Source organism: Phacochoerus africanus, chromosome 5 (genome assembly GCF_016906955.1).
Source record: "Phacochoerus africanus isolate WHEZ1 chromosome 5, ROS_Pafr_v1, whole genome shotgun sequence".
NCBI lineage: Eukaryota > Metazoa > Chordata > Mammalia > Artiodactyla > Suidae > Phacochoerus > Phacochoerus africanus.
This window is the reverse complement of record NC_062548.1, coordinates 9397069-9530063: the sequence shown is the minus strand read 5'-3', so window position 1 is coordinate 9530063 and position 132995 is coordinate 9397069. Positions and strand designations below refer to the sequence as shown.

Below are 132995 nucleotides of genomic sequence, written 5' to 3'. Positions count from 1 at the left end.
GTGGTGTCCCCCGAGCTGGTGATGATTTGGTTGTCATCCAGGAAGCGGCAGCATGACAGGTAGCCTGGGGAAAGGGGCTGGTCAGCCGGGTCTTTAAGGGAGGGCAGCGCAGCCCCTCCCCCCACATCAGTGCCCGTGCCTTGGCAGGCCCCTCTCACCAGTGTGGCCAGGCAGCTCCCGGCTGACCCTGACATTGCCCTCACGGGTCTTGAGGCTGTAGATGGAGCAGATGTTGTCCAATCCCCCACAGGCCACAAAGTTCCCTGAGGGCGCGTAGGCACAGGTCATGACCCAAGAGGAGCGCAGTGGGATAGCGTGGACCTATGGATGAGGGGCAGTGCCCAGGGTCAAAGCTGGCCAGGGGCTGCAGCCCAGCCCCTACCAGCCTCAGGCACCACCTTTACCTTGTTGGTGGTGTAGCTGTCCCAAATGATGAGCTTCCCATCCTGGGAGGCGCTGACCAGCAGCCTGTAGGCGGGTGGCAGGAAGGGCAGAGGGGTCAGCAGGGGAAAGCCCCCTCTGGAGGCAGGGCACCTCTCCTAGCTGGTGGGAGGCACTTCCAAGACAATGCCCAGTAGCAGCCCACAACTTGCTGTTGGTGTGGTCTTGTTTCCCATTCCCTGGGGATGTCAGGGAGCCACGGTCTTCCCAGACTTGGCAACATGAGCATCCTGTTCATGGCACCAGATCGGCAAGGCTCTCCCTCCCCACCTTGCCTGCTGTAAACTCAGCCCCAGGCAAACACGACAGCTCAGCACACAGCCCCAGCTCCACACACCTTGAGTCTGTCCCCCAGTGCATGGCATAGATTTTTGCCAGGTGCCCACGGAGAGTCCTCCGTGTCCTCATCTGGATTCTCCCCACTGGGTCCAGCCCAGCTGTGATCTGGAGGTGGAGACAGAATGGGGTCAGGGAGGTCCAGGCGGCAGCAAGCTTGGAACCCTTGCTCCTTCCCTAAACCCCACGTCCAGCCCTGGGATCATCTCACCTGGGTCAGTGTTGAATCTCCACACGCTTTTCGGGCATCCTATAAGAGATGGCAGAGCCAGTCAGAGAGAAGCAGGAGAAAAGACGGGAGGGGGAGGAGAGGAAAGAAAACAGGAAACAAAGGAGTAGAGAGGACGAGACAGTAAAAGATTAGGGTACCACCCCCCTCCACCTCCATCCCCTTCCCTGGCGCAGTACAGTCAAGCCCCCTCCCCCTGCCCGTTCAGCGTCTCCTGCCCAGCCGGCCAGGCCCTCACCCGGATCTGGTTCCGGAGCTGCTCGGCCTCCTGTCTCAGTTGCTCCAGCTCACTCATGGCGCCGGGCCCGTGGGGCGGGGTTGGGGGCGGCTGGGGGCCGCGGGACGGGGGCTGGGGGAGGCAGCTCCTCGCCGCTGGCCCGAGGCCTGGGGGATGCAGGGCTGACGTCAGGCCCAAGGCCGCCGGGGAAGAAGAGGGAAAGGCGGGGTTGAAGCGCGCGGCCCGGAAGGGGTAAAGCGCCGCTGGGAGGGGGAAGGGAGGGGGCGACAGCGGTGGCTGCGGTGCCACGGACAGGGCCAGGGTCTCCTGGCACTGGTGAGCCGCCTTTGCAGCGGAACAGCTGACTTCCCCAATCTTCCTCCCGCCCCCCGGAAGCGGAGCGGGAAGTGTAAGAGGAAGCGCAGGGGAAACCCCTCCCTCGGACAGCAGCCCGGGCGGGACACCCGAGGCAGGAACTGGGGGCCGGTGGGGGGTGGGGGGGTGGCGGGGAGAGTCCCTTCGAAAACAGACCTGGCGTCCGCCCTGGCCCGCACAGGCACCACCCGCCTAGCACCTAATTTTAAAAGGGGCGTTGCCTCTTTAAGTTCACCCCCACACGCCGCACACTCTCCACGCACACCCCCAGCTTCGACTGGGGGTGGGGGGAGACCAGGGGAAAGCTGGGCTGTTCGTGGGGTTGCCTAGGCAACCGTCACCCGGACTGAGAGCACCTCATTGGTGAAGTGCCCCCACCCTAGCCCGGTTGCTAAGGCAACCGCATCCACGGCAGAGACCTGTAGGGTGGGTGACCCCACCCCCGGCCCCATCGCCCCCGCCCGACCCAGCCTCCCGCCCCTCCCCAGAACCGGCCCGGGTGGCTGTTTACAGGATTTGGAAAAGCCGATTGGGCACTAATAGGTTCGGGACGGCTCACCCCGGATTATCCCTGGGCCGGCTGCGCCCCATTAGCCGCCCGCAGCGGGTGGAGGCGAGGGTGGCAGGGAGGGCAGCCCCAAGCCTCTGCTCCTCCAGCGCCGAGGCTGACGGCCCCGGCGTGCCTGCAGGAAGCCCGTGGGAGCCGCTCTCGAGTAATTAGGTCTCCGAAGAGAGGTCCCGGGCCCCGAGCGCGGAGCTGCTCTCTCCCAGGCGCCGGAGAGCGGGCTGGCGAGCGGACGGCCTCAGGCGGCCCGGCCCCTGCGCCCTCGGCTCCCCAGGAGCCCAGCCTGTGAGCTCCGCGCCGGGCCCCCAGGGGCCTGGCTGGCTCCGCTCCAGCGCCCGAAGTCCTACCCCCCCCCCTCCTTTGGACACCTGTGTGATCCGGCCATGCACACTGCACTCTGCCAACCCAGGCGTCCCCCACCCTGCTCCCACTTCCCCCAGGCCCTGGGCGTTTCTCTTCCCCGCTGACATTTCCCCTCGCTCTGTTCAGCTTTCTACGCCAGAGCCTGGGGACGCCCTTCCAAAGTGGAGGGCAGAGACCCCCATCCCATTTCCCCAGCTCGGGACAAAGCCCCTCAATTCCAGCTGCCGGCAGCCCAGGCCGGGCGGCAGCGCCAGACGCCCCAGGCAGAAGGAAGCAGGCCAGGAGGAAGCCGCTGGGGGCGGGGGCAACGCTCCCAGCCCTCAATCCCTATCACCCTTCCGAGCCCCCTCGGCAACCCCAGATTCTGGGCATACAGCAATTGGGGTCCCAAGGAGAAATGGGGGTGCCACCGCCTCCGCAAAGCTGACGGGGCGAAGGGGAGGCAAGGGACAAGCGAGGGTCCCCGGATCTGGCAGGGGAAGGCGCGGGCCGGTGCGGCTCTTCGAAACGCAGTGGGCCTGGCTCTCCGGCCCCCACGACCTCCATTTTGCCCAAAAGAAAGCTCGGTGGGGGGTAGGGGCGACTGGGAGCTAAGCGTGAGGTTAGGACTGCTAAAGGGAATGAGGTGCCGAGGTCTCTGGTCTAGGGGGTAATGGGTCCAGAAAATAACCTAAATCGAGGGTGGAGACAAGGGAAGGGTGGCCTCGCGGCCTTGCCTGCTTCTCTGAAGATTCTGGACTTTTGCAAGGCGAATGCCAGCGGCGGTGCGAAATGGGAGGACACGAGGGGTGCTACCCCGGGGGAGCTAAGAGGGTGGCAGTGGTGGGGAAAGGGGGCGGGACAGGGCCTAGAGGAAGCCCCGAATTTAGCCCCCCAACTTCTCAGGGAGCAAGAGGCAGGTGGGGGTGAGATGAGGTCTGGAGTCAGGCAAAAGGCCCCTGATGGTGCAGGGAGCGCGTGCGTTATTGGGGGCGAGGGTCCCCCAGTTCCCCTTCCGGGTTTGGGAGCGACGGGGCCATAAGAAGGGAGGGGATGTCTGGGGAGTTACGTCCGCTCCCGAGAGGCCAGACCGGGTAGACAGACGGAAGAGAGGTTCCCCCACGGGAATTTGGGGCTGGGAAGGGGATGAGGACTCCTTTTACCAGCGGAGGTACCTGTGGCGGTGGGACTCTGCGAAGGGTCGCTAGAGGAGAGCGGGAGGTCCTGTCTTCCTCCGCGGCGGAGGCGGCAGCGGCGGCGACGCGGATGGATTTCCTCAGTCACCCCAACTCAACCGTCCAGCGCTGCTCTCCCCAGAGCGGAGGGATCCCGCCCGCCAGTGACGCGGCCGTCGCCGCCGCGCCCAGGGCCCGGCTGGACGAGACTAACTACTTAGCGGGGGGAGGCCGGGGGAAAAAATAGCACTTAGGGGGCAAATATTGACCCCATAACATCAAAGATATTACTCTACATTATTTCGACGCAAAATGGGCCCAGAAAAATACTTTGCTTCCCGAAAAGTCACAAAACATCCCCTCTGGGACTGACATAGGTGGTACCGGCATAGGGGAGGGTGAAACCGCTCGCTGGTCACGTGACCTGCCCTCCCGGATTGGGCGGCTCCAGACTGGGAAGGGGAGCTCGACGCCCCAGTTCTCGCCTTGGCTCCGCCCTTTGTCTGTGAGACCACGCCCCTCCACAGGGGACAGGGTTGAGAGAGATCAGTGCTGATCAGTGCTGGAGAGGCCAGCCGGCCTCAAGGCATAGCGAGGAGGAGCAGTGTTTCCGAAGGTGCCCTGGCGGGAAGCCATGGGGACCAGGGCGGCCCCTGGGAACTCAGGTATGCTGTGAGAACGGCTCTGCCCAGGCAGTGCCCCCGCGTTGCCCAGTGGCTTTTGTGGAACTCTTTATGTGGCGGCATGACACTCTAGTAGCAACTCGTTTATTGAGCTTCATACTTACTTACTCCTCACAGTACTATGAAGTTGAGTACTGGCTTTGTCCCCATTTTACAGTAGTGGAAACAGAGTCCTAGGGCTGCAGAGTTGGAATATGAACCAAGGCTGCTTTATCGACCTTATTGTGTGTATTAATATCTAGCCTCTTGATGAACCTCGCTCTGGACCATCTCCGTGAAGGGATGAGAATGTAAGTATAGGCCTCGGTTTCCACATCTATAAAATGAGAGTGTTGATAGCTACCTGCCCTGCAAGTCACCTTGGATTATTTTAAGATCCTGCGGATTGTGAAAATGTTTTGGAAAGTTCAAGTCAATGAGTAACCTTCATTGAGTCCTCATGCGATTTAAAAGTATTAAAACATACACTTTTCATTTAGCCTCAGTTGAAGGCATTAAAAACAGTTTCCAAAGCACCAATTTTTAAAGAAAATAAGAAAAGTCACATTCTTAATTAAGCACAAATTCCATTTATGGAGCACTCACCAATTCAGTCATATATTAGCAGTAGGTAATATGTGTCAATGAGAATTTGGAAGGGAGGGAGTTCCCATTGTGACTCAGCAGGTAATGACCCCAACTAGTATCCAGTATCCAACTAGTGCCCAGTGGCTTAAGGATCTGGCATTGCGGTGACCTATGGTGCAGTTTGCAGACCGGTTTTGGATCCTGCATTTCTGTGGCTGTGGCATAGGCCAGCAGCTGCAGCTCCTATTCAACCCCTAGCCTGGGAACATCCATATGCTGCAGGCGCAGCCCTAAAAAACAAAACAAAAAGAACTTGGAAGGGATCTTATAGAAAATTTACCTCAGTTTCCTCTCAATCTACAGATGGATTAAAGTGACTTCCTTAAAGTCACTTAGAAAACTAGCAGCCTAGAATGGGAACCCAATTTTGTTAATCTCTATAGGCAAGAATCTCTAAGTTATTCTTCCTCTCACTTTTTTCTTTTCTTTCCTTTTTTTTTTTTTTTGGCTGCCCTGCAGCACATGGAGTTCCTGGGCCAGTGTAGCTTAGCCACATTCAGGACCTAAGCTACAGCTGCAGCAACACTAGATCCTTAACCCACTGTGCCGGGCGTGGGATCCAACCTGTGTCCCTGTGCTCCCAAGAGGCCACTGATCCCGTTGTGCCACACTGGGAACTCCATGCTTCCTCTCGCTTTGGTTTCTGTGTGGATATGTTTCTTTGTTTTAACTCATTCAACAAATAGTTATTAGGTCCCAATGATGTATCAGGCACTGTCTTAGGTACTTGGAATACAAGTTCAAACTTGTGCACCCTCCTCTGCCTGCAGAGAGCTTACAACAGCCGATAGACAACCATGGAGATAACTATTAGTAGTGGGGGCTTTGGAAGTGTCATTCACTGAGAGCAAAACAGTTGGAAAGGGTTACATTTGGGGAGGAAGATCAGGAGTTTGAAGTTGGGGCACGTTAGGCTTAAGGTCCCTAGGAGAAGTACAAGGAAGAATGCTCAGTACTGTTGAAGCAAGTCTGGGGCACAGCAGGAGTCTGTTGGAATAGAGCCTTGAGGATGAGTGGCATTTTAGAGCAGATGAAGTCATAAAGAGGTTCAGGGAAAAGACAGGATGGCCTAAGACCAAGCCTTGAAGAACTCCAACAGTTAAAGGTCAGGCAGAGGAGCTGCCAAAGGAGAAACCAGAGAGCTGAGAAAATCAGGAGAATGTGGAGTTCTGGAACCCCAAAGAAAAGAGTGTTCCAAAAAAGGAATGGTAAACTGTGTTGAATGCTGCAGAAAGATGAATCAAGACTGGACTGGGAAGTGGGCATGGGATTGACCACCGTGGAGGCCACTGCTGATGGTCCAGAGCATTTGCAATGGATGCTCTGCAGTGGGATGAGGGCAAGTGGAGCAATGAAGTGGTAAAGCTTTGGGAATCTTGGCTGGGAGGAGTTGTAGAAAGGTGGGCAGCAGCAGGAAGAGAATGTGGAGTCCAGATATTTGTGTTTTGATTGGAGCTACTGGAGATTATTTTGATAATAAAAAGGACAAGTGAGAGGAGAAAGGTGAAGGATACAGATGGGGTATGACCACTAGATGATCAGTTTCTCCAAGAAAGCAGAAGCCCTGGAGTACATGTGGAGACCTGGCCCTGCCGGGTCATGGGACACTTCCTCCCCCCTCTGACTGTTCTTTCTCAGGCCTTCTCCTCAGCCTCTGCCTCCTCTTCAGGATCCTGGGTAAATGTTGATTTTCTCAAGATCCTGACTTCAGCTTCCTCCTCTCATTCTCTGTGTTATTCACTAGTGACTTCAGTCACTACTGGAACTTTAATTACCCCCTAATTGCTCATCACTCTCAAATCTCTTTCTCTCTCTCTCTCTTTTTTTTTTTGTCTTTTTGCCATTTCTTGGGCCGCCCCCGTGGCATATGGAGGTTCCCAGGCTAGGGGTCGAATCGGAGCTGTAGCCACCAGCCACAGCCACAGCCATAGCAACACAGGATCCAAGCCATGTCTGCAAGCTACACCACAGCTCACGGCAATGCTGGATCCTTAACCCATTGAGCAAGGCCAGGGATTGAACCTGCAACCTCATGGTTCCTAGTCAGATTCGTTAACCACTGAGCCACGATGGGAACTCCTCAAATCTCTATCTCCATGTGCAGACTTGGTGTCTGTTCACCACAGATTGTACCTCTCCAGATGGATATTCATGGACACTGGTGTGTTGGAGTCAGCTCGTGCTGGCTCATATCAGCTCACAAGAGCCCACTGTATACCTCTCTTTGAAACTCCTTCCTTGTTCAATGACATCATGTTAGCACATAAGAATTTTTTTCTTTTTTTTCTCTTTTTTTAAAAATTATAGTTGATTTACAATGTTCTATCAGTTTCTGCTGTACAGAAAAGTGACCCAGTCATACATATATATACACAATCTTTTCCTTACTTTATTCTCCATCATGTTCCATCACAAGTGACTAGATATAGTTCCCTGTGCTCTACAGCAGGACCTCATTGCTTATCCACTCCAAATGTCATAGTTTGCATCTGTTAACCCCAAACTTGCAGTCTGTCCACTCCTTCCCCCTCCCCTTCGGCAGCCATGGAGGACATGTTCTCCATGTCCATGAGTTTGTTTCTTTTCTGCAGATAGGTTCATTTGTGCCATATACTAGATTCCATCTGTAAGTGATATCATATGGTATTTGTCTTTCTCTTTCTGACTTACTTCACTTAGTATGAGGGTCTCTAGTTCCATCGATGCTGCTGCAAATGGCATTATTTCATTCTTTTTTATGGCTGAGTAGTATTCCATTGTGTATATGTACTGCATCTTCTTATCCATTCATCTGTTGATGGACATTTAGGTTGTTTCCATGTGTTGGCTATTGTGAATGGTGCTGCAAAGAACATAGGGGTACATGTATCTTTTTCAATGAGAGCTTTGTCTGAATATATGCCCAGGAGTGGGATTGCTGGATTGTACGGTTGTTCTATATTTAGTTTTCTGAGGTTCCTCCATACTGTTTTCCATAGTGGTTATACTGATTTACAATCCCACCAACAGTGAAGGTGGGTATCCTTTTCTCCACACCCTCTCCAGCATTTGTTATTTAACTTGTTAATGATGGCCATTCTGACCAGTGTGAGGTGGTACCTCATTGTAGTTTTGGTTTGCATTTCTCTAATAATTAGTGATGTTGAGCATTTTTCATGTGCTTCTTGGCCACCTGTGTATCTTCTTTGGAGAAATATCTGTTTAGGTCTTCTGCCCATTTTTCAATTGGGTTGTTGTTTTTTTGCTGTTGATTTGTGTAAATTGTTTGTATATTTTGGAGATTAAGCCCTTGTCGGTTGCATCATTTGAAATCATTTTCTCGCATTCCGTAGGTTGTCTTTTTTTTTTTTTTTTATAGTTTCCTTTGCTGTGCAAAACTTGTAAGTTTGATTAGGTCCCATTGGTTTATTTTTGTTATTTCTATTGCTTTGGGAGACTGACCTAAGAAAGCATTTGTATGGTTGAAGAGAATATTTTGCTTATATTTTCTTCTGGGAGTTTTATAGTGTCTTATTTTATGTTTAGGTCTTTAAGCTATTTTGAGTTTATTTTTGTGCACAGTGTAAGAGTGTGTTCTAGTTTCATTGATTTATATGCAGCTGTCCAGTTTCCCAGCACTACCTGCTGAAAAGACTGTCTTTTTCACATTTTATGTTCTTGCTTCCTTTATAGAAGATTAATTGACCATAGGGGTCTGGAATGATGTCATGTTGATAGTAGTAACTTGTAATTGTTATGGTGGGAGTATTTACACCATGGAAATCAATGAATGCTTCAGATTGAGGGTCCCTTCCCTGAAGAGCTGGCTGGGTTTTTTTTGTTTTGTTTGCTACACCTGTGGCATGTGGAAGTTCCTGGACTAGGAATGGAACCCATACCACAGCAGGGGCCCAAGCCATAGCAGTGACAACACCAGATCCTTAACCTGCTGCACCACCTGGGAACTCCAAGAGCTGGTTGTTAAAACAGCTACTACATATCACTGTTCGCAGGTGTCTTACACTCAGCATACTCAAAACTAAATTAATCCTCTTCCATCCCACCTCATCCTACCCAACCCTACCCCTCCTCTGAATTTCTTAATGCAGCTAACAGCACCACTATCCACCCAGGAGCTTCTCACTCCCTCATTCCCTGTATCCAAAGAATGGTCAACTAGTGAGGCTATAGTCCAAGCAGCTATAACAGAGTCCCCAAAATTCAGTGGCTTAAGTGACAACCCCAAAATAGATCTTGTGGGACTGTGCGGTAACTCGGCCATCCTCAACATGTGACTTCCATCTCTGTGTCCAGTGTGGCCCGGGCATTTCCCTTTATTATATCTGAAGCTCATCTCTTGGGAAGGGGGGTGGCATGGAATGCACAAGTTCTTTCCTGTTTAAGGACACCGCTACCTTCTGCTCAGAAGTTGGCCAGATGCAAGGAAGGCTGGGAAATGTAGACAAAATGTAGTCTCTAGGCACATACCCAGCTAAAACATTGTTCATAAAGAAAGGAGGGAGGGGAGTTCCTTGGTGGCTCAGCGGAAACTCTGGAAAGTATCTTCCTAAAATGCAAGTTGGAGGAGTTCCTGTTGTGGCTCAGTGGTTCACAAACCCAACTAGTATCCATGAGGACGTGGGTTTGATCCCTGGCCTTGTTCAGTGAGTTAAGGATCCAGTGTTGTCATGAACTATGGTGTAGGTTACAGGTATGGCTTGAATTCCGAGTTGCTGTGGCTGTGGTGTAGGCCAGCAGCTACAGCTCCGATTTGACCCCAGCCTGGGAACTTCCATATGCCACAGTTGCGGCCCTAAAAAGACCAAGGAAAAAATTAATTAATTAAAAATCAGTCAATCAATCAAATACAAGTTGGGTTGTACAACTTTGCCATCCAAAACTAGGCAGTAGTTCCTCCTCAGTTCTGTGAGAAGGGCCAAACTTGTTTGCAAGACACACAGGCTGGGTCTTGTCCCCTCTACCATGAATGCCTTCTATACCTACTCCAATTCCACTTCCTTGTCAGCCGGGAAACTTCATTTTTCTGTCTTAGTTTAAATATTGCCTCCCTGACGACACTGTTCTTTGTGCCCCACTGCAATGCTGGCTCCATTCCTATTGCAGCTTTTACTGGACTGTTCCTTTCTTGGCACTTGCTGCCTGTCCTAGGGGCTCCCTGGGAAATCAGGACACTTGGTTTGTCTGGCAGAAGTCTGAGTGAGAGCTCACTAAGCAATGACAGACCTTCACAAGATACCAAATTATATCCAAGGTGTGGGGTCTCAGGCTCATGGCCTACCACCTTCAATGTCATTACCAGGTGCGCAGGCTTCTAATGTGAGAACCTCCAGATGACTTTATTGAGCTAATTGTTTAATCATCCATCTTCCAGAATAGACATTAAATTGTACGAGCCACATCAAATTGTACGAGCCATTTTATTCCCAGTGCCAATCAGGTACCTAGAGAATATCTATGAAGTAAATAGAAGCATGGCAACATCTTCCCCAGGATCAATACTTTTCACAGTTCAAATCTCACCTCTGTCCCTTTCCAGCTTAGTGACCTTGGCCAAGTCACTTAACATCTCCAGGAGCCTCTCTCTCCCTTGCAAAATGGGGGTGATAATTGGGTCATTATGAGGACTAAAATATTAATATTTGTAAAGCATTTATAACAGTCCCTGGAACATAGCAGATGCTTTGTGTTTGTTAAATAAAAATAGTATTCAGGAGTTCCCTGGTGGCCTAGCAGTTAAAGACTTGGCATTGTCACTGCTGTGACAGTTACTGCTTGAGTTACTGCTGTGGCTTGTGTTCAGTCCCTGGCCCAGAAACTTCTGCATGTGAGGGCATGGCCAAAAAAAAAATATATATATATATATAGGGTTCAGGCATGAACAAGTAAGTCTTTGACTGTTTCTTCAGTTTCATCTTCTCTTACACTGGTCTCTGCCACCAGCTCGTCTCCAACTCTTCTTCTAGACTGAGCTCCTATTTCCTTTGCCCACACAGTTCTCTGGATGGAAGACCTTTCCCACCTTGGTTGCCAGTGAATCCCTCTTCATCCTTCACAACAGCTCAGACTTCACATTAGAAGCCTCCCCAGACTTTCAGAGACAAGTAGCCCTTCCCTCATCTGGACCTCCATTTCACCCCCTTTCATGCAAGTCCGAGTTCCCCACTGCACCAAAGCTCCTTGAGAGCACGGATATATCTTATGTGCCTTAGTATTCCCATACCTGTACAATGTCTGCTACACCGTAGGCATAAAAGATGTTTGTTGAATCAATGATGGATGAAGGAAATATATATACAGTGATATATATATGAAATATATTAATAAACTTTAACTTAACCATTTCCATAATGCAATAGAATATCATGTCAGATCATATGACAAATGAAAATTGGCTGCAGGTAACTGGAATTTAAATCAAGTCTAGTCCTGTAGCTAGCTGACTGTAGCTCTTCCACCAACCATGAGAGGAAAAATCACTTCACCAGATCAACCACAGATTTCTATGAACATATGAATAATAATACCAAAGCCTCAAAAATGCCCCAGGGATTTTCTTTGGACCGAATGCTTGCTGAATAGTCCTTGTGTCCAGCTCTTAACCAGGGGTTTGATTCTGGCATCAGATTGAATCCTCAGTATTGTCTCCCCTCCAGATGGGGACAGTGAAGCCTGGAGAGACACAGAGATGTCATCTGTCAATTAACTGATGAGAGAGGTGAATTCTAGTCCTGGTTCTGCTCCAGTGGGCTGTGTGACCCAAGACCAGGCCCTGCCTCTCCCTGGGGGAATATCCCTGTAAAATCTAGGAGTTGGATCCCTGATCAGTAAGGTTCCTCCTGACCTGGGCAGTTTCTGAATCCTAGATCCTGACTGGGATGGGGGAGGGGGTAGTGGGAATTGACAAGGTATATTTACAGGGGAAGTGAAGCAGCCTCATTCAGTGTCCACCAAAGGAGAGGTGCAGGCCATGGATAGCATCACTTTCCCCTCCAGTTTCCCTTTAATCTCACCTCAGCATTTTGAAAGATGAGGAAATGCAGGTGCTGAGAGGTTAAGGGCTCATCCAATTCATCCAGTTCATCCAGGCCTCCCTTTATAGAGGCCAGTGACAGACCTAGGGTCACTCTGGAATATTTCCATTTCCCAGCTCCTGAGTCAGCTCTCTGTCCTCCAGCTCACCCCTCCTACTGAAGCCTCCAGTCTGGGGAGCCAGGCCTGGACTAAGAACCAACTCTGAGTATGTGAAATGCCACCGGCACCAAGTAGGTAACAGATGAGCCAGCTCAAACCATCTGTGAGCATCTGGTGAACTTCAGGGGCATTCAGCCATTGTTCAGAACCCTCTTCCTTGGCTACTTCTGGTCTTAATGTCCCCCTTACCCCCAAACAAGTAGGTAGGAGTGCCCCTGAGCCACACAAGTATTCACACATACATTCATGTATGTGCATATGCACACACATGCTGACACACTCAAACACACACAGTTAAGAACACACCTACACACAGGCTCACAAAAGAGTGTCTCAGCTGAGCCAGACTTTCAGAGCTGATCCTTGGCCTTCAATATCAAAACTGCTGTGGAGGAGTTCCCACTGTGGTTCAGTGGAAACAAACCCAACTAGTAACCATGAGGATGCAGGTTAGATCCCTGGCCTTGATCAGTGGGTTAAGGATCTGGCATTGACCAAGCTGTGGTGTAGGTTTAAGGAAGACATGGCTCAGATCTGGTGTTGCTGGGGCTGTGGTGGTGTAGGCGGGCAGCTGCAGCTCAGATTTAACCCCTAGCCTGGGAACTTCCTTTTGCCTTGGGGTGTGGTCCTAAAAAACAAAACAAAACAAAACAACAACGGAGTTCCCATCGTGGCGCAGTAGTTAACGAATCCGACTAGGAACCACGAGGTTGCGGGTTCGTCCCTGGCCCTGCTCAGTGGGTTAATGATCTGGCGTTGCCGTGAGCTGTGGTGTAGGTTGCAGACGCGGCTTGGATGCCACGTTGCTGTGGCTCTGGCATAGGCCGATGGCTCCAGCTCCAATTAGACCCCTAGCCTGGGAACCTCCATATGCCGTGGGAGCGGCCCAAGGAATGGCAAAAAAAAAAAAAAAAAGCAAACCCCGCCCACCCCCTCCTCCCCCAAGTGGCCTCAGGCGATGCCCAGAAAAACCTAGGAGCCTCTGGTACAAAACCTGCTTGCTTGATAAATAGCTCCTGAAAGGAACAGATAAAGAGAGCGAAAAGGAAAGGAAGCAAAAGCTAGGTTAGCTGAGTGCCATGTATGAATACGTGTACATGTGTGTACACGTGTGTATGTATAAGGTGTAGGCACTAGGGGATGAGCAGGAAAAGAGGAGTCATCAGAAAGACAAGGGTGGAAAGAAACAGGGAGAAAATCGAGACACACCTGCTCCCTTACCTCTCCTTCTCCTTCCCTACCCCACTTTCCTGGTGATTTCATTTAGTTCAGGGTATGGCAGAACCTTGCTCAGGAGCCTGAGAATGGACGAGTCTCCGAGACTATGGCGCCCTCTCCTCGACCCCATTTTAAAATAAGGAAGCAGAAGCCCTGTCGGTCACCATGCAGAGTCCTGATCTCCGGATGGACAAGGTTTCCATCTCTTGCCTACTCCTGCTTCTTGCCTGCCTATCCCTTAGGGCGGGCCTCGAGGTCCTTGATCCCGTTAATTCCCTCCCCGACGCCTAATGTTGAAGTGTCTGGCCCTTTAAAGCAGCAGCCCCCGGTCGAGTTATTGTCTCCCCTCTCAGCCAATCGGCGGCGCCGTTGGGGGCGGGGGGACCCGGCCTCCCGATAGGCCGCTCTGAGCCCCGCCCCTCCCGGGATTCCGGGAGCTGTCCGGCCACCTCGGTGCTGATCCCGCCGCCGCCGCCCACGGGCCGCGAGCAGCGCTGAGAGGGCACTATGAGCGGGGGCGTCTATGGCGGAGGTGAGCGAGCCTCGGGCTTCGGGCTCCCCAGCCCGGCGCGGCCTCACCCGAAGCCCAGCGCCCCGAACCCGCGCGATCCAAGCTCTGGACACTCTGGGGCCTGTCACCTCGGCGCTACAGCGGGTCCAACCCGGGGTTTGGGTCCTGCGCCGCTCCAACCTAACACCCTTCCCAGACGCTCGCACGCACTCGGCCCAACCTCTCCATCATTCAACCCACCTCCACCCGGCCCCCAGCCCGGCAAGGAGAGTGGCCTGCACACGGGCCACGGGTCAAAAGGGACTTTGGAATCTTGACCCCCCACTCCCAAGACCCCGAACTCCTGGCCGAGCTCCCACCTGCCCCGTCCGACGTTGAAGGTGGTGAGACTGTGGCTCTGCCCTGACCTCCTCTCGGAGCAATCCAAGGGGAGAGAGTTTGGGAGAGGTCCCCTCACAAGTCTGTCTCTCCGCACAGATGAGGTGGGGGCGCTGGTCTTTGACATTGGCTCCTTCTCAGTCCGCGCTGGGTATGCTGGGGAGGACTGCCCCAAGGTGAGCCTTCCAGCCCCCTCCCCAAATCCTGCCCCCCCACCCAGGCTTCTCAGTGATCCAGGGTCTCAAGGCCAAGAAAGAAGCTCTGCTGAGCTGGAATTTGGCAGTAAGCCCAGGGATGGGCTGAGAGCCCTGCCAAGGGCCTGGGTAGGTGCAAGAGATTGATTTTTCCTCTGTATTTGCTCCCCTCCAGGCTGACTTCCCCACCACTGTGGGGCTGCTGGCCGCAGAGGAGGGGGGTGGGCTGGAGTTGGAGGGGGAGAAAGAGAAGAAAGGGAAGATCTTTCACATTGATACCAACGCCCTCCACGTGCCTCGGGATGGAGCAGAAGTTATGTCCCCCCTCAAGAATGGCATGAGTAAGGGGCCCGCACCCACTGCCTCCTAACACAGACTGGGAGCCCACCCCCCCTCACCCCAGGGCACAGCACTCCACACCCAAGGAGTCTTCCTTGCAGCTGCCTAAGTCCCAGGGATGCCCTCACTACTTTCCACAGCTGCCTGGTTCCTAACCAGGGGCCACCAGATTCCTGGGGAGGGGGAATTTCTGCAGGAGCTTGTCTCACCTCTCCTCCATTGGCCTTGGCCTCCCTCCTTCCTTTCCTTCCTGTCCCTGGACACCTGCCTGCCCACCTTCATCTCTCCCCTGGTCTCCTGGCCCCAGTCGAGGACTGGGAGTGCTTCCGTGCGATCCTGGATCACACCTACAGCAAACACGTCAAGTCCGAGCCAAACCTGCACCCAGTGCTCATGTCTGAGGCCCCGGTAAGTGCCTCATCCAGCCCCTAGTTTAGCTCTGGGTCCCACCATTTACCATTCACCTCTCTCATCAAGCCACTGCCATCAATCACTCCACTTTGCTTTTTGGACTTTCCTTCCTTTTTTTCTTTTTGTATTTTTAGGACCACACCTGTGACATATGGAGGTTCCCAGGCTAGGGGTCCAATCAGAGCTGTAGCTGCTGGCCTATACCACAGCCACACCAATACAGGATCCAAGCCATGTGTGCAACCTACACCACAGTTCATGACAACGCCGGATCCTTAACCCACTGAGCAAGGCCTGGGATTGAACCCCCATCCTCATGGATGCTAGTTGGGTTCATTAACAGCTGAGCCACAGGGGGAACTCCCTCAGACTTTCCTTCCAACACCATCATCTTCAACCACTTTCTTTCCTCCCTGGTTTAATCTACATGCCTCGCTCCTCCCGCCCCATCCACGTGCTTTTCCCCCAGCCAGACTCCTACACTGCCCCTCCACTGCCCCTCCTCCCAAGGTCTTTTTTGAACTTTTAACTTAAAATTGTTGTCCATATTATATATACACATCAATAGTCAATTTACATTAACACAACATTGTAAATGAACTATACTTCAATTTTTGGGTTTTTTTTTTTTGTTTGGTTGGTTGGGTTTGGTTGGTTTTTTTTTGTTTTGTTTTTTTTTTTTTGCTTTATAGGGCTGTACCCATGGTATGTGGAGGTTCCCAGGCTAGGGGTCTAATAGGAGCTATAGCTGCCGGCCTACACCACAGCCACAGCAAGGCCAGATCTGAGCTGGGTCTGCAACCTACAGCACATTTCCTGGCAACACCAGATCCTTAACCCACTGAGCGAGGCTAGGGATCGAACCCGCAACCTCATGGTTCCTAATTGGATTCGTTTCCACTGTGCCACATCAGGAACTCCTATACTTCAATTTTTAAGTAAAAAACAAAATGAAAGTGATAATCAATTTGCTTTAGAAAGTATGTTAAGGGAAAAACTGGCATTCATACCCTCTCTTCACCCTTTTCCAGAGGCAGTTACTTTTCTCTTAGCTTTTTTTTTTCCATTACCTTTCATATCTCTGATTATCACATGAATTGAATTGCTGATCATGATTTTTTTTTTTATTTTTTTTTTAGGGCTGCACCTGAGGCATATGGAAGTTCCCAGACAAGGGGCCAAATCACAGCTATAGCTGCCAGCCTACACCACAGCCACAGCAAGGCCAGATCTGAGCCTTATCTGTGACCTGCACCACAGCTCTGGGCAATGATGGATCCTTAACCTACTGAGTGAGGCCAGGGATCGAACCTGCATCCTCACTAATACTAGTCATGAATACTGCTGAACCACAATGGGGACTCCTGATTGTGAATTTTTTTAGCTTTGTTATCTGTGAATTTCCCACTATAGAAAATCAGCATTTAGCTCTCTTTCCTCTCTACCCACACCACATACATTTCTTATTTCTCACCTTAAGTACTGTTGTAGTTTAGGGTTTTTTTTTTAAGATCAATATTCAGTATTTACACTTATTATATATGCTTATTAGGCCTGAGCCAACCAATAAACTATGGTTTCTACCTTTCCTGTGCAAATTTTTTGTTCTCTCTAGCACTGAAAATTGTCTTAGTTCCTATTTTCCTTAGTTTTCTATCTGCTAATAACGTAGTAGATAGATTGTTCCTCAGTTATCTATATCTTTTCTCAAGACATTAATTCTTTAGAGTGTTGTATCAGTTTCATCTTGAAGAAATCTCCCCAGGAGCCCACTGACCTGCTCTGCTGTGGATTAGTTGCTTTCTACATAGAAAACATATCTGGAGTTCCCGTCGTGGCGCAGTGGTTAACGAATCCGACTAGGAACCATGAGGTTGCGTGTTCGGTCCCTGCCCTTGCTAAGTGGGTTAACGATCCGGCGTTGCCATGAGCTGTGGTGTAGGTCGAAGACGCAGCTCGGATCCCGCATTGCTGTGGCTCTGGCGTAGGCCAGTGGCTACAGCTCCGATTCGACCCCTAGCCTAGGAACCTCCATATGCCGTGGGAGTGGCCCAAAGAAATAGCAAAAAGACAAAAAAAAAAAAGAAGAAAAAAGAAAACGTATCTATCATCCTGACATTGCCCTCCACCATCACCTTAAGGAAATACTTTGTCTCTCTCCTGTATTAAAAGTTCTGTTTCCTGTATCTCATGACCCCTTTCCTTGATTTACTCCCTTGTTTTCATGGAGCACATCATCCAGTAACTGCCTTAGAAAGGTCACAGGAAGTAAAATTTTTAAGACCTTACATGTCTCACCTTGGATTGATAGTTTAGCTAGGTGTAACACTCCAATTTGGAAATCTTTTTTTTTTTTTTTTTTGGACTCTTGAAGGCACTTCTCCAGTGTCTTCCAGTATCTACTGTTGCCATCAAGAAGACCAAAACCATTTACTTTCCGATCCTTTGATGTAACTTATTTTTCTTTCTGAGAGCTTATAACATTTTCACTTTGTCCTCAGTATATTACAATTTTATGGTCTTATATTGGTTTATTTTTGTCCATGGCGGTGGACACTCAATATGTCCCTTTAATTTGGAAACCTATGTCTTTCAATTTCATGGAAAAACTTTAATTACTTATTTGATGATTTATTTCTTTCAGTATTTTCTGTTTTCTCTTTTGGGAAATCTATTATTTGGATTTTGTACCTCCTAAATTGTTCTCCTAATGTTCTTATCTTTTCTCTTATGTTTTCCAGCTCTTTATGTTTTTCCTCTAATTTCCAAGATAGTCCCTCAATTTACTTTTCAACCCTTCTATTAATTTTTTCATTCTTGCTCTTGTGTTTTTATTTCCCAGGAGGTCTTTCTTGTTCCACAAATGTTACTCTTTAGGGTATCCTATTCTTGTTTCATATGTGCAATGTCATTCATTATCTCACTAAAGGTATTAATTAGTTTTGTCTTTAGAAGTTTTCTTCTCCTTGTATAATTATTGTTCTTCCAAGTTGCTTTCTTTCCCTGCCCTTTCTTGGGAGTCTCTATTTTTGGGGGCTCTTCTTAGATTTCTGTAAATCCTTGGTTGTCTGCATATGTTTAAGGATGGGAGACTATGGAATTTCAGCTGTGGTGCAGTGAGTTAAATGACTGCAGCAGCTCAGGTCACGAGGTGGCATGGGTTCAATCCTGGCCCCGAGCAGTGGGTTAAAGGATCTGATGTTGCTGCAGGTGTAAGTCTACAGCTGTGGCTCAGATTCACTTCCTGGCCCAGGATCTTCCATATGCTTTGGGTGTGGCCATTAAAAAAAAATAAAATCTGATTGGGCAAGGGGACTTGTTGGCTGAAATCTTTGCAATAGGATGATTTGACTGGCGTGTTTACTTGGCAGCCTCTGATAATTGGCATCTTTAGATCTTTGATGTAACTTACTGGGAAGACTTCCACCCTGAAGACAGGCCTGCCCCACCCCCTTTCTGGAAGCCAAGTGAGCAAATAGGGATGATGTTATCAGCATTCAATATGCATGGTATCACTTAATTCCCTTCTTTTAAATATAATGTCCTCATTCCCAACAGTATCAAGTGTCCCACCATTTCAGACCCTCAGCTTTCCTCTCTCTAGAGAATAACCTTCTAGTCTTCTCTGAGGTTGGAGTGGGCAATAGCTTAGTGACATGGAATTAGGAAGAGAGTTTAGGGATCTGTTACTTGAATAGCTTTAAACACTCTTATTTAGGAGTTCCCACTCTGGTGCAATGGGATCGGTAGCCTCTTAGGAGTGCTAGGATGCAGGTTCAATTCCAGGCCCAAACCAGTGGGTTAAGGATCTGGCATTGCTACAGCTGCAGTGTAGGTCACAATTGTGGCTCAGATGTGATTCCTGGCCTGGGAACTCCATATGCCATGGGGCAACCAAAAAAGGAAAAAAAAAATCTTTTTCATTTTCCCTTTCCCTCTGCTTCCAGAGGTACCTGAAACTACCAATTCCTGATCCCTCTGAGGAGTCTGAGATTTAATAGGCTGTTGCTGGCTGCTTCCAATATCAGTTTTAGAACTCAGTGTTCTTGAACCAGTTAAGTCAGTTATCACTCACCTGATTTCCAACATTCAAAATTTTTTTTTGCTGTGTTCCCTTTTTCTTCCTCTTTCTTTCTTCTGATTTCGTTCTTTCTTTTCTTTCTTTTCTGTCTTTCTTTCTGCTTCTTTCTTTCTTCTTTTCTTTCTTTCTTTTCTTTCTTTTCTTTCTTTTCTTTCTTTTCTTTCTTTTCTTTCTTTTTGTCTTTTTAGGGCCCAACCCACAGTGTGTGGAAGTTCCCAGCCTAGGGGTCAAACTGGAGCTGCAGCTGCTGGCCTTCGCCGCAGCCACAGCAACGCAGGATTCAAGCCACATCTGTGACCTACATCACAGCTCATGGGAACATGGAATCCTTAACCCAGTGAGTGAGGCCAGAGATCAAACCCACATCCTCATGGATACTAGTTGGGTTTGTAAGCTGCTGAGCCACAAGAAAACTCTGAAATTAACTTTTTTTAAGTTAACAATTCAGTGGCATTCACTCCATTCACAATGTTGTGCATCACCTCTGCCTAGTTTCAAAATATTTTCATTACCCCCAAAGAAAACCCATTTTCATTAAGCAGTTCCTCTTCACTCCTCTTGCCCCCAGCACTTGGCAACCATCAATCTACTTTCTTTCTCTATGGATATATAATATATATCCTGGGATTGTTAATATAAGTGGATCATACAACATGTGACTTTTTGTCTCTGTATTATTTCACTTAGCATAATGTTTACAAGGTTCAGCCGCGTTGTATTGACTGAGAAATACTCCTTTTTAGGAATATGCCACAATTTGTTTTTTTCTTCATACATTGATGCACATTTGAGTTATTTCCACCTTTGGCTATTTTGAATAGTGCTGCCGTGGGCAGTTGTGTAGAAGGATTCATTTGCATACCTGTTTGAAATTCTTTGGGATGGATAAGTAGGAGTGAAATTGCTGGGTCCTGTGATCATTCTATGCGTAATTTTTGAACAACCGCCGATCATTTTCTACAGTAGCTGAACCATTTGACCTTCCCACCAGCAATGCACAAGGATTCTTATTTCTCCATATCTTTTCCAACATTCATTATTTTCTTTTTCTTTTGTTTTTTAATTGTTATCACCACCCTAGTTGTGAAGCGATATCTCATTGTGCTTTTTATTTGCACTTCCCTTATTTTGATGGGCCTGTTGGCTTTTATAGGTTTATGGGTTGTTTTTTTTTAAATTCCCCCTTTATTATAGTTTTGCCGTGATCTTAGGAGGGAATAAAAGTAGATGTTTGTATTCAATCCAGCATTTTTACCCAGAAATCGTCTTCCTCAGCTTTCTTGCCTCTGAGATGACTAAAATGGGGACGAGGGATGTACTGGGGTCTGCGAGGGCCCTGAAATATGATGTATTTTGCACAGTAAAGAGCACTGGGCTAGGAGTCAAGAGACTCCATGTGACTCCGATCCAACTCTACCAAGAGCTTTCTGTGTGACCTTGGCCACGTCACTATCCCTCTCTGAATGTTGTTTTCTTTAGTTGGGTTTGGATTGTTATCTTTAAAGTATTTTATAGTTCTCACATTCTAAAGCTCTGAGGGTCAAGGGACCTTACCTCTGTCCCCAGTGCAAGATGGATGGATGTGCGTGTGGGCAGGTGCATGGATCTCTGCCTTTCCCTTCCTGAATCTTTCCCTCTTTCACTTTCTCCCCAGTGGAACACACGGGCCAAGCGGGAGAAGCTGACAGAGCTGATGTTCGAGCAGTACAACATTCCTGCCTTCTTCTTATGCAAGACAGCTGTGCTTACCGCGTATCCTCTGGCTTGAGCTGCTCTGCCAGGGTGGAGGGCCAGGGTGGGGTGTGTGGCGCACTGAGCTGGAGGCTGGGCCTGATTCTGTGGCCATCAGTATCCTGGATGGGCAGACATCCCCTCTGAGCCCCATTAGTGCAGAGGGGCCCCGGGGGGCTAAGTGCTTTGGACCTTGAGATGGCCGTGTCAGCAGCCCTTTCCCGTTCCTTGGATCAGGTTGAGCATGGAGAGTTGGGACAAGGAGGCAGGGGCTGGGGCTGGAGAGAAGAGGGAAGGGTATATGACACTGAGGTGGTCCCTTCCCAAGCAGCCAAGCAGCATTTTTTTTTTTTTAAGGCTGTGCGTTGCATTGAACCCTATGCGAAGCCCTGGGGTGATATGGCCCCTAATTTCAGGGAGCCCATGGGACTGAGAAGGAAGACTAAAGAGAAGCTGGGAGCACAAAAGGAAGGCAGAAAGTGTGATTCAGACAAGAGAAGCGTGACAGGGATCTCAAGAGCCTTCTCCAGTGGATGGGTCACAAACCAGGAGAGATTTGCAGACTGGGAGTGGGCTGGATCCGGGAGAACAGAGAGCGACTAGGCCAGACTCAGGTCCCGCTCCCTCGTTTGCTGCTGCTGTCTCTTTGACCGCCCATCCCACACCAGCTTTGCAAATGGACGCTCCACAGGTCTGGTGCTGGACAGTGGGGCCACCCACACCACGGCCATTCCAGTGCATGATGGCTACGTCCTGCAGCAAGGTGGGGCCTCGGCAGGGGTTGGGGGTGCCTGGGGGGACCAGGCTCTGACACCCACTCCTTTCTAGGCATTGTCAAGTCACCCCTGGCAGGGGACTTCATCTCCATGCAGTGCCGAGAGCTCTTCCAGGAAATGGCCATTGACATCATCCCACCTTACATGATCGCAGCCAAGGTGGAGCCTCTGGGATGTCCTGGGCACTCACCCTATGACTGTCAACCCTCTGATCCATAAAATAGCAGAGGGGAGCAGCCGGGCCCAAGAGGACCCTGGTCCTCAATTTGTAACTGAGGCATCAACGATCCAGACAGGCGAAGGGACATGGCCGAGGTCCCACAGCCATCTGCCAGCAGGATATATGTGTGAGGGCTGGGGAGGGTTCTGAGGGCCCAAAGACCCAGGTTCAAGGTCTGCTTCTGCCACAGAAAAGCTGTGTCACCTAGAAATGAGACCGAAGCTCCCGAGCCTCAGTTTCCTCCCCGTAAAGTGGAATCATAGCACGTAGGGCTGCCGTGAGGGTTCAGTGAGATACCGCATGCCAGGGACCCCCACGTGGAACATGGCTCAGTTAAAGGCTGATTGATTCCTGAAGGTTTGGCCTCCTACAGGATACCCCAGGGCCCTCAGCCTTTCTCTTACCGAGCCTTTCAGATCAGCTATGCCCACTGCACGCGTGGCATCCATGGTGATGGGCTCTCCTCGTTCCCTCTCCTCTAACAGGGGAGAGGGAGAAGCGCCTTTTCTGGGCAGCAGAGCATCTGGGCCGTTAGCTGAGAACCAGTGAGTGCTGGGAGCATGGGTGCGGCCAGCAGGGTGGGAATGGGTGCTCACAGGCTGTGTCCCCACAGGAGCCCGTTCGGGAGGGTGCCCCCCCCAACTGGAAGAAGAAAGAGAAGTTACCCCAGGTTTCCAAGTCCTGGCATAACTACATGTGCAATGTGAGGCACTGGAGAGGGTCCCCTGAGCCCCCGCCTCCAGCTCCTCGTCCCCTGCCCCACTGTGAGGCCAGGAGGGACCCGAGGCCCTGCGGGTGGGGGCGGGGCTCAGGAGGGAGCCCCGCCCTCACCCCCTCCCCGCGTTCTTAGGAGGTGATCCAGGACTTCCAGGCCTCCGTGCTGCAGGTCTCAGACTCTCCCTACGATGAGCAGTGAGTGGGGCCCACAGCTTGAGGGGGGGGGGCGGCCGGCCTGGGGTTCAGGGGCGACCTCTGGTCTTTTGAGAGCACCCCCAAGCAGAGCCTTGCTCCTTCCTGGGTAGGGTGGCTGCGCAGATGCCCACAGTGCACTACGAGATGCCCAACGGCTACAACACCGACTATGGTGCCGAGCGACTGCGCATCCCTGAGGGCCTGTTCGATCCCTCCAATGTCAAGGTGAGGCTGGCTGGAGTCCCTGGACCTCAGGGTGTGGGGGAAGCTGGGAAGGATCACTTGGGTCTGGGGAGAGGGGACAGAGGGCCCAAAGTCCAGTCACCTTTCTCACAGGGCCTGTCGGGGAACACCATGTTAGGTGTGGGCCACGTGGTGACCACCAGCATCGGCATGTGTGACATTGACATTCGCCCGGTGAGTCCCAAGCCTGTGTCTGGGTGGGGTGGCCCAGAAGTGTGTCTGTGAGGGGCGGGGTGGCAGGGAGGAGACGTTCCCTGACAGTTCACTCCGTCTCCCTGTTCTCAGGGCCTGTATGGCAGTGTCATTGTCACTGGAGGGAACACACTGCTCCAGGGCTTCACTGACAGGCTCAATCGAGAACTTTCCCAGAAGACTCCACCGGTAGGAGCCCATGCGTGGCCAGGGCCTTGGACTCCAGTCCTGGCTTAGTCCTTCAGGACTGAGTCCTTCCTCCTTCCCACGCATGGAGGGAGTGTTCTGGCCACCAGAGCAGATGGCTGCCCGCTGTGGCTTCCCAGTGCTCCCCACCCCCAGCCCTGACCCTTCCCAGAACCCAGGTGTCGGCTCCCCCCAGCCCCTCTTTCCCCTCAGAGCATGAGACTGAAGCTCATCGCCAGCAACAGCACCATGGAGCGCAAGTTCAGCCCCTGGATTGGTGGCTCCATCCTGGCCTCACTGGTGAGAGGGAGGGGCTTGGCCTAGCACCGAATGTGGGGAAGGGGCAGATCCAGACAGCCCCTGCCGTCTTGCCTGCCTCCTCGTTCATTCATTCAACAAGCATTTATTTTGGTGAAAGGGCAGTCAGTGCTCCTGTAAAGGCGGATGTGACATCAGGACACAAATCTGGGAGCGGAGGAGAGGAAGCTGGAGTGGCTGGCTGGGATGAGGTCGTAGTGGTCTTATAGGCCAGGGCAGGACACTGACTGCTTGGAGAAAGATGGTGTGACTGCCACAGGCACGTTTGGGAAGATTATGTCAGACATGAGTCTTTGGAGATCAGGGTAAGAGCTGGACGCAAGGGGACTTTGCCAGCAGGCTCTTTCTGTAGTCCCGAGTAGTAGTGTGGATGGGGTAGCGAGAAAGGGGCAAAAAGGAGGAGGCAAGCAGGAGTTCCCGCTGTGGCACAGCAGGATCAGGGGTGTCTCTGGAGCATTGGGATGCAGGTTCAATCCCTGGCGCGGCACAGTGGGTTAAGGATCCAGCATTGCCACAGCTGCAGTGTAGGTCTCAAATGGCTTAGGTCTGACCTCCGGCCCGGGAACTCTAAATGCCGCGGGATAGCCAAAAAATTAAAAAAAAAAAAAAAAGAAGAAGAAGAAGAAGAAGGCAGTAGGCAGATTGGTTCCAGAGCAGAGAGCTGCAGATGCAAACTGTATCTGAGGAGTGTCAGCCACACAGAGAGGACAGCAAGGTGATGACAAGACAAGGAGGGCACCCACTGGAGGGGGTGCCCCCAAAGAGATAGAAGCAAGGGTCAGAACAACAGGAGGCTGACGGTCTGAAATTAACTCAGAGCTGGGAGCATGCCAGTCACCAGTTGCCCCAGGCCTCCCGTGTGCCTGAAGTGGACAGACGTCTGGACCTAGTCCCTGCCTCCATGAATGGGGACAGTCTGGAAGCCGAGACAAGCAGGAGGTCGCCACAAAGTGTTGGGAGTTCCTAAGGAGTTCCCGTCGTGGCTCAGTGGTTAACAAATCCGACTAGGAACCATGAGGTTTCGGGTCCGGTCCCTGGCCTTGCTCAGTGGGTTAAGGATCCGGTGTTGCTGTGAGCTGTGGTGTAGGTTGCAGATGTGGCTCGGATCCCACGTTGCTGTGGCTCTGGCGTAGGCTGGTGGCTACAGCTCCGATTTGACCCCTAGCCTGGGAACCTCCATATGCCGTGGGAGCAGCCCTAGAAAAGGCAAAAAAGACGAACAAACAAACAAAAAAACAAAGTGTTGGGAGTTCTGTCAAAGGAGGACCTGATGTGGCTCAGGGATCATGAAGGGCCTCTGAGGACCCTTCAAGCTGAAATGAGTAAGAACTCATGAGACAAAGCAGGAGAGAGGGTGCATGGCCCATGGGGAAGCCAGGCAAAGCCAAAGGCCGTGGGTAGATGCTGTGGCATCTGAGTTTGGGAAGCTCGCTTGGGCTGCAGAGCGGAGAGTGGACTGGAGAGGCTACTGTGGCCTCTACTGTGACCTGGATTTGACAGAGGAGTGGATACTGGGGGGGTGAAACTGGCAGCTTCTCAGAGTTCGGACTGACTGAATGTGGACACTCTTTGGATGTGCAAGGTAAGAAGGAGAGGGTCAAGGATGAGGCCCAGGATGCTGGCTCCTGGCAGTGCTGTCCAACAGGAGTGTAATGGGAGCCACGTATGTCATTTCAAAAATTTTAGTAGCCATTTTTTAAAAACAGTCCAAAAAATAAGAATATATTGTATTTGGGGGGAGTTCCCTCGTGGCTTAGTGGTTAACGAATCCGACTAGGAACCATGAGGTTACGGGTTCGGTCCCTGGCCTTGCTCAGTGGGTTAAGGATCCGGCGTTGCCGTGAGCTGTGGTGTAGGCTGCAGACACGGCTCTAATCTGGTGTTGCTGTGGCTCTGGTGTAGGCCGGGGGCTACAGCTCCAATTCGACTCCTAGCCTGGGAACCTCCATATGCCGCGGGAGCAGCCCAAAGAAGTAGCAAAAAGACAAAAAAAAAAAAAGAATATATCGTATTTGGGGAGCTCTCATTGTGGCTCAGCAGGTTAAGACTCTGACTAGTTCATTATTAAAAAACAAAACAAAAACAAAAGACTCTGACTAGTACCCATGAGGATAGTATGCCACAAGCTGCTGCGTAGGTCACACATGTGGCTCGGATCTCATTGCTATGGCTGTAGTGTAGGCTGGCAGCTGCAGCTCCAGTTTGACCCCTAGCCTGGGAACTTACATATGCTGCAGGAGCTGCTCTAAAAAGAAAAAATATATATATATTGTATTTGGAGTTCCCCTACTGGCTCAGTGGATTAAGGATCTGGTATCGTCACTGCTGTGGCTTGGGTCAGGGCTATGGTGCAGGTTCAACCCCTGGCCTGAGAACTTCTGCATGCCACAGGCATGCCCCCCCCCCAAATATATATATATATATATATATATATATATATATATATATAGTATTGAATCCAATACATCGAAAATATAATTTCAATATCATCAATATAAAAATGGAGGTGTCTTACATTCTTTTTTCTGGACTTAGTCTTCCATATCTGGTGCGTATTTGACATGAGGACTAGCCACACTTCGAGTGCTCGGTAGCTCAATTTCAAGTGTTCAGTGTGGCAAGGGACCCCTGGGTTTGGACAGGGCAACTGTGGAAGGTGAGGAAGCTCAAAGAAGCAGGTTTGGGGCAGGCCTGGGTGAAGATGGTGAATGCAGCCGTGGACATGTCCAGGGTGAGGTCCCTTGGGACACTAAGGAGGAGGTGTCCAAAAGACATTAGGGTCTGGAGCTCAGCATGGAGATCCGAACTGGGAACCAGAGATGGTGGGAAGGGTGGGGCTTTGGCACGGGAGCAGGAGCAAACCCTAGCAGATGACATGGTCCAGGAAGGCGTGTTCTTTGAGCCATAGGACAGAAGCAGGGCCACACACACACGCACTCTTGCAGGCAGAGGCAGAGAAACCATGAAAGAGTGGGTACAGCCTGAAATGCCCAGGACCAGAGACTCTCAAGGAGCAGGTTTCAATGGGGGGCGGGGGGCACTTGGGAGTAAAGACAGCCCCATCCTGATGTTAGGTGATGTCCATTGGTGAGTCGCATGGAGAGAAGATTTTCTTGGGAAGTAGGGAGACTTGACATGTTTGTTAGGCCCTATAGGGTACCTGGAGAAGAAGAGGTATGGAGCGTTGGCCACTGGCCAGGGTCTGTAAGCACCACCTCCCAGCTGGGAAACAGCTATTGAACAGGTGCTCAGTAGATGCTTGTTGAATGAATGAATCCTGGATTGAACGACAGGCAGCGGGTGTTCGCCCTCTGACTACGAAGGGGTGGACTGGAAGATGGGGCAGGCTGGTGGTCGCGGGAGGGATGTGGGATTGAGAGGCAGGGAGGCCCGGAGGAGGGTTCCGGGGCGTCGAGCCTGCACGCGTGGAGTGTGGGGAGGCGCTTCTCTCTTCCTCCAGGGCCTCCCTGACCTCCAGTGTCGTCCCCCGACCCAGGGCACTTTCCAGCAAATGTGGATCTCCAAGCAGGAATATGAGGAGGGCGGGAAGCAGTGCGTGGAGCGGAAGTGCCCCTGAGGGCGCCCCCTCCTCACCCACAGGCCTGCCTGCAGCAGTGGGGGAGGGGACGCGAGAGGAAGGAGAGGGTTAACCCCCGCCCCCGTTCTCCCCCCGCCCCGCCCCGCCTCGGCACCGCAAGCTCCCAACGCTCCCACCGCCCCCTTTTCTTCCCCTTCCCGCTCGTCCTCTTAGATTGCGTTGTCGAACGGAGTAAAAACGTTTTAAGAAAAAGGAAGTTTGGCCTCTTTAGGGATGGGCAGTGGGGTCAGGGTTCTGGAGGGAGAAGAGGGGAGGGCCACACCTAAATCCGCGGTGTGGCATCGCACGGTGGACGCCAGGGCAAGGTCTGAGGGCGGGGGCAGTGAGGCAGGAGCCACGAACGCCTCAGGTATCAAAGGGGCCGCAATCCAGGGAGGATCGCGCAGCGAGAACCGGGTAGAGCCCCTCAATGAAATCCCCAGCGAGGAGCCAGAGTCGGGGCTGGAAATGGGAGTTGGCGAAGGGGATGCGGCGTCAGGGGCGGGACGGAACCGAGGGCCCGGCCCAGGGGCGGGGCCTGGGCGAGGGGTGGGGCTTGGGGTGGGCCGGGCCTCGGGCCTCAGGAGAGGCTGCACCTAAGCACCCCAGGACCGACAGCTCAGGTGAGCCGACCGACCGCTGTCTTTTCCCAGGGCGTTATAGGCAGTGAGAAGAGTGGGGAGGGGACAGAGGCACAGTGCGCCCCAGCAGCTGAGAACTTCTCTCCCAACTTGGGTAGGCACTGAGGTTTCCCAGGGAGACCCCTGACATCCGGGCCCCTGAGCCCTTCCATTTTAGAGCTGCGTGTCTTGGGGTCCTCTGCGGGGCTCAGGGACCTGCGCCCCTGCCTGAAATTGTAGGCAAGGCTTAGAAGTTTGTGCCTGTGATGTGTTGTGAGGTCCCTCGACCCCAAAGCTGTAGAAACCCATGTGGTCCAAATCCTTTGGTCATCAAAGAGGTGCAGGTGCCCAGAGAGGACTATGACTTGTCCAGGGTCACCCAGCTCTGCCTATTCCTTGGCCAGGACTCTCTCCATCGTTGCTTGAGGGGGCCTTGATCCACAGATTCCCTGACTCCAGGCAGGCCCTGGTCCTGGAGCACTCCCTAGTCCTGCCTGACCAGGTGCTCCCACCCTTGCACCTCCCACCCCAGCAGTCCACAGGAGCCTGCACACCCCCCCCCCCTTCAGTCTGATTGCAAAGGAACAAACACATGGCCAGACCAAAACCCAGGTCACACCACGTGGCCCCTCAACTAGGGTTCCCACTGGGGCAGGAGTCCAGACAGGGAGGGCAGCTTATGTGTTACAGGGCTTGGGTACTGGGGAGCCTGTAAGCAAGATGAGGAAGGGGCAGAGGTGTTCATGGTGGGGAGCTTAGGAGGGGGTCCCCAAGAACCCTGGGAGGGGAGGAAGCAGGAGGGAAGAGGGGTCATCCACATCTCCACCCTCCCCAGCCATCAGCCCTCCTCCCCCAGCCCTGCCAGGAACTAGAGGCCAAAGTCTGCCCCAAGGTTAAAAAATTGATTGTTTTGCAGGAAGAGGGCAGGAGTGAACTGTGGAGGGATTGGCAGGGGAGGGCACAGCCCCTCGTCCTCTAGCCTGAGCCGGGGGGGCCATGTCTGGAAGGCTGGACTAAAGCCAGGACTGTGCCCCAACCCTGGGAGTGGGGGAAGCGAGGAACGGTCTGGGCTCAGGCTGCCTGCCAGGGCTGATAAGGGGCCTCTGGGGGCTCCCACAAACGGTTTATCACTGGTGGGGGGCACAGCCTGCAGGGCTCAGGAAGGACACGAGCATGGAGCGGCTTTGGGGTGTACTCCAGAGAGTGGTAAGATCGAGTGGGATTGGGAGACCCTTAGGCCTTCTCTCCAGATTCTCAGCTCCCCCACAGACCCCAAGGCTGGCCCCTTCCCTTCCCACTTCCAACTCTCCCCTCCAGCCCACCTCTCAGGACCCTCTCTCCTGCCTAGTTTCATGGCACCCCAAAGTCCCTGACCCTATTATCGCTAGATTCCTCCCCATTCCCCAGGCCTCTTTCCCCAATCTCACAGCCATTGAACCCCCCACAGCAAAGGTGGTCCCCACGACCCTCCCAGACCATCTACAAGCTTGTGGAGGGCACCCAGCAGGGGCGCCTGGAGGAGGAGGAGGAATACGGGGAGGAGGGGGCTGAGCCGCCGCCCCACTTCTGCCCCATGGAGCTGAGGGGCCCCGAGCCCCTGGGCTCTCGACCAGCTCGGCAAAGCCTTGGGCTCTGGGCAGCAGGACGAAGAGCCGCCCCCTACCTGGTCCTGACCGCCCTGCTGATCTTCACCGGGGGTAAGATTCAGGCCCACTCCCAGTGGAGGGTCTGGGCTGGGGGAACATCTGGGGTCCAGAGAAGAGCACAAGGAGAATCTCCACCTTGCCACCCATCAGCCTTCCTCCTGGGCTATGTGACCTTCCGAGGGTCCTGCCAGGCGTGCGGGGACGATGTGTTGGTGGTCAGCGAGGATGTCAACTCTGAGCTGGGCCTGGACTCCCACCAGGGCACACTGTACTGGAGCGACCTCCAGGCCATGTTCCTGCGGCTCCTGGGGGAGGGCCGTCTGGAGGACACCATCAGGTAAGGATCAGCCTGCCCCCTTCCTGGCCCTCAAAACCCATCATCCACTCAGACCGGCTTCCCTTCCTCCTCTCCTGGGACCTGGCGTTGGGGTCCCCCTTCTGAGTCCTTCCACCTGCCTCCTGTCCTATGCTCTGGGAGGGATGGCAGGCATTTGGAGCTGAGAAGAGGGAGGGCAGTTCCAGATATGAGAGTGCAGGGGACACATTTGGGAGTTGAGGAAACTGACTAAATGAGCACAGAGGTGTCCAGCATCCAGATACGAGGTAGGACAGACCCAGGAAAGTCTTGAATACAACATCAAGGAGCTTGGATTTTGACCTATGGCAGCGGGGAGCTCGGGGCGGGGTGGGGGTGGGGGATCTGAGAAGGGGCCATTTTAGGGAATCAGAAAAAGAAGCAAATGTGTTTGTGACCCAGGCCATCCCTCATCTCCATTACGGGGGATGCTGGCCCCAGCACAAGAAGGCCAGTGTTTCTTTTGTTCTGCTGAGGTCACCTTTGACTACTGCTACCCAGATAGGTCCGGAGAAGAGGTGAGGAATTGGTTTTTTTCAGTGCATTCTCTTTGATTTCCCTACTTAGAAAATCATAGGTAGAAATCTATAGATAGAAAATCTATAGGTAGAAACACATAGGTTCTTTTCCAGTGTTTTTACCTCTTATGTCTTTTTCATTTTGTGTTGCATTGAAAAGGACATGAATTTAGATAATAATGACAATAGATTTCCTTGCCTCGTTCCTAACTTTCATAGGAATGTTTTCATAACATTTTGTCATTGAGTATGACTTTGCTGCAGATTCTGGATGGCTTTTAAAAAAGAGAATTCAGGAAGTTTCCTTCTATTTCTAGCTTACTGAGACTTTTTTTTGAATGATCACAAAAGGAGGAACAGGAATCAAAATTTTTTTCAAATATTTTTCAGGAATGTATTGAGATGATCACATGATTCTTCTTTAGTGTTTGCATAGTCATTTATATTAATAGAGTTTCTTGTCTTCATGAGATCAATATAAACTTGATCAAGATGTTGATACACTACTGGATCCATTTTGCTAGACCTTAAATCTGTGGTAGCAACAACGTGCAGGGCTTTTTTTTTTTTTTTTTTTTTTCTTGAACAGTACTTGGTAGTCTGGGTGCAGGCTGAGCAGGTGGACAGTTTGATAGGTCTCGGGGTGGGGTGTGGATGCCATCCAAGGGCAGGGAGCCAGGAGGGAAGCCATGAGAGGGGAGCAGGCAGTGAGGTGATGTAAGCTCTAGGCTGGATAAGGGGAAGGGAGGCCAGAGAGGAGCTGATAGACCTGGAGACACTGGACAGTCTGCAATGTTTGATGGGGTTGAAGAACAGGTATACTGAGGCTAAGGGAATAAGGTGGAACCTGAAAAGCTCTAGTCAAGGAGTGGGATTCTGGATTCAGATTTATCTGATAAACTGTGTCCTAGTTAGCTTGAAGTCTCCGGCATCTACTACTGTGCCTGGCATTTAGTAGGTGGTCAGTAAATTGGATCCATATTCCAAAGATGGAGTTCTGGGTAATGATAAGATCCAGGATGTGGCCAGGAAAGTAGGTGGCCAGATGCCAAAGTCCTCAATGAAAGAAGATAACAGCAGGGATGAACGACAGAGGGGGGGGTGCTGCTGGGTGGCACTGGCTTCAAAGGAAGAGAGTTTCACCTGTAGAGAAATGGTCTGAAATGTGAACTGGGGAGCCAGGCATGTGTTTGGGTGGTATGAGAGCCTGAGCTGCCTTCTTCAAGTGCCTGAAGGAGACCTGGCTTCCCAAGGGACAGCCAGGTTTCTGCCAACACAAAAGATAGGAGGGTGTTCGGTGATGGTGCTGAGGAGGGAGGAGTCTGTTTGCCACAGAAAGAGCACAGGTGGCGGAGTTCCCAATTGTGGCGCAGCAGACACGCATCTGACTAGTATCCCTGAGAATGCAGGTTCGATCCCTGGCCTTGCTCAGTGGGTTAAGGATCTGGCATTGCCATCAGCTGTGGTGTAGGTTGTAGACGTGGCTCGGATCTGGTGTTGCTGTAGCTGTGGCATAGGCTGGCAGCTGTAGTTCCGATGCAACCCATAGCCTGGCAACATCCATATGCCGAGGGTGCAGCCCTAAAAAGAGAAAGAAAGGAAGGAAGGAAGGAAGCACAAGTGGAGCCTGTTGACAGAGAGGCCATGCAACTGGTGGGGTGGGGATGGGGGTGGGGATGGGCCTGGCCAAGGTGAGATGGAAGATCAGGGAGAGTTCAGATGACCACGGGCTGGCCAGTTAAGTGGTGACTATGAAGGAAGACAAGGCAAGGTCTCCGAGACGAGAGACCCCAGATTCCACCAGGAACTTTGGTGGAAGGTGTCTCCAGGAGGCCCAGCTGGAGGTCAAGAGAGATGGAGGGCCCCTCACCTCTGCCTGCATAGCCCTTTGGAAGAAAAGTGTTTTCATGCCTGAGGCAAAGCACAGGCCAGTGTGTGTACGTATAGAGGCAACAGCAGACGGGTGATTTGGCCTGACCCGGGGAAGAACCTAAGGAGTGGTGCGTAGGCCCCCGGCTATCAGAAGCGGAGGGTTAGGCAGAAGGAGGGCCTGGAGACCCTGGCACAGCCCTGATAGTGATGGGATGGCTGGTGATGGCAGGAGAGACCCCACACTTCTGGCTTCCTTCCCCACTCGCACCTCTCTCTGCTCAGGCAAACCAGCCATCGGGAAAGGGTGGCCGGCTCGGCTGGGATGGCAGCCCTGGCTCAGGACATCCGCGCTGCGCTCTTGCGAGAGAAGCTGGACCACGTGTGGATGGACACGCACTACGTGGGGCTGCAGTTCCCAGACCCGTGAGTGCGAGGGGCGGGGGCCTGGGACGGCGCGGGGAAGAGTGAGCCTGGTGGTGGGGCGTTCACCACCCTTGCTCTTCAGGGCTCATCCCAACACCCTGCACTGGGTTGATGCCGCCACCGGGAGGCCTGGGGAGCAGCTGCCCCTGGAGGACCCCGACGTCTACTGCCCCTACAGCGCCACGGGCAACGCCACGGTGAGCGCCCCCTGCCCCGCCCCCAGGACGAGGCAGGGTGCCTTTTCCCGAGGCGGAGGAGGGACGAGGGGAGCGCGCCTCACCATCCACCCATCCTCCCCATCCACCCATCCTCCCCACCCAGGGAGAGCTGGTGTACGCCCACTACGGGCGGCCAGAGGACCTGCAGGACCTGCGGGCCCGGGGCGTGGAGCCGGCGGGACGCCTCCTGCTGGTGCGCTTGGGGCTGATCAGCTTCGCCCAGAAGGTGAGGGCCCCTGTCTGGGGGTGGGGAGCCCGAGAAACGGATGGCGGCAAATGGGAAGCGTCTACTAGGAACCTGCCAGGGGGAGAAAAGAAAGAACCAAATGGGTCGTAAGACACTGTTGTCAGGGAACAAAATCAGGAGGTTGGAGCTTCCCGCTATGGTGCAATAGGTTAAGAATCCGACTGCAGCAGCTCAGGTCGCTGTAGAGCCACGGGTTCAATCCCTGCCAGGTGCAGTGGGTTAAAGGATCTGGCTGTGGAGCAGCTGCAGGGTGGGTTGCACCTGCAGCTCAAATTCAGTCCCTGGCCCTGGGGAACTTCCAGGTGCCGAGGGTGTGGCCATTGAAAAACCCCAGGAGGCTGGGGTGGCGAACAGAAACATGAAGGAATATGGGGTGCAGTGATGTTTGGGGGCCGGGGCATGGCGGAAAGGCAGAAGGTGAGGTCCAGGTGGTGCCCATAGCCTTTCTGTGGATCCACGATGCAGACGGAGGCCGAGCCATTCCGCTTTTACCTCCTCCTCCTGCCTTTATAAATCCATTTTCTCTGGGAGACGGAGTCCTTTAGCCACCTCCTTTGCCCAGGTGGCCAGTGCCCAGGACTTTGGGGCCCAAGGAGTGCTCATATACCCAGACCCAGCGGACTTCTCCCAGGACCCACACAAGCTCAGCCTCTCCAGCCACCGGGCTGTGTATGGACATGTGAGTCTGGGGGGAGCCGGTAGTGCCTTCCTGGGGTCCCAGGGCCGCACTTCCTTGCCTAGGATGAGGCTGCTATGCTATTCTTGGAAACCCAGCTCACGGTTTCATTGTGGGCACCCCTCTCCCCGCAGGTGCACCTGGGAACAGGGGACCCCTACACACCTGGCTTCCCTTCCTTCAATCAAACCCAGTTCCCTCCAGTCCAATCCTCGGGCCTCCCGAGCATCCCGGCCCAGCCCATCAGTGCGGACATTGCCTCTCTCCTACTGAAGTGAGGGACATGGGGTGACAGGAGGGGAGAAGGCAGGGGCAGGGAGGCTGCAGCCAGCCCATAGGTGCTTTTGGGTGAACTAGAACCAAGTGACTCCTCTGGGTGGGCACAGCCTCTTGCCAGGGCCCACTGTTTGGTGAGTGAACCTCCAGCGGGATATCGCACCCACTCTGCTCAGCACCTTGAACAAGATGCAACCTGCACAACTGTCCAAGGCAGTCCTGGCTGCACTGGCCCTGCAGGCAGGGTACAGATACAGAGAGCTGGAGCCAGAGGGTGGGAGGGAGAGAAAGAGTGAGGAGGGGGCTTTGGGCTCTTCTGTAGCCTGAGCCTCTCTGCCACTTCCAACCCTTTCTGCCCCACCCATCTCCAGGAAGTTTGAAGGCCCTGTGGCCCCCAAGGAGTGGCAGGGCTACCTCCCAGTCTCCCCTTATCGCCTGGGCCCTGGGCCAGGCCTGCACCTTGGGGTCAACAACCACAGGACCTCCACCCCCATCAGCAACATCTTTGGCTGCATCGAGGGCCGCTCAGAGCCAGGTGTGCTTGCTTGCCTAAGGTCACCCACACCCTTGCAGGAGGGGCCCTGGAATTAACAGGGAGGGAGGCTGGCAAGTTGGGCTGGGTTGGTACTGAGGTGGGTAGCAGTGAGGGGACCTCATGGTCAAAGCTGTCCAGAGATGGAATGGGCAGTTCTGTACAGTAGTGAGTTCCCTAGCACCAGAGGTAAGCAAGCATAAGTTGGTGATGTTATAGCATGAAAAGGAGCTCAGATTAGATAGGTGAGCCTTTCAAGCATAATTTGACATGGATAACAGTGGGGAATCAAAGTGGGTTCTGGAGCCCAAGAGTGTGGCACTATAAATAGCGCTGAAGGAGAGGCAGAGGAGGCCTGTGATGAAACTCAGATGGGGATGCTGGTGGTGGGCGCATGAGTGCATTAGAGAGGGATTTAAAAGGGGAAAACCTGCGATCCCACCCTAGTGCCGTGAGTTAAGAATCAGATGGCAGCGGCTCAGGTCACTGAGTAGGTGGTACGTGCCGGTTTAATCCCCTGCCTGGCACAGTGGGGATCTGGCCTTGTCACAGCTGTGGTGGAGGTCACAGCTGTGGCTCAGATTCAGTCCCTGGCCTGGGAACTTCCGTATGCCTCACCACAGCCTGCCTAAGTCAGTCAATCAATCAGTCCTGTCAGGACCTGGTCAACTGCAGGACGCGCTGATCAGGGAGGTTATGGAGTCCCGAATGAGCCCAGGCACTGCGGTGAAGAAGCCGCCCATCCAGGAAGGGCCCTGGGGAGGAGAGGCACTTTCTTTAGGGACAGCAGGGATTGCAGGGCTGGGGCTGCAGAGGTGTGAGGGTCCTGGAGAAATGGACCCTCCCAGGATTGAGGGAGAAGCCTCTGGGTTCTGCCCATGTACGAGCTGGACCCCCAACATCCCCTCACCCAGACCACTACGTTGTCATCGGGGCCCAGAGGGATGCGTGGGGCCCGGGGGCAGCCAAGTCCGCCGTGGGGACTGCCATACTGCTGGAGCTGGTGCGCACCTTCTCCTCCATGGTGAGCAATGGTAAGGTCAGGGCCTGGGCCGGGCAGCCGGGGCTGTGGCCTGAGCCAGCTCAGGACGAGGCAGAGGGGCAGTTAGGAGCACAGGCTGGAGGGTGACCACCAAGACCATCAGGGGCTCAAAACCTGGGCCCTCCCCGTCCTGGCTGCAGGGCCCTGGGCAAGTCACTTTGCCTCCGTTTCTTCATCTGAAACTGGAGTTCCTGCTGTGGCACAGTGGGTTAAGCATCCGGCATTGCCACAGCTGTGGCTTGGATGGCTTGGATTTGATCCCTGGCCAGGGAACTTCCATATGTTGTGGGTGTGCCCCCCCCCCAAAAAAAAGAAAGAAAATACTAATAGTCCATGTCTGAGTGAAGATTAAACAGGATATTCCTTATTGCTTTGTAAGCATCCCCATCACTGATAACACCTGAGTCAGGGCAGACCAGGGGAGATGGGATGGGATGAGGGCTTGATGGGAGGGAAGAGAGACCCCAGGGGACCAGGACAGAGGGAGACAAAGAAAAGGGTCTTTCCTTGGCCCCCAGCCAAGCCCCTCCTCCCTCCCTCCCTCCCCCTGCTGCCCCCCAGGCTTCCGGCCCCGCAGAAGTCTTCTCTTCATCAGCTGGGATGGTGGTGACTTTGGGAGTGTGGGCTCCATGGAGTGGCTAGAGGTAACCTGGGGGCCTGGGCAGATAGTCAGGAGGTGGGGAGAAGTGGGGGAATTTCATTCTTGACACCCTTCACCCACAGGGCTACCTCAGCGTGCTGCACCTCAAAGCTGTAGTCTATGTGAGCCTGGACAACGCAGTACTGGGTGAGCTGGAGCACTGCCACCATTTGGGCCCCCTCAGGTGCACCCTGCCTTCCGGGCCAAGCCTTGAGCCTGGTGTCCCTCTCCACAGGGGATGATAAGTTCCATGCCAAGACCAGCCCCCTTCTGATCAGCCTCATCGAGAACGTCCTGAAGCAGGCAAGAGTCTGGCCAGGACCAGGGGCTAAAGGGAAGCTGGTGGCTGCCAGAGCCTGACCACTGCCCCCACCCTGCCTCCAGGTGGACTCTCCCAACCGCAGTGGGCAGACCATTTACCAGCAGGTGGTCTTCAGCAATCACAGCTGGGAAGCTGAGGTGTAAGCTGGGCAGGAGGGGAGGGAAGAGAGCTGGGCAGCTTAGGGGGAGCCTGAACCCACACTGCACTCCAACCTGCCCATCCCCAGGATCTGGCCGCTGCCCATGGAGAGCAGTGCCTATTCCTTCACAGCCTTTGCCGGGGTCCCTGCGGTGGAGTTCTCCTTCGTGGAGGTGAGACTCCTGGGCCCTGCCCCAGAGCAGCAGTCCCTGGGCCCCTCCGCCCGGAGCCTGCGCGCAAGAGCCCGCCCTGTCCCTTGCAGGATGGCCTGGTGTACCCATTCCTGCACACCAAGGACGACACCTATGAGAACCTGCACAGGGTACTGCGGGGCCGCCTGCCCGCCGTGGCCCTGGCTGTGGCCCAGCTCGCCGGGCAGCTTCTCATCCGGCTCAGCCACGATCGCCTGCTGCCCCTCGACTTCGGCCGCTACGGGGACGTGGTCCTGAAGCACATCGGCAGCCTCAACGAGTTCTCTGGGGACCTCAAGGTTGAAGATGTCAACAGGCCAGGCTTCTGGTGGGGGGGCCTGCCGGGGTGCGGGGGGGCGCGCTATATCCCCTCAAAGTGCTGCCCGGGCCAGGGGATTGTCCCCTTTCCCCCTTGGTCTAGGTCCCATCTGGCAACCTGGCCCTTTTACTCTTGAGCCAGTCACTGCGTCCCTAGGACCCAGCTGGTACCTGCCCAACCGCACAGATCTCTCTCCCTTCCTTCTGCCCCCAGCATCCTGTCTCCCTATACCCCCCCCCCGACTCCTGCCAGGCCCCGGGTCCCAGCCCCGTCCCCCAGCACCCAGACCCTCACCCTAGGCCGGGGTCTTGGCTCTTGCCGCCGGCCCCAGCCCGCGCCTCCGCCCTCAGGCCCGCGGGCTGACCCTCCAGTGGGTGTACTCGGCGCGGGGGGACTACATCCGGGCGGCCGAGAAGCTGCGGAAGGAGATCTACAGCTCGGAGGAGAGCGACGAGCGGCTGACGCGCATGTACAACGTGCGCATCATGCGGGTGAGGCCCCGCCCACCGGGTCGCCTAGTCCCCGCCTCCCCGCCCTTTCCAGCTGCCTGAGGCCCCTCTTCCCCGCCCTGCCCTGCCCTGCCGTGCCCTGCGAGCCCGTGCCCTCCTCTCCCCTGGCTCCACTATCACTTGTCCCTGGCCTCTGGGCACTCCCAGTCCTAGATGCACTGTGCTTTGCGGACTGACCTGCCAGGCTGGAGCGACCACTGAGGTAAGCCCACAAGGTGATGAGGTAGGGAGGGCCAGTGCCTCTGCCACAGGGGCCACCTTGGCAGAACTGGGACAACGCCCCCTCCCTCCCAGTTCTCCACCCCTCTGGAGAGAAAAGTATGTCCACAGTAGTGCATGAGACTAAGAAACACAGGATTATGGCTCAGGAGGTACAGAAGGCTTAAGAAATTCAGCATATAGCGAGCTCTCTTCCTCCTGGTGAGATGGATGAAATCCAGAAAGGCTACCTGGAAGAGATGTCATGTGAAACTTTTAGAAGATGATCATTATTTTTTAATTTTTTTTTAAAATTTCACTGTTGAGTTGTATGAGGGTTTTTGTTTTGTTTTTTGTTTTTCCTGTCTTTTTAGGGCAGCCCCCATGGCACATGGAAGTTCCCAGGCTAGGGGTCGAATCTGAGCTATAGCTACCACAGCTCACAACAACTTAGACGTGTTCCTTAGACGAATCCTTAAGGCATGAGGGAGGCCAGGAATCGAACCCGCATCCTCTTGGATACTAGTCGGATTTCCCCTGACCTGCAAGAGGAACTCCACACGATTATTATTATTCCCTTGCCAATCCCTCCTGCTTAGCTTCGAATACTTGGCAACATGCATCGCATCTCCAGCTCCAACCCCTCCTCTTCCTTCCATTTCCTCACCCCAAGAACTCAACCCTGCAACCCTTCCATCTCTGGAAGTGGGTAGGGACTGTGGGCAGGGGGAAAAGTCTATAGAGCAAATGATAAGCAGGGCCATCCCTGGCGAGTGTGGGGCGAGCAGGGACTCCACACTGCACACACGTGTAGTTTGGGATGCCATGTCTGGCCCTTGCAAGGTCTTACTCTTTCTCCCCCTTCCTTTTTCCTGTGTGTCCCTGCCTATTTCCCTGGCATCACTCATATTTTGTGTTCACAAACCCACCTGTCTTGCTCTTTCATCCTGGCTCAGGCGTGGGTCATTCTCATTCACAAATCTTGCTTTAACCCCTGCTGTGCCAAACTCCAGAGACACAAAAAGGCACCCATTCACCCTACCCCTGTTGCCATGTGCCCATAGGGGATAAAGGGCATCTTTCTGTGAAAGACATGATTCAGACTCAGGGCTAGAGAGTAAAAGATGCAAACTTTCAGAGTCTGAAACACAGGGCTGGGCCACACCCAGGGAGCTTTGTGGTTCTAGACCAGGGGTTGGTAAACTATGGCCAGCAGGCCAAATTTGGCCTGCCACCTGTTTTTGTCAATAAAGTTTTATTATAACACAGCCCCGCTCATTGTTTTTTTGTTTTTTTTTATTGTGTGTGGCTGCTCTAGTGCTACAGCAGCAAAGCTGAGCGGTTGCAACAGAAACAGTGTGGCCTTCAAAGCCTAAAATAGTTACTCTCTGGCTTTTTGCAAAAAACTGTTTGCTGACCCCTGCTTTAGACAATGATGTGGGTCTTGAAGAATGGGCGGAACATGGGTTGATGCAAAGAGGATGCTCCAAGGTGGAGAGACCAAGAATAAGCAGTGTTAATGAAACAGGACTGGCTTTCCTCGGGAGCCAGATGTGGACCAGGAGAGCCAGAAAAGAAGAGAGGAGGGGAGTGGGGTAGGGATAACTATAGGGAGCCTTGAATGCCCGGATAAAAAGTTTAGGTTTTTAGGGTCTGGGCATCAAGGAAATTAGAAAGGTTTTTTTGTTTCGTTTTGTTTCCTTTTTGTCTTTTTAGGGCTGCACCCAGGACATATGGAAGTTCCCAGGCTAGGGGTCGAATTGGAGCTGTAGCTGCCAGCCTGCATCACAGCCACAGCATTGTAGGATCTGAGCTGCATGTGTGACCTACACCACAGCTCATGGCAATGCTGGATCCTTAACCCACTGAGCAAGGCCAGGGATCAAACCCGCGTCCTCATGGATACTAGTTGGGTTTGTTAACCACTGAGCCACGATGGGAACTCAGGAAGGTTTTTGAGCAGGGAGGTGATGTGGGCAAAGTGGAGTTTTAAGAAGGACTTGGCCAGAAATGTAAATGGCCTGAAGAGGGAATGAAGTTAGGGATGGCCGAGCTCTGGGTGAGAGCGGCAAATGCCATCTGTAGGTTGAGGGGACAGGACTGCTGTGACACATTTGGAAGGAAAAACGAACAGACTGGGTGTCGAGGGAAGACAAGGAGAATAATAATAGTAGCTGCCACGTATCAAGGGCTACCATGTTCTAGGGCTTTTCTTCACTTCCTCCCATAGGACTCCTTCAACTCCTGTAAGTTTGCTAGTATTATACACAGAAGTAGGCCCAGAGAGGCTAAGTGACTTATCCAAAATCAGATAGTAAGTGGTGAAGCCAAAATTAGAAACCACACAGTCCGACCCCAAAGAAAAACTGGAGTGTGATCCTGTGTTCACCCCACTCTTGTCATCTTTGAGGCTGAGAGCCTGACACCTGGGTATATACCATGGAGCTCATGAGGGTCATGTGTATGAGGCCCCTTACCCCAGTGGGAAGGTCCAGCAGACTGGGGGACAGGATTCCAGTGGATGATTTTTCAGCTTTGCAACTGTCTCCACCAGCTCCCCGTTGAAACCAGGGCTCCTCTTTTTTTTTTTTTTTTTTTAATTATTTTATGGCTGCACCTGTGGAATATGAAAGTTCCCCGGGCCAGGGAATCTGAGCCACAGCTGTGACCTTCACCGCAGCTTTGGCAAAGTCAGATCCTTTAACCAACTGCACTGGGCTGGGGATCGCAACCACACCACGGTAGGAGACCTTAAGAAAATACCAGTGTGGAGTTCCCGTCGTGGCGCAGTGGTTAACAAATCCGACTAGGAACCATGAGGTTGCAGGTTCGGTCCCTGCCCTTGCTCAGTGGGTTAAGGATCCGGCATTGCCGTGAGCTGTGGTGTAGGTTGCAGACGCGGCTCGAATCTGGTGTTGCTGTGGCTCTGGCGTAGGCCGGTGGCTACAGCTCCGATTCAACCCCTAGCCTGGGAACCTCCATATGCCGCGAGAGCGGCCCTAGAAATAGCAAAAAGACAAAAAAAAACCCAAAAAAAACAGTATGTGAGACCACTCTTAGAGATCTTGATTGTGCTGGGGCAGCACCCACGCAACAGTAAATTAAAAAGCTTCCCCAAGTGATTCTAATGTGCAGCCAGGGTTGAAAACCATTGGCTTGTAGGTAATAGGAAGAGCAGAAGGTAGAGGGAAAAACCTTGGGCCTGCCCGCAGGTGTTGGGAGCAGAAGGAACAAGAGAGGTTGGCAGAAAGGTGGAAGAACTGGGCCAGGATCGTGCCCATCTCAAGAAAGATGAACAGCATCAGTCCAGAGGGTGAGAACCTAGAGTCAGACACTTCATTCGGACTGGCTTCTCCCCTTGTCCTTTGGCTCTGGGCTGAGGACATTTAAACAGGCGGGGAGGTGAGGAACAGCGAGAAGATGGGCAGTTCTTTGAAGCTTTGGGCAGGGAAGTGAATGGATAAGGAAGGAAGAGTGGGGGACCTAGATGCAGGCTTGGAGGCTCAAGGAATAGGAAGAAAGGGATCCAACGGAAAACACAGCGGAGGATGCATCCTACCTGGCTACTGGTGACGTCACGTAATGGCACTTTCTCATTGGGTAGGTAAAAGGAGGGTGGGACTTAAGAAGCTGCTCAGCACTGTTTAAGCGAGTGAGCGGGCCCCAAACTTGGTTTGGGATTGGCGTTTCAGATCTTCGCTTTACGGCAGAATCCTGACTCCCACCTGACCTCTCGGCGCAGGTGGAGTTCTACTTCCTGTCCCAGTACGTGTCGCCGGCCGACTCCCCGTTCCGCCACATCTTCCTGGGTCACGGAGACCACACGCTGACCGCCTTGCTGGACCACGTGCGGCTGCTACGCTCGGGCGGCCCTGGGGCCCTTGGGGCCACCTCCTCCCACGTGGCACCCGGCTTCCAGGAGAGCCGCTTCCGGCGCCAGCTGGCCCTGCTCACCTGGACGCTGCAGGGGGCAGCCAACGCGCTGAGTGGGGACGTCTGGAATATCGATAACAACTTCTGAGGCCGGTGGAGGGGGGCACGTGCCCCTGACCCCTGCCGAAATCGCCTGCTTTCCACCCTTGAGTGATTTCTGGGTGATGGAGACCCCCTTGTGCACCTCCGGTTGCTGACCGACCGTTTTCTCCTTAGTCGTTAAGGTACCTCCAAGGGACCCAGCAATGATGCCAGAGCAGACACCCACACACCCCAGGCCCTGCAATGTAGGAGGTGGTGAGCAGCGCCTTTCATAATGGGCCATACTGTCAATTAATCAGAGAGCAGCATCCTCTCCCTCACTCATAGCCCCTTCCTCTTCAGGAGTGAGATTCCCCATCCCCCTCGCCACAGCTAGAGACTTCTGGAAGGTTTCCTAGTCCCTGGGACCTGGCCAGGCCTTTTGGTGGGAGAGATCGCTGGGACCATAGCCTTATGGCCGCCAACACGTAGCCTGTGGTAGGAGTGGCTGGGGTTTGGAGCTCAATAAACCACCTCGTGGCATCTGTTGTTTATAAGCACTTGTATGCATCTTCCTCCCCCTCACCTCCCCCAGTGGTTCCCTCCCTTGAGACCTAGGGAAGTGTTGGGTAGAAGAAGCCAGGGACCGTGCAAATGGGAATACTGTCACCACTGGGAAAAGCAATGTTCCTGTTACCTAAGGAAACTGCCTGAGGAAATAAGGGCCCATTTCCAAAGACCACCTCAGGGTGAGGGGCTGGCTCTGTACCTTCTCCTTGGACCAAAGATGGCTACATAATTTGCGAGGGCTGGTACAAAATGAAAACGTGGAGCCTCTTGTTCCAAAAGCGAGAACAGAGCTTTTGTCTGCTTCCACAGCCTCTCAACCTGTCCTGGTGGTTTTTAATTTGTTATTTAATGACCAGATCCCTCAGACAAGGAGGTACTCTGGGCCAGATCCCCATAGGCACTCAGGGTTCTGCCCTGCAACTTGGTACAGACAGAATGTGTCCCCAACCCTGACCCAGACCCAGATCTAGACCCTCCCTATGCCTGCACCCAGGTCTCTGCTGGGGAAGGAAGGTAGCTGCTGTGGATGGGAGGGGGCAGGGAGCTGAGAGGTGAGAACCCATCCAGGAGAGGCAGGATCCCCAGCACATGCTCCATTGTCTCATTGGACTGCACTTTCCAAGTCATGAAATCAAAGGTAGGAGTTCTCAACGTGGCTCAGAGGAAATGAATCCGACTAGGAACCATGAGGTTGCGGGTTCGATCCCTAGCCTCAATCAGTGGGTTAAGGATCTGGCGTGGCTGTGGCATAGGCCAGCCGTGACTCCATATGCCACCGGTGTGGCCCTAAAAAGACAAAAAGACAGGGAAAAAAAAAGAGCTCGAAGGTAAAATCATTAAGAATTTCAAGGCAGGAGTTCCTGCTGTGGCCCAGTGGAAACAATCTGATGTAACCATGAGGTTGCAGGTTTGATCTCTGACTTTGCTCAGTGGTTTAAGCATCCACTGTTGGCCGTGAGCTGTGGTGTAGGTCGCAGAAACAGCTTGGATCCCACATTGCTGTGGCTGTGGCGTAGGCTGGCGGCTACAGCTCCAATTAGACCCCTAGCCTGGGAACCTCCATGTGCTGCAGGTGTGGCCCTAAAAAGCAAAAAGGAATTTCAAGACAGAGCCTACTGAGCACCCCCCCTCAAGCACAGGGCCTCCTTTTGAGCTTGGAGCCCTGTGAAGCTACAATGGTTACACAGCCATTAGGTTGGCCCAGCCTGGGACCTGTCTCCCCTCGAGGGTCCCCTTTGGCCCATCTGTTCAGTGAGGTGGAAGCTGCAGGAGACAGGGAATTACAGGTGCTGCTGCACCACTTTACCCGTAATCATGGCCTCGGGAGGCTGTGGCCCAGATTCTCACCTCCTGGTGGCTGTGTAAATCCTAGGGCCTGGTTCTCAGGCTTCTGGTCACCTCTTGCTCCCAGTGTGACATGAGAGGTTCTAGCCTGCTCCCCAGGATGCTGAGAAGCGAAGGCTTGTTAGTTTAGGGCTTGGGATGCCCCTGGGTTCCAGGGTGAAACTGTCCCCTCCTTAGTCCTTTGAGTCTGACCTGTTGGGTTCTTAGGAGCCTGGACCGAGAGTCAGAAGCCTCCTCAACTCCTTGCTTCCCTGAGATACTGTCCAGAACAAATTTCCATGGGACTGAGTTGTTGCTCAGTCCTTCTCCACCTTGTCCATTTACTCCCTGGAGTGGACAGAATGGAGTTCTGGACAGAGAGGTCCACATCCTAAAACCCCAAATCTGTGTTGAGTGGTACCTTACATGACAAAAAGGACTTTGCTGATGTGATGAGGTTGAGAATCTCTCTCTCTTTTTTTTTTTTGCATAGCTATTTATTGTATTTTACTTTTCGGCCACTCCCTAGGCATGTGGAAGCTCCTGGGCCAGGGATGGGACCTGCACCACAGCAGTGACCCAAGTTGCTACAGTGACAATGTCAGATCCTTAACCCACTGTGCCACAAGGGAACTCTAAGCATAGTTTTGTGTGTGTGGTTTTTTTGCCTGTTTTTTTGTTTTGTCTTTGCTTTTTTTAGGGCCAAACCTGTGGCATAGGGAAGTCCCTGGGCTAGGGGTTGTCGGCCTATGCCACAGCCACAGCAACGCATCCAAGCCACATCTGTGACCTACACTGCAGCTCATGGCAACACCAGATCCTTAACCCACTGCTTGGGGCCAGGAATCAAACGAGCATCTTCAGGGGTACTAGTTAGGTTCCTTACCACTGAGCCACAACGGGAACTCCCAAGCATAGTTAATTTTTTTTAAATTGAAGTATAGTTGATTTGCAATGTTATATTAATTTCTGCTCTACATCAAAGTGATTCAGTTATTCACACACACACATATCTTTTGTATATATTCTTTTCCATTATGGCTCATGACAATATATTGAATACTGTCTCCTCTGCTATGAGTAGAACTTTGGGAAGTTCCTATCATGGCTCAGCAGTAATGGACCTGACTACTGTCCATGAGAACAAGAGTTCGATCCCTGGCCTCGCTCAGTGGGTTAAGGATCTGACATTGCCGTGAACTGTGGTGTAGGTTGTAGATGAAGCTTGGACCCCACATTGCTGTGGCTGTGGTGTAGGCTGGCAACTCCAGCTCCTAGGCTGGAAACTTCCCTATGCCACAGGTGTGGCCCTAAAAGAAAAAAAAAAAGTAAGACTTTGTTGTTTAAGTTGAGAATCTTGAATTGTATCCCTCCCAATTCATATACTGAAGCCCTAACTTCTGGTACCTGAGAATGTGTTTGTATTTGGAGACGGGGGCCTTTAAAGATGTAAGTTAAAACGAGGCCCATCAGAGTGTGGCCCTAATCCAGTCTGACTGATGTCCTTAAAAGGGGAGGAAATTGGGTGTACAGAGAGACACCAGGGACACAGGTGCTCAGGGGAAAGGCCCAGTGAGGACACAGTGAAAAGGCAGCTATCTATAAGCCAAGGAGAGAAGCTTCTGGAAAAACCAAACCTGCTGACATCAAATCTTGGACATTAGCCTCCAGAACTGTGAAGAAATTAATTTCTGGTTTTTTTTTTGTTGTTGGTGTTTTGTTTGTTTTTAGGGCTGCACGTGCAGCATGTAGAAATTCCCAGGCTAGTGGTCAAATCAGAGCTGCAGCTACCAGCCTACACCACAGCTACACCAACACCAGATCCAAGCCATGTCTGTGACCTATACCACAGCTCGTGGCAATGCTGGATCCATTAACCCACTGAACAAGCCCAGGGATAGGACCCAAATCTTCATGGATACTAGTTGGGTTAACCCGCTGAGCCACAATGGGAACTTCTAATTTGTGTTTTTTTGTTTTGTTTTGTTTTCGTTTGTTTGTTTGTCTTTTTAGGGCTGCACACGCAGCATATGGAAGTTCCCAGGCCAAGGGTTGAATCAGAGCTACAGACAGGAGCCTACACCACAGCCACAGCAACACGGGATCTGAGCCGCATCTTCAGATTACACCACAGCTCACAGCAATGCTGGATCCTTAACCCACTAAGTGAGGCCAGGGTTCAAACCCTGGGTGCCAGTTGGGGTTCATTAACTGCTGAGCCACAATTGAAACTCCTGAAATTTTTTTTTTGGCCATGCCTGAGACATATAGAAGTTCCCAGGCTAGGGATTGAACTGGCACCACAGCAGCTACCCAAGCTGCTGCAGTGACAATACTAGGTTACCTGCTGTGCCACAAGGGAGTTCCCCCTTTGTGTGTGTGTGTGTGTGTGTGTGTGTGTGTGTGTGTGTGACTTAAAACAATGATTGTTTGTTGTTTCCACTCTTGGCTTTAAAGATGCAGGAAGGGGTCACCACCTAAGGAACGCAGATGGCCTCTAGAAGCTGGGAAGTTCAAGGAAACATTTTCCCCAGGTGCCTCCAGAAGGAACCAGCCACGCTGACGCCCTGATTTTATCCCCCAGAAGACTCATTTTGGACTCTGGATCCCCAGAATGGTAAGAGAATTAATTTGTGTTAAGTCACTAGTTTGTGAAAAACTGTTACAGAAGCCACAGGAACCTAATACCCACCTCCTCCAACTACTGCCAACTCAGTATTGATTTCTAAGAAATTTACTTAAAAACAGTCTATCCCAGAGTTCCCTGGTGGCACAGTGGGTTCAGGATCTGGTGTTGTCACTGCTGTGCCTGGGGTTGCTGCTGTGGCCCTGGAACTTCCACATGCCACGAGGTGCAGACCCCACCCCCCAAAAGTCTGTTTGAAGCCCCTGTCACCCCTTCATAGCTTTGCCTCAGAAAGCCTCCTGATCCCACAGGCAACGAGAGGCCTTTTCTCAGCAAATACCAGCAATATCATTAACGTGTGCTATCTTAAATGCCTTCTTGGAGTCCTGGGCAGAGCCAGCCCAGTGTGAGTGGTTATCACTCATACACTTGCAATTGGTGAGGGGTTTGCTGGGCCACGGTGAGCGCCCTATCCTACACAGGCTACAGAGCCATCCTCTGCTCATGATTGGGCCCACACCCCATTTGCACCAGCTCTGGCTGTGGGAAGGACAGGACTCAGGGCAGGGAGGCGGTTCCCAAGGCCCCCAAAGTAAAACTGGAACAACTGATAACCTTCCAGCAGCATAACAGACTGAGTCTGTCTTCATGTTGTCTTGTTCCCAATCAACAATCTGCCAGTGTCACTGGCTGCCCCTCCTCCTTTCCTCCCACCTAGCCTTGCATCTGAAGGAGGGCCGGAAGCCTGCCTTTCAAGAATCCTGTTCTTTTCCTTTGCCTAAATGTCTCCTGCCTGGTTAGGCTGAGGTCATGTCGGGCAGGGCTCTTTCTCCCCCATCTTGGCAAGGACCTTAGTGCTTCTGACCCACAGGGGTCGAAGTCAAAGGAGGAGACAACATAAAAGCAGATAAAGGGGCGAAAAGGCAGACTAGGATTCTGGGGATGGGAAGCCTCCAGCAACCCTGGCAAGAGGCTCTGATGGCTCAAGATGGTGAGACCTGAGTTCTGCAGCAGGTATGAATAGATGCTATTTTTGTTTGTTTCTTTTTAGCTTAGGTGGGTTCCTTAGGGATAGGACCTAATCCCTAGGATAGGGCTAAGGGCAAATATTAAGAATCAACTTTCCCAATTCCCTTAATTAATTAATCAATCAATTTATGCATGTATGCCACCCTTTGGCATAAAGAGTTCCTGGGCCGGGGATCTGATGCAAGCCACAGCTGTGACCTAAACGCCGGATCCTTAACCCACTGTGGTGGGCCAGGGATGGAAACTTTGTCCCAATCCCATTGTGCCACAGTGGGAACTCCCCAATTCCCTCATTTTAGAAGCAGAAACTGAAGCTCAAGAGAAATTAAATGACTTGCTCAAGGTACACTGTTCTTCTGGGGCAGCACAAGGCCTAGCACCCAGTTCTTCACTGGGCCTCTTCACAGCCCCGGGTGCCAGGTCCCCAGTGGGTAGGAAGAACTGGAGGAAAAAAAGTGGAAAGAAAGGGGACTGTTCCCTACACGTCTTAGCTCAACTTTACAAATTTATTTTATTCAACTTGGAAATGAATACAAATCCCTGGGTTTTGTCTGTGTAGGGGTGGGGGGATGGGCAGGAGGGAGGAAGAAGGAAGCAGGCGTGGCGGCAGGGTTATGAGCATCACAGTGGCTGTCTCATGTCCACTCCACGTCCCTGCCCAGGGAGGGGGGTGGTGGAGGTGGAGCAGGGAGCTCAGATCCGGAGGAACACCATGGTCAGGAGGCCTGGAGAGGGGAGAACAAAAGAGCAAGGTCGTATATGCAGCCGGGGGCCCTGGAGGCCCCCTTTCCAGTCCCGGCTCCCCCTCTCTGGGCCCACATCGTCTACCACCACCACTGTGCTCACCCAAGACGTAGGCTGCCACCAACTTCTGTCCCAGGGAGACGTGCAAGATTGGGGGCAGCTGGCTGCCAAGTTCATCCTGGAGCGGGAGCAGCAGGAAGGCCACCGAGACGATACCCATCAGCAAGAAGAGGAGGAAGGAGCTGGTGGCCAGTTGCGGGTGGGGGTCTGGGAAACAAGGCCTGTCAGACGCTCCAGCCCGCACTCCTGCCCAGCCCAAGGTCCTACAGGGAGGAGGCTGAAGATGGAAGGTGTACCTACTTTTCGTTGGACACTGGAAGTGTCCTCTCCTCCCTGGAGCCTCTGTCCCCACAGCCACAAGACACCCTCTTCCCTTTGGTCCCTCATCATTCTTCCTCTCTCTTCACTCTGCCTTGAATACTGGCCCTGCTTACTGGTCTATCGGGCAGAGACCCCTGTCTCCCACACATACACAACTTGGGACGGCAGGAATTGCTCAACCTACGCTTCTTATTGAACTGAACTTGGCTGATACATGATGGGAAGTACTGAAGTCAGAGCTAAGGGAAACATTTTTTTCCCCCTCAGTGGAAGCCAGAAACCAACCTGATGTAAAATCTCAACTCCTAGGTATGTTTCCACCAAAAAGCAAAAGACTGAACCGGAGGCCTCTTCACCTCCAACTGAGCTCATGTCTAAGATCATGCTAGGTCCTCCCTCCCTACAGAACTCTCAGAATTCCCATCCCCAAACTCACTCTCTGGGAAGTGTTGGGCCGAGGGTGGAGCAGTCCAGGAAGGGGGCCCTGGGTGGGGCGTTGGGTCAGGCTGTCCCTGAAGCTCAGGGGGGTATGTTGGGGCCCTCAGAACTGAGGTGATGTCCTTGCGCCCCACCACTCGGCCCTCTGTTCCTTCCTCAGACAGCTCAATGCGGAAGCGGTCCTGGACGTCATAGTGGCTGGGATTGGGGGCCACGTGGCGAATCACACTGGTCTCAAGAAAGGAGAGAGGCCCATTGAGGGGCCGTGATCCAAGTGGATCCAGGCCCCACCCTCCCAGGAAACTTTCCCTTAGGGATGCAGACAGAGGGGTGGGTAAAACAGATTGAAGAGAACAAGGTCTGAGACCTAAGACCAAAGCACAGTAAGTCAGAGAACTATTCTGGCAGCAACCCCTGGCTTTCATCAGCCTCTCGACCCCTCCCCTTCCAACTCACATGTCAATGCAGGATTGAGGCTTCACATATCCTTCCGCGTCAAACACTGTGTATTTGGCAGGTGCTGTGCACAGAACTGGAGGAAGAAAGCACAGAGAATGATTATTGCTTCAGGGACCCTGTACAAGCCCCGCCCATGGAGCGCCTTCGCCTCCTACCCCGCCCCCCCACCTCCGATCTTCCATTCTGCCTAGGCTGGACATACGACCGTACTCATCTGACTGCTCAATCCATACAGCTCCCCAATTTTCTTCTGCCAGTCCCCAGATCCTAGCGCGAGACGCCCATCCCCTTCACCTCGGAAGCGAAGCACTGCTCCCGTGGGGTTATAGAGGGTCAGCAACTGCCGGGGGCCGCTCCGCTGGTCCGCCCTGAATACTAGATCCGGGGGAAAGACGAGGACCGGGACAACAGGTCCCGAGGGAGCAGGGGCGCCCCGGGACCCCCGCCCAGGAGCCCCCGAACCCACCAGCTCGTGGTCCTGGGGCGCCCCACGGCGCATGCAAGCTCTGGGCGGTGGAACATCCGAGGGCAGAGTTCAGGGGACGGGCCTGGAGGATAGAGCTGAGGGGCGAGAGGGGTGAAACGGAACGGGATGAGACCGTAGGGCAGCGCCTGGACTGATGCTGCCGCCGCCTCGGAATCCCGCTAGATGAGGCCCCAGAAGACAGGCCCAGCCCCCCCAAACCCTTCCCCTCTCCAGCTCTGCCTTGGGTCTCCTTAGGCCCCGCCCCCAAGCTCTACCTCGAGGGTCACGCCCACCTCGTAAACCCTGCCCCTCCCCGCTCCCTGCCCGGGCCCTTGTCTTCAGTCCGGGTTCCTGATCTCCATAAGCCCCGCCCCACTCTGCATCATGCCCCGCCCCTTCCGGGCGTCCCTGGACACTTGCCCAGTCTGCCCCTCCAAACTCTACTTGCCGCAGCCGCCTCTTCCGGGGCTGTCCTTTCCGTCTTCTGTTTTCCCGAGACCTGTATTTGTGCCTCCGACCCCTCCCTGAGCTCAAGCCGACGCTTATTCGGGCTTCCGCCTCCGAATGGCCGCTCTTGCTATGAAGCTCGCCTTCTGGTCACAGCACCTGCCAATCAGCTTTTGGCTGGACTAGGGCTGCCATCTTCCGGAGAGACCGTTTCACTCTTCCGCCGTACGGGCTCTGTCATTGGCCAGCGCCGCCTCGTTTCAGCCGTAAGTGCGCCCACCGGTGCACGTAAAGAGGTGATTGGCTTCATCCTAGTGACGTAAAACTTTACAAGCGTCTCTAGAATGCTAACCCTGGCATAAGCGGGGGTGGGGACCCGGGCGGGGCTGGGAATGGGTCTTTGTTCCTTCTCCCCACTCTGAGCCAGTCCAAATCACTAGAATTACGTCCCACGAGAGAGCCCTCTTTCTCTACTTCTATCCCAGATCCTCCTAGAAGCCTTCGCAGCAACAAAAACCGTTTTTTACAGAACTAGTTGGAAGTAGCTTCCAGTTGGACTGGGATCTCAGCCCAAGGCTCTTCTGATTCCTTCCTGCACGGAACTCACTCGGAAATCCCTTATATTTGCTACTTGCTGAATTAAGAGTCAGCCTTGCTACTTACGTCATCCCACCGAATCTTCAACTCCCTTCACAGAGGAGGAAACAGCTTCAACGAGGTGAAGAATCTTGCCCCAGGCCACACCTTTGGTTAGCAGCAGTGGAGCAAAACAAAGTTATCTTATCTGAAACCCTTCTCTGAGCACCCTATCAAATGTAGAATCTCCCTTTGCCTGTCCTCTTGTCATGCTTTTGTTTTCTTCACAGCACTCATAGAGCTACTTAATAGCATGTTTTAGTTTATCGCTGCTCCTGTAGAATGTACCTTGCTCTCTACAACAGTAGGGACTTTGTTTTATTTTCAGCACCTAAAACATGTGGAGTGAACAATGAATGAGTGACTAGGATGAGCTTGAGCGGAGATCTGATTGAAGTTTGGAAGCACGACACGTGTCTGTGGAAGAGAATTCCAGATGGAACTGCAAAGGCAAACACCGGAAGTAAATGTGTACTAGATAGAAATGGCCAAGGAACCAGTATGGCTGGAACAGAGGTTTTAAGGGAGACAGTACTCAGCGATGAGATGAGGTGGAAGGAGGGATGCAGATCACCTAGAGCCTTAGGGCCCACGGTAAGACAGACTGATGGGAAACTATGGGAGAGTTTTCTTGTTATTTTATTTATTTTATTTTGTCTCTTTTGTCCTTTTTAGGGCCGCACCCGCGGCATATGGAGGTTCCCTGGTTAGGGGTCTAATCGGAGCTGTTGCTGCCGGCCTACGCCAGAGCCACAGCAACGCCAGATGCAAGCCGTGACTGTGACCTACACCACAGCTCACGGAATGCCAGATGGTTAACCCACTGAGCAAGGCCAGGGATCAAACCCGCAACTTCATGGTTCCTAGTCGGATTAATTTTCCCCTGTGCCACGAGGAGAACTCCGAGTTTTTGTTTTTTGTTTTTGTCTTTGTCTTTTTTTTAGGGCTGCACCCGTGGCATAGGGAGGTTCCCAGGCTAGGGGTCTAATTGGAGCTGTAGCCACCGGATTCGTTTCCGCTGTGCCATGAAAAACTTTATTTAGGAGTTCCTGTCGTGGCGCAGCGGAAACGAATCCGACTAGGAACCATGAGGTTGCGGGTTTGATCCCTTCTTGCTGTGAGCTGTGGTGTAGGTCGCAGATGCGGCTCAGTTCAGGCATTGCTCTGGCTGTGGTGTAGGTTGGCAGCAACAGCTCTGATTGGACTCCTAGCCAGGGAACCTCCATGTGCCGTGGGTGTGGCCCCCCTGCTTCAAGAAAAAGGAACAGTCCTTCCTAAATAAAACAACTAAAAAAACTAGATATCCTTAACATAAAAATTCTGTGTACGTGTGTGTATGTATGTGTATCCAGGGCCAGGGATTGAACCGTCACCACAGCAATGACCACAGCAACAGCAGTGACAATGCCGGATAATTAACTTGCTGAGCCACCAGGGAACTCCAAAAATTGTATGATTTAAGGTGTACAACTTGATGTTTTGATATATGTATACATTGTGAGAAGATTACCAAGCTAATTTACATATCCATTACCTTTGCATAGTTACCATTTTGTGTGTCTGTATGTGTGTGTTAGGAATATGGGAGGATTTTGAGCAAAGGGGTGACAAGATTTGACTTACATTCTTCTGTATGGTAACTGTCTGTGGAGGTTTTGTTGTTGTTTTTTTTCCTGTCCTTTTAGGGCTGCACCTGCAGCATATGGAAGTTCCCAGGCAAGGGGTCGAACTGGAGCTGCAGCTGTGGCCCTACAGCAATGCCAAATCTGCTGGATCTGAACCACATCTACAACCTACACTCCAGCTTGCAGTAACACCAGGTCCTTAACCCACTGAGCCAGGGATTGAACCTGCATCCTCATGGATAGTAGTTGGGTTCTTAACCCACTGAGCCACAATGGGAACTTCTCTCTGTGCAGTTTAATGAGTGAAAACAGATCCGCTCTAAGATGAGCACTAAAACCACAGACATGGAGATGTGGCTCCTTCTTCAGTCAAGAAACATTTATTTGGATAAGAAAGGGGTGCCTAGGGCTCAGGCCTGGGACTCAGCAGCCTGAACAGGCTGGGAAGGACACCTCCTCTTGGCGAGGTTGGTGAGGATCTGGTCCTGGTTGGGCCGGTAGAGAACCACGAAGCTCTCTGGAGGAAGGATGGGACCTCTGTTCTCGTCCACCTGGCCCATCATCAGATAACTGGTTCCTAGGGAAAGGGAGGGAGGGATTGAGAGTTCATGTAACAGAGACCTTACAGATGTGCCTCCTCATCCCAGCACCTCAGATGTTGTCACCTCTGTCATTTTCATGAGGCTAAGTCCTCCTCTACATTTCCCCACATGTCCATTACCTTTCTTCATGGGGGGACACTGCTTGCAGGGTGCATAAAACTTCAGGGAAGTGTCAGTGGGTGGAGAGGGCAGGTCCAGGCCTCCGGTTTTGTAAACACCAATGAGACTGACGGTGACTGTGAGGCCCTCCCCAGGGCCCCGAACCATGGACTTCACTGTTGCCGTCACCACTGAGGGAGATAAAGGGAGAGGTGTGGAGACAGGAGGACAGGGCTGGAACCAGAAGGAGGGGGGAACTTCGGGGTCAGGAAGGGAGGTTACAGGTGTTGGAAGGGCAGAGCTGGGGTATGGGGCTTCTTACCCAGGTTGCTGTTACAGAAGTTGCTCTGCAACGTGCCTGTCCTTCGGCACTGCTTTGGGCAGGGGACACTGGGTCCATCTGGTGGGGAGGGGGGTCATTGTCTGTGGAGTTTGTGGAGGGTGACCTACCCAGCAGGTAGGAAGGACCACCATCCCCACAAAAGCATTGCTTCGAACTTGTTCAGAATGCGATCCTGTTTGGGGTCGCAGGACTTAGTATCAGCCATTAGCACAGAGATGGCACCAGTGAGTGCTGTGTGAATGGACAAGGAATGAAAGAGCGCAGAAAGATACAGGTCCTTCTGTCGGCCTCCGCTTCCTATCCCTTTTCAGACTCACCGGAGCCCGCCGGAGTTGCCTCCGCCTTGGGCGCGGCCTTCGGTTTCTCCTCAGGTGGGAGTTCAGGCTTGACTTTGGGCCCGGCTCCGGGCTTGGGGCCTGGGCCGAGGAGCGGGGGACTTGGCCGGGCGTCCTCCCCCGGGCTCTGGGCTGGCGCTTTCTCGGTGGCGCCCCGCGGCAGGGTCCTGTAGGAGGCCGAGAAGCCGTCGGCCGTGACGCTGAGGTCCGAGACGAATTGGACGAGGAGCTCGTTCCCTTCGGAGGAGATGGGGCTGCGGGCGGAGGGGCAGTGGGGGAGGCGTCAGGAGGGCAGCGCCTCGTGCCCCCTAACCGGGCCGGTGGCCTTTTAACCTCTGCCCCTGGGTTGGCTGCCTTAGCTTCCCGATTTCGCAAGCGCCGCTCGCCTCTAGATCGTGGACCCCTGGCAGGCGCCAAGCCTCGCTATCCGCCGGGCCCACTCTCTGCTCCGCCCACCCGTTCGGGGCGACCAGGTTCACGTCCCGAGTCTTCGGCTAAGCCCCGCCCCTCCCGCACCTGCGGCGGCAGAGCCGCGGGGACGCCCACCCAGGTCCCGCCCCCTCACCCTGGGGCCTTGTCGCCGCAGAACTTCCCCAGTCGTTTGGCGTCGTCGCTCACGGCTCCGTTGAACACGCTGACCGAGTCGTAGCGGCAGTAGGAGTCGGGCTCCAGATCAAACTTCCCGAAGGTCAGTGAGATCACCTGGCAGCGGGGCAGAGGCGGAGGCTGCGCGGCGGGACCCCGGGCGGCCAAGGCGCGGAGTTCTCACCTCCACCCCGCCTCCGCCTCCCGGAAGCTTGCGGTGGTCTCCTCTCTCTTCTCCCACGTCCCTTCGTGCTCTCCTCTTAATGCATTCAAACCACAGCTCTGAGGAACACACACATCCACGGAAGCCCTGCAGTGGCGTCGGTCGCCGTAGTCCGCAAGGTCAAATCCGGGCTCATTCTCAAGGAACGAACCTAGCTAGAATCCATCTCCTCCACCACCACCGCCTACACACACACCACACCACACCCACACACACACCAGTCAGTATATATGTCGGCATTGGGTACCTCGCTCTCGTAAGGCTCTCCTCACAGTTGTGATTTTACAATTTTTGTTTGGGTGAAAGCAGGTCTGGGTCTGGTTTTGCTCCCCACTATGTCAAGCTCAGTGCTCGGGACATAGTAGACGTTCAATAAGTCTTTGCAGGCTGCATGCTGGAGAACGCCGCCTGGATCCCCGGGGGCAGCCCGAGCAGGGGGTCAGTACCTGGTCCGGGGGCGCGATGATGTGCCAGGAACAGCTGATGCCCGGGGGGTAATCGGACTCGGGCCAGTTGGGCGTGGTCAGGGTTCCCTGGGCCTTCTCCAGCCGCCCCCCGCAAAATTGGTGCTCTGGGGAGGGGAGAGAGGAGTGGGGGTGGGGGGCAGTGGAGACCCTCGGTCAGCTGGAGGAGAGCTCTAGACTGGGAGCCCGTGCAGAAAGCTCAGATGTCTGGGTCTCGAGAAGACGGGGAGGAAGGGAGGTAAGATTAGCAGAGGAGGAGCGGGGCTCCAGGAGGTCTTGGACCGCAGCGGATAAGGTCTTGCACCGCCAGGCACCCAGCCGGACGGGGGTGGGGGGGGGAAGGGGGAGGAGGAATTGACTGGGCACGCTCCCTTCTTGCCCCTCCCCCTGACCCGAGGCCACATCGCTTCTCTTCCCCTGGGAGATCCCATCTCCCCGGCCCGGCAGCAAAGTCCCTTTCGAGGCTGGCGAGTCCTCGTGTTGTGAGGGTGCCCTCAAATTGGGGCACAGCCCCCGAGGCCCCTTTGGAGAAGTCCCTGCCTTAAACACTTAACGGGAGACTTCTGCCGCCAGGAGGGGGTGATGGGACCGCAATCGGGAGCCCCGGGCTGGGTGTAGGGGGCTCCGGGTCGGGGGAACCTAGTCCCCCAGCCTGGAGTGCCCCCTCGCGCCCGTCTGAGGGAGCCCGATTGCGGACGGGGGCGGGCAGTTACTCACCGTCCCAGTAACCCCAGGCCGCCCATTCCACCCGCGGGTCGGTGACCCATTTCCGCCTTGCGCCTGGGGGGGGGCCTGGAAGAGGGGTGGGTGGGAGCGGGAGGAAGGGGAGAGAAGACGGGGAGGAGGGACTGAAGGGGCAGTTAGTGAGGAAAAAGGGTAAGGGAGGCAATGGGGGCTCCAGGCTCTTGGGGTGGAGGTTAAGGCGGGGTGGGGCCTGCGCCGGGGGCGGGGCCAGGAGAAGGAGAAGGCGGAGGTGAGGGAGGTCTCACCAGTGCCGGAGGTGGCCCGCCCGCTGTACCAGAGCAGGAAGCCTCGTCCTCCCGTGCCCTCGTCCGATGTCATCCTCAGGGTCACCTGGTTGCCAGGGGCGACTAAGGGCGCCGGCCGGAAGGTTCCGCAGAAGCGTCCGAGCCGCTGACCCGAGGTTCCAGACCCGGCAAAGACCTCCAGAGCATCGTACCGGCAGGAGGGGTGCAGCTCCAGGTCAAAGACTCGGAAGGAGAGGGACACAGTCTGGCTCTGAGGGACCTGATGGTGGGGACAGGGATGGGGACCCGCAAAGTCAGGCCCAGCACGACTGGGCCGAGGGCACTTCCCTTTCCCCAAGTAGTTTCTATAGAAATTGGGCCTGAGGGGGAGGGGACCCCATCAGGGTGTGGAGTGGAGGGTTTGGGCAGGGGACGAGACCCGAGGTCTGTGGAGAGACTAGAGTGGCGGGCGTGAAGTTTGGAATGGAGATGCAGCCTCTGAGGGAACGTGTGAGGATACTTGACGCGTGTTATTACCGGCTCGGATGCCATCACTGATGCCATCACTGACCGGAGGCGGGGAGCTTGGACTTCCCCAGGGAGAGGTGGTTGTGCTTCTGGGGAGGGGAGTGGGGTTCCCTCTGCAGTCAGGCCTTTGGCCACCCGGGGGGACCTTGACAAGACTTTGACGAGGGGGCAGTGGCCAGGGGGGCCTTCTCACCGTTATTGTCCAGATGCACTCCTTATTGGGGGGGTAGAGGTTAGGGAAACCCTCACTTGCCAGGTAACCCGATTCCCCGGTCACATCCCCTCCACACAGGAACACAGGTCTGGAGAACAGAAGAGAGGTCAACCATGTGGGGGAGCAGTGGGGAGACCGGGAGAGGGAGAGGGGAATGAGGATGGAGAGGCCAAGGAGGGAGAAAGGCCCAAGGGATCTGGGGCGCCTCCGCAGCCAGGACGGGACTGGAGGAGGAAATACTCCGGCCGAGGATCAGGAAAAAGTGGGGCCAGCAACTTGGCTGTCCCTCCAGCCCTTCGGAGTCCCCACCCCCACCCCAACAGGAATTCCCGGAATCCTCCTCGGCCCCCCTTCCTCATTCTCCCCCCCTCGCCCTGCTTGGCAGTCAGGGACAGGAGCCGCCTAACTACTTCCAGATGTGGACAGAGCCACGAGGCGAAGGGGTGGGGGTGGGAGTAGGGGGCGGGGAGATGAGGGAGAAGCAGCAGTGAGGGCCCTCAGATTGAACCTGGAGACTGGGCTCCCTGAGCTCCCAACCTTTGCCCTGCTCCTGTGCCAGCTAAATATCTGAGTGTCGGATTTCCAGGTCTCCCCCTCGCAGGCCCCTCTTCCCCAACCCCATTCCCCATCTCTAATTCCCTGCTGGAATCCAGGCAAGTTCAAGGTCTTGGTGTTCTCAGGTTCCATGGGGGGCCAAGGGTCTGGATAGATGGGGAGACTCAGAGGTCAGAGGACAGAGGGTAGAGGAATGGGGAGCAGTGGTGACCTGCAGGAGACAGTGGCCTTGCAGCAGGGAGGGAGGACTTGGGGACCCAAGGAGGGTGGGGGCTCTGGGAGGTGGGGGGGTTGTTATGTTAGCAAAAGAATCTGCAAGATACACAGGCATATCCCCACCCCCCCACCCCCACCCCCAGAATCGGAGATTTGAAACTGACTCAAGCTGTCTGCAAGGTGCCAAGAGACCTACCTGGTGTAGTTGGGGGTCTGGCCCTGGGCAAAAGGCAGCAGAGCCCAGGCAGTGAGGAGGGGCCCCAAGAGGGAGGTGGTGGCAGCAGGCAGCATGGTCGGGGGGGAGAGGCGCTGGGGTCCTCAAGACAGAGGCAGCAGCTGAGTTGAGCAGCGGCAGCGGCAGCGGCAGGGATAATCAGTGCCAGATGAGGCAGCCTCGGGCGTGTGGGCGTGGGGACTGGCCAGTGGGGCGGGCGGCGGGGAAGGCGGGACGGGGAGCGTAGAGCTGGGACAGTGGCGAGTCCAGGGGCCTCTCTAGGTCCAGGACACGTAAATACTGACCTAGGAGGGGGTGGAGCAACAAAGGGCAGAGGGAGCATCAGGCTCTCGGCCTCGGCCAGGCAATCCAGAAATGTCATCTGGAAGCCCGCTCTGTCCAGTGCCCAAGCATCCTTCCAACTCAACCTCTGGTCTTTCCCAAGGATTCTCCAGCCCACCCATGATTCTCCCCATTCCCGCTTCTCAGTACCCAGAGGAAGCCCTTCCCTGGACACCCAACCTCTAATTACTTACCCTCTTCCTGACCACCCCCAGCTCCGGTTTATCTTCCACTTCAAATTTCTACTGTCTGCTCCACAGAGAGAGAGACTAGGCCAGAGACAGACTTCTGCTCACCCTTCTTCTCTCCCAAACATTTGGAGGTGTGGGTGTGGGGCAGGGAGCCTTAGTACATAAATAAAAGGTGTTTGTTCCCTGTTGATGAAGAGGAGGATGGAGTGGAAAGGAAGTAAGGAGTTCCCGTCGTGACTCAGTGGTTAGCAAATCCGACTAGGAACCATGACGTTGCGGGTTCGATCCCTGGCCTTGCTCAGTGGGTTAAGGATTGCAGACGCGGCTCGGATCCCGCATTGCTGTGGCTCTGGCATAGGCCAGCAGCTATAGCTCTGATTCTACCCCTAGCCTGGGAACCTCCATATGCCGCAGGAGTGGCCCAAGAAATGGCAAAAAGACAAAAAAAAAAAAGAGAGAGAGAGAAAGATTAGATCTGGACTGGAAGGTAAATAGGAGGAGGAGGAGAGAGCAGGGGGTTGACTTCATAGGGAAAAAGGGAGGTGGGTAGGAAGCTTTCTGGTCAGAAGGCAGCGGCTTCTTGCGTCTGGTGGGTGGAGGACCCACGGGGGTGGGGGTGGGGTGGGGCGGGGAACCAGGTCGCTTGAGGCTTCCCAGAGGGTGGGGCGTCAGGTCTTGGGCTTGGCTTGGAGGGGAATGGAAGCCGAAGGATCCAGGTGCTGGCGGTTCTGTAGCAACTGACGGCTCAAGCTGCTGCATCTGTTCCGCCCGCCTGCCTGTCCACGGTCCTGCCCTTCCTCGTCCACCGAGCCGGGCGGCAGATCTGCCACCCCCTGCCCTGTGTTCCTCCCAGGCCCCAGGCTTCCAAATCGGGCCTCGCTTCAGCCTTTTATTCTATTTGTCCATCAAATCTTTTGTCCATGATAGTCAGGTTGGGGGCCCCTCCTGGGCAGCCCCTGAACATTTTACAAAACAGTTCCCTGCCCAGCCTGGCGTGGCTAGCAGGCCCCACCCCCCACGTCCCCTCCCCACGCGCACACACTGTCCCCCGCTCCACCTCTCCTTCGCCCCTGGCCCAGGGCCGGACTCTCCCTCCAGGGGTGAGACTAGGAGGCAGGTGGTCAGCTCTCAGGGGTCGGGGGGCCTTGGCCAACCCCTCCGGCAGCCCTCTGCAGCATGTCCAGGGCCTCCCAGAAGAAATCCTTCTGTGCAGCCATCAAGGGCATCCAGCCCACGATCTCCTTCATCTTCTCCATGCGGTCCTGCAACGTGGGGCAACTGTGGATCTGGCTGAGGTACTCCTCACAGGCCCGGGCCGCACCCCCAGGGTCCTGGGGTGCTCCGGCCCCCAGGCTGGGCTCGGCGGTCCCCAGCACCCTGCTGGCTGGTAGGTCCCGGTAGGCAGGCTGGTGCCCAATGTCATGGCTGGACAGCATGTAGAGGCACTCTCTGGTAGAGCAGAGGGAGCAGGCACACAGAGGGACCTTGGAGGAGAGACGGGCGTGGCTGAGTGGGGCCTTGACCAGGGGCTCCCAGGAAGCCCAGCTGTTGCATTCCTCCCTCTCGGACCAGCCCTCCTGAGCCAGCAAGGCAGCTGGCTGGCTGAGCTGCAAGGTTGTGTGAGGTCAGAGAGGGCCAGCAGGGTCAGCTCAGGGAGGGAGCCAGGAGCCCCAGTACGTGGCAGGAAAGGGAGGTGGGCGGTGCTGGGAAACGGGGCCCCTGGGTCCCTGCAGGGGGCCCAGCTACAGCCCTGGGGGCTACCTGGCCCTATTGCTCCGTCCCTCCCTGGCTGCCCACCTGGGCGACCTGGCTCTGACCTTGACGTGGAGCTTGACGAAGGAGGCACTCCCCTTAGGCCAGCCAGGGAGGCGGCCTCCGGCCCCACAGCCACAGCCCAACAGCTCCTTGCTGAAGTCTGAGCCCTGGCTCAGCACCAGGGAATGGTTGAGGCCACACCACAGGGCAATGGGGCGTTGCAGATAATGTACCTGAGGACACAGGGCCAGGGTCGCTAAGCAGGGAACCCCAAGGGACTGGGGGCCCAGGTTGGACAAGGGTGACAGAAGGACTCAGGGCAGAATCTTGGGAAGCTAGGGGGGCAGGAACTGGGACCCGAAATACACCCCCCTCCCCTACGAGGTCTGCCCTGCTGACTGCAGACTGGCAGCCGTCTCTCCTTCTCGGTTCCCCTGTAGCCACAGGCTGACGACGTGCCTGCACGGCTCTGGGTCCCTCCTCTTTCTCCCTGGAAGACAGGCTTCTTGCCTGAGGCCAGGGCCTGCTCTCTGCTCCCTCGTCTCACCCCCATGCCTGTGCCCATCACTGTCTCATCCTGCCTGCCAGCCTTGGGGAGGAAGAGCCCTCCTCTCTAAGGATCTGCCTTCCTTCCCTCCTAGCTTCGCTGTTAGTCAGTCATAACATTATCTTTCGAAATGGCCACCCTGTTTTGGAAAAACCTGATTTTCCACCTGATTCCTGCTGCTCCTTCCTCTGCCTTTTAGGCAGCAGGGCTGGCTAGGTGATCAGAGATGGACCACATTCTTGTTCTCACCACAGCCAGTCTTGCCTGAACCTTCTATGATCTGGTTTTTCTCTCTCCTATGCTATGACAGCTCTCCAAAGGCACTTGACCTCCCAGCAGCCAAATCCCAGAGCCTCTCTTGCACGTTGCTCCTGAGACTGTGAGCGCTTTAATTTTGAAGACATATAGATAAATCATTTATGGGCATTATAGGAAAATTATAAAATATTGGCAAGCCAAAACTAATTGAAAAATCATTGGAATGTAAATCAACTATAATTTTTTTTTTTCAAAAATCATTGGAAGCCCCCCCCATGCACTATTAACATCTGGCTGGAGAGTCCTCCTCACTGTTGCTTATACAGACTTATACAGGTAAGTAGTTTTGTTTTTGTTTTTGTCTTTTTTGGCTGTATTGTGCAGCGGCTTGATGTGGGATTTCAGCCCAGAGATTGAACCCTGGCCGCAGTGATGAAAGCACCAAGTCCTAACCACTAGACCTCCAGGGAACTCCCAACAAAGGGTGTGTATATATATGCCACACCTGTGGCATATTGAAATTCCCAGGCCAGAGGCTGAATTGGGGTTGCAGCTGCAGCCTTCGCTGCAGCCACAGCCACACCAGATCGAAGCTGCATCTTTGACCTATACTGCAACACCCAATCCTGAACCTGCATCCTCACAGAGACAACATTGGGTCTCTAACCTGATGAGCCACAGTGGGAACTCCCAAGGGTATATATAATTATATATATATATATACACACACACATATACATATATATACACATATACACATATATACATATACATATATATACACATATACATATATACATATACATATATATACATATACACATATATATATGTTTGGTATTTTGTCTTTTTTAGGGCCATATCCACGGCATATGGAGGTTCCCAGGCTAGGGGTCTAATCAGAGCTGTAGCCACCGGCCTACGCCAGAGCCACAGCAATGCGGGATCTGAGGCATATCTGTGACCTACACCACAGCTCACGGCAATGCCAGATCCTTAACCCACTGAGCGAGGCCAGGGATCGAACCCGCAACCTCATGGTTCCTAGTCGGATTCGTTAACCACTGAGCCACGACAGCAACTCCCCAAGGGGTATGTTTTAAACAGAAATGGGATCGTGCTGTATAAGCCATTTCATGAAATTTTTTATGATTTTTTTTTTTTACTTAGAAATACGACTCAACCACCTTTTCATGTCAGTGAGTATGTTCCTACATTACCACTGTCACCATGAATCACCCCCTCCTGTGTGAACCTTCCCGTGCCTGGGGCTTCTGGGATCTGGCCTCTGAGGGTGTGTCTCTGTCTCTGAGTCAGCTCGAACTCCTTCTGCCCACAATGGCAAAATCTGCCCCCAAGCTTTGCTCCTCTGTCTCTCCTTTTGTTGTTTTTAACCTTGTTCCAGCTTGGAATCCAGCTACTTTCTACTCTAATGTTTTACTCTCCCTGCAGGAAAGTCCACATTCACATTCTTTCCTCAAACCAGCATTCCTTTCCAACCCCCATGTTTATGGGCCATAGAGCCACCTCTGGTCTAGCCCACTGTCCTCGTATCTCATCAGCTTGCAGAGGCTCTTCTTTTTTTTTTTTTTTTTTTTTAAGTCATTTAGGGCCACACCAGCAGCATATGGAGGTTCCCAGGCTAGGGGTCAAATTGGAGCTTCATCTGCCGGCCTACGTCGCAGCCACAGCAACTTGGGCTCTGAGCCTTCGTCCTCATGGATGCTAGTTGGGTTCGTTAACCACTCAGCCATGGCAGGAACTCCAAGGCTCTTCATTTTCGTTAGAAACACTTCACCAATCCGTTCCTTTCTGTTCTCGCTGCCATCATTCCAGCCCCAGGCCCTTATCTCAAGTGCTGGTGTCAATCAACAGCCTCCCCATGGGCCCTCTAGCCAGGTAACCTGTTCTCAATCATTCAGGTCCTGCTTGGGAACCTGCAAGGACACTTTCCCAAATCCACACTTCTGTAGACTCGCAACCACCCACATCACCTCGTAGCTACCAATTTCCAAACATACACCCTGCCACTGTCCCAGGCACATGCAAGCTCTGTCGCATCGTCATCACACAGAATGCCTTCTCCTGCACCCACCCAAATCCTATCGAACGCATTAGGCCCTGCTCCCATCTCACCTCCTCTAGTTACCTCAGCCCACCCACCTGTGCCCGCTTCACTAAACTCCTCCTGAACTGACAAGCACCACACCACACAGAACACACCTCCTGGTTCCAGCCCTGGGTCAGACACGCAACAGTATCACAGGCATTACATACTGGTTGGCCTAATTTCTGGGGAGTAGAAAATGGATTATATGGAAATTGGGAAAATGGAGAGATTCAGGGGTTAGCGAATTAGAGGAAGGGGGTGAGGATGAGAGTAGCTGGGAGGCAGTATCACCTGTGTGGGTTCCCCTCGGTCCATTTTGTCCCCTGTGCCCAGCTGCCCATATCTGTTATTTCCCTGCATAAAGATTCGGCCAAATTCATCCACCAGGCCAAGGTGATTGTAACCAAGAGCACAGAATAGGATCTAGGAGGTAAGACAGAAGGGGAGGTGGGCCTTCATTTGTCTCGGGAGGAACTCTGAGCTGCTAACCTACCATCCCCAGCTGATGGCTTTCTTTCGGTCTTGCCCTCTAAGTCACCCTCCTCCCTGGGTCCCCTGTCCCTCCCTGATCCATCTTTTGATTCCTGCTCATATGTCAGACCTTGGGTGCCTTTCAGTCCCTAAGCCCCGCCCCCTCTGGTCTGCCCCGCCCCTCCAGGATCCTACCTTGGCAGGCAGTGAGAGCGCCAGCGGCATCTGCTGGTCCAGGGGGTCAAAGGCTTGAAGGGTCCCAAAGAGATCACGATACACCCCTGGGGTATGCACCTCAAAATACACTCCCCCCTGGTCTGGGGGGTCGGGAGCCCTCAGCTCAGCAGCTTTGGGCACCCATTTCCTAGAGATAAGGCCCTACCTGGGATGGAAGAGGCAAGATGTGGGGAGTCTCACACCCACTAGAAATGCACCAGCTATGGGGTCTGGGAACCTAAACACATGTTTTTCTAGGATGCCCTCAGGGTTCCCCAGAGAGCTGGAACAAGGTCGAGGGAGGGTGTCTATCTGGACGGTCTGCCTGAGGTTGGGGTCTGGAGAAGAAGGGAGGTGGTTCTTACCTGTGATGTAGAGAGTACTGCTCTGGTTGGAAGCCATGCAGGCCACGCGCAGGTGCGGGAGGCAGCGGGACACCTTCCTCAGGGCCAGCTGGACTGTGTAGGAGCGTGGCTGGTCCAGCTGTGTTTCATTCACTACCAAAGAGTAGATCTTTCCTTCCTCTGGGGGAGGGGGCAGGGAAGCAGACAATTGTGTGTTGGGGGGGACCCTCCAATATCCACATGAACTCCCCAAGAGAATCCCTAAGCCACACAGGACGAGACATTTACTGCCCTGGAGTGGGCTTGGAAGAAAAAGGGTAGAGATGAAATAAGGAAAGAGGGACCTCAGGTTCCCCAGACGCCAGCCCTCACCACCCCCACAAATCAACCAGGGGACTTCAGTGTGAGCGAAGAGTGGAGAGAAAACCTAGCAGCTGGATCCAGTTTGAGTGTTGGGAAGAAGGCCCTCTGGGGATTCAGGGCCCTGCTCAGCAGAAGGTCCTGAGACCAGAAGCTCTCAGGCTTGAGAGTGCGGTCAAGTAGGAGGAACACTGAGAAAGTTTGGGGTATAAAGTACAGTGCCTGGCAGGGAGGTTGGGGAAATTAGCATTTTAAAGATCAGGCGTTCAGAGTTCCCTGCTGGCCTAGTGGTTAAAGGATCCAGCGTTTTCACTGCTGTGGCATGGGTTTGATCCCTGGCCCAGGAACTTCCGCATGCTGTGGGCATGGCACCAAAAAAACAAAAAACAAAAAACAAAAAAACAAACAAAAAAAAAGCCAGGGAGTTCCCATCGTGGCACAGCGGAAATGTATCTGACTAGGAACCATGAGGTTGCGGGTTTGATCCCTGACCTCGTGCAGTGGGTTAAGGATCCCGCGTTGCCATGAGCGTGGCGTAGGTTGCAGATGCGGCTCGGATCCCGTGTTGCTGTGGCTGTGGTGTAGGCCGGCAGCTGTAGCTCCGATTGGACCCCTCGCCTGGGAACCTCCATATGCCGCGGGTTCGGCCCTAAAAAGACAAAAGAAAAAAAGTCAGGCACTCACTAGAACAGTGGATTCCCAACTATTTTTTGCAGCAGGGCCCTTTATTCCTATGATACGTGATGTAGAGTCTTAGACCAGGAGAAAAACAAAAGCAGAGTGCCTTGGTCCGAGTCCAGGACGAGGTGGCACACAGAGCCCTGTGTGAGAGGCCTCCCTCCCCACCCCCTGCAGCAGGTCCTGGGAAATCTGCAGCAAACAATTTGCAAACCCCTGCTCTCAGCCTCACCTGTGAGGAGCAGCAGAGCCCGCTGGGTCTCCTGACCAACCAGCACAATCTGTTTGAAGCTCATGGAGTGGTGGAAGGTCATCTTGAAGACCCGCTGCCCACTGGACTGCAGGTAGACCTCGACACAGTCGCAGGTCCGGCTGCCGGTCGAGCCCACCACTCCTGGCTGCTCCCGAGTGGCCAACACGTAGAGGTATTTACGGTAAACGGTGTCACATCTTGGGTCCGAGGCAAACTGTAGGAAAAGACAAAGGGATCCGGGATCCGGGGCCCTGCAGTGGATGAGGCCGGGGCAGCTGGATCCTGGTGTGGGAGGTGAGATCCTTGGCATGGGCAATGCAGGCTTGGTTTCCCGTTCCTGGTCGGGGAGGGCGGCTCTCCTGAGGATGACGCCTCAGGACTGGTGTGGGCCCTGGGTACCGGGAAGAGAGGTAGGGTCTCGGTGGTTGGAGACCTGCTACTCACATCCTTGGCTCCGCGACACAGCACAACATAGCGGCAGGCCCGCTTCCACTGGATCTGGCCTAGGGTGGAGGAGACCAGGGCATTTTTGAGGAAGAAGAGGGTCCCCGCGTAGTCAAGAATGAAGATGTGGTCCTTGGTGGGCAAGAAGCGGCGGTAGCCATGGGCCAGCAGGGGGGCTACACTCTTGCTGAGACAGCGGCGGCGGCCTCCGAATGCCTGGAAATACAGGCCCTTCGTGTCTGGAGGAGGGAAGGAGAGGGAGGTTGAAGGGAGATGAGTCAGAGCTTGGGCAAGCTAGATTTCTCAGATGCTGAGGTGCTTAGTTCCTTCCCAGCCCCAGGCTCGGGGGAACAGACCCCTTCCAAAGGGCATGTGGAAAGCTCATAAGATGCCTGCAATGATGCCCCGTGTCTGAACTTTAGTTCTCTGTCCCACCTCAGCCCAGGGCCCTATCTGTGCTTCTAAGTGAGCACTTCTTTGTCCAAACTTGCATCGGAGACATCAAAGGAAATGTCGGAATTTGTAGACAAGCAGAAAGAGGCGAGGAAAGGAATGACTGGGAGAGGCCAGCACCCCTCCCTCACCGCTAGCTCTGGATCTGGCATCTGGATCTCCCTTCATGTGAGAGAGAAAGATTGGATAGGGGCTTCCTGGGAGGGGAAGGGGGTTAGAGCATATTTCTCAACCCAGGGATGATTTCTGTCCCTCATGGGACATTGGCTGTCACACCTGGGGAAGGTGCTACTGGTATCTAGTGGGCAGAGGCCAGCAATGTTGCTAAACATCCTACGATGCAAAGGACAGCCCCTCATTTCTTCTTTTGCTTCTTAAGGCCGCACCTGCAGCCTTATGGGGGTTCCCAGGCTAGGGGTTGAATCCGAGTTGCAGCTGCCGGCCTACACCACAGCCACGGCAACACGGGATCCGAGCCACGTCTGTGACCTACCCCACAACTCATGGCAACGCCGGGTCCTTCAACCACTGAGCGAAGCCAGGGATCAAACCCGCATCCTCATGGATACTAGTCGGGTTCTTAACCTGCTGAGTCACAATGGGAACTCCAGCCCCTCACGTCAAAGAGTTACTTGGCCCAAAATTGTAATCGTGACAAAGTTGGAAAATCCTGGTTTAGGGGAGTGAAAACTGTAGGTCTGGGGAGGTGAGAATATCTCAAGGTAAGATTTGGAAGAGTTTGAATATGGCAGGGGACGGGGCATGGTAATGGCATGGCAGTGGCGGCTCTGGGTGATGTGTCTGAGAGCGGACCTAGAGACTTGGAGTAAGTCCTTGATGGGGTGTGTTTAAATCTAATGCAGTTCTTCCAGAGAAGGGAGCCCTGGAAGGTTGGCGGGAAGACTAAGATCATCTGGCAACTTTATGGAGCAGGAGGGATCCCGGAACAAGGTAGGACAGAGGCAGAGACAACTAGAGGTTCTGGGGAAGGTGTACAGTTCAGAATGGCAGCTCTCTTCCAGGGCCGGACCCCGGAACCCTGCTCTCGAAGACGAGGACTGAGCCGGCGACAGATGCGTCTCCACACGCCCTCAGCGTCGCACACTTCATGGAAGTAGTGGCAGGTCTGGCTGAGAGCGACCACATCTCTGACTGGGAGGAAGGAGACGATGTGCTCCACCTGGGGGCAGGGGCAGAAGCAGCCATCAGCCATCTGGCCCCCAGTCCTTTAGTCTTAGCACCAAGCCCCCCCCACCCCAAAAAAAGACTCACCAGCTCTGGGGGAAACAACTGAACAGAAATAGGGTTTCCTCTCCCCTTCTTCTCTTCACCCCCAGGCTCTGGGCCACACGAAGGGCAGCTCCACTTCACCTACCCAAGGAGAAGGGCGCGCACAGGGCTTCCCTGAGGGTCAGGCCTCTCTGTCTCCGTTTTCTCTGTTCACCCCTATCTTGGGGGTTCACAGCTCTGACTTCCAGCTCTGTGCTGTCATATCCTCCCATCTTTCCTCTCTAGATCCAAGGGTCGCCCCTCCCCATCCACCTGGTTCCTGGTCCGACTTCTCCAAGCGGTCCCTCCCCTGCCCTCTGGCTGCCGACTTGCTGCCCTTCCCTCGCCTTCCCCCCCCTCACCCTGAGCCCCTCCCGTCCGCACAGCCCGGTGAACTTTTGCAGCTTCCGTCTCCGGCTTCTCCTCACCATCCTGACTGCCCCCTCCCTGCTCCTGCCCTCATCTCTCCGGGCCCCTTGGCCCCTCGTACTCTGCTCCCTGGCCCCCGTCCCTGCTGCCTTTCCCACACCATGTCCCCTGCCTGGGCTTGGGGGACCTCTGGGGCCCCTCTGCCTCCTAGGCCCCTCCCGCATGGAGCCTGGGGTAGACAAACCTCTCTGTGACCTCACCACCCAGCCACTGTGACCTATTTTCCCCAAGCTTGCCCGGGATTTTCTCTTTTAGCTCCTTGGTTCAAGTGCAGTTCTAGCCACCCAGTGGCTTAGGGAATATGCATGTGACAGGAGAAATAAAGTCTGAACTACTGGTAGATGAGGCCTTTACTTTCAGGGAGTAGTGGGAAGTTTTTCCACTTGATGCCTTTTTAGCACTAATTCTGTAGAGAAACCCTGGTGAATTCTTCACATCTCAGCAGGCCAGAGCCTCCACGGGATCTTTACCTCAAAGATATAAACTCAAAAAAAAAAAAAAAAAGTTTAAACTCAGTTTGACAGGTGAGGGGGAAGGTGACCCTGCTAACTAGAGCACCTATCTCATGAAAGCACACATGAGATGAAAGTGGGTACAACTGAGCTCATGCTTTCCAGCCTCATGAAACACATCCAAAGGCGGACAGTTTTCCAGGGACAATAACATGACTGCACATAGAAAGGGCAGCCTATTAGGTGGAAGGAAGGGACAGGTTTACTCTGAAAGCGTAGGATTTCTCCCAGAGTCTAAGGTGTTCATTTAGTCTTAGGGGACAGGTGGGGGACACGGATGAGAAACAGCAGGAGTGGGGCCTGTGTCTGTCCCTGTGGGGGCAGAGGATCTGCACCAATCCAACCAAGGAATATCTGGATCTTCCCGGAACTCCAAGGAATCCAGGCCTGGACAACCAGCCCTCAGCTGCCCAGTACTATAGACTCATTCGTTTACTCTGCTGGTGAACAGACTGTCAGCCAGCCAATCAAACTCCTTTATTCAGGGGGCCTAGTAAACAGCTAGTTTGGGACACCTGGGATGGAATTTTAATAACTCAATAAATGTTCTGGAATGTCAACATCTGAGATGTGACTTATGGGAAAGAACCTTGAGCTATTTGTGGCTAGGTAGCTATTAACCAATTAAATGGACTATATTGGGTTCTTATGCCACTTAACAGGATGTTAAGACTCAGTGGACAGAGCAAGAATCGGTAACTTCCTCTTGTATTTGGGTCCCCTTTATCCACTCAGTTTCACCTCGGGAGACAAAGAAGAGGATGCGAACAGAAAAAAGCCCACTGCAAAAGTTGATGCAGGGGGAAGGAAGCCTGGCCTCTAGAACGAGCTGTCGGTAACTTGCTGTTTGCTCTTGACAGCTCTTCCCTCTGTCTCACTTTCCTCGTTTGTGAAACGGCGGTCCTCTTCTAGATGAGGAGGTCCCTTCTAGACTAAGCCCCCAGGTCTGATCATCACAATTTGCCCAGGCGCACTTCTTTGGGCAAGGGGGCAGATCGGGCGGTTATTTTCGAGGATCTCCTGGTCTCCCGTAACCCTCCCTCCAGGAGTTGAGCTGGGCATCTCCGGTCCCTGGGAAGCCGCCTGTCCGCCCAGCCTCCGGAGACTGTCTCCGGGCCTCGGTCTCTGCAGCTGATATGACATTCATGGTCCCTGCGGTTGCAACGACCCCCTGTGCACTGGCCTCAGATATCGTCTTGCCTCCAGCTCCCCCTATACCCACAATCTGCCTGGTGCCACCAAAGCAGGCTCGCTCCCTAACATGTCCAGCTCGCACACGCTACTGCAGTCCCTCTACTCCTTCCAGCCTGCCTAACACGCAGCGCTCACATTCTTTACGTCGGTCTCAAAGTTCTAGCTCACCCGCCTCCTTCTTAGTGAAGGGACCGCCTTCTCGCCCATGCTATTGGTAGATAGAGCCGTCCCTCAGAGAAGAGGCCGGGCCAGGTTCCCTTTGGAGGATCTAATTGGCCTTCTCGACAGTCACTCGTCTGTGTATGGCTTGCGATTGGTCTTCGTTGGAAAAAGAGACGGCCTTGCTTTTCACCGCCTCTATCATTTCAAGTGGAGCGCCGGCGTCCCCGCCTCCTGACTGGACCTGATTGGACCATCTCCACCCTTAAGATTTGTGATTGGATGCGGCTGCGCGGGGTGGGCCGGCCTGGAACGTCGGCCGTTGGCGAGCGCTCCATTCTAGTCCCCCTCCCGTGTCTCGCCTCACTCCAGCGCCGGAGTCCCCACCCCCCCGGCGGGTTCTGATTAGCCACTTCCGACGCGTCCCGGGACAGCGATTGGTCCGCCGGGTCCTCGAGCCCGCTTCCTCCCCCTGGAAGCCACTACGGCGGCTCCGAGGAGGGGGAGGGGCAAGGAGGGACGGCCGGTCCCGTCAGTCAGGCAGCGGGAGCCGCCAGGAGCGGATGGCGGCGGTGGTAGCGGCCCCACTCGCCGCTGGGGGTGAGGAGGCGGCGGCTACAACCTCCGTCCCAGGATCTCCGGGTCTGCCCGGGAGCCGCAGTGCAGAGCGGGCTCTAGAGGAGGCCGTGGCCACCGGGACCCTGAACCTGTCTAACCGGCGTTTGAAGCACTTCCCCCGGGGCGCGGCCCGCAGCTACGACCTGTCAGACATCACCCAGGCTGGTGAGTGCACCCGGCCCAGGGCTCCGCGGGGACCCTCGTTTGCATAGCCCCGCCCCTCACTTGTTTTTCCTGGAGCCAGGGAGCCTGGCCGGCTCCCTCACCTGGTGGTCAGAGTTCTGGATTCTGCTGTTTTGCATAAGTCAGCTGCCACCCCTTCCCCATTTTAAGAACTACTAGACAATGAACACTTTTCTCGTTTGCACGGAACGCCCAGGGTCCCCGGCCGAGCGTTGTGAGAGCGCCCCCACCTCCGTTTGTCTTTATTTGCGTATCTGCGCACCTGTAGAATGGTCCCGCCCCTCGCCTAGTTTGGCTTATTTGCGTGACCTCTTCAACCTCAATTCTGATCGTTCCCACGAGCCCCTCTAATGACTCATTTCTCTTTCTGCACCTCGCCTCCAACTCTTTCCCCTGTTCCACCAAGACAGGAGCAGCCCCAGGTCCCCTGCGGCTTCCCATGGATTTGCCCCTGACAGCCCCAAGTTTCTGTTTCCTTTGCTCGGACTCGGCTCTTCACCCAGGCAGCCTGTGGGAGAAAAGCAAATCTCCCACCTCCCGCCAACTCTTTTCTCCCTGAGCTCTTCCCCCTATTATCCCTGATCCCTTTATCTGCAACTCCTCCTCCTTGCGTGTGTGAGATCACTGTGGAGCCTGTGATCTCATAGAGACCCTAGAATTCCCAGTTCAGTTTCTGCTTTCCCTAGGGGAGGGGACTTGCAGTTGCTGAAAGGAAGGAAATCTTATCTCCCAGCGGGGAGTGCTGGGAAGCTAGAGACCATCTAGCTGTCCTTCCCACTCCCCCCACCATAGGCTCTTAACAATCATGCGTCTTCCATCCTGGTGTCTGTTGACGGTAGGGTGTAAGGGACGCCACTGTAACAGGTGAGTCAGGCCTCAGCTGCTCAGGAGGCCACCGCTGACCTTGGGCTGGCAGCTGGGGTGGGTGGGGATTGAGAGAGGGGTGGAGGACTGCATTCCCAAAGCCCCACCCCATCCGAGCCCAGGGTAGGACTTGGGGGCTGGATGAGAGTGTCCCCCGGATGACCCTGCCCTGGGACTGCATTTCTCCCCAGCAGGTGCCTGATCACCTGCAAACACCCTGTAGGCACTGGCACATTCCCCTCTTCCTCGCGAACATTCTGGAGAGAACCAGTTGAAACCACTTGGCTTGTCTCGGGTTGCTAGGTCAACTAACTTGCCCACTCCGCAGCGAGTGAGTTCAGGGAGCGGGTGAGCCCCAGGAGCCATTCCCGACCCTCCCAGTCTCCCCCAGCCGCCTAACCCCCAAGCTCCAGATTGACCTCAGCAGCTGTGGGACACTCGCCGTCTGTTCCCTTGCCCCTCCCCCTTGCTTGTTTTTTGACAAAGACCAAATGTTATTCTTTACTTCCTTAGGGCCCTGTCTGTGTGCGTGGACTCCTGGGGAAAACTACCCAGAACTCCGGGCCCTCCCAGCTCCTGCCCCCTCCGCTCTCCTCCCCCAGCATTCCGGCTCAGGGTGCAGCCGCCCCTCCTGTGAGCCAGCCCGTGTGGGGAGGCGGGAAAATCCCAGCTTCCTGGGAACCCCTCTGAGCCCTGCTCTCCACGCATGAGTCCTCAGGCCTTTCAGGGCCCAGGCTGTAGGCCAGGCGAGCCTTTCTCGTCCCCAGAACTCTCTCCTCTGGCCCCGCTCCCCAGGCAGGGTGCTTGTAGCTTGGGGCGGAAAGGGGAAGTGGCAGAAACCCAGTCCGTGGTGCCCATACCCTACTCCCCACACCCCCTCGTCCTTTATCCCTGACAGAATACAGGCTCCACCGCTCTGCTGCCCGAGTCATTTGGAACCCTCTCTTCCAGCTTTCTCAGCTCTTTCTGAACCAGCGTGTTCCTTGCATGCGTCCTGTGGCGCAGGTCCCCAATGTCCCTTGGACTCGTGCCTGGGCCCTGATAGTAGGGTGAATCTGAGGTGGGGGAAGGGCTGCCCTCACAAAAGAGAAGTGCAGCTCATTCTCTCACAGACCACATCCTGTGTCTCCTGTGCCCTGCCTCCTCCAGCCCGCTCCCTTCCGCCCTAGCTTTTGCCCCCCTTACCCCCTCAGAACTTGCCCTCCACCCCCTTCATCCACAGGCACGTGCAGTGCACACCTCAGTGGATGCGGAGGAAGCGGGCAGGTGGAGGGCGGTGGGAGGACTGCACCTCATCCCTCTGCCCTCCCTCCCGGGAGCTGTCTTCTGTGACAGGACTTCTATCTGCGCACACCAGGCTTGGGAGCAGAGGCGGAGAGAAGGGTTCCTGGGGCATCAGGCTGTCATCCGCCCTGGGAACCACAGGGCTGACCAGAGACAGAACCTGACAGATTGTTTCTACTTCATTTCCTGTCACAAGACTCATGTCCTTGGGGGATACACCCCAGCTTCCCCTCCCCTCAGCTTTTGCTTGCCGCTCCCTGGGGAGGGCCCTCTAAGAAGCTCACCTAAGTTCTGTTGTCTGGGACTTCCCTCAGCAGGCCCAGGGCCCCTCCCAGGACAGGCTGAGCAGAGGAAACAGAAACTCAGGCCCATAGAGATCTAAGCAGCGAGGCCTCCAGGCTGGGGGGGTCCCCTGCCTGACTCCTTGCACTGGCCTAGCAAGCCCCTGGTTGAGCTAAAACGATGGTAATGGACTCTACCTTCTTGCCACCCTCCCTATTCCTCCATCGTGCCAGAGGCAGAGAAGCTGGTCTCAAGTCTGGGTCAGTGAGAGAGGAAGTAGAGGAGGGCTCTTGGGACCAGAAGAGGGTAGGAAGGAGGCCAGCCCTGGAGAAGGTGTGCCTGGGACTCCAGCTCCCACCTCCAGCTTGGGCCGTTTGCCTTTCCCTCCTGGTCTCTGGGAATCTCACAGTCGCTTGGGGCTGGCTTGTGATCCCAGGGGCTGCTGGTTGCGGTGTCAGGTCTGGAGCCAGGCTGTAATGACCCTTGGTTTCTCCCCCGGGGTTGAAAATAGGTTGGGGCTGGGAGACAGGGCCCCTGGGAGGGATAAGCTTTCTTCCTCAGGGGTTGTTGGTCATCTTATCTTGAACCTCCCAGCCCATCACCTTGCTAGTTTCTTTGGAGCACCAACCTTCACCTATGACCTTGGCCTTCCACATCTCCAGGCATCAAAACAGGAACCACAAGAGTTAGAGACTTTAGCCACTCTTGCAGAATAGCCCTGCACTCGTGTGTTTTGAAGATCGTGTTCGTGGCTCGCCCTGTCCACCTCCCCCCCACCCGCCCAAGTCTGGGCTTCTCCAGCCTAGTGACCCTAAGGCCTTCGCCTTCCCTTTGCCCTTCTGGTCACATTTGAAATGTGTTCCAGTTTACAGAAGGCTTTCCTCTCACTCGAGGTCTGATTCCTAAGGTCTGCTGGGAAAGAAGAGGTCTAGGCAACCGGCTCTGGGGAGGCTCAGGGTCCTTCTGCCCAGGGCTAGGCCTTTGCAGACTCTCCCCTGACACTTGCTTCCCCTAGACCTGTCCCGGAACCGGTTCCCCGAGGTGCCAGAGGCAGCGTGCCAGCTGGTGTCCCTGGAGGGCCTGAGCCTGTACCACAATTGCCTGAGATGCCTGAACCCAGCCTTGGGGAATCTCACAGCTCTCACCTACCTCAACCTCAGGTAGGGAGGCAGGGCCACCGGAGGGTAAAGGTTGTCCTTCTCGGCCCCAAGTACCGGTGCATGGCACCCTGAGTGACTCTCCCTGCAACCCTGAGAGGAGAGTGTCGCTGGGACGCCATGCCTGGGGCGTGAGCCCACAGCCTTTCTCCCTCCCACAGCCGAAACCAGCTGTCATCGCTGCCACCCTACATCTGCCAGCTGCCCCTTCGAGTGCTCATTGTCAGCAACAACAAACTGGGAGCCCTGCCTCCCGACATCAGCGCCCTGGGAAGCCTGCGACAGCTTGTGAGGATGGGGGCAGGGCGAGAGGAGGGACTGTCGAGCCAGGCACTAGGGACCTTTCCGGGGGCCGTCAGGGGAAGGCAGCCTGCTCCCTGGGGGAAGGCCGAGACTGAAGGAGGTGGCCAGGGTCGGGGGCAGTTTCTGATGCTCCTGGTCTTGTGGCTCCTGCCCTCCTTTCCTCATTCCAGGATGTGAGCAGCAATGAGTTGCAGTCTCTGCCCTCAGAGCTGTGCAGTCTCCCTTCCCTGCGGGATCTCAACGTTCGCAGGAACCAGCTGAGCACCCTGCCGGATGGTGAGGAAAATGAGGAACCGGAGGGGGTGAGGGTGTGTGTGTGTGTGTGTCTACTTTGGAGGAGTTACAGACAAGAAATCTTCAAGGAAAAGCAATGCCTTAGTTGCCTGGGGGATGCATTGTATGAAACACGCTGTAGATTGTTTTACTTGCTCTTGACCAGCACTCCCTAAGGCGGCCAAGGTGTGGGTTACTAGCTGAACCTGACAAATGGAGGAAAAGGTACAGGGAGGAGAGTAGGTGAGTGCTGTGTAGAATTTCAGAAGGGCCTTCAGGTCACATAGCCAGTGTCACCACTCACCCCAGCAAGGCTCTCAAAACCCGAGTCAGGTGAGGTCTTGTGCCGCCTCCCCAGAGATTCTGAATCTGTGTGGCCAGGCCATGTGCTGGAGCCCAAACAGCCTTTTTAATGAGCTAATTGTGATGCCCTCTGACATTTGATAGCCTGTGCTCCAAAGCAGGCACACCTTCCTTTATTCAGCCAGCATGGTTGTGTGCGTGTGTTTCCTGTGTTTTAGGTGGGGACCAGGTAGATGTGAGTGATGTCACTCAGATCTGGGCCAGCTCGCTCTCTCTCTCTTTTTTTTTTTGGTCTTTTCAGGGCTGAACCCGCAGCATAAGGAGGTTCCCAGGCTAGGGGTTGAATTGGAGCTGTAGCCGATGGCCTGTATCACAGCTCACAGCAATGCCAGATCCTTACCCACTGAGTGAGGCCAGGGATCGAACCTGTATCCTCATGGATACTGGTCAGATTCGTTTCTGCTGAGCCACGATGGGAACTCCCTGAGCCAGTTCTTAAGATTTAATGGCTTAGCAGTTCCCCCTGTGGCACAGTAGTTTAAAGATCCAGGTTGTCTCTGTGGCAGTGAGGGTTTGATCCCCAGCCCAGCACAGGGGGTTAAGGATCTGGCATTGCCACAGCTGTGGTGCAGGTTGCAGCTGCAGCTCAGACTTGATCCCTGGCTCATCCCTGGTCTGGGAATGTCTTTATGCTGCAGGTGCTGCAAAAATTAAAAAAAAGATTTAATGGCTTAATGGGGAGAGACAAGCAGAGGCAGGTGCTAGAACAGGATACTTAAAGAGCCACAGGAGCTAGAGGGAGCCATGTGGCTTTGCCTGGGCACCCAGAGAAGAGCTCACCCCAGAGGTGCGGAGGAGCTGACCTTTGATGGAGTGAGTTCTCCGCCCTTCTGCAACCCGGCAGAAGAGACCCTGTGTGCACAGCATAGAAGTGGGAGGGAGCGCGGTGAGAAAGGCAAGCCAGGGCCAGGTGGGAAGGACCAGGGTCATTCTACCCATGGTTTGAAAGAACAAGAGAGCGAGTTCCCATCGTGGCACAGTGGAAATGAATCTGACTAGCATGCATGAGGATGCAGGTTCGATCCCTGGCCTTGCTCAGTGGGTTAAGGATCCATTGTTGCCGTGAGCTGTGGTGTAGGTTGCAGACATGGCTTGGATCTGGCATTGCTGTGGCTGGAGGCTATAGCTCCAGTTGGACCCCTAACCTGGGAACCTACATATGCCGTGGGTGTGGCCCTAAACAAAACAAAACAAAACAAAAGAACAAGAGAGGGGAGTCAGGTGGTCATCTGTTTTCTCTGCCCCTCCCCCCATACCCGCCCTTTTGCCTTCTAAGTAGGTAGGGGTACAAATAAGCATTTGGTCAGAACTCTTTCTGGGCCATAAAAGAGATCCCAGCAAAATGCCCTGGGAACCCAGAGGAAGGAGCAATGAATTCCAACCTAGTCTCTGGAAAAATTTCATAGATGAGGTGACACTTGAGGTGAACTTTGAAAGATGCATGGACAGAAACGTGGAGATTTCCTAGCTGGGCAAACAGCATGTGGAAAGGCCCAGAAGCCAAGGGGCTGGAGGGTTGTTTGATGTGGTCTGAGGGTAGACAGCAAGGTGGAACTCCTGGGCTGAGCCAGATCATGAGCTCCTTAACCAGGGAGTGCTGCCTGATCGGAGAGCAGTGGTTTTTGTTCTCTCCCTGTGTCTCCGGCCACCACTAATCCAGCTGTGCCTTTTTGAGAAGTGGAGAAGGGAAGAGCACCCTTTCCTGCAGGTGGCCAGGGCCTGGCTCATGGAGCGCAGCAGGGTTGCAGCCCCTCTGCCTGTGCTTTTGTGCAGGGCACAGTCCACTCAGCCGCAGCAGCCCTGGCCGCAAGTTCTGGAAGGCTTTTGAGCAAGGCGGTGTCCCAGTTTGGTTTGGGCCTTGTGACGGTCACTTGAGAAGGAGGAAGGCTGCAGTGTGGAGTGGAGTGGGCGGTGGAGGGGCAGCGCCTGGGATGGGCAGCAGCTGAACTCGCTTTGAGCAGGAAGAAGAGCAGGGAGGTGGTTCCTGGGACGTGAGGCTTGGCGGCCCCAGGGGTGACCGGCTGGTCAGAGCAGGGGGCAGAGGCAGTGAGCACAAAGCCCACCCCTGGGCATGCTCCTGACTCTCCCCTCACCCACCCCCAGAGCTGGGGGACCTTCCTCTTGTCCGCCTGGATTTCTCCTGTAACCGTGTCTCCCGCATCCCGGTCTCCTTCTGCCGCCTCAGGCACCTGCAGGTCATTCTGCTGGACAGCAACCCCCTGCAAAGCCCACCTGCTCAGGTGAGGGGTGGCCTGGGCTGGGCCATGCGGACAGGGCTGAGAATGGGCAGAAGTTGGGGCGTCGGTCCCTTCGGTAGCCAAGCAGGATCTGGGGAGCACCCTCCTGTCCCCTAACTACCCCTCCATGTGCCTCCACACCTAGATCTGCCTGAAGGGGAAACTTCACATCTTCAAGTATTTGTCAACGGAGGCTGGGCGGCGCGGGGGGTCTGCACTGGGAGACCTGGCCCCTTCCCGCCCCCCGAGTTTCAGTCCCTGGTAAGTTTCAAGTGGGAAGGAAGGAAGCCCCTGGATACTTAACCCCTTCCTGGCAGGGACCCCATGGAGGGCAGGTTGGGAGGTTGCTGCCCAGCCCACAATAGGGCTGAGCAGCTCTCGCCGCTGGCCCCAGCCCAGCTGAGGACTTGTTTCCGGGACGTCGGTACGACGGTGGGCTGGACTCAGGCTTCCACAGCGTTGACAGTGGCAGCAAGAGGTGGTCTGGAAATGAGGTAAAGGCCTTCTTTCCCGGGACACTGGGGATCTCCACCCTGGGGGGAGCCTCTGAGCTGGGACCCTTTGCCTGCTGCCTCTAAATCTCAGAGTGACAGCTGGTGGCTGGAGCCGTCATCTTCCTTCCCTCGCCCTTGTATCTCTGGGAAGGGCTGGCTCAGGAGCAGAGCCTGAGGCCCTGAGCACTGGGAGCCCCCAACCCCAGAGAGCCTGTCTCCCTTCTGTGCATCTCTGCATTTACAGTCGACGGATGAGTTTTCTGAGCTGTCGTTCCGGATCTCGGAGCTGGCCCGGGAGCCTCGGGGACCCAGGGAGCGGAGGGAGGATGGCTCTGGTGAGTTGTGGGGTTAGGCTGGGGGCTCGGGGGAGTGGATGAGGGCCTAAAGGCCCCCATCTGCTGGCTGACCTGCCCTCTCTCCAGCCGATGGAGACCCCGAGCAGATTGACTTCATCGACAGCCACGTCCCTGGGGAGGAGGAAGATCGAGGTGCTGGCGAGGTGAGGGCTGCCTGCTTTCACGTGTGTATCCGCCACCAGCAGGCTGTAGGGAGGGCGCTAGAGCAGGCTCGAGGGACCCCCTCAGCCCCTCTGCTGTTCTTCCTTCAGGAGCAGCGGCCACCAGAATCGAGCCCCGTGGCAGGGGACAGGGAGAGGGCGCCAAGCAGCAGGTACACAGAGCTGCCTGAGCCGGCACCTCCTCCCTTTACCCCATCACCTGCACCTCTGCCCTCCCTGGACCCGGCTCTACCTCTCCTCTGCCTTTGCCCCTCAGGCGGGAGGAGCCTGCAGGGGAGGAGCGCCGGCGCCCAGACACCTTGCAGTTGTGGCAGGAGCGTGAGCGGCGGCAGCAGCAGCAGCAGCAGCAGAGTGGGGTGTGGGGGGCGCCCAGGAAGGACAGGTGCGGGCCTGGGGGTGACTGCCAGGCGGTGGGGCCTGGGAGTAAGCCCTCCTGAGCTTCTCTGCCGGTCAGGGTTGGCGGAGCCCCTGCCTGGCACTACTCACCCCACGTGTCCTCCTCCATTTTCCAGTTTTCTGAAGTTGGGAGTCAGGGCTGCTGGTGGGGGTGCTGCTGCCTCATCCGCTCAGGCCACCTACAAGTATGTGTCCTCCTGGACTCCCCCCCTCCCCCCACTCCATCCTGTCCCTTCACACCCCTCCCCTGACTCCCCCCTCTCATTCCCCTTCTGTTTCTCCTCAGCAGCACACCTAAGCCCAGTGCCCCCCAGCAGGGAGCTTCAGGGGGGCAGGGAGCCCCTGCCCCCACTCCGGCTTCCACCTGCCAGGAGCCCCTTCCTGTAGCTGAACCAGGTGGGACAGGGGCTTTGGGAAGAGGGAGACCTGGTGGCCTGAGAGGGAGTAGAATCCTGCGGGGATGTTTCTCTCACCTGCCCCTGCCCCCTGGCTCTGGCCCCCAGCAACCGCCCCGGCTCCCCGGCCGCTCGGCTCCATCCAGAGACCAAACAGCTTCCTCTTCCGTTCTTCCTCTCAGAGTGGCTCAGGTGGGTCTTCCCCCCGCCCCAGTACTAACCCAGTGCTAATCCAGTACTAATCCAGTACTAAGCCATGGGCTGGGGTCATCCCCTCTGCTGGCCTGGGAGTTCTCTGCTCACTTGCCCTTTCTTTTTTTCTTTTTTGCTTTCTAGGGCCTCACCTGCAGCATATGGAGGTTCCCAGGCTAGGGGTCCAATCGGAGCTACAACAGCCGGCCTATACTAGAGCCACAGTAACAGGGGATCTGAGCCACGTCTGCAACCTACACCACAGCTCACAGCAACTCCGGATTCTTAACCCACTGAGCGAGGCCAGAGATTGAACCCACAAACCTCATGGTTCCTAGTCGGATTCGTTTCCACTGCGCCACCATGGGAACTCCTCAGTTGCCTTTTTGTGTTGCAAATCCCATGAGCACAGAGGCAGGAGATGTGGGTGCCAGGAGATGTGGGTGCCAGACACTGCGAACTGGCTACAAGGTGGGTGGATGCAGTGGAGACAGCCCCACACCCTCCTCTTTCTCCAGGCCCTTCCTCACCAGACTCTGTCTTGAGACCTCGGCGATCCCCTCAGCTGTTGGACGAAAAGGAGGTGATGGCTCAACTGCGCCAGGTATGAGAGGCGGGGTCTGCGTGGGGCCTGGGCTTCCCTCGACATCCTCTCCGCCCACCCTGGTACTTCCACGGAAGACGGAAGGGACGGGAGGGGGTTCCCTGCTGACCCTGACCTCTCCCCCGGCTCCCCCTGCCTCCCAGGTCCTTGAGTCACGGCTGCAGCGGCCCCTGCCCGAGGACCTGGCCGAGGCTCTGGCCAGTGGGGTCATCCTCTGTCAGCTGGCCAACCAGCTGCGGCCACGGTCCGTGCCCTTCATTCACGTGCCCTCGCCTGCTGTGGTCAGTTGGGGCCCAGGACAGGAAGTAGGGGTTGGGATGGGGGACTCCTGTGGCTTCTCCCTTACTTTTTTTTTCTTCCTTACCCACCCCCAGCCAAAACTCAGTGCCCTCAAGTCTCGGAAGAATGTGGAGAGTTTCTTAGAAGCCTGTCGAAAAATGGGGGTGCCTGAGGTATGGGGGTGTGTTCTCAGGAGCCCAGGGCTGGTCTCTGCTCTAAAGAGTGCCGTGTCCTGGGCTCAGCTGAGCACTCTGCATGGACAGCGGGACTGCATTCCTGGGGGGTGTCTGCTCCCCAGAAGGAAGCACGTCCCCCAGCCCCGAGCCTGCATGTGTCCCCTGCGTGCCCCCCTTCCCTGCACTCTGCATGTTGGCGTGGCTCTGGCCCTGGCACGTGAGGGCAGGGGGTGGGAAGGATCGTCATGCTGCTGCTGCTGATGTGTGTCCTTTGTCCTTGTCCATCTGTCCTACTCTCCCTTCCCAGGCTGACCTGTGCTCGCCCTCGGACCTCCTCCAGGGCACCGCCCAGGGGCTGTGGACCACCCTGGAGGCTGTGAAGCGGGTGGGGGGCAGGCCTCCCCCACCCCTCTGGCCTCCCTCTGGTCTGGGCGGCTTCATCTTCTTCTACGTCGTCCTCATGCTGCTGCTCTGTGTCGTCTACACTCGGCTCCTGGGTTCTTAGGACCTGAAGTCACCCCTGCCCTTACCCCCTCGCCCTGTTTCTATTTATAAGACTCCCGTGGGAGCCCCATCCCCACCGGTGGTGCCTTCAGCCCCTACCAAAGACACTAGTGAGCCCCCTCCCCTCAGAAACACTGACCTCAGAGGCCCCACTCTGGTGCCCCCAGACCCTGGGCCCGCAGCCTCTGGCCGGCCTCCTGTAGCCCCTCCCCTCTCAGCGCTGACGGTGCCTTCAAGCCTCTCCCTGCCCTGCCCTCTGCTTCCCCAGAGGGTGGATCCTAATCTCCCCCCACCCCCCGCTAGGGGGGGCTAAATTATCTATATTTTGTAGAGAGAACTCTATATTTGTAGGGGATGAGGGGCCCAGGCTGGGTCCCTGTCTCTTGTATAAATTGTACAGACTGTGGCCACCTGTGTGTGTGTGTGTGTGTGTGTGTGTGTGTGTTTGCGTCTGCTCCCTCTGTGCCTGGGCCCAGCCCTGGCCGTGTCCCTTGGGCTCCATGTGCCAGCCTGCCTACTCCAGCATTTCCCTCTGGAAATGTCAGGTCTCTCCTTCCCTCTGAGCCTTGGCCCCCTGTGTCATCTTCCTTCTGTCACCCACTGGCAGCTTCCTTGCATCTCATTTGTCCTCAAGCCATGTCCAGGGTGCCCTTGACCTTTGTCCCCTACATGCTGTCAGCCACCTTTGCCCAGGCTCCTCCAGGGTGCCTTCCACCCTACAGCCGAGAGGAGGAGGTGACAAGAACTTAACCTGGCCCCTCCCTCCAGGAGTCCCTGTGCCAGCCCCACCACATCCTGGAGGAGGAGGGGGCTCCGGGAAGGGGCCTCCCCTACATCGCTGCTGTCGTCCACGCACTGCTGGAACGGCCTTAGGGGTTGAGGTCGGGGGTGCAGGGCCGCGACCGGGCCAGGACCCCAGGAACAGAAGACAGACACGCCTGGGCTCTGCTCTCTAGCGAGGACTGGTGAGGGCGGCCTCGGGCCTGGCCCTGTTCCTCGGGCACTTCGGCCTGAGAGATTGGAAGCCGGCCCAGCAAGGCGCGTGGTCACCTCTGGGTGCGGCCGTGGGTCTGGGATGGCAGGAGGGCCCTGAATATTGTGTCAAGTGCAATAAAGAGAGGCCAGAAGCCATCTAGGTTGCCCCTCGGGGGGGTGTGTGTGTATGTATGTGTGTGTCTGCGAACGAAAGCTGGGTCGCCCGCATCTCCACTGGGCGTCGCAGGTCCCCCGCCGCCAGGGGGCGCCCACGGGATCCCGGCGGGAGCGCGCGCCACGTGGCCCGGAAACGCGCTAGGCGCCGGCGTCGCGAGGCCCTGAGAGGTGGGCCGACCTGGGCTCGCGGGGACCGGGACGCTTAGGGCTCCGCTGGCCGCTAAGGGAGGCAGAGCCCGAGTGGGTTACAGGAGGGGCCAGGCGGGCGGAGGGCGCGGAGCTGCTGCCCAGCCCTGCACCCAGACGGGGCATGTTGCCCTGGACCCCCCGGCGGTGGGGCGCGGGCGGGGAGCCGGCGCCCGAGGAACAAGGCCCCTGGATGGGCAGTGACCCCGGCCAGACCTGGGACTCTGGAGAGGAGCCGGAAACACCACCACAGGACAGGTGAGGGGCTTGGCTGGCGGCTCTTGGGGGAAACAGGAGCCCACAATGTGAGAAAATCTCAGTGTCCCTGCTGAAGAATGGGTGTGATCCATCTCCCCGCCCTGGGCACCCTTGGGCCTGCCTTGGAAATAACTCAGATTTGGAGCAGGGAGGTGACTGGGAGAGGCTGTGACTGGAGCATCTCAGTACCACCCCCTCTCAGCCCTCAGCCCAGGTCCCTAAGGCCTTCCTGGACCTGGAAAGAGCAGCTGCTGCCTTGGAGGCCCCCAGGCTTGGCTGCAGAGCGGTCCTGGGGAACCCCAGGTAGGTTTAAGGTCCTGCCATTTTTACTCCTAAGACGCTTTTACCGATTCCTGAGCCTGTCTTAATTGCTTCAAGTCCCCTCCCCCCCCAGGTCCTCTGTCCCCCGAGATGACCTGGGAGGTGGCCCCATCAAGGATGACCTTGCTAACACCTTGGGACCCCAACTATGAGGCTCAAGCAGAACCACGGCAGGTGTGGGTGAGTTGGGGGTACCTGCGGCTCTGGCCTCGGGTGGGGCAGGGCTGCCTTGGGATGGGGCTGAAGCTGCAGGAACCTCACCTGTCTCTCCAGGGACCCAGCTGTGCATCTGGTGCCTCCTTCTCAGGCCGGACTTTGTGTCATCCGTCATTCTGGCCCCTGTATGAGGCAGTCTCGGGCAGAGGCCTCAGGCCGGGTCTGACAGGACATTGGAGCCGAGAGCAGGTGCCAAGGGATGCAGGTACTGCCCTTGGTCCTCTCAGCTCTTCAGGGAACCGGAGCAGAGCTTGCTGCCCTAGTAGCTTCTCCTCCCCAGGGCTCCCTGTGATGTCCTGTGAAGATGTCTTTCTCTCAGACCCTCTTCTGCCTTGTGGGCAGCGTGTTCCCCTGTACCTGTCCGAGCCCCCTCAGCAGGTGAGCACTCTTCCTGCCCTGGCCTCACCCCAGCCCTCCCCACAGGGCTTGGGAAGAGACACTTGCCCCTCCTCTCTCCTCAGGTGATGGGCTCTCTGAAGCTGCTGCTCCCACCCCCGATCATGTCCCCCTGGGTGCTCCCCACTCCATCCTCTGGCTGTCCCACCGCCTGGCTCAGTGGGCCCGAGCTGATCGCCCTCACCGGTCTCCTGCAGATGAGCCAGGGGGAGCCGAGGCCCAGCTTCTCCGGGGCTCCCCCGCCCCCTCCCGGCCCCCCAGACCTCGTCTCTGACCACCCGGGTGCCAGTGGTGCCCAAAGCTGTTCTCACTGCACTGACCCATCTCTCCCACGAACCCCAGACACCCACGGTCCATAGCCTCTCTGGGGGCAGAGTGGGCCCCCTACTTCCCCGGGCAGGTTCTGTTGACAATAAAACAGTGTTGGTTTGCAGACAAGTTCCTCGTAGTAGATAGCAGAGTGGGCTGTGGAGGCAGGGATGGGGTCTCCTCCTCCACCACGGTTTTGGCTGCCCTCCCCACCCCCTCCAGGGCGGGGGAATCCATGGACCTAAGATCTTTCCAGCTGACCAAGCAGGGAACCTTTAATGTCGGGGGCGGGGTGGGGAGTCTAGTCTCTTAGACTAATTATATAGGAAGCAAGGGCTCCATCAGCTCTGCCAGCTCTGGGAGCAGGGAGGATCGTGAGCACAGAGCTGGCCTTGGGAGAGGGAAACTAGGGAGTAAGGGGGTGCCTCACTTTGGGGAGGCCCTAGTGTAGGACTCCTGGTGCTCTGGGGCCCCAGGAGTTCAGCCCTGAGGCTGGACGTGTGTGTATGTCTCGGGGGTGGTTCTTTGGCTCCAAAGATACACCAGGCCAGCCCTGCGGGCCTGCGGGGGAGGGGCAGGGGCAGGGGCAGGTCCATATCTTCCGCAGCCGAGGCCCGGGCAGGGGCCTGACTTAAGGCTCTGGAGTAATGCTGCGGGGCCTCTGGGGGAAACAGGATCAGGGCTTTGGCTGAGAACGTCCAGAAATCTGTGAGGTTGTGGGGGTTTGGGGGGTTTGTTTTGAAGGGGAGGGAGAGTTCTAGAATTTTCTCCCTTAAAAGAATCCAGCTTCTTGGGGAACCTCCTCCCAAAGATTTCCCAGGTGGCACAGCTGAAAGGGGCGGAGTGGGCACCAGGCCCCAAGAAGCAGCTTAGCAAGCCTCTGCGGGTCACACCTCCTAGGGGACATCTCTGCTTTAGAGCCTCTCCGTCTCAGGGAAGGGGTCTGTGGGGTTGAGGGGCGTGGGCAGGAAGGCACTCTTAACTTTGCCCTGTTTTCTCTCGCCGTCTCCGTCTGTCAGTTAAACCAGAGGGGGTTGCCAGGGTCTCCTCCCTCGGGCCTCCCCAGAGTTCTGGAACTCTATGCGGGCGTAGCTGTGCGGGCCGTGCCTGGCCCCGGGGGCGTTGCCTCCCGCCTCCAGGGGAGGGACCAGGTCCAGGTCGACGTAGTTGAGGCAGCTGGCGGGGGGTTCGGGTGTGGCTACTTGGTCCGCGTACTCGATGCACACGTACTCCCCGGCCAGCTCTGACGGCGGCTGCAAGCAGGTCTGAGCCCCTGTGGGGCCCCAGCTGTCTCCGACGCGCAGACGAGGGCCTTGGAGCCCCGTTTCAGGCTCCCCGGCCCCAGGCCTGTAGGAACCGGGCAAAGAGCTCAAGAAAAGGGACCGTGGTGCACAGCGGCTCATGGACACATATTCAGAGTGCCCGCCATCCAGAGGTGGCTGATGGGGAGCGGCTTTGGCCGAGGCAGGGAGGCCCAGGGGCGCCATCACCACGTAGCTGCTGGCTTGCCCGCCTCCCATGGGCACGTAGTCTCTCCTGGCTCCCATGGTTATGTAGCCCCCGCCCCGCCCCAACCCCTCAGGCTGTGAGGCCGCTGCCCCCAGCATCGCCAGCGTCTTAGGGGTTGCTTGCTCGCTCCTCTCACTAGGGCACCCCAGACGGTTCAGGCTGCCTGACTGAGCCGCAGAGGCTGGGGTCTCAGACGGTCTGGAGGCCCTCGTCGGGGGCTTTCTTGGCAGTGGCTCAGTCCTGCCACCAGCACCAGTGTCCCCGATTCGCTTCATGGCGGCCAGGACAGTCTCGTGAATGCTTTGGGCCATCACAGCATCGGGCGCCTGTAGCCACAGCTCCCCGGGACCTGTGGGTGCTGAGCGCCCGAGCTCCAGGAAGAAGAAAGAGTCTGCGTGACCACAACGGCGCACGCTGAGCAGGGACAGGCGCAGGGCTGGGGGCGGAGGTGCCTGGGTGGCCCTGGAGCTTCTGCCCCTGGGCTTCCGCAGCAGGCTCAGTACCCCGGAACCCAGGCACAAGCAGTAGCCGCCGCTGCCCAGGCCTCGTGTCTGCCCCAGCCCCTTGGGCCGCAGCGTCACGGGCCAGACGTCCTGAAACGGAGCGAGCAGCCAGGCCTCGGGGTCCTCGTGGGAGCTGGGCCCTGCAGAGACAACAGGCGGGTCACAGGGCTTCTGGGCCGGGAGCTTGGAGTCAGTGTGCCCCGGGGACTGACAACGCGTAAACGCTTCATTTTGGATTGGATTTCGGAGACCTGGGGGAGGGACAGCCCACGGATAAGCCAAATCCACGATCACCCCCCCCACCCTCCCACCCTGGGCTTGGGCCTCACCGGCGGCGGCGCGCGCCTCAAGCAGGGCGCTGTACCACGCCTGCTGCTCCGCCTCGCTGGCCGCCGCCACGCCCAGGCTGCGGTCGGCGGTGAAGAGGAAGATCAGGTGGCGCTGGCGCGCGTCCACGCGCTTGCTGATGGTGCACGCGCCCGTCAGGCTCACGCTGAGCTTGGGAGCCGCTCGGCCGGCGTGGAACTTCTTCTCGCTCTCGTAACACTCGAGGCGCGGCGGGTCCGCGCGGAGCACGAAGAAGCGGCGGTGCTGGGATTTGTGCTTCCGAAGGTGGCCGCAGAGCCGCACGTCAGCCGGGCAGGCCCAGGGCGACAGCGGACCCAGGGACACGTCGGCCGACTCAGACTCCGGGGCCGTCGTGGGGCCGCCGCCGCCGCCGCCGCCTCTGGGCTTCATCCTGGGCCAAAGGCGACCAAGTGGCCAGAGCAGGGGCGGAGACGGCTGGGAAGAGGCTCGCCGAGGTGGGGTTCTAGAGGTAGCGGTCCCGGGGGAGGGGGCAGCGTCCTGACAGGCTGCCACTGTCTTAATGCCCGGCGTCTCTCTCTCCCGCTCCCGACTTGAAGTTTGGGGCAGGGGGTCTGCAGTGGCCCCTCGCTGCGCGCAGCGTGTGACCCAGTGACTGCTCGACGGCCTGAGACACCCGAGGCTCCGCCGGGCTCGGAGCCTCAAGCCAGTGGCCTCCCGCCGCCTCCTCTCCCCTCCCTCCCAACGCCGACTGCGCCCAAGTCCCCACCCCCGCGAGGTTAACCCTCACGCGCCCCGGAGCTGGACTCCGCGCGGTGGGCGTGGAGTTTGAGCTGCCAAGTGCGGGAGAGGCGGCCTCGGCCTGGGCTGGTGCCGGGGCGGGGAGGTGTTGGGGGCGTCTCTTCTGACCCGACCTGAGCGCGGAGAAAGCCGTGAGGTGAAGAGAGTGTGCGTGGAGCTACGTCCATGGTGACCGCTGGCGGCCTCGTCCGCAGTCCTGGAGGTAAGGGGGCTGCTAAGCCGGCCGCCCTTACAGCAGAACCCCTTCCGGCTCTAGGCCGCCAGCACCCGTGTCCCCTGCCTCCCCGGTCCCGCTCAGAATGGTTCTGTTCTCTTCCTTTCCAAGTAATCCTAGGAGCCAGGGCCGCCGAGCACTGGGCTAAGCTGACCTCGGTGGAGCTGGAGGTTCAGGTTCTCTGCAGGGTTGGGATGACAGGAGGTGTCTTCATGGGGGTACCCTTTGCCCCCTTGCATCCCAAGAAGTTTGAAATGGGGTTGGGATTCAGGCACTTTTACATCCATTTCTTTTTTTCCCCTTTTTCAGCCACACCTGCCGCCTATGAAGGTTCCTGGGACAGGAATCAAATCCGAGCTTCAGCTGCGGCCCGTTCCATAGCAGGAATGCCCTACACCCGCCTCTGATCCTTCCAAGGACCACCTGCTGACGGCGGGGGTCATGGCACTGGTCAGTGTACACTCTGCAAGACAAACCATGGGTTGACAGGTGGGCCTTAGAGGACCTTATGATATCCCTGTCCTGGCAAGCAGGATACCTGAAGGGCCCGGGGGGAGCTGAGGGTTGGGGAGGGGAAGGGGGTAGCTGTGGCCCAGTTAAAGATGGTATTTGGGGGAGGAGTGCCTTCAGGTGAGGAAGGAGCTGTAACAGGAGTACTGAAGCAAGGCCATCTGGTTCGTTTTCATAGGCTAGTTCAAGGGTCAGGAAAGCCCAAGCAGGGCTGGCCGGGCTTCCCACCCAGGCCTTGGAGGAAGGAGCTGGGATACCAGAGGAGCCAATGGTTTAGTGGACAGGGAGGCTGGCATCCTCGAACATCCTTTACGGGTCATGTTGCAAGCGTGATGCAGGGCACTGCCTGGCATCGTGAGGATGGGCATCTGGCCAGCAGGCAGGTGGTACCCAGTGCCTACTCCAGGTGCCTCTCAGGTCAGCCAGCGCCTCTCTAAGGTGCAGCTCACGTGGTACATGGGGGGGGGGGGCTGTGGCAGCCTCCACCATCGATAGGTGTTGGCCAGGGAGAGGCAGATATGTCATAGATCCTTAAGCTGACACCAGAACATAAGTATGTCCCTGGCCATCGCCTCCAGTGTGTAGCCTTGACATATGCACCATGTGCGAAGTGGCAGGAACACAAAAGACATCTGCTGGCCCCTCCCTTTCCTAGTCTTGGTGCTGCCCTAAGGAGCAGGGCACCCATGGAGCCCACGTGCCTGCTGTGCTCCTGGCTGGAGCCTTCCTCCCCAGGCTTGATTTGAAGCTACCCACAGGAGGGCTCTTCACAGCCACTCCTTCCTGCTCCCATCAACCAGTCCCCCTCGCAGCAGTCCAGTGCTTGTGAAATCACAGCCACTGTCACAGAGACCAGCCTAGACTGCCTCATGTCTTTGACTCTCTAAGTGCTGGGTACAAATAAAGCAGGAAGCAGCAGGGATCCCAGTGCCTGGGTCCTGGGCGGGTGGTCGAGTGGGTTGGTAATCAGTGCCAGGTGATTTAGCTTGCTGGGTACCAGGAAAAGCCTGGAGCCCAACAACTGACCTCATCAGTTGCCCTGGCAACAGTATTGCCCTTGGCTCTACCCAGACAAGATTTATTTTAGCCTGTTGCCCTGGTAACTAGGGTTGCTCCCTAGGGACAGGAAGTTGCAGAACCTCAGCTCTGCTGGGTGAGAGCACCTTCCCCAACCTGAGGGGCTCCACCTGCGTGTCCCTGCCAGGCGCAGGTGCAGCGCGCCCGTGGGGCGGGATCTCCGCATTCCAAGTGCCTGCGGGAGACTTGTTACCAAAGAGGCACCTACAGGGAGGAGACTGGGGCACTAAGGCCAGGATCTTCCCGTGTGGCCCTCTCTCCTCCATCCCAAGTTGTCACTCCTCTGTGGAGGGGGACTCAGGGATAGTGCCATCCCCTTCTTCATCCCCCGCCCCCGCATGGCTACCAGGCTCCATTGTGGAGAGAATGGAGAGCTTGACAGAGGTCCTGGGGACCAGCTCCTGCTTCTTCACCCACAGAGGCAGCTGTTGGGGACCCGCTGAAGGCTGGGCTCAAACCAGAAGACTGTTGCCTGCGGGGTACAGTCACAACCTTGGCCATGGGGACATGAGGACTTGGTCAGAAGCCTGGTGGCAGTCCAGGTGTCCTTCCAGTCTCACAGTGTGGGTTCCAATTTGTAATCACCAGGCAGGGTCTGCAAGGAGGCCCTGGAGGCCGCAGGGCAGGGAGAAGGCAGCCTGTCATTTGGACATTTCCTTGCAGGCCGGGGATTTTTCCATCCTTGCTGCCTGCCTGGAGGAAGGGCGCCCAGAGGCTGCTGCAGTCCTGGTGTCAGCCTGTTCCCTAGGGAACTCTTGCTTTGTCTGCCCTGGAGTCGGAGGCTGACCCAGAGTAACTTCAACTTCACTGCCCGATCACCCTGCCCTGGCCAGTGAGCTGGCTGGGGTCCATGTGGGACACAGTGACTGGGAGGCGTGGAGGGGGGACTGCAGGGAGGTCCCTGGGTTCAGGCACCAAGCAGTCCGAGATCCCTGGGAAACAGCAGGCATGTGACTGAAACACACAGTACGAGGCACTGCAGCGCCTGGTCCTTTAAATCTCACATCCAAACCTCAGAGTTCGAGGTTAGGAATGGTGGGGGCGGGGGAGGGGGCACAAGAAGAAAAGACCACGGAGATTTCAGCTTCCCTCCCTCCCTGGCTCTGGGCAGAGAATGGGAAACAGGTAACAGGTGGAGGGGCCAGAACATGAAACACCCAGGGGAAAAACAGATGGTGGTCCAGCCACCCTGGGGGCGCCACCAGGAGATGGGAGGAGGGTAGAGCCTGGAGAACAGGAACAGGACAGGCTGGGGCCCGAGCCCTGGGAAGGTAGAGCAGTTGAAGGTATTTACAGAAAAACCCTCAAAGTAAGTAAGTGATAACACTGTCCCCACTGCTTCTTGCTGGCAGGCTCTTCAAGGTCACTGAGTGGAGAGACCCAGGGAAATCCCAAGAAGGGACGGCAGAGGGGCCAGACGGTGACGGTGGAAAGGGAGCTGCTTGAGGCAGCAGGGTGAAACTGGGCCTCTTCGCCAGGTGAGGTGTTTAACCCAAGCCACCTGTCTTGTCACCACACAAACAGGCCAGCTGTTGACACAACACCCCACGTGGAAAGGGTCTGAGGAGGCCCCTGACCTGGGAGTGCTGTATCTGATGAGGCCCCACCTTGGTCCCCCTTCCTGCCCCCAAAGTCTGCTCCCCCCAGCTCTCCCAGCTGCTGAAACTGGACTCCACTTCAGACAGGGACTGACTCTGTCTCTGGCCAACAGCCACGCTGTCACCAACCCAGGCAGTCACACTGATGAACATGAGGCCCCTCAAGCTCGTCCCAAGCAAGACCCTGAGAGCCTTTTTTTTTTTTTTTTTCTTTCAAATGCAGTTCTTTTCCAACATTGCCTGCAACAGCTTTGGTGCAGGGATCTGGGGGCGGGGTAGGATGGGGAAGGCACGTGAAGAAAAGAAAGGAAAAAAACAGCCAATTGCACAAAGCCTTTCCCCGGAAAAGCCCAGGCTCTGGGGGTGGTCAGGACGTGTGGCTCCCTCCCCCCCACCCCCTGGTTGAGGCACAGATAGGGATTCGTTCCATTCCCCATGGGAAGGAGCTGTCTGGAGAGGGAGGGAGCCGGCGTGGGGGTCTGCGCGTGCGTGCGTGTGCATATATATATTTGTATGTATAATAGGCTATATTAGAAAATTCTCTATGTATAAATATAAAACACTGATATCCAAACATGACACCGCAGCGAACTAAAGTGCTTGCCAGGAGCTGGGCATGTGTAAGTACGCAGCTAAAACCATTCATCCTGAGTGCCCAGGACATGGGAGGAGCTGGGGAAGCAAACACATGGGGAAAGGGGGTGCTGACACCCCCCTGCCCCGCCCATCTGGTTACCACATCAACACCATGCACGCCTCATCTCCCCCTTTGCCCTACTTTCCCCACTGTGCTTCTGTCCACGAGGAGAACAGCGCTGGAAAGCTGGCATGGGGGAGGGCTGTGCCCACGACTTCCTCCGCCCACAGGGCTGGGCGTGAAGGGCAGGAGGGACAGAGGATTACTGTCATAATTAATAATTTGCAGAATGAAACACCACTGCTCCTCTAGGCTAGGCCCTGCCATCTCGCCTCCCGGGCCCCCTGCCTGGGTCAGGGCTGGAGGGAGGAAGCCTTGGGGCAGCTGACCCGGGGAGCTGCCCTTTGATCTGCAAGCCCCAAGCAAAGCATCAGCACCTCCACCATCCCCAGCCCCCCACCCTGCAAAACAAGACCCATCTGGTCTCAGACCCGCAGAAATGCCACAGGCTAGTGGTCATCAGAGCTCCAGGGAGAAGAGGGGCCCAGAGAGCAGGCCCCCCCAGGACACAGTGCTACAAGAAGGGGTTGGTGGTCGGAGGTTTGGAGGCAAATGGGCTTGATGAGGATCCAGTCTAGAAAGAAACAACCACAAATCGTTAGATTAGGGAGGAAAAGCCGGAGGCCCCAGACGAAGTGCAGCTCAGGATTCTTTTTCCCTCAAAATAACTGGGGAGGTGAGGTGGGGGGAGTGTGGACAACGGTGGGGCCGAGACGAGGTTCCCTCACAAGCCCACGCTTCCCTGCTTGGAGTTTCACGAGGAAGGGGAATGAGGGGTCCCACGTGGCCCTCTGCTCCTGCAGCGGTTCTGTCCCCAGCCCCCAGCATGAAAGGCCCCGTCCCACACCCGGGCTGGCACCGCACTGGGACGCTCACCATGAAGGGGTTGGTGGAGATCCCGGCCGGCTGGCTCAGGGGCCTCTGCCCCAGCTTGGCGGGTCCCAGGTCTCCGAAGGAAGAGCCTGGGAGGCAAGAGGAAAAGCTCAGCTGCCGCCCCTGTGCCCGGCTCCCTGCAGGGCAGGCACAGCCACATCCCGAGGCTGAAGCAGCCAGAGGGGCCTTCCCAAGGGCGGCAGTGACCGTGTGGAACAGTCAGGGGGCACAGGCAGGTCTGTGGCTTCCCTGGTCCCCGCTTCCTGGCCCAGAGGGGCGCTAGCTCAGAGGGCCATCTCCACGGTACATACTCCTGACTGGTTCTCTCACCAGGGCCGCCGGGTGGGCATGGGGAGAGAGGAGGGCAGTCTGAAGGTCTGAATCCCTTACCGTCCGGCTGCTGCGGTCCGGAGGGCTGAGCGGGGAAGAGCGCGGGTGGGAAGGGGCTGGAAAAGGCCCCAGCAGTGGGGGGCACTGTCTGGGGGAAGCCAGGCCCCGCACTGCTCATCCCGAAGCCGGGTCCTGTGGGGGGAGGGACGGGGGGCTCAGGTGAGGTTCTGGAAGGTACGCGGGAGCAGAGTTCTTCCTAAGTCCCTCCAAGGTGGGGAAATGTGGTGTTGTCTTTTCCTACCCAGAGGCCCCCAGTGGAGGGACCCCGACCGAGCTTCCACGCATCCTGCCAAACCTGCCCTCTCCTGCCCGTGGCCCGGAGAGCCGGGTGGTTATGAGCATGGGTACAGGATGGAACTGGGGGCAGCTGCCCTTAAATGGCATAAACTAACGCTGTTCTCCCATCTCTAAGACTGGGGCCAAGCCGTGAAAGTCAGACAACAGCGGCAAAGCCCCAGTTGTTGGGCCTGCCTCATGGGTCAGCTTGGTAGCAAATATGATGTTCTCTTCCTGGCCTCAAGGCTTTGAGAACCAAAAAAAAAAAAAAGGGGGGGGGGTATGAGCTTGAAGCTGAGAAGACCCCAGGGCTCTGGCTGAGAGGGCAGGGGATGGGGCCGTGGTGTCAGGTGGAGCCGGAGAGGAGGAGGAGGCTGGGCTCCCAGCGGGAAGCCAAGGGCGGCTCAGGTGAGAGGTGCAATTCTTTCTAACTCTGAGGTTTTGATTTGCAGACTGAGTGCCTCTACTTTTTGCCCACTAGGTGGCTTGGAAATTAAACCGGTCTGTCCTGGGCTGGTGACTCTGGAGTCAGGGCCGGGGGGGACGTCGGGGAGGCTTACCTGTGGCCAAACCATTGGGCTGGAACGGGTTGGTGGAAGGCAGCTGGGGGTGAGCAGCAGGTGCCGTGAAGGGGTTGAAGGCTGCTCAGGTGGCGTGGGGTAGAGGCAGGAGGAAGGATGGTTATTTTTCCTCATTTGGTTAATATCGTGGTAACAGCATCCGTCTCAGCCCTGCTCCGCCTCTCCCCCCTCCTCCCTGTCCAGAGTCTCCGATTTCCTTCTGGGTGGCTACACGAGACTCACCTCCAAAGGCAAGCCCTGTGCTGCTGCCTCCACCAGTGGGGGCCGACTGAAGCGTGGGGACCTGGCTGGCTATCCCGAAGACGCTGCCATACGAGGAGAGAAGTCAGCATGCACGTCATCCAGCACCAAGGGGTAAGCTGGGCATGGGACGGGGAGACAGCGAACATGTCCTGCCCGAAGGGAGGGGCGGAGCGGGCTGGGAAGGCGAGGCCAGGCTTGCTTGGCTGGCTCTCCTGCCCGACGCCAAGCTCCCGACGTCTGGTCCTACCTGTTAGGGATGCCTCCAGCTGATGCCCCTGGTCCCAGCAGGCTGCCCATATCTGCCAGGTTGTTGGGCTGACCGGCAGGTGCAAGAGGAGAGGCACCAAATGGAGTCGCTTGGCTGCTCCCTGGGCAGGCACAAGAAGCAGAACAGGGAGTGCGGGCGTGAGACCGGACTGGAGGGGGGATGGAGGCAGGGGTGCGGTGGAGGGACGGCACCAGCGGGGTCCTCTGAGCCAGCCCCTTCTCCTGACCGCCCAGTTCAGGACAGCTTGTCTCCCACTGGGAATTCTAGGCAGCCTGAATCTCGGGCTCCCTAGTGCTCCAAACCGCCGGCCCTGAGAGGAGAGCAGTGTTTGCTCAGGCAGGTCCTTGTCCCTCCTGCTCTAGTTTGGCTTCCGCTTCCCATTTTTTCCTTAAGAGATGGAAAATTTTTCCTTTGCCTAAACCAGCATTTCCACGCGTGGAGAAATGGTGTGAAGGGGCTGGGGAGGAGCCGGGAAGGGCAGAGAGGCTCAGGGACACTAGGGAGACTCCTGAATGAGGAGATGGCCGTGGAGGTGAGGGGCGTAAATCTCCGCCAGCACCGTTCCCACTGCCGGCCGAGCCACCTCCGCCCCTCAGGAGACCCCTGTCATGACCTCAGTGCAGGGCTGGGACGCTGTGCTCCCTGGTCTTCACAGCTGAACAGAAAAAGCAGGGAGGGGAGTTCCCGTCGTGGCCCAGTGGTTAGTGAACCCGACTAGCATCCATGAGGACACGGGTTCAATGCCTGGCCTCACTTAGTGGGTTAAGGATCTGGCGTTGCCGTGAGCTGTGGTGTAGGTCGCAGACATGGCCTGGATCTGGCATTGCTGTGGCTGTGGCGCAGGCCGGCAGCAACAGCTCTGATTAGACCCCTAGCCTGGGGGACCTCCATATGCTGCAGGTGCGGCCCTCAAAAGACCAAAAAAGAAAGAAAAAAAGGTAAAGAAAAAGCAGGGAGGGCAAGCCTCCTAGGGGAAGCTTTACAAAACTGCCCTCAGGGCAAGTTCTGGAAACCCTGAGTACTGTGGTGTGGCAAGAAGAGGCCCAGGCCCCATCATTTTAAGAAAGCCTCCTTATCTGAGGACCTAAGTCTCACCCAGAGTGTGGGATCCTGTCAACTACCCTGAGCCGTAGTGAGGGTAAAATGAGGCTACAAAGGGGAAAAATCTTGCTGCTTTTTTTTTTTCGGTCTTGTCTTGAACAAGTGGCCCTACCCTTGATATGACCTGCTGACTCCTACTCACCCTGCAGGCTTAACAGAACCATCTTCCGTCGGCCTTCCTGACCCAGATGTGAATTCAATTTTTCTCTCCTAGAACCTTGTTCTTTTCATTCCTAGCACTTGACGTATTTGTAGTGATGTATTTTCTGTATCAACTGGACCAATTCCACTGCTGGGAGTTTCCTTACAGATATAACTTTCCATTGTGCAAAGAAAGTTATTAACTATGGAGCTCTTTTTCTTTTTCCTGGCTGTGCCCATGGCAGGTGAAAGTTCCCAGGCCAGGGATCAAACCCACGCCACAGCAGTGACCTGAGCCATAGCAGTTGACAATGCCAGATCCTTAACCCACTGTGTCACTAGGGAACTCCTGCAGCTCTGTTTAATAGCAAAAGTTTGGAACATCCTACATATTTAGCAACAGGGGACTGAGGAAATAAATTACAGGATAGACATAATGGGGACTGGGGTGCAGCTATAAAAAATACCGAGGGAGCTCTTAATGTACTGATGAAAATATAACAGCACCTTAAAGAAACACCGGGGTGCACAACAGTGTGTGTTTTAGACCATAACACATGTCGTTAAAAAACAGGACAATAAGAAATGAGTAAATGAAGGAGTCCCCTTGTGGTGCAGAGGGTTAAGGAGCCAGCATTGTCACTGTGGCAGCTCGGGCTGCTGCTGTGGTGCAGGTTTGATCCCTTGTCTGGGAACTTTTGCCTGCTGCAGGCATGGCCAAAAAAAAAAAAAAAAAAAAAAAGGCCACCAGCTCCTTTTCCCAGGGGCAGGGCCTTGGAGAGGAGGGGACACGAGGGAGCCCAGCGTGGGGAAGGCTGCGGAAACACTTTGCAGGACCAGCACCTTGCATCGCATTTGTGGGAAAAGGGGAAGACGCCCACAGGAGTGGAGAAAGTGGAGGTGCAGTTCAGACAGGAAAGGTGATACAGCCAAACCCTGCAGAAAGGATGAGGGGGAGTAACCTTCAGAAGGCACTTTTCTTTCTCAGACACAAGAGGAAGAAGGAAAAGGCAAAGAGGAGGGCAAGAGGCAAGGAAGGAAATGGCAGAGCCAGCCTCGCTCTCAAAGCCAGGCTGCTCCCCAGCCCCTCACACCTCAGCCCCCGTGTCTTGTTGGGAAAGTTTGGGTTGTTTTTTTTTGAACCCCTCAGAACTGTAACGAGAGTCTCCATGCCTTCTCTTCTAAAGGGTCAGGCTGCTGTGTGTGTCCAGACCCCGGGTTAAGGGGTCTTCCCTGTGCTGGGTGCTGAGCGCTCCTGACCGGCCCCAGCTCTGACTTGGAGAGCCCGAGATTCGGGCGGGGACGACAGATGCCAGGGCCCGCCGGCCGAGAGGTTCCAGAGGTGGGCTGCTTCTTGAGGGAGAGCCAACGCTCAGAAGACGGAGCTCTCCTTGGCCACTCTCCTCCCGTCCCCTGGCTTCCCAGAGGAACAGTGCGGGACTTCACCCCTCTCTGATCCACAGGCCCCGAGGAAGCCGGGAAAACCTGAGACCTTGTGCTGGATCTTCTGCTTCTCAGACCCCAGCCTTGCCTTTGCCTGCCTGACTTGAGGTACGAGGAATTTCCAGGGGGATGCAGCTCCCTGTCCTCACTTAGGCCTGACTCTTCAGTCCTGCTCTGGGCCCTGGGGTCCGGGCGAGCCCATGGGTGCAGACCAGCTCCTGGGCCCTCCAGGCCTGCAGAGCTGTGCCGCCTGGTGGGCACTAGAGGGCAGAGGCGGGCCTCGCTCCCCGGGCGGGCGCCCTGCACAGAGGGCCATTCTCAGAAAGGAGGCCAAGGCTGGGAGGACCCGGGAGCAGCCGCGCTCCTGATGGCTTCTTAGCCACTTCCAGAGCCTCACTTTCCACAGCTGGATTTGTGGACTGAGCTTCTAAGAGTTTCAGGAAAACTGCACTTTTAGAAACCTCCCCTTCTCCCTACTCCCCCTCAGATATAAAAATACAGCTGGGCTTGTCAGAGAGACACCCGCCTCTCACTCAGATCTTCCTACTTTGTACCCAGTGGTTCTTCGTGGCACACGCACAGGGACACCCTTGTGATCACGGTGTGCTGGGAAGTGAATGGCATCCGCCACTCATCTGACACCTGGGTTTTGGCCAAGTCATTGGCCAAGCGGAGCCAGTGTCCTCAGCTACAAAATGGGGAACTTTCTTTCCTCAGGGAGCTACTACGGGGGCGTCCTTGCACACTATTGGGGTGCTGGGGGGCTCTGCGTCCACTGCGGGCTGACACTGGACAGAAGGTTCAGCCCAGGACAGCTCCGGGGCGGAGGCCTCCCTTCTCTCCTCGGCGCGCACTCTGATGAGTCGCGCGAGGAAAGCAGCTCTAAATGTGGCCGTTCCTAACTACCTTGGCCCCATTCCCGGGACCACCGCTCTCTCTCGCTAAACTCAGCATTCCCGTAGTCGTTTACACCCTTACCAACAGCACACACAAGGCCTATTTCCCCACCCAATACTGGCCATTATAAATCTTTAAAACTTGTGTGAATATAATGTGCCACATTATTATCTTATCTTAATTTGTGTTTTCTCTGATGAGTTAGGTTGAGGTCATTTTCAATTTGTGATTTTATTTCCCTTTGGGGTAGAATTTACTTCTAACCCTTGTCCATTATTCTAATCTCTCTTATTCAGAGGAATTTAAAAAGGCATCTATAAAGGGTGGGGAAAAAAATGTATACATGTAAGAGTAACTTGATCCCCATGCTGTAGGGCGGGAAAAAATAAAAAAATAAAATAAAAAGGCATCTATGTTAAGGTTACTAACTTTTTGTTTGTTTTCCACATTGTAAGTATGTATCTTCTCCTTAGATGCTTCAGGTCTTTAAGGACATGAAATATTGTTTTAGGAAATTTTTTTTTGCTTTCTAGGGCCGCACCTGCAGCATATGGAGGTTCCCAGGCTAGGGGTCTAATCGGAGCCGTAGTCGCCAGCCTACGCCAGAGCCACAGCAACGTGGGATCCGCCGTGTCTGCAACCTACACCACAGCTCACAGCAATGCCAGATCCTTAACCCACTGAGCAAGGGCAGGGACCGAACCTGCAACCTCATGGTTCCTAGTCGGATTCGTTAACCACTTTGCCACAATGGGAACTCCAGGACATCTTTTACCATATAGAAAGTGACCTATGCAATTTCTCTGTTAGAATTTGCGATTTTATTTCCCAACATATGGTCAGATTATACATGGGTTATATGTTTGAAAACAATATATATTTTCTTTTTTGTTACAGAGTTCCTCTTATATTTCTTAGGTCAGACTCGTTCAAGTGTTACTCAGATGGTCTACTTCCTGTCTGTCTACACCATCTATTAATCTTGTTGGTTTATTAAATTTTCACGTGTCTGTTTTTGCTTTATGAATTTCAAGGCTACCCTGTCAGTTACTTTAAATTCACAGTGTGAGAACTTTGTTGTGAATTTTAACTTCTATCAATATAAAATGTCTCTTCTTGTTCCATTCAAAAATATTAAAATAAGAGTTCCCATCGTGGCTCAGCAGTAACGAAGCTGACTAGTATCCATGAGGATGAAGGTTTGATCCCTAGCCTCGCTCAGAGGGTTAAGGATCTGGCGTTGCCTTGAGCTGTGGTTTAGGTCGCAGACACAGCTTGGATCCCACGTTGCTGTGGCCCTAGTGTAGGCTGGCAGCTGCAGCTCCAATTCAACCCCTAGCCTGGGAACTTCCATATGCCAGGGTGTGCCCCCCCCCAAAAAAAAATATATATAAAGATAAAAACAAAAGCAACCAGTCCCTGGTGGGAGGTGGGAGGGCTGTGGGCAGAGCAGAGAGTCAGGAACTCCTGAGCTGTAGCCTCCTCTGTAAAAGGGCTACATTTGAGGGGTTCCTTCCAGACCTCAAAACTCTGGGGTCAGATGACCTGAGATGGGGCTCTTGCTTTGGGTTGGCTGTGGGGTGGAAGAATAACTTACCAAAGCTGTAACTTCCCGCTAGCATCCGACTGGCTGGCAGTGAGGGTGGGAAAGGGCAAGGCCGGGCAGGTGGGGAGGGGAGAGAGAGAGAGAGTCAGTCACTGGCTGTCCTCAGACGTCTGTCCTTGCTGTGCTGCCCTGCCCTCCAGGGTGCATGATTTCCAAAGGAAGGGGGCAGCCCGACAGCTCTGAAGACAGACGAGGGGGGCGTAGGGAGGAACCCACTGCTTTAGGGGTCTTTGGACTCTTGATGGTGCATGACCAGCACAACACAGGGTCTGCAGGCTGCTGCTGTCTGAGGGCTGCGTGAGGACTTCTGTAGACCTCCTCGGACGCTGACCCAGCCTGGCCCTGGGGGCACTCTAGGGGAAAGGTCATGTCCATTCTCAAGGTTCCTAGGACTCAAGTCTCCCCTGCGTCCCTATAAGCAACCTCCTGGTGAGCAACCTAGACGGCTCCTGCTGCGGTTGTAGCCATTTTCCTTATGAGAAAAAACTACAACAGAGCCCCTTCTTCCTGACGGGAACTGCACCACACTCCTCTCCTCCTTCTGGAGCGTCCCTTTGTCCAGGTCCTTGGGCCGGCCACACACACGTGAATGGAGGGTGATGTATGCGTGTGGACAGCTGGGGCGGGTGTGAGAGAGAGAGAGAGAGAGAGAAGGGGGAGGCGGGAGGGGCAGAGTTTACCTGGGGGCACCGGCTGGGCCGGGAACGGGGCTTGGCCAGCAGGAGGAATGCTTCCAAACGCAGAGGAGCTGGCGCTGCTGCCAAAGGCATCGAAGTTGGCAAAGCCCCCGTGGGACGGCGTTTGGCCTGTAGGTGGAGAGAGCGTTAAGGTTATGTCTATATAGAATGCTATGGAATCTGTGTCACCCAGGCTAACTCTCAAGGCCAAAGGCCACCCAGTGGGACATCGGCTTCCCACAGGGTCCTCTTCAGAGGGAGCTGGCAGGAGCCTGGGACAGAGGGTCAGACACATGCAGACGGACAGGGGATCTCAGCGGCCTCCAGGCTCACTCTCCATTTTGTATCTTTACTCCACGAGGCATTAACATTTCTGTCAGGGCCCAGTTTGGGTGGAATAATGGGAAAAAAATTTTGTTGCGGGGAAAGGGCTTAAAGAGGCAAAAGGGAAACTAGATAACTCTTTCGGGCAACGCTCTATTGGCACCGCTGATCTCCGGGAAGAGGGTGGGGGAACACATGACAATTCCCTAGCCTCCTTTGATTGACTGATTGATTTTTTTTTTGGCTGCACCATGCAGTGCCATCATGTGAGATATCAGTTCCCAGATCAGGGATTGAACCTGGGCCACAGCAGTGAAAATGCCGAGTCCTAACCACTAGACCAGCAGGGAACTCCCTCTTGCCCCATTTTAATAGAGAAAGCAGTAGGAAAGGCTCTTTCCTGTGCTCTAAAAGGGAGCGCTAGGACCCCCCAGCTGTATGGCTTTACGGTCAAACTCCCAACCCTAAGCCCGGCTGTGCTCACCTGAACCCCCCCTCCCAGAGTTACCCACACGTTCATTCCCGCAGAGAGCTAGAGGCAAGTGAATTCCTTGTGTTGGGGGACCTATGCTGTGGAAAGGTTCTATCCCAAGTCCACTTACCCCCAAAGGCTGGGAATGCAGCAAAAGCTGGTGCCACCTGGGGAGCAGCGAAAGGGTCTCCACCGATGTCAGCCAGCAGGTCCGTACTGGCTTTTTTGACTGAGGAGTGGGGAGCTGGCTGAGAGCTCCGGGGCTGGGACGTCCGAGGCTGAGACTGACTGACAGCCTTGGAAGAGAAGGCAGTACATGCAGCGCTTGGAATCCCCGACATGACTCAGGCCCCTGCACGGCGCCCCGGGCTGCCCCCAGATGGGCAGGTGGAGAGGGGAGAGGGAGAGGTTTCCTGGGCAGAAGTTGCCTGAGCCCTGCTCACACCTAATCCCTCGTCATCTCAGTGCGCCAGCTCCCAGAACCACACACTTTGGAGCCTGTTCGTCAAGGTAAGCCTGAGATACACAGGGGTGTTGCCCAACAGCCCCCCCTGGAGCTGTTACTGCCTCATCCTTCCCAGGTGCTTGAAGCAGCTTCCTGGCCCCTGTCTTTCCTTGGAGGGAGGGTCAGGGTTGAAGGTGATACTCTGACACCCCTAAAGGCCACTTCCTGTTGGGTCCTTTCTTCCCAAACATACAAGTCCACAGTGAGAGATGCAAGACAGAGGTAACAGCAGGGCCAAGAACCAACTCTCACGTCCTGTACTGCCATCTGCTAAGTCCAGGAGATTTGATTGAGGAAACTGACACCCCTACTGCCCAAATCCCCAAGTAATGTTGGGGCACAGATCTGAGAGTTACCTGGCTGGAGGTGGAGACAGCAGCTGAGAGAGATGGCACGGGGTCTCCCAGAAGTGTCCGCAGGGGCTTCCCTTCCGGGATGGAGCCCTGGACTGGGGTGGAGGCACTGCCTTTGGTATACTCGGGCCCCTTGACTTGGTCTGGGGGGACATACCTTTGAGAAAGAAGAGTTGCGCTGAGAGGGGTGGGGGAAGACCTCAGACCTCGCTCAGCTTAGGTACTTGAGAAAACACAGGTAATAGCAGTCAAAGCCTTTTCTTATTTTCCTATTTTCTGAACTTAAAGGGAATTTAGCAACTTAGCAAAGTTCTGCCCAACTTGAGCTTCTCCTCTACTGTCAGATGCTCCTTTTTTTCCTCAGGAATGTTCCGTTTGCTCTGGCTTGTGTCTCTTTGCCCCTCACCTCTCCCACCTCTTTCTGACGTGTCAAACCATCTGAGTTTCAAGTACTAACACCCGCAGTCATGCTGACGTAGGTGATCCTACTTTCCAGCTTCCTACTCAAGGGCCCCTTTTATTTGCTGGGAGTGTCTTCAAGCTCCTGCTTCTCAGCCCCATAAAAAAGTCTCTGCCCCCTTGTCTTCTAAGTGCTCACCATCTATCCTGCCGGCTCCCGCTACTTCTCATAAAATCCCCTCGCACTCCAGTGGATGTGGTCTCTGCTTGGGATGTATCTTCTGTATCCAAAATGCTGTTTTATCTATCCCAGTCTCTTTGCTCCCTGCATTCTCTTCTCCACCCCCCAGCTACTCCCCAGCATGCACACACCCCAGAGATCCAACAATAGGAAGTGACACCTGGGGATAGAGAAGGGGGAACAGAGATGCCGTTTCCACAGCAGGAAAACAAGGTACGTATACATCATGGGTTAAAAGCATAAAGCTTTAGGCCAAGTGCTTCCTGCCACCTCTTCCCATAAACGAGATCAGCTGAGCCGTCAAAACTGACCACAGTCCCTAGTCAGGGGGCCTCGCTCTCCCCTCCAGTCTACTGTCTTCCCAAAAGAGGGTCCCCAACCTGCAGGCTTGGTGACCAAGAGCACGTTGTTCTTTCCTGTGCCTTTATTGTTTGAAGTTAGAATTTAGCCCTCACTGAATCTGAGGGGAAGAGACTCAACCCTCATCTAGCCTTTGAGAGATGCTCCGATTCAACTCTGGAAACTGGCCTGTAGGACGAAGCACGCCTAGGACACCTCTCTCCAGTGCGATCCCTTCCGCCCCCTTACCATCTCTTCTTCTCATATTTTTCCTGGAGAAACTCCTTCACTTTCTGAGGATCCCTGGAATCTGGTATTAAGGATGTCCGAGCATCAAAAAGCCCCAGCCAAATCTTCCTGCACACCTAAAGGAATGAAGTCAGGCGACAGAGGAGTTGGGGCAGAAAACCTGGAATGGGAATAGTGCCATTTCCAGCGTCTTCATCAGTAAAGATTTCTTGAGCCTGGACAGAGGGTAAGGATGTGGGTACCCTTCCACGACAGATATGACCCCTGTCCTCACAGAGCCCCTCATCTAAGGGCGAGGTCATGCCTTAGATAAATACAAATACGTTTAGAATGACGCATGACAAACCTTGTGAAAGAAAATAAAGGGCCGTGAGAAGTATGGGGAACTAAATTTGGATGGGGGTGGGTCAGGAACAATTTTCAGAGCTGTGGCTCCCCGAGCACTCTCCAGAGGCCCTTGCTGGCACCCTGCAAGTAAGTCCATCCCCCGTGAGCTAGGGGTGCTGCTAACACCCAGGCTGGCATCTATCTTCCCACCTGCAGATTTAGCCGGAGAAGGGGATTAACTCATTTTCAAGTTAACAACATGGGCTTAAACCTGGTTGCTGAGGCTCAAGTCAGCGGAGCTGGCTCCCGGAGCTCTTCCTCAGAGGCGCCCGTCAACCTGAACACCCATCAGTATGGGGCATTGCCCCCTCCAGTGCCCAGGGGCCACCCCAACAGGCATTCTGCTCCTTCCCCTGATTCCTCCAAGGGGCCCAGACAAACCACAGTCTGTGTAACTAAGATTCATGCACATACACGTGGACATGAGATAAGATACCTTATATACTAAAAAATAAGAGGAACCGGAACAAAAAAGAAAACAGTAGGGTTTTCGTATGATCATGAGGCAAAGCTCTGCTGACAGGGCAACCAGAGCTGGCAGTGGAGGCTCACCTCGTTTCCCCGGGACTGCAGGAACACTACTTCAGGCTCTGTGAAGGTTGTCATGGAGATGGACTTGACTCGATGAGGGGGGTTCAGCCCTCTCCTGTGGGAGCGAAATGGAACGAAAAAGAAGTCGAATGCCGGAGTTGCGGTTGTGGCTCAGCGGGTTAAAAACCCGACACTGTCTGTGAGGATGCAGGTTCGATCCCCGGCCTTGCTCAGTGGGTTCAGGATCCGACTGGCTCTGATTCAACCCTTAGCTTGGGAACTTCCACATGCCAGAGCTGCACCCGTTAAAAAAAAAAAAAAAGAAAAAAAAAAGGAAAAAAAAGTAGAAGGCCATTAACACCGCAGGTCTGTTTGTGGGAGGAGGGGGAGGGAGAAAGACTAAACCAATACAAACGTTAAACTCTCTGAAGCTACTTCCTAGTTCAAGGAAAGAAGGGAAGCAAGAATGTTCTGGACGCTTCTCATAAGAGATCCTGGGAACATCCTGGGACCCCAGTCATTCTGCAGAGGAAGGTGGGGCCCCCACCCAGTGGCCTGCTCTCCCTCGGCTCAGACCCTAGCAGTTCAGTGTTGAGGCTGAAGGGGTACTTGTGGGAACTCAGGCCTGTGACCACTTCCCAGTTCTGGCTTTATCATTGTTTCAGATCTACAGCACATCCTCAAGGTCCCAGGGCCCATGAAGACACGAACCCCTCAAGCACGAGGGAAGGCAAAAATGAAGGCGCGTGACTGTAGTACCAACAGAGATTCAGAGACAAAAGAGTGTCCAGGCTGGCTGCTCCTCTTGTCTACATGGGAGGCTGGCGTGGTGTAAGGATGCAGTGGGGCCTTGTCTTTCAGGGAGTGATCTCGGGGAAAAGAAGTATTCCAGACTTTCTTACTTCTAGATCTTTCAGCGAAGCAGGAGGAAGTCAGGTTCAAGCATGGGATGTGAGACTGGCAAGAGTCAGGAACACACACCCTGTAGTGATGTTTTGTGCCGGCCCTGTGTGTTCTGTTAACTCCCTGGGAGTCCAGCTCTGCCCACAGATGCCCTGTGGACATTACAGCAGAGAAGACTTCCTAGCCCCACTCCGCTGCCCCTCGGAGTGTTCTAGCAGGAACTACAAGCTGAACCGGGCAGGGTTTCAGAGGTTCCCCTTTCTTTACCTTCCATTTTATTCTAGTCTAGACTCACTGCCTTCATTAGATTAAAACAAAACTGGCTAAACCAAAACAAACTAGACCCTGGGGCCGGGAGTGAAAGACCACATGCAGGAAGGGCAGGCTCAACGGAGGAGCCTCTTCAGGCTTTCACTGCCCTGGAAAAAGTGGGAAAACCAAGACATGAAAGTAAAGTAACTCCAGAATAGGGTCCTGGCCGATGCCCTCAGGAAAGCCAACAAAACTTGCCAAATGGCAACCGTCGGAAAAGGGAGAATGCGCACGTTCAAGCTCGTAGGTGCACGTGCTGAAGAAGGTGCCCGGCCAGCCCGGCAGCAGGGCAGTGAGTGGGTTAGCCTAAGTGAAGGCAGCTGGGCTGGGGAGAAGGAGCAGAGTACGCAGTACACGGCGAAGGGCGGCTGCTTTAAATGGCTGATTTTGAGATTCTAACCAAGGATAGGAGGAACACTGGACGCTACACTTGGGGGTGTTTTCAGACTCTGATGGGTCTCAAAATACCCCTTTAAAAGAGAAGCACAAAAAAAATAAAATAAAATAAAAGAGAAGCAATATCAAAGAGGATGGATGCCCGGAGGAAAGATGAGAGCAGGGAAAACCAAAAGCAAGGCTTTGTAACCAGGTGTCAAACAACAGCTCTTAAACTTGACTTGACCTGGATGCCCTCCTGAGTGCATGTCAGAGAGATTCCAGTTTTCTCTCCCAGAGCCTCTCTGTTATAACGGATTGGTTTTGTTTTGTTCCAAAGTCAAGACAGTCTGCTTTTATACCCTCAGCCCTTCTCCCCTTAACCACTACGCCCTTCCCCCGTGAATGCCAGGCCTTTCTGAGGTCTGGCCAGAGCAGACCTCTCTGTTCTATGATCCTGGGCCGCCTCTTCACCTCCCACTAACAAATATTTACTTTGCCAAAATACAAGGCATTGTGGTCGGCACTGTAGGGGATACAAAAATTAGAGGACCTAGTTCTCAATTCCCAGGCACTCGCTTCCAAGAAGGGCCCAGGGAGCCCAGACAAGGGCACGCCTCAGCGCGGCAGGGTGCCATTTAGGTGTACATGGTCAGGTCGGGGAGGATGTGGCACCAGGATGCAGCAGTGAGGGAAGAGAAGCGGTCATGGGAAAAGTAAAATGTATTATGTTTACACTAGCAAAACAGATTCTAAGCCTATCACAAAAAGGTCATTGACATTTCCTGAAAGGACAACCAGGAACTGTGAGCAGAGTGTAAACAGGGAGGTGTGCTTCCTTGCGGGGGGTGGGGGGCCGGGAACTTGACCCACTCATCAGTCTAGCGGCGATGCTGTGAACAACAGAACTTCCTATGGCTGAGCTGGGACTGGAGGGGATTTTTGGGGGCGTGTGGGGGAGAGGATAAAGGGAAGGCAGAGAAAATAAGTGATTTAGGTGCTTTGGGCCAAATGAATCTCATGGAACAGGATGTTTCCATAGCACGGCACAAAAAGCACTGCTCTGACCTTGATGTCTGTTGACTGGATTATGTATAACCAGAGCCATGGTTTGGGGGCAGGGAGAGTCTACAAGGCAACCCTCTGCAGCCCAGGACGAGGGCCTAGTTACATGGCCTATGAGTCAGAGCGTCTGTCTCTGAATCACAGAGGCCACTGCTGGCTGAGAGAAGGCATTTAGAAACAAGAGCCCCTTGCCTCCCAGTAGCTGAAATCAAATGGTCTAGGAGTGTTGTCTGTTACTAGTACCTCCCAGAGTCATTCACTGGGCCAGATGGGAATCACTGGGCTGGATTAAACAGACCCAGCTCTCCAGCTTGCACCCAGTCTCCCCAACGTAATGCTCAGGTTCTCCCCCAGAGAAGTGAAAGCTAGAAGGAGGCCCTGCCCTTTGCTTATCACAGCAAATCTCTTCCGTTATTTCAAGCCAGGAGGAGCTGGGGAAATAGAGATAAGTGTGTTTGCCCAGAACAGGGCAAGCTGTCCTAATGGAAAGCAAGGTACACTGCTGGTGCGCCAGCCTCAGGCCAGTCATGGTCGTCTTCTACTCGGGTTTCTTTTTTACAGGGCGCCTAAATGGCATGTGAAGTACTCAGAATCATTCTTTGAAGTACTCGGAATTACTTGGCAAGGGAAGCAACTTGCAGAGATCCTGAAGTCTGCCCAAGCCTCTCTCTCTTTCTTTCCTTCCCTTTGATTCTAGGAAGCATACTACTCTTTCTGCAAATACCACACCTTCTGTTTCTCTGTGGTCATCATCCTCGAACTGGCCCATATTTTGCTTCTATTTTGCTTCTATCTTGCTTCATAAAAGCCTCAAACCTGCTCAGCTGCTCAGCTAAGAAGGTTCTGCCAGGTCGACAGTGGAAAAAAACCATTCTACCCAGCGCCCAAGTTCTTTCACTCATGCCAGGTTTGGACCTGGGAATTCCTTACCTCTGAATATCTGTGTTCAAATTCAAACACCCTAGATTGTGTTTCTTTGCTCCTGGAATTCTATTCCTCTGCCTCTGAGCAGGGTTCGGCTAAGCCGGGTTAGCTCTTACCTTGGACTCAGACCTTGCCAAGAAGAGTCGCTATTAGGACGGCTCCCCTGTGACCTTGCTCCAAGGTCAATTTCACTAGTTTGGGGGATTTCTTCTTTATCTCACTGCTTCAGTCCATTCCTGAAGTTCTTTCTCAGTGACAAGAGTAGACAGCTGCCCCCTTGGAATTCCTGCTGTGGCGCAGCAGGCTAAGGATCTGGCATTTCTCTGCAGTGGCTCGGGTTCTATCCCCAGCCATGGTACAGTGGGTTAAGGATCCGGCATTGCTGCAGCTGTGGCTCAGATTTGTTCCCTGGCCCGGGAACTTCCATATTCTGCAGGTGCAGCCCAGAAAACTCCCAGACAAGCCCCTGCCCCGCCCCCCCCAAAAAAAACAGCTGCTCTCACAGAGAAACTTGTAGAATCCTATCGCCAGCTACCTTCCTCTTCAGGTGCAATCTCAATCCTTTCTCATTCCTGCCCCCTCTTTGGCAATCTCATCCCTTTGGTAATTGATGATTTTCTTAGGGACTTTTCAAGTTGTCCAAGATTTGACAAGTTGTCAAATCTGTCATTTGAGAGACCCTGTCCACCTCTGCCCAGCAGACGTGAATGTGAAAGGTGAGGTGGAGGGGATGGAGGGGGAGGACGAAAATAAGAGCAAGGCATAAGTCTACCTCTCCACCCCAGACAGATGGAAAAGTACTGAATTATTGAACAACATACTACATGTTTCCTTCCCTGGAGATAAAAGTGCTTCAGCTGGAACAGCTACTAGCGAGATCGACAGGGAAACTAAGGCACCAGGAGGGTAGCAATGTGTCACAAATAAAGAGCTGACACCCAGTCCAGAGCTCTGTCCACCTTAATCCTGACCTAATCCTATTGTAAAGTTGTGCAGAAGCAGGAGAGACAAGGACTGAGACCTGAAGGAGGGTGGATTTAAGGATAGGCCAAAACAGGGCAGACGGCGTTCCTGTCGTGGCTCAGTGGAAACAAATCTGACTAGTATCCATGAAGACTCAGGTTCGATCCCTGGCCCTTCTCAGTGGGTTAAGGATCCGGCATTGCTGTGGCTGTGGTGTAGGCCAGTGGCTACAGCTCAATTCGACCCGTAGCCTGGGAACCTCCATATGCCGCACGTGGGGCCCTAAAAAGACACCCCCCGCCCCAGAACACAGACCTGGTCTGGGAAGCACGTCACGTACTTGGGTGAAAAACTGGGTGTCAAAGATAGTGCCCTGCCGTGATGCCAGTGACATCTCAGGCCTCCATCTATTTTCTTTTAAAAGAAAAGTGGTTTATTCATTGAGGCACCCAAGCCAACCAGAACAAGAAAGAATACTGAGGCACTGCTTTGGAAGTAAATTCTTTTCAAAAGCAGCAGAATCATCTTCTATTGGAAAGTTAGAAATAAAAGTAAACAAACAGGCACATGTATAGGGGAAATAAATGGATCTATATCCAGGTTAAGGAAACTAGGTATTGGAAGAAAACCAAATGAATAAAACTAGGTCAAATTTGGGACCTACAATTGTGGCAGCATGCATGTAAATTTAGAAACAGCAGAAACTAGCAGCTTCTCTCTCAGGCCTTCACACCAACACTGTGGGCTTTTGCTACAGCTGAGAAAATACTTCTCATTTAAAAAGAGAGCAAGAATGAACTCACACACGCAGAGAGGAAGCATAATCATACCCACCCACCAATATTAAAATCTCATGTTTTTTCTTCAGATCTTGGGAAATTCACCTTCAGTTCCAACAGTCAACTTTGTTCTATCAGTCAGTCCAGCCAGATGGGAACCCTGGTAATTCTGCTCACTGCCCCCAGGACACTCCATCCCCCTATGTAGAAAACATGTTTGTAACACAGTCAACAGAAAACTGGCTTCCAATCCTGCTGTCTCCTTTCGCTGCCTATAGGGCCAAGTGTGATACTTCAACTCCGCCGCACACCCCCGCCCTCAACCCCGGCAACATCCTCTTCATTTTGAGAAAGAGTATTTCTTCTCTTTTCATCCTTTTCATCGTCATTCTCAGTATGAGCCCCTCACTCTCTAACACATCCTGAGCCTTAGTTTACTTCAAAGCACTTACCACTACCTTATATTACGTATTTATGATTTATTTACAACCTATGGCCTCCACTAGGATGCAAGCTACATGAAGATGAGACTTTGTCAATTTTGTTCATTACCATATCTCCAGTGCCTATAACAGTGGCTGGGGCTTGAGAGACAATAAATGTTTGTTGACTGACTGACTGAACGTGTGTGCTATTGGCCTACTACGATTTTTCACTTCCTAGCACCAAAGAATCCTATGGTCAACCATGTGGATTTAAGATGTATGCATCACGGAGGAGCCATGCCTCTCCACTGCCTGCTGGACTGTGTGTGCCCCCTCCCCACTCTGCAGGCAGCAGGAAGCATGCCCCATCCCGTATTCTGCCTCTGACCCACCTGCCAGCTCCCAGAAGTCCATCAAAAGACACAGGTAACACTTTGTGAAGCCCCTGCTCCCCTTCAAGCTTTATATGCCTTGTCCTAGTCTATGCTAATTACAATTCCAATTAGCAAAGGAAAAGTACCAAACCACCAGAACCAGGGCAGCCCTTCCCAGCCAGGGATGTCACAGCTTTCTTGTAGAGCTGCTTCTGACGTGTCTCTCCTTATCATCTCTATATGCCTTCAGTGCAGCTTCACGTATTGGTCCAGCTTCTTGACCCTTCACTCTTCCGGCTAACAAAGGGGTGGCCTAGCTTCTCATTTCCCAACTATCAAAATGTGTTCCCTCAAGTCTACTGTCGCAAGAATCATTCTGAGCGATTCTCATAATGCTTCGCCAAAAATACTAAGCAAAAATATTCTTTCTAGAATTTTTTGAAACTAAAAAAAGGAGGGGGGGTTGGTGGACTCCCCCCAAACTGGTCCTACTGTAACTTAAGTTCTTAAGGAGCTAAGCCCCTAGTTGCAAGTTCATACACCACAGAGACAAGCCTCTTAAAATACTTCTCTATTAATCAATCCTTAGGCCACACTTACCTCCACCCAGTGTCTGTCCAGATCACAGATGTTTTGACTTGTCAGCAGTGAGATCAACAATAAAGACCACAGGGGAAAGTGGGAAAGTTCTGCAATTTGTGCACTGATATGAAGGAGTTAACTTTTCCAGCAGAAGAAACCAGGTTTTTAATGTGAGCCACATCCCTTGGCCCTCCTTCTGTCCTGATTGAGGGATATTCATTGTAGAAGGGAAATGTTATCTACGGGATACTTTAAACCAAGATCTATGAACTAATGATAATGATGTCAGCACTTGCCATTTATTCAGTATTTTATCTTTCATGCCATCACAGTAACCATGGGAATGAATTAACACTGTTTCCTAACATTTTCTTCTTGGGGCCTAGACTCTGGTATGCCATCAATTTTATCCCCCTGCTTCGTTTTACTTCTCTCCAGACTCTATAATCAGATTTGCCTTTTCATAACAGGATCTTCAGGAATCTGCTTTCTACTCTATGCTATAAATATTCCTAAACTTTGCTCCTATTCTCAAAGTAGGTCCCAGCCTCAGGTCTCTATCCTTCTACCTCATTTGAGCCTCTCTCTACTTTTGACACATTCCTGTTTGGTTCTAAACCACTGTCCTAAGAGCCACAGTGCTTTTCACTTAGGCTAAAATCAGGTCTATCCTCACAGCACACGAGCGAGGTTGATCAAAACATAGAAGATTGACTAAGGAGGTAAAAACTGAAGAGAAATCCTAAACTGCATGAGGAGACCTGGATTCTCATTTCTGTTCTGCCATGATCAGAGCTAATATCAAACAACAAAGGCTGAAAACAGCAACCCCCATCTGGCACTGAATAAGTTACTAAACCTCTCTTTGGTTCTGTTCTCCCATCTGTCACGCAAGAACAATGCTGCTCCCTCTTCGGCTCCTAAAGGTGTGAGAAGAAACAAGGGATGCACTCCTAGTTAAAAATGAAATCAACCAACCAATGTATTAATACTAAAAAGTCAAAATAAATCCCTTGATAAACTTATAAAAAATAGACAGACAGGCTTGGTATCACATGTTAGTCATGCATCTAACCAGATAATTCCCTAAGGGGGAAGAAGAACCTTACTATGTAACCAGAAATCTGGGCTGGAACCATGGCTCTAAATTAGCTCAGGCATGACCAAACAGAGTGCCAACCTCTAGGGTAGCATTGCAGATTATACAACAAAGCCCCCTCAAATCTAGGAAGAGCTGCCAGATGCTACTACCAGGAGCAAGGCATGGCAACAAGGAGCTTAAAAGTGTAAATTATTACACTTAAGGATGGCTCACCCAGAACCCCAAACCTTTGGAAAAGTTAAGTTCTCTAACAGGGCAATCCACCAGCATCTCTTAGATTTGTAAGAAATTTCCCTCTGGGTAGCATTCCAAAGATTAGAATCTGCTCCTGAACATTGGAACAGGGCTCTGTACCTGCCATTATCTCTTTCTGTCGAGGTGGGTTAACTTACCTATTTTAAATCGTTTTCTGCGTCCCACACTCCAGGATGGGCACAAGCCAGAGGGAAGAAAGGTACCCCTTCATTCTGAGCCTCTACTGCTTTCTTGCTTGCCCTCCACCTACACGAGGTTCCCTTTCAAGGTGTTTTTGTCATCTTCCAGCTTTTAAAATCTCTAACCCCCTCACCCCCAGAATCCTTCAATTGTCGCCTCCTTTAGGGAGTTTCTCCAGTTCTCTCATTTCCTTCCTTTCCCCTGCAACGCGACTCCAAGCGTGTCTTGTCTCCTCTGATCCTCTCCCTTTCCCATGACAATTCTGCAGCAGACGACCCTCTCTGCACATCCCGCGCGTCCCAGGCCTCCCTGGCGCCCCCAACCTCAGCTCTGTCCCTCTGCCCGGGGTCCCACTGTCCCCAACGCCAACACTCCGCTGCTTCTTCCCTGTCCTCCCCCCGTGTCGTTCCACTCACAGGAGGCCGGAGCAGGTGGTACAGACGAAGCTGCCCACAGTGATATCCACGTAGGTGACCCCGCGCTGGGCGCACTCGAAGCAGTGGCGGTTCCCGGCCTGGCTGCAGCCTCCCAGCTCCCGCACCCGACGACACCACACCTCGGAGGCCGCCTCTGCCTCCGCCTTTCCCCCGCCGACCCCGCCACCTGGTCCTGGGCCCTTCTTCGCCGCCATCACCATGGCCGCTCAATCCCGCAGACCTCCTCCCGGCAAGTCAGCAATCGCCCCTTCAACCACTGCCGCCTTCCCGCCTCCTCTGCCGCCTCTGCACGCCCGGCTCCCCTGACAGAAGCTAGGGAGCCGGCGGCATCCGCGCGAGACTCCTCAACCCCCTGCTTCGCCTGTCCTGCACGCTGATTGGCTAGTCTCCTCCGCCTCCTCACTCTGATTGGCGCGACATTGGACGGTCTAGAATTGAGGGAGCCGCCAACGCCACGCCCCACTGCCTTCAGACCTCAGGCCCCTCGGATTGGCCTGCAGAGACCCTGGCCGCGAGCACCGTGCGTGCTCTCTCCTTGTCCCCGCCCCCTCTCGCCACTGCCTCCAGGGCGGCCCGCCTCCCACACTCGATTGGTGAGTCCTCGGAACTCGGCCTCCACGCTGACTCTACTGGCTGTCGAGGCCGCAAAGATAGCGCGCGAGAAAGAGTGGGTGTCCCGCGCGTGCGCAGCTCTGGTCCTCCTGCCAGGTGTTATTTCCCGCTAAATTTCAAAGGTCTAGTCTCAGCTAGACTGGGCTGAGAGGAACTCAATGTCGAAGGGAAGTGGCCGTATGAGGCGCCCAGGGTAGGGGGCTCTCAGAGGAAGGAAGGGAGAAGGGGAAAGAGTGCTTTCTATACGCTTCTGTATTTACTCCTACCCTGTGCCGTAGGAAATCTCATTTTTTACAGAGAGCTTTAGGTATACAACTTGCTGTAGGTCATGCAACTTTCGTGGCCCAGCCAGGTTTCTGATTTAGGTCATTTGACTTCAGAAACTCTGCTTTTGGAGTTCCCGTGGTGGCTCAGCGGTTCGCGAACCCTACTAGCTTTCACGAGGACGCGGGTTAGATCCCCTGGCCTCGCTTAGTGGGTTAAGGATCCGGCATTGCCGTGATCTGTGGTGTAGGGTGCAGATGCTGTTTGTAACCGCGTTGCTGTGGCTCTGGCGTAGTCTGGCAGCTGCAGTTCCAATTGGACCCCTAGCCTGGGAACCTTCCTATGCAACGGGTGCGGCCCTAAAAGACAAAAAAAAAAAAAAAAAAAAAAAAAGAAAAGAGAAGAAAGAAAGAAACTCTGCTTTTAACCACCACAGTATCCGTGGAACAGTATTTGACCATTCATTTGACAAACACTTGGTTTCAGGCACAGTTGTAGATGCGGGGAGTATAGCAGTGCACCAACCAGTCAAAATTCCTATCCTCATGGAGCTTACATTCTAGTCAGGGAGGCAGACAATAAATCAGAGAATCATCGGCAGGTGATTAGTTCTAGGCAGAGAATCAAAATAAGGTATCCTAAAAGTGATGACTTGGGTATTTCAGACCAGTCAGGGAGCCATCTCAGAAGCCGTGATATTTAAAGTAAGACCTGAGTAACTAAAGAGGAGTCAGCTGTGAGGAGATTTGAGAAGGAGCAACCCAGGCAGGAGGAACAGCACCTGTGGAGGCCTTAAAGCATGAAGAAGCCTGGTGTGTGGACTCAGAGAAAGGAAAGCAGAGTGACTGGAGTGTGGTGAGTGAGGGGAGAGTGGGGGTGGTGGGGGTGGATTATACTGAAGTGGAAACTGATCATGTAGAACCTTCCAGACTTTGGTAAGGATTTGGATTTTCTTCTAAGTGTGATGGGACGCTGTATTAGTTAGAATTAGGTCCCTTGGAGTCCTCCTGGCTCAGCGGGTTAAGAACCCGACAGGTTAAGCGGGTTAAGAATGTGTGAGGATGCAGGTTTGACCGTGGCCTCACTAAGTGGGTTAAGGATCTGGCATTGCTGTGAGCTGTGGTGTAGGTTGCAGATGAGGCTTGGATCTGGCGTGGCTGTGGCGCTGGCTATGGTCAGCAACTGTAGCTCCGATTCCACCCTTATCCTGGGGAATTTCCATATGCCACGGGTGTGGCCTTAAAAAAAAGGAAAAAAAGAAGTCTGTCTATGACAGAATACCTCAAAGAATTGGGCCTTAGATGAAGTTTTTTCTCTCTCATGGAAAAGTCCAGGTAAGTGTTCCAGGGCTGGCGGGTTGCTCCACTGTGTGGGGGACCACACTCCGATCGTTTTGCTCCCCAGTGCATTACCTCCACTCCCATGCTCCCCTCTATTCCAGCTTCAGCCATCATGTGTGTTACAGCAGCAGGAAAGAGCCTGCTCCTTTTAAGGACATACATACAACCTCACTGGCTCTCCCTGGACAGAACTCAGTCACATGTCCACACCTAAGTGCAAGGAGGGACTCTGGAAAATGTCTCCTTTATTTTGGGCTTCTATGTGCTCATCTAAACTTCAGAGGTCCAATTACCAAAGTAAAAGGGAGAAAGGCAATAGGATAAAAGCACAGACTCTGCCACAGAAGCCATTGGAAGGACTATATCAGGGGCAAGATAGGATCTAATTTTCAGTTTTGAAAAAAATCATTCTGTGTATAGAGGGGAAATAGTTATAATGGGGACAGTTGGAACTAGGGCAATTAAGTGAGTTCAGAAGTTCTCATCGTGGCGCAGCGGAAATGAATCTGACTAGGAACCATGAGGTTGCGGGTTCAATCCCTGGCCTCTCTCAGTGGGTTAAGGATCCTGCGTTGCCATGAGCTGTGGTGTAGGAGGCAGACGCAGCTCGGATCTGGTGTGGTTGTGGCTGTGGCTGTGGTGTAGGCCGGTGGCTACAGCTCCAATTAGACCCCCTAGCCTGGGAACCTCCATATGCCACGGGTTCGGCCCTAAAAGGACAAAAAAAAAAAAAAAAAAAAGAAGTGAGTTCAGCAGTCCAGATAGAAAGTGATGTGGCGGAAGTTCCCATTGTAGTTTAGAACCCTACTATTATTCATGAGGGTGTTGGTTCGATCCCTGACCTTGAATAGCGGGTTAAGGATTGGGTGTTGCCATGAACTGCCGTGAACTGTGGTATAGGTTATAGATGTGGCTCAGATCCTGCATTGGTGTGGCTGTGGTGTAGGCCGGCAGCTGCCAGCTCCGATTCGACCCCTAGCCTGGGAACCTCCATATGCCACAGGTGCCGCCCTAAAAAGAAAAAAAAAAAAGAAAGTGATGTGGCATAGACCAGGGTTCTAAGAGCAGATGGGAGAATAATGGATTGATTAAGGGAATGTTCTGGAGGTAAAATCTTTAGGATTTGTTAATGGATTACATATGGGAGGGAAAGAGAAATCAGTGGCAGCCTCTCTAGAGAAGCACTGGCTGATCGAACTCTCTGTGATGATGGAATGTTGTATCTGACTGTCCATTATGGCAGCTACTAGCTACACGTGGCCACTGGGCACTTGAAATGTGAATAGTAAGGCTGAGAACCTGAAAATTTTATTTTAATTAAAATTTAATTTATATAGTCATTTATGGTTAATACTTACCGTTTTGGACAGGACAGCTCTAGATTATTTTTTGTGGCTTATGGTACCATTTACTGGGGGAAAAAAAGGAAAACAATAGTAGGAGCAGGTCTGGAGCAGTGTCAGGGGATCCGGATAGCCAGGCATCAGTAGTTTTGCTTTGGATGTGTTGACCTGAGATGCTTATGAGGCTTCCAAGTATGTTGATCAAGTAGACAGTTTGGATTTGCAGTTAAGGCCAGAGCTGGAAATGTAGGTTTAGGAGCTACTTAAACCACGAGACTGGGTCAGGTTGCTGAGGTACAGCAGGTAGACAAAGAAGAGGGCCCAGAACCTCTGGGCACCACCGTGTGTACTTTGTTTCATTTCTTCAGTTATCACAGCTGCAAATGCATTTCAACATCCCTTTAAAAAAAAAAAAGGCAACACCAAGTCACATCCAGATATGCAGCTGTGACATCTCAGACCCCTTTAAACATTCCTTCTGGAGTTCACAGTTTCCAAGGGCAGCCCATTCCTCTTATATTTCTTGTTAGCCAAGGCTTATTTCTTACTATCCTGGAAGCTTGAACAAGTTGGTAGACTTAGCTCTCCCAAGCCCTGGTGTATACAGTAGTCGTGGGGGAGGAAAATGAGAACGTTAATTTGGATTGTGATCTTTTTCTGTTAATTTGTGCCCCTGGGTGTGGTGGCACAAGGCGGCAGCCACCCCTGCCCCTCCCAGGCCCTATCGGGGAGTAACAACCCTGTTTCTCCTTTATAATCTGAGCACATCTAGCATAGAAACACCCTCTTCTGCCATTGCCTTGGTGGGAGGAGGTGTTCCAGAGGGCCAGGTGGAATCCTCATCGGGTTCTCTGGTGAACATACCTTGCACTTGGACAGCTAAGCCCACAGAACATGAGTGACTTGGCAGGGGTAGAAAGCAAACATTTTTAGAGAGAAAAGTAATAGTGAGAGCTGCCACCTTCCACCCCCACCCCAGCCCTTGGTTTCTGAACCTCTGATATTGGCCGAGGGAGAAGTGACACTGCATTTCAGTCATTGAATGAGATCACGTATCACTTTCTACCAGAAAGCGTCCCAGCCTCACAGGTGCGGTCTCCTGGATACTGCTAGATGTGTTTTCAGAACACTATTTCATTGTTCTATAAGACCAGCTGCTTCTGGTGGATGGGAAATATGATCATGGCCCATGGCTGGCCAACTGTCATATTTCTTTGACTGGAGAATGACTTTCTTGGTTGGAGACAGTTTTGTCTGGACCACCCTGTGTTACACAGAGTCAGTAATTCCTGGGATGGTGAAGTAGTCAGAGGCATGACCTGCTGGGAAAGAAAACCCAAATAGAGATTAAGTGTTTCTTCCAGAATGTTTAAATGACCACACCCTCAGGGACAGAAGGGACCTGACAGAGCTGACCTGCCACCAGATTCCTGACCGTTTCCTAAGAAGCCTTGTGCTTGGTTTGGGCCTCAAGACTGTATTCCAGCCTCCCGGGTTTCACTTACTGTTTTTTTTTTGGTTTTGTTTTTGTTTTTAATTTTATTTATTTATTTATTTAGTTTCATTTTATTTTATTTTTTTTATTACTCGAATGAATGTATCACATCTGTAGTTGTATAATGATCATCACAATCCAGTTTCACAGGATTCTATCCCATAACCCAAGCATATCCCCCCACCCCCCCAAACTGTCTCCTCCGGAGACCGTAACTTTTTCAATGTCTCTGAGTCAGCATCTATTCTGCAAAGTTCAGTCCGTCCTTTTCTCAGATTCCACCTGTCAGTGAAAGCATTTGATGTTGGTGTCTCATTGTCACTTACTGTTGATATTAATTTTTTTTTTCCCACTGTACAGCAAGGGGGTCAAGTTATCCTTGCATGTATACATTACAATTACATTTTTCCCCCAGCCTTTCTTCTGTTGCAACATGAGTACAAAGTTCTCAATGCTATTCAGCAGGATCTCCTTGTAAATCTATTCTAAGTTGTGTCTGATAAGCCCAAGCTCCCGATCCCTCCCACTCCCTCCCCCTCCCATCAGGCAGCCACAAGTCTCTTCTCCAAGTCCATGATTTTCTTTTCTAAGGAGATGTTCATTTGTGCTGGATATTAGATTCCAGTTATAAGTGATATCATATGGTATTTGTCTTTGTCTTTCTGGCTCATTTCACTCAGTATGAGATTCTCTAGTTCCATCCATGTTGCTGCAAATGGCATTATGTTGTTCTTTTTTGTGGCTTAGTCGTATTCCATTGTGTATATATAGCACATCTTCTGAATCCAATCACCTGTCGATGGACATTTGGGTTGTTTCCATGTCTTGGCTATTGTGAATAGTGCTGCAATGAACATGCGGGTGCACGTGTCTCTTTTAAGTAGAGTTTTGTCTGGATAGATGCCCAAGAGTGGGATTGCGGGGTCATATGGAAGTTCTATGTATAGATTTCTAAGGTATCTCCAAACTGTTCTCCATAGTGGCTGTACCAGTTTACATTCCCACCAACAGTGTAGGAGGGTTCCCTTTTCTCCACAGCCCCTCCAGCACTTGTTATTTGTGGATTTATGAATGATGGCCATTCTGACTGGTGTGAGGTGATATCTCATGGTAGTTTTGATTTGCATTTCTCTTACAATCAGCGATGTTGAGCATTTTTTCATGTGTTTGTTGGCCATCTGTATATCTTCTTTGGAGAAATGTCTATTCAGGTCTTTTGCCCATTTTTCCATTGATTGATTGGCTTTTTTGCTGCTGGGTTGTATAAGTTGTTTATATATTCTAGAGATGAAGCCCTTGTCGGTTGCATCACTTGAAACTATTTTCTCCCATTCTGTAAGTTGTCTTTTTGTTTTCTTTTGGGTTTCCTTTGCTGTGCAAAAGCTTTTCAGTTTGATTAGGTCCCATGGGTTTATTTTTGCTCTAATTTCTATTGCTTTGGGAGACCGACCTGAGAAAATATTCATGATGTTGCTGTCAGAGAGTGTTTTGCCTATGTTTTCTTCTAGGAGTTTGATGGTGTCCTGTCGTATATTTAAGTCTTTCAGCCATTTTGAGTTTATTTTTGTGCATGGTGTGAGGGTGTGTTCTAGTTTCATTGATATTACTTTTTTTTTCAGTTATTTCCTTCATTTTTTTCTAGTAGAAACCACACTATATTTAAGTAATGGTAGTTTTGACTTCTTTTGGTTGTTTTTTAAATCTCTAGCTACTTTCTCTTATGTAATATAGTTGTTTGAATATCTAGAGTCAGTTAAATAGTAGCGGATATCTTTTCTCCCTCTCTATGGAGAGAAATGTCAGAAGAAACTGCAAGAAGGCTATAGTGTCTCTGGCTGTGACCATCTGCCTCGATTCTGGTGCTGCTTCTCCTTTGCTAATTGGAGTTGTAATTGGTGCAGACTAGGGCAAGGCATAAAGCTTTTGAAGGGGTCTTCACAAAGTAGTACCTGTGTTCTTTGATGCACCATGGGAAGGGCTAGGGGCTGGTAGGGGGACCATAGCCAGAATGTGGGATGGGGCGTGCTTTCTGCAGGCTGCAGAGTGATGAGGGGGCACACACAGTCCAGCAGGCAATGGAGAGGCATGGCTCCACTGTGATGCATGCACCAGTTAACATTCTTAAAGATCTTAATTTCTTGAGTTGGGTGCTTATTCATTTTAATTTTTTGTTAATTAAGACCAAAACACTTCATCTAAGCACTGTTTCAGCTATATCTTGTAGATTCTCAGATGCTGTGGCCTTTGCTATTATTTTCTAAATGTTCTGCATTTTTAATCTGTTCTTTTTTATTGACTCAAGAGTTTCTTTTAAAGAACTGTATGTAGAAGCTACAGACTTTTTCTACCATAAAGCTGTTGCTGTTATGAATAACCTCCCCTCTTCACTGCCCAGTTCATGTTCCCTTTGCCTTCAGCCTGCAAAGAGAGAGGAAGAAAAATAAAAAATATTCAGGTGATAGGGACTTTTTTCTCTTAGTTTTTTTTTTTTTTGTCTTTTTAGGGCCGCACCCATGGCATGTGGAGGTTCCCAGGCTAGGGGTCCAATCGGAGCTATAGCCACCGGCCTATGCCACAGCCACAGCACTGTGAGATCTGAGCCATGTCTGTGACCTATACCACAGCTCACCGCAATGCTAGATCCTTAAACCACTGCGCGAGGTCAAGGATCGAACCTATGTCCTCATGGATACTAGTTGGGTTCGTTAACCATTGAGCTACGACAGAAACTCCTCTCTTAGTTTTAATATTAATGTTTAGTTATATATACATAGTGATTGGATAATGATTTTAGTTCTTTTTCATTGAATTTAACTAGACTTTCTTTGTAACTTAATATAGAGCCAATTTCTGTGATTTTTCTCTGGATACCCGAAACTATGATGTGTTTGATGATATCAGACCTACCTTATTATGCTGTTGAGCTCATCCAACTCCTTACTTGTAGAGTTTTTCATAATGTAAAGTCTTTTACATGGCTACCCCAGAGAAAGACAGTGTCATGCCATGTCTTGCCAGACTGTCATTCACTCCACTTCTCTTTCTCTGAGTTAAACGGGGTCTAGTAAGCACCTGCTTACTCAGTTCCCCCATGTTGAACACCTGAGACAGGCCCTGAGGGGCTTTTGCACATCATGATATGCCCTTTACCCTTGAGACCTGTATCATCCTGGCAATTTTTGAATTTATTTTTGTGTATGGTGAGAGGGTGTGTTCTAACTTCATTGATTTCCATGTAGCTATCCAAATTTCCCAATACCTCTTGCTAAAGAGGCTGTCTTTTTTCCATTGTATACTCTTGTCTCCTTTGTCAAAGATTAATTGACCTGAGGTGTGTGAGTTTATTTATGGGCTGTCTATTCTGTTCCATTGATCCATATGTCCGTTTCGGTGCCAGTACCATGCTGTTTTGGTTAATGTAGCTTTGTGGTATTGTCTGAAGTCTGGGAGGGCTATGCCTCCTGCTTTGATCTTTTTCCTCAGATTGCTTTGGCAATTCTGAATCTTTTATGGTTCCATATAAATTTTAGGATTGTTTGTTCTAGTCCTGGCAGTTTTTGAGATCTGCAATAGTAGTGACCTTGCTGCCTATCCTTCTGCATGCACCTCCACTAGAACTCCTTTGCTGTTGGCAGCCATTCCATTTGAACTGTGGTTTGCAGATTGAGCAAGTTCATTGTTTTGCTGAAATTAAAATTTGTATTTTTGTTTCTTATTCTCTCCATTGCTCCCGGAGGGTAGAGAGGAAACGTGGCCTTTTATGCTACTGTTTTTTAAAATTTTATTTATTTGTTTACTTATTTATTTTTCCTTTTTTTCTGTTTTTGGTCTTTGTAGGGCCACATATGTGGCATACGGAGGTTCCCAGGCTAGGGGTCAAATATGCTACCATTTTTAAAACAGAACTTTCCATAGGCTTTTAATATAATAATGTTGCACCTGTTCACTTCTGGGTAGTACCACATGGAACCATCTGTAAATCTGCCTAGAGTCTTTTCAGCCTTATTTAGCTAATCATAGGTGACTCTTTCTGCAATGGGGCAAGTGAAAGCATATCTGACAGGGGAGGGGAGCAGTATATGAAGATATAAACAACATGCTCAAGTTAGGCCTTCAGAATCTGGAGTCTACTTAGTAATGGAAAGCTCTAGATTGCCCCATTTTGAGGCAGGATGGATTAGATAATGCTCAGTTCAGGTTTCATGGTAATTTTTATCCCAGGTATTTATACCATACTTTAGCAGCAAGATAAAAGATGTTTCCTAGAAGGAGAATAGGTATCTGATGAAATGTGGTCTTGCTTCAAACCCCCAGGAACCCACTGTGACTCTTTGCTGGGCATGCCAAAGTTCGTTGGATTAGACATCTCTAGTAATACTGGGTTGGCAAGGCCATAAGGGCGTTGTGCTCTCTCGCCTGGACTAATTTCAAAACTTCCTTTTTTGTCTTCTCCTCATATTTTCAGACCAACCAGTAAATGAGTCACAAGGACTCCTAAGGAAGCTTGCTCTATGCAAGTTGGTCACAGGCCCACAGATTCTTCTAAGGATATCAACCCGACTACCCATGGTCCACACTGCATGGGCAGCCCACTGTAGCATTTTGTACTAAGGGTCACTGGCCACAACTGACTGGGGAAGACCCATGATCCTAAGACAGGCAAATCACACAATGGCCTATGGCCTTTAAAGTTGTCAGTGTAGGAAGTTCTCTGTGGTGCAGCAGATTAAGGATCTGGCATTGCTAAAGCTGCAGTTGTCCCAAGTGCAGTGTGGGTGTGATCCTTGGCCTGGGAACTTCCACATGCCATATGTGCAGCCAAAAAAAAAAAAATTGTCTGGTGTAACGAGACAAGCAAGGAGACTTCATCTCTGTCCATGAAGGAATAACAGGGTCTGCACTCGCTGGCCTACTTTAAATGACTTAAAAATAGATGAAATATGTGAAAAAATTGTTTTCAGACATTGGACAATGGGCAGGCTAGGATAGTGATCCCTGAGAAAAGGGAAGAATGAGGTCAGCCTTATCATTACCCCAGCTCACTGCCTGGGTAGAGTTCCCAGTCTTCAGTACAAAGAGGGGGAACCCACACACAGCCCACTGGGTTCCCTGAGTTGAGGAAACAGAGCTTAGACCAAGAGAGTTTGAGTTTACAGAGCAAAGTATTGGAAGGGGCTGCACAGAGGAAGAGAAAGAGCTCCTGAATCTTCAGCAGGTTTCTCTTGAGTCTTTGACTGAGTACTTATCATCACATGTGGATAAAGAAACTACTCAAGGCGGGATAATGAACTGCCAGAAAGGAACAAGTGAGATAATTTCTGGAGGCCTCACAAATCTAGGGAAGTTCACATTCCTAATGGATGGAATGGAGAAACTTTGTAAATACACAAGGCATTACAGTACTCTGAAGGGTATTTGCTAAATAGTATTATAGCCAAATTAGCCCTAGACTAAAGGCTGCTTTGGTCTCCACTGACAAAACTTAAAAGCAAGCCTTGAAAAAAAAAGTCACAAACTATTTCCAAATAGCTTAGCTACATCCCAACAGAGAGGCCAAAATATTTAAAGAAACACAAAGAAATTCGGCATCCAAATGTAAAATTCACAATGTCTGGTATCCAGTAAAAGAAGAACCAGAAATTCAAAGAAGCAGGAAAGGAATCCATAGTGAGGTGAGAAAATCAAACAATAGAAACCAGGAGTTCCCACTGTGGCAAAGCAGGTTAAGGACCTAGCATTGTCTCTGCAGCAGCTCAGGTTGCTGCTGAGGCATGGGTTTTGTCCCCGGCCCCATATAGTGGGTTAAGGATTTGGTGTTGCTGCAGCTGTGGTGTAGGTCCCAGCTGTGGCTCAGATTCTATCCTTGGCCCAGGTGTGTAGGTGTGGTTGAAAAAAAAGAAAAGAATCAGACTCAGAAATGACACATGATAGGAGTTCCCGTCGTGGCGCAGTGGTTAACGAATCCGACGAGGAACCATGAGGTTGCGGGTTCGATCCCTGCCCTCGCCCAGTGGGTTAATGATCTGGCGTTGCCGTGAGCTATGGTGTAGGTTGCAGATGCGCCTCGGATCCTGCGTTGCTGTGGCTCTGGCGTAGGCCGGTGGCTACAGCTCTGATTCGACCCCTAGCCTGGGAACCTCCATATGCTGCTGGAGCAGCCCAAGAAATGGCAAAAAGACAAAAAAAAAAAAAAAAAGAAATGACACATGATAGACTTAGTAGACAAAGACATCAAAATAGCTATTAAAAATATATATCATATGGTGTTCCCATTATAGCTCAGCAGCTTATGAACTTGACTAGTATTCATGAGGATATGGGTTTGATCCCTGGCCTTGCTCAGTGTGTTGAGGATCCCTCATTGCTGTGAGCTGTGGCATAGGTTGCATATGTGGCTCAGATCTCCTGTGGCTGTGGCGTAGGACAGCAGCTGCAGCTCCTATTTGACCCTAGCCTGGGAACTTCCTTATGGTGGCAGGTGCAGCCGTAAAAAGAAAAATATTTTTTGAAGCAAAGTATGGGCATGATAAGGGGAGATAAGGTGATATAAGGTGATATAAGTTCTAGAAATGAAAATAAAATGTCTGAGATGAAAAGTGTGGCAAATGGGATTAACAGCAGACTAGGCATTACAGAAGAAGAGATTATGAACTTGAAGACATACTAGTAGAAACTACTAAAAATGAAACACGGGGGGAAAAGAAGTTGGGAAAGGAGTTCCTGTTGTGGCTCAATGGGTTAAGGAACTAATGTTTCTGTGATGATGCAGGTTCAATCCCTGGCCTTGCTCAGTAGGTTAAGGATTTGGCATTGCCAGGGTATGGCATAGGCCACAACTGCAGCTCCAGTTTGATCCCTGGCCTGGGAACTTCCATATGCCACCAGTGCAACCATTAAAAGAAAAAAAAAAAAGATGGGAAAAACCCCACAAACAAACAGAACACCAGTAAGCTGTGGCAAAACTTTAATTGGACCCTTTAGGAACTGGTGGCAGCAAGTACCTGTGGAAGTAAGGTTAATATGGGGACTAACAACAAGATTTCAGATTTAATTGAAAGCCAGTTTATATGGCATTAAGCTCAACAGCAAAAAGAAAAACCACCCAATTAAAAAGAAAGGCAAAGGACTTGAATAGACATTTCTCCAAGGAATATATATAAATGGCCGATAAGCACATGAAAAGATGCTCAATATCATTAGTCATTAGGAAATGCAAATCATATCCATTTCACTCACACCCACTAGAATGGCTATAATTTTGCAAAAAAAGAAAGGAAAAATAAAAGTGACAATTGTCAGTGAAGATATGGAGAAATTAGAACCCTTGTACATTGCTGATGGAAATGTAAAATGCTACGGCCGCTATGGAAAACAGTTTGACACTTCCTCAAAAAGGCAAATATAGAATTATCATATGACTCAGCAGTTCCACTCCTAGGTATACGCGTACCTTGAAGATATTGTAGGTTTGATTCTGGACCACCAAAACAAAGCAAATATCATAGTAAAGTGAGTCACACAAATTTTTTGTTTCCCAGTGCATGTAAAAATTATATTTATACTATTCTGTAGTCTATTAAGTGTGCAATAGATTATGTCTTAAAAACAATGTACGTACGCTAATTTAAGAATACTTTATTGCTAAAAAAAATGCTAACCATCATTCAAGCCTTCAGCAAGTCATAATCTTTTTGCTGATAGAGGGTCTCGCCTTTGTTGATGGCTGCCGACTGATCGGGGTGGTTGATGAAGGTTGGGGTAGCTGTTGTAATTTCTTCAAATAAGACAACAATGAAGTTTGACACATTAATTAACTCTTCCTTTCACAAATGATTTCTTGGTAGCATGCAATGCCGTTTGATAGCTTTTTACCGACAGTAGAACTGAAGTTAATCTTCTCAAAGCCAGCCACTGCTTTATCAACTACGTTTTGTACTATTCTCAATCCTCTTTTGTTGTTTCAACAATCTTCACAGAATCTTCACCAGAAGTAGATTCCACCTCAATAAACCACTTTCTTTGCTCATCCATAAGAAGCAACTCCTCGTCTATGAAACTTTTATCATGAAATTGTAGCAATTCAGTCACATCATCAGGCTCCACTTCTAGTGGAAGTTCTTTTGCTGTTTGTACCACATCTGCAGTTACTCCCTCCAATGAAGTCCTGAATCCCTCAAAGTCATCCATGAGGGTTGGAATCAACTTCTTCCACACTCCTGTTAATGTTGATATTCTGACCTCTTCCCATGAATTATGAATGTTCTTCATGGCATCTAGAATGGTGACTCCTTTCCTTTCCAATTGACTTTTCCCAGATCCATCAGAGGGATCACTATCTGTAGCAGCTATAACCTTACAAAATGTATTTCTTAAATAATAAGACTTGAAAGTTGGAGTTCCCATTGTGGCTCAGAAGTTAGTGAACCCAGCTAGCATCCATGGGGATGCGGGTTCAATCCCTGGCCTCACTCAGTGGGTTAAGGATCCAGCGTTGCCAGGAGCTGTGGTGTAGGTCACAGACGCAGTTCGGATCCCGTGTTGCCGTGGCTGTGGTGCAGGCTGGTGGCTACAGCTCCAATTGGACCCTCAGCCTGGGAACCTCCATATGCCTCAGGTGTGACCCTAAAAAGACAAAAAGATTAAAAAAAAAAAAGACTTAAAAGTCAAAATGACTCCTTGATCCATGGGCTGCAGAATGGATGTTGTGTTAGCAGGTATGAAAACATTAATTTCCTCCATCTCCATCAATCTCTTGGTCAAAATAAAACATTAAAAAAAAAAGCTCTTGGGTGACTGGGTACATTGTCAGTGAATAGTAATATTTTGAAAGGGGTCCTTTTTTCTGAGCAGCAGATCTCAACAGTGGGCTTCAAATATTCAGTAGACCATGTTGTAAACAGATGTGTTGTCATCCAAGCTTCATTGTTCCATTTATAGAACACAGGCAGAGTAGATTTAGCCTAGTTTTTAGGGGCACTGGGATTTTTGGAATGGTAAATGAGCACTGGCTTCAACCTAAAGTCACCAACTGCATTAGCCCCTAACAAGAGAAGTCCTTTGACGCTCTGAAGCCAGGCAATTGACTTCTCTTTAGGTAGGAAAGCCCTAGATGGCATCTTCTTGTAATAGAAGGCTGTTTTATCTACATTGAAAAATCTGTTTAGCATACCTACCTTCATTCGTTATCTTCACTAAGTCTTCTGGATAACTTGCTGCAGCTTCTACATCAGCAGTTGCTGCTTTACCTTGTACTTTCATATTATGGAAACAGCCTTTTTCCTTTAAACTCCTAAACCAACCTCTGATAGCTCCATATTTTCCTTCTGCATCTTCCTTACCTCTCTCAGCCTTCACAGAATTGAAGAAAGTAAAAGGGCCTTGCTCTGGAGTTCCTGTTGTGGCTCAGCAGAAACAAATATGACTAGTACTCATGAGGAAGCAGGTTCTATCCCTGGCCCTGCTTAGCGGGTTAAGGATCTGGCATTGCCATGAGCTGTGGTGTAGGTTGCAGATGTGGCTCGGATCTGGAATTGCTGTGGCGTAGGCCAGGGGCTACAGCTCCGATTTGACCCCTAGCCTAGGAACCTCCGTATGCCATGTGTGCCCCTAAAAAGACAAAAAGGCGGGGTGTGGGGGGGGGCTTGCTCTGAATTAGGCTTTGGCTAAAGGGAAGGTTATGGCTGGTTTGATCTTCTCTGCAGATCACTAACTCTTTCTCCATATCAGCAATAAGACTGTTTTGCTTTCTTATCATTTATGTGTTCACTGAACTAGCACTTTTAATTTCCTTCAAGAACTTTTCCTTTGGATTCATAATTTGGCTAGCTGTTTGATGCAAGAGGCCTAGTTATTGGTCTGTCTTTGCTCTCTGCATGCCTTCCTCATTAAGCTTAATCATTTCTAGCTTTTGATTTAAAGTGAGAGATGTGTGATTCTTCCTTCCACTAGAACTCTCAGAGGCCATTGTAGTGTTATTAATTGGTCTAATTTCAATGTTGTCTCAGGGACTAGAGAGGCCCCAAAAGAGGGAGAAATGTGGGGGAACGGCCAGTCGGTTGAGAAGTCAGAACACAGACAACATTTATTGCTTCAGTTTGTTGTCTTATATGGGCACAGTTCCTGGTGCCCTAAGACAATTACAATAGTAACATCAAGGATTACTGCTGATCACAGATGACCATAACAAATATAATAACAATGAAAAATTGAAATAGCTTGAGAATTACTAAAATATGACATAGGGACATGAAGTGCACAAATGCTATTGGAAAAAATGGTGCAGATGAACTTGCTTGACACAGGGTTACCACAAACCTTCAATTTGTAAAAAAACAAACCAAAAAACAACAACAAAAAAAACCACACAATATGTGAAGTGCGGTGAAATAAGGTATGCCTGTATATACCCAAAGGATTGAAAACAGGTACTCAACGAATACTTGTACACAAACATTCCTAGCAGCACTATTCACAGTAGCCAAAAGGTGGAAACAACCCACATATCTATCAATAGATGGATAAAGAAATTGTGGTATGTACATACAATGGAATATTGTTCAGCTATGAAAAGGAATGAAGTGCTGACATGCTGCAATGTAGAGGAATCTCAAAAACATTATGCTACGTAAAAGAATTCAGATACAAAAGGGCACAAGTTATATGATTGCATTTATATGAAATATCCAGAGTAGGTAAATATATCAAGACAGAACACATAATGGTGGTTGCTTGGGTCTGGGGGAGAGGGGCTTGAGGAGTGTCTCCTTAAGGTCTCTGAGGCTTTCTTTGGGGGTGATGAAAATGCTTTAGAACTAGATAGATACTGTGAATGTACTAAATGTCACCGAATTGTATACTTTATAATGGTCACTTGTATATTATATGAATTTCACTCAAAAAAAAAAAAAAAGACATTAGACCACTAGATTCCCTTCCTATTTGGGAACCTCATGTGGGTGACTTCTCCACCTGGAAGTAGCAGTGGAAGTTTATTCCTGGACAAGGTAAAACAGAAGATTTCTGGACTCTGGAACATAAGCCCAGTTGAGGGTGAGGGTAACTGATTGAAAATAAGGGGACTGAAAGAGAGCTAGTGTGGGGAGATCCCGTCGTGGCACAATGGAAATGAATTCGACTAGGAACTGTGAGGTTATGGGTTTGATCCCTGGCCCTGCTCAGTGGGTTAAGGATCCGCTGTTGCTTGGATCTGGCATTGCTGTGGCTGTGGCATAGGCCAGCAGCTGTAGCTCCATTTCGACCCCTAGCCTGGGAACCTCCACATGCTGTGAGTGCAGCCCTAAGCTAGTGCACCAGATGTATGTCGAGACTTCCAACCCACCCCCAACTCCAGTCTCAGTTCTCAGAATGCTGGCAGGAGGCCTTTATCCTCTAGGCAGAAGCTTAGAAGTATTTTCTGAAATATCGCTAGCCCAAGAGAACAGACTTAAAGACACTGACTTTGAAATTTCTCCACGGAATTGGCTCAGTGAACCCTCAGTGAACCCCACAGGCAAAAAGCTCCACCCAGGCACACAGAGCTGCCAGTCAACTTGTAGCACTCCCTGTAGGGTCCTGCAAAGGATCATCAGTATTTCTGAGGAAAGCCTCTTATATGAAAGCCATAGATGCAAAACCAAAATCAAACCAAAAACCAAAGCCAGAAACAGAAGTAAGCAACTTGAAAGAAGATACAATGCAAAGAGAAGAACATTTCAACAAATGTCCCACCATAATTAATATCCTTAGAAATAAGAGAAGATAGTACTTTCATGAAACAGAAATAGGATGCATTTTAAAAAGAATAGAGAACAAGAAAGACATGTTAGAAATTAAAAATATGAAAAATATGAGAAGAGAAAAAAATGGAGTGAAAAGAATTACTGAAAAAATTTAAGAAATGTCCCAGAATAGAAGGGCATGAGTTTCTAGATGTAAAAGAATTATCAAGTGTCCCAGCACAGTTGAAAAAACTAAGAGCCTCACCAAGGCACATCCTCATGAAACTGAGAATAGTGGAGATTAAATATATGTTTCTAACATGTATTTCTTAGGATACAAACAAATGGGCCAAGTTAGAATTTATAATAGCAACACTGAAAGCTAGAAGGCAAAGGAGCAGTGCATGAAAAATTCAGTAGGAAAATAATTTCCAACCTGCAATTCCATACACAGCTAACCTACAATTATGAATTAGTCTAGAATAAAGGCATTTTCATTAATTCAAGGTTCAGATGCAAGTGACAGAAAACCCAAAACAATAATTACAATTTTCTTTCTCACATAAAAATCCAGGTCACTAGAGTGGCTCTGCTCCATGAAACTGTCAACAACTCAGGTTCATTCCACCCTCACTCTGCCCAGAGTGTAGGCCTCATCCTCATGGTTCAGGGTGGTAGCATCTGAGTACCAGACACCAGATGGAGGAAGGGATGATGAAGAAGGAACAAGGGGCATTTGTCACCTGTGTCTTTAGGAAGATTCTCAGAAGCTGCCAAATAACACTTCTGCTTACATCCCATTGGTCAGAGTTTGACCAGATGGCCACACATAGCTGAAAGGGAGGCTGGAATATATAGAAATAAAGACTTGATTTTGGATGGTCTTGTGTCCAGCTAAAGAATTTGTTGGAGTTCCCTGGTGGGTTAAGGATCTGGCATTGTCACTGCTGTGGCTCAGGTTACTGCTGTGGCATAGGTTTAATCCCTGGCCTAAGAACTTTCCCATGCTGTGGGTGTGACCAAAAAAACCCCTTACTAAATGGAAAAAATAGAAGATGGACATGTGCAGAATAAGTAGCAATCTCTGATACATAATCTTGAATATTTTCTGAGCACTCTTTTTCAGAACTCCTGGTGGAATATATAGTTGTCCCTTGGTATTTGCAGGAGATTGGTTTCAGAACCCCCACCCCTTACCAATATCCATGATGCTCAAGTCCCTTATATAAAGTGGTAATTTATAGTACAATTGGCCCTCTGTATCTGTGGGTTCTTGTGGAGGGCAGCTGTACTACCAAAGTGAAAGGATGAAGCAAGAAATAGGAAAACTTAGGATTCATGAAAGATAAAAATACTTCCCTGGGTATTGGTGAAAGGAGATTTCAAGATGACAGCTGAGCTACGGGCCTAGATGGCAGCCAGCCCATGGTAGAAAAGATCAGAAGGTTCTAGGAGGGATTTCTTTAAGGAGATGAAACTGACAGAAAGACCTCATAATTTACCTTCCCCTGGCAGGCACAGCAACATGCATTTCCCTCTGTGATAGTCTACTCCATATGCTTGAACATAATGAGAAGACATTTATGTATCAGGGGGTTAATTAGGAATAAATACCTAGAAAATTAGACAAACAGAACAACTCAGTTTTTAAAAACTGAAGTAGAGTTAATTTACAATATTGTGTTAGTTTCAGGTGTAGGGCAAAATGATTCAGATACATGAATATATATAGAGAGAGATAGATATACACGATATATAGATATAGATATGCCTATATATTATTTTTCAGATTCCTTTCCCTTATAGATTATTACAAAATATTGAGTATAATTCTCTGTGCTATACACTAGGTTCTTGTTGGTTATCTTTTTTGTGTATAGTAGTGTGTATATGTTAACAACAAACTCCTAATTTGTCCCTCTCTCCCCCTTTCTTCTTTGGTAACATAAGTTTTCTATGTCTGTGGGTCTTTTTCTGGTTTATGTATAAGTTCATTTATATCTTTTTTTTAATATTCCACATATAAGCAATATCATTTGTTATTTATCTTCGGCTTACTTCACTTAGTATGATAATCTTTAGGTTCATCCATATTGCTTCAAATAGCATTATCTCATTCTTTTTATGGCTGAGTAATGTTCCATTGTATGTATATACCACATCTGTTTTATCCATTCTTTTTTTTTTTTTGTCTTTTTAGAGCCACACCCACAGCATATGGATGTTCCCAGGCTAGAGGTCTAATCTGAGCTGCAGCTGCTGGCCTACACCACAGCCACAGCTGTGCCAGGTCCGAGCCACGTCTGTGACCTACACCACAGCTCACGGCAACGTCGGATCCTTAACCTACTGAGCGAGGCCAGGGAGCGAAACCTCATGGTTCCTATTCATATTCGTTTCCGCTGTGCCACGATGGGAACTCCTATCCTTTCATTTCTTGATGGACATTTAGGTTGCTTCCATGTCTTGGCTATCGTGAATAGTGCTGCAGTGAACATTAGGGTGAATGTATCTTTTTTTTTTTGTCTTTTTTGTTGTTTTTGTTGTTGTTGTTGCTATTTCTTGGGCCGCACCCGTGGCATATGGAGGTTCCCAGGCTAGGGGTCGAATCGGAGCTGCAGCCACCGGCCTACTCCAGAGCCACAGCAACGCGGGATCCGAGCCGCGTCTGCAACCTACACCACAGCTCAGGGCAACGCCGGATGGTTAACCCACTGAGCAAGGGCAGGGACCGAACCCACAACCTCATGGTTCCTAGTCGGATTCGTTAACCACTGCGCCACAACGGGAACTCCGTGTCTTTTTGAATTATGGTTTTAGACAGGCAGTTATTAGTGCCAAGGAAAACATGTGGAAAAATGATAACATTCTATCATATGGCTCAGTTGTGAATAGCATTTACATAGTTATAAAAATATAATCCTAAATAGCTAATTAAAATCACATACGTGGAAGGTGGTGGCATGGGATGTGTGTGTGTGTGCATGTGTGTGAGGAAGAGAGAGAGAGACTGGGAAAGGAAAGAGAGCTGGATCTCATCGCATTGTCCTCAGTGGTAAGTCAACAGAGTAGGGCTAAAACTGGAAAAACTAAGAATTCAAAATATAATTGGAGTTCCTGCTGTAGCCGAACAGGATTGGTGGCGTCTCTGGAGCACTGGCTCACAGGTTCCATCTCTGGCCAGTGCAGTAGGTTAAGGATCTGGTGTTGCTACAGCTGCAGTGCAGGTCACAACTGTGGTTCAGATCTGATCCCTGGCCTGGGAACTGGGAATATGCCGTGGGGTAGCCAAAAAAAAAAAAAATATATATATATATATGTGTGTGTGTATATATATATATGTATGTATATATGTGTGTGTGTATATATATATTATTTGGAATTATGGAGATTAATACCAAAATGCCAGAATAATCATCTGTAAGAACTGAAAAAGTGCTTGCTTTTGAGGAGCTGGAGATGAAGAAGTGTTGAAAGGGGTCTTCTATTTTTTTTTCTATATTTAACTCTTTAAATTATGTACACACCAAAGTCTACTAAACATAAAACATAAATTTTTGAAAAGAAAAGGTAATCAGATTCTTTCTTGGGTTCTTCAGGTGAGAAATGTGGAATCAGATGGTAGGAGACAAACACTAACAGAAGGGGAAGACAGGGGCTAAGCCACATAAACAATCTGGGATCAAAGAAAATCCATAAAATCTTATTCCCAGAGTTTTCTGGACTCCAAACTTCCTTAGATTTCAATTTAGGTGAAGCCCGACCCCACTCTAGCCTCAGATTTACGAGACTTGGTCTCTCTCGTCAACTTCTTTCCCTTATTTGAGAGTTGTTGAGTG

General features: G+C 52.9%; 10 protein-coding genes and 2 long non-coding RNA genes across 23 annotated transcripts in view; 6 read left to right on the top strand and 6 right to left on the bottom strand.

Moving 5' to 3' along the window:
* GNB2 (G protein subunit beta 2) overlaps nucleotides 1-3847 on the bottom strand; it is a 5229-nt gene extending 1382 nt beyond the window's left edge. Inside the window, exons 1-7 of the mRNA XM_047779722.1 lie at nucleotides 3681-3847; nucleotides 1245-1390; nucleotides 989-1027; nucleotides 779-885; nucleotides 405-468; nucleotides 159-321; nucleotides 1-64 (exon numbers count right to left, since the gene is read on the bottom strand). The exon at nucleotides 1-64 is cut by the window's left edge and continues 3 nt beyond it. Of these exons, the coding sequence (XP_047635678.1) occupies nucleotides 1-64; nucleotides 159-321; nucleotides 405-468; nucleotides 779-885; nucleotides 989-1027; nucleotides 1245-1301 (494 nt within the window). The 5' untranslated portion in view covers nucleotides 1302-1390; nucleotides 3681-3847. The remainder of the gene's footprint in view (nucleotides 65-158; nucleotides 322-404; nucleotides 469-778; nucleotides 886-988; nucleotides 1028-1244; nucleotides 1391-3680) is intronic.
* A 9948-nt stretch (nucleotides 3848-13795) lies between these two features.
* ACTL6B (actin like 6B) lies at nucleotides 13796-27527 on the top strand. The gene is made up of 14 exons (XM_047779116.1): nucleotides 13796-13931; nucleotides 14388-14464; nucleotides 14658-14823; nucleotides 15129-15229; nucleotides 20968-21065; nucleotides 21713-21807; nucleotides 21873-21979; nucleotides 22654-22743; nucleotides 22891-22952; nucleotides 23063-23177; nucleotides 23289-23369; nucleotides 23481-23576; nucleotides 23787-23873; nucleotides 27388-27527. The coding sequence occupies exons 1-14, from the start codon at nucleotides 13907-13909 to the stop codon at nucleotides 27466-27468; spliced, it is 1281 nt and encodes a 426-aa protein (XP_047635072.1). The 5' UTR covers nucleotides 13796-13906; the 3' UTR covers nucleotides 27469-27527.
* A 514-nt stretch (nucleotides 27528-28041) lies between these two features.
* TFR2 (transferrin receptor 2) lies at nucleotides 28042-42707 on the top strand. The gene is made up of 19 exons (XM_047779714.1): nucleotides 28042-28091; nucleotides 29235-29294; nucleotides 29536-29785; nucleotides 29885-30071; nucleotides 32762-32902; nucleotides 32985-33099; nucleotides 33224-33346; nucleotides 33930-34046; nucleotides 34178-34317; nucleotides 34691-34854; nucleotides 35766-35885; nucleotides 36455-36537; nucleotides 36617-36680; nucleotides 36769-36836; nucleotides 36918-36994; nucleotides 37082-37166; nucleotides 37256-37483; nucleotides 37854-37994; nucleotides 41953-42707. The coding sequence occupies exons 2-19, from the start codon at nucleotides 29262-29264 to the stop codon at nucleotides 42229-42231; spliced, it is 2415 nt and encodes an 804-aa protein (XP_047635670.1). The 5' UTR covers nucleotides 28042-28091; nucleotides 29235-29261; the 3' UTR covers nucleotides 42232-42707.
* Nucleotides 42708-48204: 5497 nt separating this feature from the next.
* Nucleotides 48205-50923, bottom strand: MOSPD3 (motile sperm domain containing 3). Of its 6 annotated transcripts, none has more exons than XM_047779705.1 (6): nucleotides 50621-50899; nucleotides 49945-50295; nucleotides 49732-49807; nucleotides 49274-49503; nucleotides 48559-48723; nucleotides 48205-48437 (listed from the first exon to the last, which is right to left on the bottom strand). In XM_047779705.1, the coding sequence occupies exons 2-6, from the start codon at nucleotides 50231-50233 to the stop codon at nucleotides 48406-48408; spliced, it is 792 nt and encodes a 263-aa protein (XP_047635661.1). In that variant the 5' UTR covers nucleotides 50234-50295; nucleotides 50621-50899; the 3' UTR covers nucleotides 48205-48405. The 6 variants fall into 6 exon arrangements, with proteins under 6 accessions (XP_047635661.1, XP_047635664.1, XP_047635662.1 ...); XM_047779708.1 differs by having other exon boundaries at nucleotides 50645-50899; XM_047779706.1 differs by having other exon boundaries at nucleotides 50649-50899.
* Nucleotides 50924-53266: 2343 nt separating this feature from the next.
* On the bottom strand, nucleotides 53267-58546 carry PCOLCE (procollagen C-endopeptidase enhancer). 2 transcript variants are annotated; one of them, XM_047779699.1, is made up of 10 exons: nucleotides 58237-58452; nucleotides 57249-57357; nucleotides 56549-56807; nucleotides 56277-56351; nucleotides 55542-55666; nucleotides 54853-54989; nucleotides 54270-54541; nucleotides 53932-54009; nucleotides 53630-53800; nucleotides 53267-53485 (listed from the first exon to the last, which is right to left on the bottom strand). In XM_047779699.1, the coding sequence occupies exons 1-10, from the start codon at nucleotides 58329-58331 to the stop codon at nucleotides 53319-53321; spliced, it is 1488 nt and encodes a 495-aa protein (XP_047635655.1). In that variant the 5' UTR covers nucleotides 58332-58452; the 3' UTR covers nucleotides 53267-53318. The 2 variants fall into 2 exon arrangements, with proteins under 2 accessions (XP_047635655.1, XP_047635656.1); XM_047779700.1 differs by lacking the exon at nucleotides 56277-56351 and having other exon boundaries at nucleotides 58237-58546.
* A 1278-nt stretch (nucleotides 58547-59824) lies between these two features.
* FBXO24 (F-box protein 24) lies at nucleotides 59825-68845 on the bottom strand. The gene is given in 11 exon segments (XM_047779713.1): nucleotides 59825-60271; nucleotides 60605-60775; nucleotides 63749-63880; nucleotides 64124-64245; nucleotides 64510-64668; nucleotides 65759-65993; nucleotides 66224-66462; nucleotides 67673-67856; nucleotides 67949-68047; nucleotides 68308-68445; nucleotides 68448-68845. Coding segments are annotated over 11 exon segments (1872 nt in total). The 5' UTR covers nucleotides 68478-68845; the 3' UTR covers nucleotides 59825-59908.
* A 1895-nt stretch (nucleotides 68846-70740) lies between these two features.
* LRCH4 (leucine rich repeats and calponin homology domain containing 4) lies at nucleotides 70741-82491 on the top strand. 4 transcript variants are annotated; one of them, XM_047779695.1, is made up of 18 exons: nucleotides 70743-71022; nucleotides 74486-74630; nucleotides 74789-74915; nucleotides 75101-75206; nucleotides 77670-77806; nucleotides 77949-78064; nucleotides 78198-78297; nucleotides 78542-78632; nucleotides 78720-78796; nucleotides 78905-78966; nucleotides 79071-79196; nucleotides 79327-79395; nucleotides 79497-79606; nucleotides 79714-79797; nucleotides 80316-80401; nucleotides 80545-80682; nucleotides 80776-80853; nucleotides 81164-82491. In XM_047779695.1, exons 1-18 carry the CDS (start codon nucleotides 70803-70805, stop codon nucleotides 81359-81361), a joined length of 2070 nt encoding a protein of 689 aa, XP_047635651.1. In that variant the 5' UTR covers nucleotides 70743-70802; the 3' UTR covers nucleotides 81362-82491. The 4 variants fall into 4 exon arrangements, with proteins under 4 accessions (XP_047635650.1, XP_047635649.1, XP_047635651.1 ...); XM_047779696.1 differs by having other exon boundaries at nucleotides 70744-71022; nucleotides 82129-82491; XM_047779694.1 differs by having other exon boundaries at nucleotides 70741-71022; nucleotides 79500-79606; nucleotides 80776-81306.
* LOC125127129 (uncharacterized) lies at nucleotides 71029-73086 on the top strand. Its single transcript, XR_007134865.1, has 2 exons — nucleotides 71029-71904; nucleotides 72096-73086. It is a non-coding gene; the product is annotated as an uncharacterized LOC125127129 (long non-coding RNA).
* Nucleotides 82492-82645: 154 nt separating the features above from the next.
* SAP25 (Sin3A associated protein 25) lies at nucleotides 82646-84327 on the top strand. 2 transcript variants are annotated; one of them, XM_047779704.1, is made up of 6 exons: nucleotides 82646-82956; nucleotides 83159-83259; nucleotides 83351-83457; nucleotides 83551-83698; nucleotides 83774-83871; nucleotides 83955-84327. In XM_047779704.1, exons 1-6 carry the CDS (start codon nucleotides 82823-82825, stop codon nucleotides 84246-84248), a joined length of 882 nt encoding a protein of 293 aa, XP_047635660.1. In that variant the 5' UTR covers nucleotides 82646-82822; the 3' UTR covers nucleotides 84249-84327. The 2 variants fall into 2 exon arrangements, with proteins under 2 accessions (XP_047635660.1, XP_047635659.1); XM_047779703.1 differs by having other exon boundaries at nucleotides 83551-83871.
* A 128-nt stretch (nucleotides 84328-84455) lies between these two features.
* Nucleotides 84456-88330, bottom strand: LOC125127121 (insulin receptor substrate 1-like). The gene is made up of 2 exons (XM_047779698.1): nucleotides 86540-88330; nucleotides 84456-86350 (listed from the first exon to the last, which is right to left on the bottom strand). Exons 1-2 carry the CDS (start codon nucleotides 86946-86948, stop codon nucleotides 85218-85220), a joined length of 1542 nt encoding a protein of 513 aa, XP_047635654.1. The 5' UTR covers nucleotides 86949-88330; the 3' UTR covers nucleotides 84456-85217.
* A 1131-nt stretch (nucleotides 88331-89461) lies between these two features.
* Nucleotides 89462-98173, top strand: LOC125127128 (uncharacterized). The gene is made up of 3 exons (XR_007134864.1): nucleotides 89462-89597; nucleotides 90471-93887; nucleotides 96474-98173. It is a non-coding gene; the product is annotated as an uncharacterized LOC125127128 (long non-coding RNA).
* AGFG2 (ArfGAP with FG repeats 2) lies at nucleotides 90074-112764 on the bottom strand. Of its 2 annotated transcripts, none has more exons than XM_047779701.1 (13): nucleotides 112365-112764; nucleotides 103731-103824; nucleotides 102792-102907; nucleotides 101567-101720; nucleotides 100836-101001; nucleotides 99913-100038; nucleotides 99224-99256; nucleotides 94024-94144; nucleotides 93756-93838; nucleotides 93513-93593; nucleotides 92677-92808; nucleotides 92290-92375; nucleotides 90074-91987 (listed from the first exon to the last, which is right to left on the bottom strand). In XM_047779701.1, the coding sequence occupies exons 1-13, from the start codon at nucleotides 112583-112585 to the stop codon at nucleotides 91928-91930; spliced, it is 1473 nt and encodes a 490-aa protein (XP_047635657.1). In that variant the 5' UTR covers nucleotides 112586-112764; the 3' UTR covers nucleotides 90074-91927. The 2 variants fall into 2 exon arrangements, with proteins under 2 accessions (XP_047635657.1, XP_047635658.1); XM_047779702.1 differs by lacking the exon at nucleotides 112365-112764 and adding an exon at nucleotides 109136-110261.
* Between the last annotated feature and the right edge of the window lie 20231 nt (nucleotides 112765-132995).

What these genes read in the sequence shown, in the direction of transcription:
- ACTL6B (XM_047779116.1), top strand. Translation starts at nt 13,907, where the DNA reads ATGAGCGGGGGCGTCTATGGCGGAG. An exon ending in CTGGGGAGGACTGCCCCAAG is followed by an intron (nt 14,465 to 14,657) that starts GTGAGCCTTCCA and finishes GCTCCCCTCCAG; the next exon opens with GCTGACTTCCCCACCACTGT. An exon ending in TCGATCCCTCCAATGTCAAG is followed by an intron (nt 23,178 to 23,288) that starts GTGAGGCTGGCT and finishes CCTTTCTCACAG; the next exon opens with GGCCTGTCGGGGAACACCAT.
- TFR2 (XM_047779714.1), top strand. Translation starts at nt 29,262, where the DNA reads ATGGAGCGGCTTTGGGGTGTACTCCAGAGAGTG. An exon ending in ACCGGGCTGTGTATGGACAT is followed by an intron (nt 34,047 to 34,177) that starts GTGAGTCTGGGG and finishes CTCTCCCCGCAG; the next exon opens with GTGCACCTGGGAACAGGGGA. An exon ending in AGTTCTCTGGGGACCTCAAG is followed by an intron (nt 37,484 to 37,853) that starts GTTGAAGATGTC and finishes CTCCGCCCTCAG; the next exon opens with GCCCGCGGGCTGACCCTCCA.
- MOSPD3 (XM_047779705.1), bottom strand. Translation starts at nt 50,233, where the DNA reads ATGCGCCGTGGGGCGCCCCAGGACCACGAGCTGGTGGGTTCGGGGGCT. An exon ending in TGGATTGAGCAGTCAGATGA is followed by an intron (nt 49,808 to 49,944) that starts GTACGGTCGTAT and finishes TTCTTCCTCCAG; the next exon opens with TTCTGTGCACAGCACCTGCC. An exon ending in GGTGGCAGCCTACGTCTTGG is followed by an intron (nt 48,438 to 48,558) that starts GTGAGCACAGTG and finishes TCCCCTCTCCAG; the next exon opens with GCCTCCTGACCATGGTGTTC.
- PCOLCE (XM_047779699.1), bottom strand. Translation starts at nt 58,331, where the DNA reads ATGCTGCCTGCTGCCACCACCTCCCTCTTGGGGCCCCTCCTCACTGCC. An exon ending in TGCGGCGACAAGGCCCCAGG is followed by an intron (nt 54,542 to 54,852) that starts GTGAGGGGGCGG and finishes CTCCGCCCGCAG; the next exon opens with CCCCATCTCCTCCGAAGGGA. An exon ending in GGCAACTCCGGCGGGCTCCG is followed by an intron (nt 54,010 to 54,269) that starts GTGAGTCTGAAA and finishes CCTCCCCACCAG; the next exon opens with ATGGACCCAGTGTCCCCTGC.
- LRCH4 (XM_047779693.1), top strand. Translation starts at nt 70,803, where the DNA reads ATGGCGGCGGTGGTAGCGGCCCCACTCGCCGCTGGGGGTGAGGAGGCG. An exon ending in TGGGAAGCCTGCGACAGCTT is followed by an intron (nt 74,916 to 75,100) that starts GTGAGGATGGGG and finishes TCCTCATTCCAG; the next exon opens with GATGTGAGCAGCAATGAGTT. An exon ending in GCGGAGGGAGGATGGCTCTG is followed by an intron (nt 78,633 to 78,719) that starts GTGAGTTGTGGG and finishes CCCTCTCTCCAG; the next exon opens with CCGATGGAGACCCCGAGCAG.
- SAP25 (XM_047779703.1), top strand. Translation starts at nt 82,823, where the DNA reads ATGTTGCCCTGGACCCCCCGGCGGTGGGGCGCGGGCGGGGAGCCGGCG. An exon ending in GCGGTCCTGGGGAACCCCAG is followed by an intron (nt 83,260 to 83,350) that starts GTAGGTTTAAGG and finishes CTCCCCCCCCAG; the next exon opens with GTCCTCTGTCCCCCGAGATG. An exon ending in CAGAACCACGGCAGGTGTGG is followed by an intron (nt 83,458 to 83,550) that starts GTGAGTTGGGGG and finishes CTGTCTCTCCAG; the next exon opens with GGACCCAGCTGTGCATCTGG.
- LOC125127121 (XM_047779698.1), bottom strand. Translation starts at nt 86,948, where the DNA reads ATGAAGCCCAGAGGCGGCGGCGGCGGCGGCGGCCCCACGACGGCCCCG. An exon ending in TGAGGCGCGCGCCGCCGCCG is followed by an intron (nt 86,351 to 86,539) that starts GTGAGGCCCAAG and finishes TTGTCTCTGCAG; the next exon opens with GGCCCAGCTCCCACGAGGAC.
- AGFG2 (XM_047779701.1), bottom strand. Translation starts at nt 112,585, where the DNA reads ATGGTGATGGCGGCGAAGAAGGGCCCAGGACCAGGTGGCGGGGTCGGC. An exon ending in TGCATTCCCAGCCTTTGGGG is followed by an intron (nt 100,039 to 100,835) that starts GTAAGTGGACTT and finishes CTCCACCTACAG; the next exon opens with GCCAAACGCCGTCCCACGGG. An exon ending in CACAGGGCTTGCCTTTGGAG is followed by an intron (nt 93,594 to 93,755) that starts GTGAGTCTCGTG and finishes CCACCTGAGCAG; the next exon opens with CCTTCAACCCCTTCACGGCA.